This window comes from Indicator indicator, chromosome 12, assembly GCF_027791375.1.
Source record: "Indicator indicator isolate 239-I01 chromosome 12, UM_Iind_1.1, whole genome shotgun sequence".
NCBI lineage: Eukaryota > Metazoa > Chordata > Aves > Piciformes > Indicatoridae > Indicator > Indicator indicator.
In genome coordinates, this window is record NC_072021.1 from 6,992,802 (window position 1) to 7,135,779 (window position 142,978).

Consider the following 142,978-nt stretch of genomic DNA (forward strand, 5'->3'; position numbering starts at 1 on the left):
TCCTGGCAAGACCAAGGGCCAGAATGCACAGTTTGACTTGTGTGTTCCAATCCTCAGGGCAAAATGCAAAGATTAAAATATACAGAAGAGTCAGTAAGTCGATATTATAGAAGAGTCAACATGAAGGGAGCTCAGGGACAAGGAAGTGAGAACATCCTTTTGGCCCTGAGGGGATAATCTGTCTTTTGAAGATGAAGAAATTAACAAGGGTTTTTTCTTGACCTTGAATAATTAATATTTACCCTCTAACATGCTAGATAGGCTACTGCCACAAACCTTCAGAGATGTCTGCCTGGAGAAGAAAAGGCTCTGGGGAGAGCTTATAGTGGCCTTCCAGTACCTGAAGTGGGCCTACAAAAAGCTGGTGAGGGAGAGTTTACATGGCTTTTGGTGACAGGACAAAGGGCAACAGCTTTGAGCTGGAAGAGGGGAGATTTAGCAGAAATTCTTGAAAGTGTGGGTGGTGAGACACTGGAACAGGTTGTCTAGGGAGGCTGTGTATGTCCCCTCCTTAGAGGTGTTCAAGGCCAGGTTGGATGAGGCCTCAAGCAACCTGGTGTAGTGGAAGGTATCCCTGCCCATGGCAGGGGGTTGAAAATAGATGAGCTTTAAGGGCCCTTCCAACTCCAACCATTCTCTGATTCTGTCTGTATTCAATATGCTGCACAAAGTGAGAAATAACTGGCACTGGATACAAACTTTTTAATGTCACTCTGTAGCTTCCCTCTATAATGGATTTTAGTTCCAGGTTTGACATTGTGTATGACCTAAGCTGAACAAAGAGCTATTTTTCTGTTTACCTTTCTTCCTCTACAAAAGCTTCATGCTTTAGTGGTTCTAAGTGACTGGAAAACATAACCAAGTTACCATGGAAAGGGAGTCTAACAAGAACACAGTTTGTATCTCGGAGCATGTTTTAATACTGTAATGAAATTTATATTCCCCCTAAACTGTGTTTTGCTTGAACTCTATGACTTGTGATCTTATTTCCTCTCTTTTTCTTGATATTAGCTTTTTCACTGCCAGCAGAAGGTCCCTCCAAATTGCAGCTGGATTTGTAAATGTTTCATCAAAGACTCTGAATGTCTGGTAAGCAGCAGACCCAGTGGGTGCTACGAAAGTGATCTGGGTCTATCTCTGGGAAGAACAGCATGACCATATTTACTGCTGCTGCTATTCTGGGGGCTGTGACTTGCTTTTCCCCTCCAGCTGAGCAACATTTGCCCAGTTGTCTTTTAACACTCCAAGCATGACAGGGTGAAATAACCCAAAATTTACTGGCTGCAAGCTTACTTGCCTAGTGAAGCCTTCCATTTTAACATAGTCATCACACACATAAATGCTTATTTAAACCATTGTGTTAAACATTTTGTAGTCCAAACAGTTTAGGGACTTAGGTTACATGATAAAAACAAACAAACAAACAACAACACAACAGAATAAAACAAAAAAGAAAACAACAATAACCTAACCAACCAACCAAAAAAAACTAAAAAACCAAAACAAAACCCCCAACAACAAAACCAAAACAACTATGAGAAGATAAAGCATTACTATAAAAATAATTAAAATGAGTACAGGGGCAGAAGCCTATTTATTCCCCTAAATTAAATCTTAAATGGGGTTGGTGGCAACATGGTAGATCCAGCTCCGTACACCTCCAAATATGTACAGCAGCTGTGTCTCCTAAAACCTGGGAAGATAGAAAGAAAAAAACACTGCATTTCTTGAAGCATTCCTGCACCAAAATCAGGTGAGTGGCATGGCTATACAAATCAAAACTCACACAGCAGACAGCAGAATAAATGAGGCACTTCCACCGATTGATAAAACTCAGCCCAGCACAGGATCATCTTCATCCCTGGAGGGGTTTCAAAGGGGCAGAGATGTGGTGCTGAGGGACATGGTTTAGCCTTGGAAGAGCTAGAGAATGGTTTGCCTTGATGATCTTACAGGTCTTTTCCAAGCAAAATGATTCCATGGTTCTTCCCACAGTCCTCCAGCTCTCTTAGATTTTCTGTTTTCATGGCAGAAGCTCACAGAATCCAAAACACCACAGTTAACCATGGGTGAATTAACAATGATTTTGCAGTGTTGTGATATGAAACAAGTGAATTTGAAAAATTGATTTACTTCTTAAGTCAACTTTGTACCTGACATACCCAAATACCATGCAAGTTAAGGTCACTGCCAACTTTTAAACTCGATAAACTAAACCATGAATTAAGGTGATCTCTACCACAGACTTCACAGCAGAGCTGCTTTCAGGCATATCTACAAGTGAAAGATTTTGTGATAAATACAGGCCTGACTGGATGCAGAGGGCTGTTCTGTCAGCCATGTATAGATAGAACAGAAGATCATAGAACATCAAGAAGTGTGACCAGCAGGATGAGGGAGGTGATTCTCCTCTCATGAGACCCCCACTTGGAGCACTGCATCCAGTCCTGGTGCCTCCAGTATTAGAAGGACATGAACTATTGGAGTAGGTCCAGGGAAGGCCACGAAGGTAATCAGAGGGATGGAGATCCTCCCCTTTGAGGACAGGCTGGGAGAGTTGGGGCTCTTCAACCTGGAGAAGAGAAGGCTCCAGGGAGACCTTAGAGCTGCCTTCCAGTACCTGAAGGGATCCTACAGGAAGGCTGCAGAGGAACTTTTTACAAGGGCTGGGAGTGACAGGACGAGGGACAATGTCTTTGAGCTGGCAGAGGGGAGATTGAAACTGGAAATTAGGAAGAAATTCTTTCCAGTGAGGGTGGTGAGACACTGGAACAGGTTGCTCAGGGAGGCTGTGGATGCCCCCTCCCTGGAGGTGTTCAAGGCCAGGCTGGATGAGGCCTTGAGCAACCTGGTGTAGCGGAAGGTGTCCCTGTCCATGGCAGGGTGTTGGAAGTGTATGATCATTAAAGCTGCTTCCAGCCTAAAGCATTTTGTGATTCTACATGATTAGGAAGGCAAACCTTCCGTGATCAGAGCAGGCATTGTCAGAGAAGGGACACTTTTATGTTCTGGATGACGGTCAGCTTCCATCTCACGGTACACACTGAATGCACAGCAGAGCTGGGTTACAAACTCTCCAGTAAGGGCTGCTTTGTCATAAAGGACCCATTGCAACAAGATCACAAACTACAGCAAAGGATCTAATCTTTTATGACAACTGCAGTTATTAAAGGAGAATGCTTTGATAAAGAACATTAGGAAATGTCCAGAGGGTGATTGTCAGGAGGATGGAGCCAGACTCTTCTCAGGATGAGGGGCAATGGACACAAACTGGAATACAGAAGGTTCCATATAAACATAATGAAAAAAATTCTTCACTGTGAGGGTGTCAGAGCCCTGGAGGAAGCTACCCAGAGAGGTTGTGGAGTCTCCTTCCACGGAAAGAGTCCAAACCCTCCAGGATTTGTTCCTGGATTATTTCATCTAAGCAATCCTGCTATAGCAGGGGGTTGGACTTGATGGTCTTCAGAGGTTCCTTTGAACCCCTGCCATTCTTTGAAATCTGTTTTAGACTCCATATGTAGCATGAGGGGGAAAAAAACATAATTCTTTTAAACAAAGAAACAAACCCCACTAAAGCTCAAAAGTCTCCCAATCACAGAGTTTGTTTTGAGAGAAAAAATAACACAAATGCTGATCTGTTCAACATCCACCTCCTACCTGTCAGAAGCACAGATATCCATCCCATGTTCACATGCAGAGCCACAAACAAGAGTTCATAGGACATCACTAAAAGAAGAGCATAAAAACTGAACTGCGGAATCCAGAAAGAGCTACTCAAAATTCTGCTTTGGCTGGAGAAACAAAAGTATTTTGCAGCAGTGTGTGCTAAGAAAGGCAGTTTCCAAGAGGCAAAAGGGGCTAACAGTGTCATCCACATGGTGACCAGGCTTCTTCACCATGCAAACACATCCTGGCATTATGTTACTAGCATTTTTTAAAGCCAGCATAATAGAAGCAAACCAAGAATAACTGAAATCTCACACCAGCTGGGAGTTTTAATTCATTGCTTAGGCTGATTATGATGCAGTAACCCTTGCTAGTTTTTTTTTTTTTCCAGTGTAAAATTAAACATCAAAATATGCTTTGGTGTTGAGCTTGCACATTAGCAGTGGGGAGAGCAATTTTTTCTCCTCAGGACAACTATTCCTAGCTAGGTACAAGGAACTTATGGATAGGGTACATTTATCAACTCAGACATAATAAGCATCTGTTTATCTTTCACTGTTTTATCAAAAATCAGTTAGGTTAAGCCGCATTATCCTCACCCAGGTCTAAGCAGATTGAGGGAGTGGCTTCCTATTCAAGGTCTTTGCAGTGCAGCCTGCTTAGCCTCATGGCAGCGTCTTCTACAGCTCCATCCCTCTATTAGGGATTTTGTTATTAGAAACAAGTTTCAAAAGAGACTACACCAGGCATAAGAATATCCATGTCAGATACATCAGCAAAGAGAAAAAAAAACTCTGGTAGCATTTGCCATCATAACCAGAAACAACCAACCAAACAAAAACAAACACCTCACAATACAAAACAAAGCAAAAAAACCCCAACCCAAACCAAACAGATTAAAACCCCAACCCAAACCAAACAGATTAAAAAACCCAAAACAAAACAAACCCAAAAAACAACGAAAGAAAACAAAACAAAACAAAAACTCAACTGCCCAACCAACAAAAAAAAAAAAAGGGAAAAAAAACCCCTAAGGGTCTGCAAAAGGTCTTAAAGTCTTCAATGGTCTACTATAAAAGACCCACCTATTGTATTGTTACCTATTTATTTATTATTGCTTATTTATTTGTTTATTATTCTTATCCAGAATAGCAATGATTCCAATGCACTTCACGAACAGATTCAACTTTCCCTCCCAGCTTGGTGTCATCTGTAGATTTAGTGAGGGTGCTCTTGACCTCCTTAATCATTGCTGAAGGTATTAAAGAGAACTGGCCCCAGCACTGAGCCCTGGGGAACACCACTGGTGACTGGCTGCCAATTGGATTTCAAGTGCACTAGTCCAGGGAGCAGCTGGAGAAGTGCAATCCCTACAGAAGATGGGATAGGTGCTTCTCAAGCTGCAGTCAGCATTGCAGAGGTAGCTAGGGCTGACTCACAGAGCTCTGGTCTCCCCCACCAGCAGGGGAGGGGGATGGGCAATGACAAGGTAGCCTAAGGCATGGCAAGAGGGCTGGATCTCTGCAAAGATGGAAGCAGCTCTCAACAGAGGTGTTTAGAAACACAGCAGCTAAACAAGTGTTAAAGCATGCTACTGGAGTTCTTCCCCTCTGGTATTAAAGCAGTGCGTATGAAAATTATTTCACTCATTAGCTAAATTACATGAAAATCACCTGAAGAATGGCAGGGAACTGGGGTTGTTTAGTCTGGAGAAGAGGAGGCTGAGGAGAGACCTCACTGCTCTCTACAACTCTCTGAAAGGAGGTTGGAGCAAGGTGGTTGTTAGCCTCTCTCCCTAGGATTAATAGAACAAGAGGAAATGGCCTGAAATTGTGCCAGGAGAGGTTTCGGTTTGGAGATTAGGAAAAATTTCTCTGCTGCAAGAGTGGTCAGGGATTGGAACAGGCTATCCAGGGAGGTGGTGGAGTCACCATCCCTGGAAGTGTTCAAGAAATCTGCGGCCATGGCACTTGGGGACGTGGATTAGTGACCATGGTGGGGTTGGGGTGATGGTTTGGACTGGATGATCTTAGAGGTCTTTTGCAACCCAAACAATTCTATGATTCTATGATCTCGAAGGTATGACATTCTTACAATTTAAACCAAAGCAGAAGAGAGGTGAAAGATCACTATGAAACATGAAACCTTCACCATTCTTACCTGATGCAAGAGCTAACACAAACCCTCCAAACAAGAAGAAAAGCTTCAGTCGACTCTTGGATATGCTCAAACACCTGGGAAGTCTGTAGGACATAGTGGCACAGGACTCAAGTGCTTTGGTGAAAGCTGCTGCTACTTCTTCAAAGCACAGAAGAGGGAAAATCCAGCAGATAAGAGACCTCTTTTCCTTTTAACCAACAGGGGTAAAATGAGTGAAAATGCAAGACTGTGGGCAACTTGGGTGAAAGGTTATAGGAGAAAAGTGTCTGCAATTCCTAGGAAAAAGAGAATGGAATTAAACCCCTAGGAGGTGAACTGCAAAGCCTCCAGCTTTTCTGGAAGCTTTCAATGGCATAAGGGCAAAATTGTTTGTGGAGATGCTCTGCAAAGAGAGCAAACAACTTGGCTTGAAGAGCAAAATAGAAATAAATCTTTTTGCTTGATTATTTTTAATCAGGATTGGTTCCCTGATCCAAATCACAGCTTGCTGAAGAAACAGTCATGCTGGCAGCACGAAGGGATGGGGGCATGAGAATATCTCAAGCCAGTGTTGGCCAAAACTGCATTGTAAACCCCATGAACTTAGATTTGCTCTCCGGGAGCTTTTCTTTTATTATAAACTCCAAAAAGAGCAACCCGTTTGCTTAAAGAAATAATGTGAAGGGCATAAACCACCCTAAGGTGAAGGGAAAATGAAATGAATATCACAAGACAAACTTGACTAAATTGAGAGCTCTTCAGTGATCCTGAAACACTAGAAGGAAGTCTACGCAAGTAGAAAGTAGGTCACACTGCTAAAGGAAGAATATGAGGGAAGAAAGCAAGCATGTAGGGGCAGAATCGGAAAGGCCAAATCCCAGAGTGAGACCTGGCTAGGAAGGCATAGAAAAGGAAAAGAGACAGCCCCAGAGGAGGAGGACGAAGGGAAGGGCTGTGCTGCTGCTCAGCAGGGAGGGAAAGCTTTCAGATGCACCACAAGACAGGAAATGCTTTTTGCTTTCAGCCTTCACTAGAGGAGACATGGGTGTTGACTTCATTGAACCTGCTGATGGGCATTAAAAGTGATCTCTGCAAAGAGAGTACACTGTTACTAAATAATGGTTATTATTCCCAAGCACAAATCCAGGCTGGGTGAGGAGTGGCTCGAGAGCAGTCTTGAGGAGAAGGCCTTGGGGGTGTCAGTTGATGACAAACTTCCCAGGAGCCAGCAATGGTCACTGGCAGCCCAGCAGGCAGCTGTGTGCTGAGCTGCATCCAGAGCAGGAAGAGCAGCAGCACAGGGAAGGGATTCTGCCCCTCTGCTCTGCTGGGATCCTGCCTGGAGTCATGCACCTAGTTCTGGTGCCACCAACAAAAAAGGACATGGAACTGCTGGAGCATGTCCAGAGGAGGCCACCAAGATAAGCAGATGGCTGCAGCACTTCCTGTATGGGAACAGGCTGGGAGAGCTGGGGCTGGAGCCACAGGGATGATTAGGAGACTTGAGCATCTCCCCTATGATGAGAGACTGAGATCCCTGGGGCTATTTAGTCTTGAGAAGACTGAGAGGGGATCTCATCACTGTGTATAAATATCTGAGGGGGGGGTGTCAAGGGGAGGGGGCCAAGCTCTTTTCAGTGATTCACAGTGATAAGACAAGGAACAATGGGTTCAAACTAGAACATAGAAGATTTCAGCTCAACATGAGGAGAAACTTCTTCACAGTGAGGGTGACAGAGCACTGGAACAGACTCCCCAGGGGAGTTGTGGAGTCTCCTTCTCTGGAGGCTTTCAAAACCCACCTGGATGCATTCCTGTGCAGACTACCCTAAATGACCCTGCTCTGGCAGGGGGGTTGGACCTGATGATCTCTTGAGGTCCCTTCCAACCTCTGATATAGCGTGATACTATTCAGCTTGGGGAAGAAAAGGCTCAGGGGAGACCTTAGAGCAGCCTTCCAGTAACTGAAGAGGGCTATGGGAGAACTGGAGAGTGACTTTTAAAAGGCATGGAATGACAGGTCTAGTGGGAAGTGTCCCTGCCCATGCATGCCCCACTGCAGGGGGCTTGGAACTAGATGATTTTTAAGGTCTCTTCCAATCCAAACCGTGATTCTGTGATAATTTAGACTCCAGTCATAAAAATTGGCTTCAAAGTTGTAGCTGTTCATGTGGAGCCAGGAAAGACCTACTTGCCTTTGAAACTTCTGCTGCATGGCTCTTGTCCTACCTTTACCTCTCTGCTTCTGCCTCCCTCACAGCAGTCCTGTGTGTGACCACATCCCATACAATGTGTGCAGCTCACAGAGCTCATCAGTTCAGCATCCTGCATCCCTTCTGCAAAGCACTTGAGAATATTCTTCAGAGCTTTGCTTTATTTGAGCAGAGATATCTTGCAGATGTTTAATTTAAAGCTCATGTGTAGTCTCACTGAAGTAAATGGGATTACTGAAGTACTTAAAGTAATTCCCTGCTGAATCAGTCTTTTAAAGGGTAAGAATAAATGTGCCTAATTTTTATTAATGCATTGGATATCTCTGTACTAATAGTTTCAGCTCAGCAGATTTGTATCGAGTTAATATTAAATCTCTGCAATGTCATATCTTTACCTGCTGCACCGACCATCCCTGCAGCAAGCACCTTCCTAAAGCCAAGCCTGCAGCAGAATTTTTGCATCCAGAATCAGCAGGCACTCATTTTTGCATGCAGGCAACAACACCAGACCCAGGGCTGTGAGAAGTTACATGGCAGCAGAACTACTCAAGGTAAACGGTTTCTGTTTGGCCAATATACAACAAGAATCCAACTCTTTTATCAATACATGAACTGCACCTGGACCTTGTATCTTCTGGACACTGAACTATCAAAGACTTCAGAAAACACCCTCTTGTAAGGCAGATTTAAACAGTGGAAGCAATTACATTTATTTTGGACAAAAGGGGTGAACTCACTCATCTGGTTTAGCACCAGCCTTGGCAGAGTTAGAGAACAGTTGGACATTGAACTGCTGGAGTGGACACAGAGGAGGCCATGAAGTTGATTAGAGGGCTGAGGAACCTCTCGTACAAAGACAGGCTGAAAGAACTGGAGCTGGAGAAGGCTCCAGGGAGACCTTAGAGCAGCCCTCCAGTACCTGAAGTGGACCACAAGAAAGCTGGGGAGGGATGTTTTACAAGGGCTTGTTGTGATAGGATGAAAGGCAATGGCTTTGAGCTGGAAGAGGGCAGATTTAGACTGGAAATTAGGAAGAAATTCTTCTAGTGGGGCTTTTGTGACTCAGCAATGGAAGAGGTGGGTCTGATGAGGAAGTGTGGGATTCTCCCAGCCCCTTCATGGGTCTGAGCCACTCTTCTGAAGAAGCAGCCATGCCCTGCTGCCTGACTACCCAACTGGCAACCATGGTTGTGCAAGTCCTTGCCTGCCCGAGTCTTACCCTTGGCTCAGTATGGGTGAATTCCTGGATTTGCTGTTGTTTCGTCCTAGGTAACTATACTATGAGTAACTGAATTTGCTGTTGGAATGACCTGGGTAACTGCCCTGCTGATGTGTACTGCTACTCAGAGATAAACTGTTGATCCTTAAAGCTGTTGGTCTGATGTCTGTCATTGTAGAGCAAATGGCCACCTTAAGTTCTTATATCAGAACACTAGAAGATGGATAAAAGGAGACTGTAAGCAGTCCTTTGCCCTCTCTACAGATCCTGAAAGGAGGTTGTAGTGAGCTGGGTGTTCGTCTCTTCTCCTTAGGAACAAGTGATAGGAGGAGAGGAAGTGGCCTCAAGTTGCACCAGGGGAGGTTTAGGGTGGATACAAGAAGAAATTTCTTCACTGAAAGGGTTCTCCACCACTGAACAAGCACCCAAGGGTTGAATGTCCATCCCTGGAGGTGTTTCAAAGAGGCAAAGATGTGGTGCTGAGGGACCTGGTTTAGTCCTAGCCTTGGGTAGAGTTGGAGAATGGAAGGACTTTTGCAGCCCAGACCATTCTGTGATTCTGTGACAACTCACGAACTCATCAAATCTGCTCATAAAATAACAGGCAACAGGCAATAAAACAACAGGCAAACAGGGGACCCCAATTATTAATTTAATTGTACACTGGTATCATGCTGACTTCCAATGGGTAATTCTCCCACACCCAGACAAAGCATTCCACTCTTCCAAAAGGCTGTCAGAACATGACAGGGCTTCGTCTTGTGTCAGATGACAGGAAAGGGTGATGGAGTGAAAACTCCTGAAAGCACAGGTTCCATCACCACTACGGTTTCTCTACTACTAAGTGCAAGGTGTGTGGAGCACAAAACTTGGTGAGCTCAGGAAGTACTCAAAAGGGTGAACTGAATCTTCTTCAGCAATTCCACTGACTGCAAGCTTGTCAGACTTCTCTGTTCTCCATAATGGCTTCCCACAAGAGTTCACCTTGCAGTGAAGGTCTCAGCCCTTTGCTTCAGCATGCTCTACAGCCTTCTCTAAAGATAAAGAAAGGCTGCATGATGTCTGCACTCTCATCTTCAACACTCCAAAACTATCGAACAAAATTCCCAAGGCACAAAGCTTCCCTATCAACTCACGGACTCATTTAGGTTTAAGTCAAAACTACTTGCAACTGGGCTGAATTCAGCACACATTTCTGAGGCTCAATTGTTTCGACTTCCGATAGTTTGTGTTCAAATCTTTCCATTGCAATGTTCTGCTTTGACCTCCTGCTGCTAACAGAGCCACTGCTATTTCCCAACTTTCCTAAGCCATCTGTGTCCAGCCAATACTCCCTACAATAAATAATCATGATTCATGCTTTGAGCAAAATCCCCATCTAGGAAGAACATTTGCTTTCGGATTTTCTTCCAGCCCTGGTCCCTGCACAAGAACAACAAGCTAAGATACCCCATTACCGGGGCATTCCATTACTGCTGGAAGGTGTCCAGAGAAGGGCCACCAGGATGATCAGAGGGCTGGAGCACCTCTCCTATGAAGACAGACTGAAAGAGTAGGGGCTGTTCAGTCTGAAGAAGAGAATGCTCTGATGTGACCTTATTGTGGCTTTCCAGTATCTGAAGGGGGCCTACAAGAAAGCTGGAGAGGGACCTTTTAGGATATCAGGTAGTGATAGGACTAGGGGGAATGGAATAAAGCTGGGAGTGGGGAGATTCAGACTGGACATAAGGAAGAAGTTCTTCACCATGAGAGTGGTGAGAGCCTGGAATGGGTTGTCCAGGGAGGTGGTTGGGACCCCATCCCTGGAGCTGTTTAAGGCCAGGCTGGATGAGGCTCTGGCCAGCCTGATGTAGTGTGAGGTGTCCCTGCCCATGGCAGGGGGCTTGGAACTAGATGATCCTTAAGGTCCCTTCCAACCCTGACTGATTCTATGATTCTATGATTACAACCTTTACTTCCTTCTTCACTATTCTCTCTGCTGTTTCTCCTGTATGTTTTTATCTGATTATCAGATACCTGACAAAGAAGCACTTGGCAGGATCTAGAGCTGTTCAGTCACCCAGCAGCCCAGAGGCTGAAGGCATAATGAGAGATTCCTTGCAAACTCTCAGTAGGGCTGTCCTTGAAAGGCCTGGCCACCACTCCGTTCTTTGTGCCTGGTGTTTATCCATCCCCGGGCCTGCTGGTTTGCCCCTTAGGGAAGGTGTGCTCTGTGGGGGAGCACTGGGAAAGGAACAGCACACAACTGGGCTCTGCTCAAACTAGTCTAAAAGCTCAAAGTAAAAATCACAGAATCACAGAACAGTTTGGGTTGGAAAAAACCTGTGAGATCATGGAGTCCAACCATTCTGTTACTTTACCAAGGCTGGTGCTAAACCAGGAACCTCAGCACCACATCTCTGCCTCTTTCAAACACCTTCAGGGATGGGGATTCAACCACCTCCTTGGGCAGCCTGTTCCAGTCGTTCAGGCAAGAAGTTTCTTCTACCACCCAACCTAAACCTCCCCTGGCGCAAGTTGAGGCCATTTCCTCTTGTCATATCACTTGTTACTCGGAAGAACAGACCGACCCTCACCTGGCTACAAAGCACAGGTGCCACCTGAAGGCTGTCTTGGACCACTTGTTGCTAGCTGCAGGAGCAGCGTGTCCGGACACTAGCGAGACAGGCAGCGCTGTAAGTGGAGCATAGAGCACCCAGTTCCGCCGCGCCCGGCCAGACCGAGCCTCGGCACTTCCCGCAGGTTCCTGCCTTGCCCGGCCCTCAGGCGCAGAGAAGTGCCCTGAGGGGCACCTACCTGCTCCTGGGGACCAAGCCCACCCCGGGCAGCAGCGGCGGCGGCGGCGGCGGCGGGGAAAGCGCTGAGGCAGCCTAACGGCCGCGCACCTGCCCGGCAGCGCCGGCTTCCCGGACGGGGGCGGTCCCGAGCGGGCGGGCGGCGGAGGGGCGGGCAGGGAGGAGCGGGGGGCGGGCACCGTTTGCCGCCGGCGGGGCTGCGGCTGGGCTGGGCGCGGGCAGACGGCCGCCGGAGCGCTCGCAGTCGCGGGGAGCGCCGGGGCGGTCGGGCGGGAAGGGAAAGCAGGGCTAGGCGAAGGGAAGACGGGCGGGGTGAGGCGGCGGCGGCGCCGCGCTCGCCCCGCTGCCCTGGATGACGGGCGGCCGGTTCGACTTCGACGATGGCGGCACTTACTGCGGTGGCTGGGAGGACGGGAAAGCCCACGGGCACGGCATTTGCACCGGGCCCAAGGGGCAGGGCGAGTACGCCGGCTCCTGGTCCCACGGCTTCGAGGTGGCGGGCGGCTACACCTGGCCCAGCGGCAACACTTACCTGGGCTACTGGGCGCAGGGCAAGCGGCACGGGCTGGGCGTGGAGACGAAGGGCAGGTGGATGTACCGCGGCGAATGGTCCCACGGCTTCAAGGGGCGCTACGGCGTGCGGCAGAGCCTCAGCACACCGGCCCGCTACGAGGGCACCTGGAGCAACGGGCTGCAGGACGGATACGGCGTCGAGACCTACGGGGACGGAGGTGGGCGCCGGCGGGGGGCGCACCGTGCGCGGCAGCGGCGGGAGGGGGAGCAGCTGGGGCGCGCCTGCGTGAGCGCGCACGCCGCGGGCAGGGCCCTTCCCCCCCTACCCGGTGCCCGGCCGCCGCCCTCGTACCGGGTCCGGGCTGGGGGCCGCTTCCTCAGCGCGGCGGGTTCTCTCCTGTTTCCCTTGCCCTGACCGCCTCTGTGCGCCTGCCCTCAGCGAGGAGCAGCGCTGTGCTGAGCGCTGGGCCTGGCTCCCTTCAGGCCCCCCCTACAGCGACTGCCGGGGAAGCGCCACAGGTGCCCGGTGCCCGCCCGGGCAGGCAGCCTCCTGGAGCAGGCTGTGCAGCCGGGCCGGGCGCTGTCTTTCCTCCGGCCGGGAGAGATTCGCATCCCGGCTGCTCCGCGCGGCTTCCCCTGCTCGGCGCTGAGGCGGCTGCCCGGCTTCGCGGCTGCCCGGCTTCGCGCCCGCCATAGCGGTGGTCGGGGCTGGCAGCGATGGCCGGGGCAGGCAGCGCCGCTCGGGGCGAACGCGGGCCGGCTATCTCCCGCCTCGCTCCCTGCGCACCACGTTATGGGGAGGCGACAGGAGCCCCGCAGCCGTGCCCTTGTGCCCGGTAACTTCGCTCGCAGGGATGGCTCTGTACCCTGCGTGCACCCTCTGGTGAATAGGACGCGGCGGGTAATGAGGCGGGTGTGGAGCTAGCACACGATCACTGAAGGCTGGGCCGGCTCTCTGTCTGGGCTCATGGTTTACTGAAATGCGGCGTGGTTTTAACTCGCTGTGCCGAGCAGGAGCTGTGCTGTGACATTACAGAGGCCTGAATCGCACACCTGTCACCTCCAAAACCCAAATGTGCCTGGGGCTAAGCTCCTGGGGGATGTGTGGAGAGCACTGGGCAGCCTGCCCTCTGCATTAACGGGGCAGCAGTCACGAAGTCAGGGGTCAATAAGGTCACCCAGGGCCGGGGCTTATTCGAATAGTGGCTTACAGTTAGTGTGCCTCTGTCGTTTATGGTCTGTGTGGATCAACGGGATGAGGCTCAACAAGGCCAAGTGCTTGGGTCACAACATCTCCATGAACGTTCCAGGCTTGGGACAGAGCGGCTGGAAACTGCCTGGCAGAAAAGGACCTGGGGTGTTTGTCAACAGCTGCTTGAAGATGAGCCAGCAGTGTGTCCAGGTGGCCAAGATGGCCACCAGCACCCAGTCCCCTGTACTGGGCACTGGTGAGGCCACACCTGGGTTCAGTTTTGGGGCTCTCACTCCAAGAAGGACATTGAGGGGCTGGAGCATATCCCAAGAAGGGCAACAAAGCTGGTGAAGGGTGTGGAGAGCAGGGCTGGGGAAGAGCAGCTGAAGGAGCTGGGGGTGTTCAGCCTGGAGAAGAGGAGGCTGAGGGGAGACCTGATTGCTCTCTACAACTGCCGGAAAGAAGGCTGGAGTCAGGTGAGGGTTGGTCTCTTCTCACTAGTAAGAAGTGATATGATAGGATATGTCCTCAAGCTGCACCAGGGGAGGTTTAGGTTGGATATGAGGAGAAGCTTCTTCACTGAGAGGGTTCTCAAGCCCTGGAACAGACTGCCCAGGGAGGTGGTTGAATCCCCATCCCTGGAAGTGTTTCAAAGCGGCAGAGATGTGCTGAGGGCCATGGTTTAGCAACAAGACTTGGTGGATTTAGAGACTGGTAGCAGTCGATGATCTTAACAGTCTTTTCCAACCAAAGTACTTTTGTGATACTATGCCAGATAAACCTGATAGAGCAGCAAAGGAGGAATCAAAGCTGTAATGTTACTGGCATCAGTGGAAGTGGAACCTGCAGCTTCTGTCTGCAGAGTTCTCTTCACGTTGTTTTGCCAAACTCTTCAGGGGAAAAACTGGTCTCAGATCTGGGACTGGAATTGTTGGGTTTTCTTCCAGAAATGCTGCTTACTTCAGCTTTGAGCAGCTCACTTAGGTGACATGCAAGAATATGCCAAAGTCAGAGGTAAGGTTTAGGTGACACAGCTAAAGGACTAACCTGTGTGTCGGATCTCTCAATTGATGCTGTTGCTCATTTCCCCAAAGGCTTTTGGTAAGAGGTTTGTGGTCAGATTTTAAGAATCATGTCAGAGAAGAGGGATTTTTGTATTAAGCAGAAGAATTCTTTATAGCTAGGGTCCATTTTTATTTTTTTTCTTTCCTTTCTGAAATACAAAATATAGTGAGTTTGGGTAAGGTGAATGTACTTCAGAAAATGAAAGGTGCTGTGCTTTTTTGTACCTTGAACTCTTTTTATCTCCTTGCTTATGCATGTTTGTAGCTGAAATTACAGAATTACAGGTGAATTTGCAATGGCCATCTTTTGCCTTTCTTCTTTCCAGAAAATTGCCATTGCAGTAAACTTTCTAGGAGTGATTTCCTCAACCTAAAGTCCCTTTTATCTTTTTCTTTACAGGCCCCTCGTAGAATTAAAAAAAAAAAAAAATCTCAGTATAATATTGATAACTGAATCCTCTGAATTTTTAGGCTTTGACCCCGTAGGAAATCCTTTCTGGGCACCAGTGTGAAGTGTGCAGTTCACTGGGAGATTTTTAGTCCTGGTAAATGAAATGTGTTTCCATGGCCTCAGTTTCTGACACGTTCCAGTTCATGTGAGCAGAGGGTGTGAAGCCCCATTGATTTTCATTAAAGTGCTTATGAATGAAGCAGAGCAGCACGTCCTAGATGTTTGCAGATGTGCTTTTGTTTGCCTGCTCTGGGAACAATAGATGTGTTTGTACACCAGAAGAATGCCTGAGATGTTTTCACAAGCAAACCAGATTTACATATGCCTTCACCATACTGTGAAATATCTGCAGGAAAGGTCTCCCTTTATTATGACATGGGAATGACAGCACAGGGAAATAACTCTTTAGGCTATGCCAACTGCCACTTTGTTTTCAAGCTTGCTATGGTCCAGATCTGTTTGCTGCTATTGTATTTTCCCTTTCTTTTTCTTTCATATATTCATAGAAAGGTTTGGGTTGGAAAGGACCTTGAAGATCATCCAGTTCCAACCCCCCTGCCATGGGCAGGGACACCTCACACCAGCCCAGGTTGCTCAAGGCCTCATCCAGCCTGGCCTTGAACACCTCCAGGGATGGGGGCATCCACAACCTCCCTGGGCAGTATCTCACCACCCTCACTGCAAAGAATTTCTTCATAATCTCCAGTCTAAATGTCTCCTCTTACAGCTCACAGCCATTGTCCCTCATCCTATCACAACAAGCCCTTGTAAAATGTGCCTCTTCAGCTTTCTTGTGGCCCCCTTCAGGTACTGGAAAGCTGCTCTAAGGTCTCCTCAGACCCTTCTCTTCTCCCAGACTGTCCCCATAGAGGAGGTTCTCCATCCCTTTGATCATCTTGGTGGACTCATCTGGACATGCTCCAGCAGTTCCATGTCCTTCTTATGTTGGTGGCACCAGAACTAGGTGCATGACTCCAGGTGGGAGAGTGGAGAGGCAGAATCCCCTCCGTGTACTGCTGCTCTCCCTGCTCTGGTTGCAGCTCAGTGCACAGGTGCCTGCTGGGCTGACAGCTGGCTCCTGGGAAGTTTGTCATCAACTGACACCCCCAAGGCCTTCTCCTCAAAGCTGCTCTTGAGCCATTCCTCACCCAGCCTGGATTTGTGCTTGGGGTTGCCCTGACCCAGATGCAGGACACTTGACCTTGTTGAACTTCATGAGATTGGCTTGGGCACACTTCTCGAGCCTGTCCAGATCCCTTTGGATGGCATCCCTTTCTCCAGCGTGTTGACTGGACCGCACAGCTTTGTGTCATCCACAAACATGCTGAGGGTGCCCTCAGTTCCAGTGTCCATCTGTTGGTTTAATGTGTTTTGGTGGTATTGGATTACATTGAGGGAGGTAGAAGGAACATCAGCATTGGAAGTGCTCCTCAGTGTTCCTGCATGCAGCACTTTGCACGACATGAGTAATACATGTCATGCTGTGTTTAAGTGCTTAAAATTGTCACTCAGTCAAGTCTCTGAGGAAAACTCTGCCAATTATAAACCATGATCCTCCGTTCTCTGCATGTACTTATGCTGGGCCTTCAAGTGGCCCACCAGGTTCTTCCCTATGGCATCCTGGGCTTCTCTGTGTGCCTCCAGCTGCCTAGATTTCGTTGGATCTGTGTGGATCTGGGAGCCTACCTTCAGTGTTTTTCATGGGGGGACTAAGGCCTAGCTTGAAGTTTCAGTATGTGTAAATAAATTAGCAATTGATGATCCTGCCAACAGCAGTATTAAGCATCTTGCTGTGAGATTGTCTTCTTGTTCTGCAGAGGTCAGCCAATGGCAAACGAATCCTTAAGCAATGTTCTTCAGTACAAGGTGTATTTACTGGTGTCTGAGTAGTCCTCTGTCCAGATGCATGCTTCTCTGACACTGAAGTCTGAAAAGCATACAGAAATCTTGATGGAACAACAAATCTGGTACACCACATAAGATGTAACTAATGCACTGAAGTCTGAAAAGCATGCAGAAATCTTGATGGAACAACAAATCTGGTACACCACATAAGATGTAACTAATGCACTGAAGTCTGAAAAGCATGCAGAAATCTTGATGGAACAACAAATCTGGTACACCACATAAGATGTAACTAATGCACTGAAGTCTGAAAAGCATGCAGAAATCTTGATGGAACAACAAATCTGGTACACCACATAAGATGTAGCTAAAGGGGAAGGCGTGGTAGGTCCTTGGCCTCAGCTTTTTTACCCGGCCTAGTTTTAAATTGTAGCTGTGAGCAAGCACTGGTATTTACAGCTGTAAGATGTGCACCAAAGGGTTTTGAAGAGGAATGGCACAACCTAACTCATACAGCAATTTGCCAACAAAAATGAAGAAAAAAAATTCCAATATCTCTCAGGTTCAATAGAATCAGAGTCACTGAATGTTAGGGGTTGGAAGGGACCTTGAAAGATTATCCAGTCCAAACCCCCTGCCAGAGCAGGATCACCTAGGCAGGTCACACAGGAACACATCCAGGCAGGTTTTGAATGTCTCCTGAGAAGGAGTCTCCACAGCCTCTCTGGGCAGCCTGCTCCAGGGCTGTCACCCTCAAAGTGAAAAAGTTTTTCCTTATGTTCATGTGGAACTTCTTCTGTTCCAGCTTGCAGCCACTGCCCCTTGTCCTATCATTGGACATCCCTGAGCAGAGCCTGGCTTCATTCTCCTGACACTCTCCTACATGTCTTTATAAATATGAATGAAGTCAGCTCTTAGTCTCCTCCAAGCTGAAGAGCCCCAGCTCCCTCAGCCTTTCCTCAGCAGGGAGATGTTCCACTGCCTTCAGCATCTTTGTGGCTCTGGGCTGGACTCTTTCAAGCAGTTCCCTGAGGTCCTTCTTGAACCGAGGGGCCCAGAACTGGACACAATACTCCAGATGTAGCCTCACCAGGGCAGAGTAGAGGGGCGGGAGAACCTCTCTTGGCCTACCAACCACACCAGTTCCAAAATCCCTCCCATCCTTTCAGGGGGACCGATTGAACACCAGCTGGATGGTCAGCGATGGTCATTCATGTTTGTATCTGTAGATAGGCAAATCCTGCATCTGTCTCTTCAAAGCTAGGAGAAGCTTCTTTTATCATGCCTTATATAAGATGCTGTAGTATTTAACTCTCATACCTTTTCTGACTCACTTCAAGTCTTCTAAAATTGCTTCTCTTGAAGATCCAGTTACAGTCTCACATCAAATTACTGTCCAGATCTCTTATATCTGCATTCTGGACACCATCCTTCATATTCCATTAAAATATTTCACCTTTAAAACGTAAGTTGAAGAAATCAAGGAAACTGGATCAGCTTTGTAGCACTAGCAGCAGCAACCTTTCCCTTAATGGATTTGTAATGACACTAGAGATGGCTGTTAACTGCAAGACTCCAGAATTCCAACTAAATATCTTTGGTATTTTCTAAGGACCAATTCAGTGTGAATCTTCCATTTTCTCATTGACTGCTCTCTCTTTAGAAGAAGCTGGCATTGATTTTGTTCCCCCAGTAGAAGGAAAAACCGGGCAAGTAAATAGCACATCAGTTATCCTTGATTTAGTGCCCTCATGGGCAACAGTGACCGCTTCCACTCCTTTCTATAGAGTAATCAAAAATGCAAGTTCTAAATGAATTAGTATTTTTTGAACTTTCCATTTTTATTAACTAATAAACCAAAGAGTGAGAAGGTGAACTTTCTGCACTTCTATAAAATTCCATACTGAAATAAGTTGCTTATACTTTGTGTAGCTGGAAACTGCCCAGCAGAGAAAGACCAGGGAGTGCTGATCGACAGCTGGCTTGAAGATGAGCCAGTGTGTTCCCAGGTGACCAAGAAGACCACCAGCATCCTGGCCTGGATCACCCATAGTGTAGCCAGCAGGAAGAGGGAGGTGATCATTCCCCTGTACTCAGCACTGGTGAGGCCACATCTTGAGTCATGGGCTCAGTTTTGGGCACCATGGTATAAGAAAGACATTGAGGGGCTGCAGCATGTCCAGGGAAGGGCAGTGAAGCTGGTGAAGGGTCTGGAGAAACAGGGCAGGTGAGGAGCAGCTGCGGGAACTGGGGTTGTTTAGCCTGGAGAAGAGGAGGCTGAGGGGAGACCTTGTTGCTCTCTACAACTCCCTGAAAGGAGGTTGGAGTGAGGTGGGGGTTAGTCTCTTCTCCTAAGTAGCAAGTGGCAGGATGAGAAGAAATGTCCTCAAGTTTCGTCAGGGGAGGTTCAGGTTGGGTATTAGAAGAAACTTCGTCACTGAAGGGGTTCTGAAGCACTGGAACAGGCTGCCCAGGGAGGTGGTTGAATCCCCATCGCTGGAGGTGTTTCCAAGAGGCAGAGATGTGGTGCTGAGGGCCCTGGTTTAGCACCAAGTACAAAGTGGAGTTAGAGAATGGTTGGACTGGAAGATCTTTCCTGATTCAGTAATTCAGTGCCACTCCAGAGCAGCATGGGGAGCCATCTGAGGAGCTGCTGCTCTAATGTAATGCTGTAGTACAATGAAAATGAGCTGTAGGTTTAGTGGGTTTTAATGATGTTAACTAGTGCAGAAAGGTGGATTGCTGGGTGGAGCAGTAAGTGTTGCACAGCCAGCCCCTCAGCTCCAGCAGATCGTTACGTTACGAGGGGGTCCCAGGTGCAGTCCTGGATGATGGGCAGTGGTTTCTGCTCACACAATATCAGTGTGTGTCTGGGAAATGGCTGTTTAATAAAGAACCCATCCAAGATTGCTGCATTTTTTTAGTATTTACAGCACATGTCCCAGCAGTGCTTTGTGCTCCTGTTTCTATTTGTTCTTCTCCATCTGCTGGGTTTTTTAAAATAATCATCTTTCTAGATTCAGCACCCTTCCAACCAGTGCAGCAGTAGGTATCCAGGATACAGAGAGTGAGCAAGGAACTAAGAGAGCTGTTTGTGTCAGCAGCCATCTGTTAAAACAAAAACCTTCCCCTTTGGAGCATTTTCTACTGACACCCAAGAGTCTTGTTGTGGAACCTGTCTACTCTTCTACAAGTAAGTAAGCAGGCTCGGCAGAGTTCATGGCATGGTCCAAGGGTAGTGCTGACACAGTACTTAGCAGTAGGGGGACTAAAGGAGTAATTAAGAGATAAGTGATAAGTATATGACCAAAATGGTGTGCTTGCACAAAGGAGGTCCAGCAATCTTTGATGAGATTGAGGTCAGCCCTGCAGAAAAGGACTTGAGGTATTGGTGGACAGGAATCAGGATATGAGCCAACAATGGGCACTTGCAACCCAGAAGGCCAATGGCAGTCTGGACTGCATCAAAAGCAGTGTGGCCAGCAGGTCGAGAGAGGTGATTCTGCCACTCTGCTCTGCTCTGGGGAGACCCCACCCAGAGTACTGTATCCACCTCTGGGGCCTCAAACACAGAAAGGATGTGGACCTGTTGGAGTGGATCCAGAGGAGGCCACAAAGATGATCAGAGGGCTGAAGAACCTCTCCCTTGATGACAAGCTGAGGGAGCTGGGGTTGTCCAGCCTGGAGAAGGCTCTGTGGAGATCTTAGAGCTTCATTTCAATATCTGAAGGGGACTTACAGGAAGGCTGGGGAAGAACTGTTTAGAAGGGCTTGTGGTCATAGGACAGGGGGCAATGGTTCGAAACTGGAGCAGGGCAGATTTAGGTTGGACATCAGGAGGAGGTTCTGCACAGTGAGAGTGGTGAAATACTGGAGAGATTGCCCAGGGATGTGGTTGAGGCCCCATCCCTGGGGACATGCTAAGTCAAACTTGATGAGGCCCTGAGCAACCTGGGGATCTGACTGCAGGGGGTTTGGACAAGATGGCTTTTGAGGGTCCCTTCCAAGCCGCTTGCATTCTGTGATTCTATGAACCTCAGAGACAGTGAAGCTTTGAGCTACACCTAAACCTGCAGGTGTTTCACAGCTGTTTTCACCACAGTCGAGTCAGGCATTGTGTTTGATGCTGGGCATGTAGTTCTCTGAAGAACAGTTTTTAACAGGTGCTCTCATTAAAGCAGATCAAAACCAAAGAAATAATTTAGAGACTGCTTCTTTATCCTTCTGGAAGAATATTCAGACTCAAAGTACCTTAGGAAAAAAAAAAGCAGCACTAGGTGGGCAAAAGGCTGCATTTTGAGGAGCTGCAAACAGTTTAATGGGAATTAGAATGAAATGATATTAGAAAGCAAATTCTCTTGTATTTGCCAGTTGTGAGAGTTCTGGCACCATCCTTTGGAACATCTGGTGAGATGGCTCTAAGACCAGGCACTGGAGTATGGATCTCATCAGAATGAAAATGTATTTTAAGAATACAAGACCAAAAGTGTCTGCAGTAACAATCTGCTGCTGCTGGGCTTGGGCTGGGATGCAGCTCTGTGTGGGTATCTGTGCTTTCTCACATCAGCTCTTCCCAAGGGAACAAAGAATGGCACAAAGAGTCAGGATTGCCATGCTGAGATGTGTGCATGGTGTGCAGTGTTCTCAGGGCCAAGGGATCTGTGTTTCCCATCTGTGTCACAGCATCACACAGGGTGCCCTGTTTGCTGTACTGGAGATATCAGGAGTTCTACAGAGTGAGGTGTGCCGAGGCTTGCTTCTCCCATTCAAAGACATGCCCAAACTTTACAACACTGAACTTTGCAACAGAGATTTCCAACAGGCCTGGTTGAAGACGAAACACTTCAGTGGACTGCCCAGTATGTCCTTACAAGCAGAGGTCTGTGGTCACTTTAAACCCAAGAGAACGGTTTTAAAGGTTACTAATTCTGAGAGCAGCTGGAAGCAAGACCCAGGAGTGTCAGGCTCCTTCCCTTGCCTCCATTCGTGGTTCCCTCCCCAGCTGACTGCATATCATATGGCTCTGCTGCTCACCCTAAACAATTGTTGAGGGAGTTCTTTGTCTGGAATTGTTGTCCCTGTAGGCATCCATTCATAAAATGCTTGTGATTACAGTTACTGTATCTTGGTTGCTAAAGCAAAATCCTTCATCTGGGAAAGTGAAGGATTTATTAAGCAGAAAAATGATTTGTAAGTAAAACAAGTAGCAGAAGTCATTTGTCTTCTGCACCATGTGCTGGGTTTTTTTTCTGCATTTCTTGTTGCCAGAAACAGAGCATCCAACATACCATGTCCTAGCTGACTTCTCTCAGGTTGTCACTTTAGGATGACCCAACAGGCCAGTGCTTACAACTCCAGAAGTACTAGAGAGAGTCCAGCAGAGAGCCACTAAGATGCTGAGGGGACTGGAACATCTACCTTATGAGGAGAGGCTGAGAGACCTGGGGCTGTTTAGCCTGGAGAAGAACAGTCTCTGGGGGGAATCTCATTAATGATGATCAATAGCTGAAGGCTGAGTGTCAGGGAGATGGAGCCAAGCTCTTCTCAGTGGTCTTCAGTGACAGGACAAAGGGCAATTGACACAAACTAGAACACAGGAGATTCCACATAAATATAAGATTATTCTCTGTGAGGGTGGCAAGACCCTGGAGCAGCTGTGCAGAGAGGTTGTGGAGTCTCTGTCTGTGGAGGCATTCCAAAGCCACCTGGGCATCGTGATCCTGTGTGATTTCCTCTAGGTGACCCTGCTCTGGCAATGGGGTTGGACTCGATGATCTTCAGAGGTGCCTTCCAAGCCCTACCAGTCCATGATTGTTGCCTTTAGCATACGGGGTGCAGAGTGCCAGGCCTCTTACAGATTCCTAACTGTGGTTTCTCCTTGTTGCTCTGCCAGGTACCTACCAGGGGCAGTGGACAGGAGGGATGCGCCATGGCTACGGCGTGCGCCAGAGCGTGCCCTACGGCATGGCAACTGTGATCCGCTCCCCGCTCCGCACCTCGTTGGCTTCGCTGCGGAGTGAGCAGAGCAACGGCACCGTTCTGCACGACGCCACCTCAGACAGTCCTGCTGGCACCAGAGGAGGCTTTGTGCTCAATTTCCACAGCGATGCAGAAGCCATTGGCATTAAGAAGAAAGGAGGCTTGTTCCGAAGAGGATCCCTTCTGGGGAGTATAAAACTGCGCAAGTCCGAGTCTCGATCATCGATATCTAGCAAAAGGAGCTCTGTCAGGAGCGATGCTGCTATGAGTAGGATTAGTTCTAGCGATGCCAATTCTACCATTAGTTTTGGAGATGGTGACTGTGATTATTGCCCTGTGGAAGACCACGTTGATGCCACCACTACAGAAGCCTACATGGGCGAGTGGAAGAACGACAAGCGCAGCGGGTTTGGTATCAGCGAGCGCTCGAACGGGATGAAATACGAAGGGGAGTGGCTCAATAACAGGAGGCACGGCTATGGATGTACCATGTTTCCAGATGGCACCAAAGAAGAGGGAAAATACAAAAATAACGTTTTGGTCCGTGGGATAAGGAAGCAGCTTATCCCCATACGAAACACAAAAACAAGAGAAAAGGTGGACAGAGCAATAGAGGGTGCACAGCGAGCAGCTGCCATGGCGAGAACCAAAGTGGAAATTGCCACTTCAAGGTATGTTACCCTGAAACATGTTTGTGCATCCTGCATTTTCAGAACCAAAAATGTGGTACAATGTGTGACCCACCAAGGACTCACAAGTGCAAAGGGCAAATGTTATCTTTAGGGAGTGCTTGCTGACCTTTCTGGCTCACCTGTCACTCCATTGCCTTCAGTGGCATTCCATGTAGGAAACTTCAAACCTGGAGTAAAGGTGTTTGTGTTCCATTACATACTGTGAATGACAGCTTCCATTCTCACCTCTTCCTGCTGCATTATGCCTTCAAACCTGCTTGGAAAAGAAAACTAGGGAGGAAATGTGGGGAATGATTTGAGGAGTGTGGGGTGAGGACACCAGCCTCATCTTTCTTGTGTTGATGTGTTTTTGAGTAGCATCTAAGACTCGCTGAAGTGGACTATTTGACATTGATCTGTTGATCTGAGAGACTGTGGTACGAGAAAGGACAAAATAGTGGTCAGGGTTTCTGTGCTCAGAGGCTGTGGGTTCAGTTCAGGGCAGTATCTGCTGGAAGAACTCTTTCATTTTGGAGTGTGCGACTTCCGCGGTCTCAGCTAGTCTGGATCTTACAACCACTACTTCAGACAGACGTGGTTGTCTTCATCCCACCCTCTGCCAAGTGTTTCAAATGAGAGAAGTGAGCAGGAATTTGTAATGGCTGGGTAAAAAAAAGAGTGTAATTTTCACCTTGAGGTCCTAACCAACAACCTAACCAAGCTGTCTGAGCTGAAACTGTTAAAAATTAAATCAGTACAATTTCAGTGGGTTTTGCTGTTAACCTGAGGGCTCTTAAAAAAGCTGTTTCATTTTTAATGCCTTCCAATAAGTTTCTGTGCAGTTACTCTGTTGTTGGTTTTAGTTTGTTTCCTTAAGCAGGCTTCTCTTGAAATATTTTAGGGACCAAAACAAGAGTCCAGAAATGTGCATGAAAGAAAATCGTGGTTTAGAAAGAGGATGTCACATTACACCCAGAGCTGGACAACCGATTCCTGACTTAGGCTGGGAACTGCAGAGAACTGCCCAAGTGGGAAAGCTTTGATACATGGATGGCTCATAGCAAAAAGGACTCAAGAGACAGACATGAAGAATTTAGCATGCTGTTAGAGAACCTTTCTGAGCACTGGAATGGCTGAGGGAGCTGGGGCTGTTTAGACTGGACAGAAGACTCAGGGAAGACTTTCTGGCTCTCTGCAGCTCGCTGAAAGGAGGTTGCAGTGAGGTGGGGGTTGGTCTCTTCTCCCTAGTATCAGGTGATAGAATGAGAGGAAATGGCCTGAAATTGTGCCAGGGGAGGTTTAGGTTGGAGATTAAGAAAAATTTCTTTGCTGCAAGAGTGTCAGGGATTGGAACAGGCTGCCCAGGGAGGTGGTGGAGTTGCCATCCCTGGAGGGGTTCAAGAAACCTATGGCCATGGCACTTGGGGACATGGTTTAATGGCCTCAGTGGTGTTGGGTTGATGGTTTGGACTGGATGATCCTAGAGGTCTTTTCTAATTGAAACAATTCTATGATTCTGTGATGCTGAGTAACTAGAAGTTAGCACATTCTCAGTTGCTTCTCTACGTGCATGCAAGGCAGCCTATAGTAGTGTACTGTGGTGGCAGAGCAGAGCAGTAATGGCTAACTTTAAGGAATTCCTGGATCTCATTCATATTCTGTCAGTGCATAATAAGCCCTAGTCCTGAAAAAAATAGAGGTGGTGGGGCATGTGTATATGGGGAGTCACCGCTTTGGAGTCCCTACAAAGCTGTGGTCTGAGCTGTTCAGGTTACAGTGCCTGCTTTTCCTCTTTTAGAAGGGATGTCTCTCTGAGGTGCTTTGTTTGCTGCTCCTTCCCTTCAGTCTGAGGTGAGTGACAGAGTTCAGATTGGCTCTTCTGGAGCAGTCCATGAAAACAGCATTCACTTCTTGGTAAGCTGTGCTTGAAAGTGCAACAGCAGAAGGCATCAATTGTGCAGCTGTGACCGTGGGTATTGCTATGGTTCTCCAGCTCAGAATCACTCTGAAACAGTCTCATGACTGCCAGTAAGGATAGTAAGATGGCATGTTTAGGTTTCACCTCTTTTAGCAGCCTTTGTACCAAGTGTGCTGGCACTGAGTCGAAGAGGCCTCACAGCTAGTTCAGCAGCGTCAGGCACAGATGCCAGGAGCTGCACTTCTGGAGGTGTGCTGGGCTCACCTCGTAAGGGGGACACAGTCCTGCCCAGCTCAGGGCTTCAGAGCTGCCTTTGGCATGGAGCAGCAGCAAGGCCGTGGCAGGGTGTGCACCAAGGAGCTTGTAGTGGTAGGGGGAGGGTGAATGGATTGAAGCTTGAGGAAGGAAAATTTGGACTGGAGATTAGGAAGAAATTCTTTAGACAGGGTGGTAAGACACTGGAACAGGTTGCCCAGGGAGGTTGTGGGTGTCCCCTCCCTGGAGGTGTTCAAGGCCAGGCTGGATGAGGCCTTGAGCAACCTGGGCTGGTGGGAGGTGTCCGTGCCCATGGCAGGGAAGTTGGAACTGGCTGATCTTCAAGGTCCCCTGCAACCTAGCCCATTCTGTGCATCTGTGAATATATGAATCCTTCAGACAGTATTACTGCAATATCTGAGATGAAAGTGAGGACTGTGGTCCCCTGCTACACCAAAAGATCCAGGAGGATTGTTTGTCTTCACTTCTCTGGTGTCTCATACAAAGGTGGGTCTGCTTAGATGGCATAACCTCAGACATTCTGTGTGACATTTCCTCACCTCTAAAAACACTGAATCTCCCTTCCAAAGAGCTGGAAACCCTGACTTTCAGCCTGATCCCTTCCCTCTTACATGCAGCTCTGAGTCAGATGCTGCTCTTCTTCCTGCATTGTTTATTCCCAATGTGAGTGCTCAGCCAACTGAAACCAGACCATTCCCTTCTTCATAGCTCCCTGCTGGCCAGGGCAGGTTTGGCTGCTAGTTTGACCTGTGACAGATGTCTACACAGTCATCAACAAGACCCACCACTGTTTTGCTTTGTATTCCTGATGTCTTTTTATGTCTAAAAGTCCTCTTTAGTAACTCATGTGGTCTTCCTTTATTTAAAGAAAAACCTGAAATTTAGGTTAAATGTTGTTTCTCTGAACCTGGAGGTTGGTTCTCCTGGCTCAGCCTTTGGGCTTTGGAGGCATTTGGACTGAGGCGTTTTAGCTAAAATAACAGCATTTCTCAGCAGCCAGCAGATCACAGAATCCTGTGAAGCTACTCTACAGTTACCAGCCTCTGCTACACAGGGCTGTATCCAAAGCAGATTATAAATGAGCAGTGAATAAAAACTCTTTTAAAATGACAGCTCAATTTAACAGCCTTGATTGTGTGCTGGGAGTTGGACTATTTTTAAGGCAAAATATTAAGGCATAAATGGAAAAGCAACAGAATTTGAGGAATCCCAGAAGTATGTTCAGTATTTTTTCCCTTTTAAAAATATTAAAAAGCTTTTTGTTTTTCAAAAACAAATGAAAACCTAATTAGTACAGGCAGGAATTAAGTCAAAGTCATCTTTACCCCACTGGTGCTACAAACAATCACGTGTACTCTGTACTCATTTTTGGGGGTCATGGTGGCTGAAAGGAAAAGCTGCCCTACAGAAATTCATAATCAATTCACAGAATTACTTAGCTTGGAAGGGACCTTAGAGACTATCTACTTCAACCTCCCCACCATGGGCAGGGACATCTCTCAACTAGACTTGGTTGCCCAAAGCCTCCTCCAGTCTGGCCTTAAACACCCCAGGGAGGAGGCATCCACAACCTCCCTATTCCAGTCTCACCACCCTCCTAGTGAAGAACTTCTTCCTAAGATCAAGTCTAACCCTGCTCTTCCTTGTATTAAAGCCATTCCCCTTGCTCTGTCTCTGGACACCCTTATGAAAAGTCCCTCTGCATCCTTCCTGTAGGATCCCTTCAGGTATTGGAAAGCAGCATTAAGGTCTCTCCAGAGCCTTCTCTTCTCCAGGCTGAACACCCCCAGCTCCCTCAGGTTATCCTCAGCCCTTGGATCATCCTTGTGGCTCTCCTCTGGGCTTGCTCCAACAGCTCCATGTCCTTCTTATACTGGGGACACCAGAACTGGATGGAGTGTTTGAGGTGGGGTCTCAGCAGAGCAGAATCAAGGGGCAGAATCCTCTCTCTTGCCCTGCTGCCCACACTCCTCTCAATGCAGCCCAGGATGCAGCTGCCTTCTGGCATGTGCTTATTCCAATCATGTGTGAAATGATTCCAATGCTGGATGTTGAACATTTGGAAGAGCCCTTTGGAAGGTGTTGAAAAGCTCCTAATGCCCATTCAGCCAAGAGTCAAACTTGTTTTGAGGGTACCAGATCATTCTCACTGGAGGGATTTTGATTCCTTGTCCATGGCTGCCTTGTGTCTGGTGCAGAGGCAAGGTCCCTGCGCAGCCCGGTGTGAACTGCAGTTGCATTGGAGCTCTTCAATTCTTGGTATGAACGTCATTGTCTCTCATTAGAGCAGCCCTTCAGTATGTTTTCTTAACTTAGCCTTCCTCAGCACTTAGGAGGGCTCCGTGTCCAGATGGAGACAGGCGACAAGTGGTGTCCCTCAGGGTCTGTACCGGGACCAGTGCTGTTCAGTATCTCCACCAGTGCTATAGACAGCAAGACTGAGACACCCTCAGGAAGTTTGCAGATGTCACCAAGCTGAGTGGTGTGGTTGATAAGACTGAAGGACTGAATGGGTGCCATCCAGAGGGACCTGGACAGGCTGGAGAGGTGTGCTGAGGAGAATCTCATGAGGCTCTGGAAGTCAAAGTCCAAAGTCCTGCACCTAGGTCAGGGCAACCTCTGCTACGAAGGCAGGCTGAAAGAATTGGAACTGTTCAGTCTGGGGAAGACAAGGCTCCAGGCCGACCTTGGAGCTGCATTTCAATATCCGAAGGGGACCTACAGGAAGACTGGGGAGGGACTGTTCGAAGGATCTGTGGTGATAGAACAAGGGGCAATGGTTTGAAATTGGAAAGGGCAGATTTAGGTTGAACATCAGGAGGGTGTCTAGAGCAGGTTGTCCAGAGATGTGGTCGAGGCCCCATCCCTGGAGACATTCAAGCTCAGACTGGATGTGTCCCTGTGCAGCCTGCTGTAGTTGGAGGTGTCCCTGCTGAGTGCAGGGGAGTTGGACAAGATGCCCTTTGAGGGTCCCTTCCAGCCCAGTGCAGTCTGTACAAACCATTATGTGTCAGGAGCTCACGTCCAGGGTTTGAACACAAACTCACCTTTTCATACTCAGTGTTTCTGGGTCCCATCAGTAAACCTGCAGCACGGGGAGCAGAGGGAATGCTGTTTGTTTGCACACACCCATCACAGACCAGGTTCCTTCAGCAGGGCTTCAGGATTGAGCTCTGGGAGCCAGGCCTGTGGGGTTTTTTTCCTCCCTACCTGTGTTTTCTAACTAATCCTCAACTACAAATCTTCTAAGTGCTGAGTCTCCAAGGGAGAAAACTATGCAGGGACACAAAGGGACAAGATCAAGACCCATTTTGGAGAACAGGCCTGGTGAGGAACAGCTGAGGAAACTGAGATTGTTTAGTCTGGAGAAAAGGAGGCTGTGGGGAGACCTCATTGCTCTCTACAACTACCTGAAGGGAGGCTCTTCTCCTTAGTAACAAGTGACAGAACAAGAGGAAATGACCTCAAGTTGCACCAGGGGAGGTTTAGGTTTGGTATGAGAAGAAACTTCTAGACTGAATGGGTTCTCAAGCACTGGAATAGGCTGCCCAGGGAGGTGGTTGAATTCCCATCCCTGGAGATGTTTTGAAGAGTCAGAGTTGTGGTGCTGAGGGCCATGGTTTAGCCCAGCCTTGGTTGGACTGGGTGGTCTTAAAGGGCTTTTCCAGAAATGTTTCTATGATTTTAAGATTAAAGTACCTTAAGAAATAGGACTCAGAAGATCATGTGTGGATGAAAGGGAGAAAGAAAAGACCATTTCCTTGTTGTTTTCCTTATATTACAATGAGCTTTTAGTCCGTCAAACAAAACAATGATTCTTTCCCCTCCATTACCTGAGCACCTGAGGGCTGCTGAAGCATAATGGTGCCTTTGTGTCAGGAGCTGCACAAAGAAAGTGCCTGGAGACCTTGTGGGCTGGGAGTGTGGCAGTGCCCAGCAGGGAGAAGAACCTGGCAGCAAGCTGGGAAAGGAGCTGTCATCAAGGTAGCAGTGAAATGTCTTGTGAGTCCTGAGGCAGGGCAGCTCCTCCTTGTCAATTCCGGGCCTGTGCTCAGGGATTAGCAAGCTTCTGCTCAGGGAGACCGTCAAAGGGACCCTTTTCTGCAGTGATTTCTTTTTCAGAGCACCTTTTTGAGACAGCTCAGTTTTATTTTTAACGTCTTCTTGTCCAAGGCCACAGTTGCTATCTATGGCTTAGCTGCAAACCTTTATTTCTTTGATAGAAGCTGCTGAAACCTTGCTTCTGATCCTGTGCCATGAGCAGCCAGCTCTACTCTGTGGAGCTGTAAAGATGTTGGTGGAGGGGCTCCAGAAGGAAGGTGCAGGAGGATTCATTTGGTGTCAGAGACCCAGGATAATTATTTGGGGTTTGTTTGGGCATGAGGTGCTATCATAGCCTGGACTTTCTTGGGTCCCTGTTCTCCCTTGCTGCCAGAGTGCCCTCCTAGAACCAGAGGCTGGATTATTTCATGTTTGATGATGAGGGCGATTTAGAGAGCTGATTTATCCTGAGGTCAGGCCTGGTGTTGCCCCAGCCTCAGCCTGGGCACGTAGTATTGGCTTGAAGTCACTGGGCAGCACCAGCTTCTGCCCCAGCATGGCTGTCCCCAGAGCACTGGCAGCAGATAAGTATGGTGCCAGTGCTTGAATTTTGGACAGCATTCATCAGGAGTAAGTTTGTGTATCCTGTGCTGCCTTTCTGGGGTTCTGTAAAGCGTGTAGAGCTGACAGGAAGGACTACTGAGTAGTACTTTTAGTAGTAGCCTCCTGCTGCTACTAGTAGCAGCCAGTTCCGTTGTTTCACAGACTCAATGAATGGTAGGGCTTGGAAGGCACTTCTGAAGATCATTGAGTCCAACCCCTCTGCCAGAGCAGGGTCACCTAGAGAAAATCACACAGGAACACATCCAGGAGGATTTGGCATCTCTCCAGAAACAGGGACTCCACAACCTCTCTCTGCACAGACACTCCAGGGCTTTGCCATCCTCATAGTGAAGGATTTTTTCCTTATGTTCATGTGGAACCTCCTGTGCTCCAGTCTGTGCCCATCAACCTTTGTCCTGTCACTGGAGACCACTGAGAAGAGTCTGGCTCCATCCTCCTGACACTCAGCCTTCAGCTATTGATCATCATTAATGAGATCCTCCCCAGAGACTGTTCTTCTCCAGGCTAAACAGCCCCAGGTCTCTCAGCCTCTCCTCATAAGGTAGATGTTCCAGTCCCCTCAGCATCTTAGCTGGACTGTCTCCAGTAGTTCCTTGTCCTTCTTGAACTGGAATTTATTGCCTTGTGTGAGCAGTGCTCTCAGCTTGACCTGGACAAAGTGTGATTTCTAGGGCCAGCTGGCGTTCTCTGCACGTGGTGGCAGGGTTTGTGTCCACGCTGGATGGCAGCTGCCAATCGTTCCCCAGCTGCACCGAGTGACGTGCGCCACTCACGGCCTCCCGTGCTGGCTGGAGCTGCTCCTGCCAGCCTCACTTGACTAAACTGGACACTTGGAGTCCAGTGCCTCACACACCTCTGAGATGCTTTACTTATTATAGCTGAAATATGAACATTGTGTTTGGAGCATGATCCACCAAACACCGAGGGCATGTCTGTGGCTGCTTGCTTTGGTACAAGGGGCTGCCTTGACTCCAAAACCAAATCACTTGGAACCATTTTCCTGCAGAGTTAGTTTGAAGAGAAACAATAAAACCTGAGGTAAAATTTCATGAGTCTTGAGCTACTATGCATAGTAATTTTGGTGTGAATCATGAATTCTTTAGAGGAATCCTTATGTTCCATGGATCCTGTGGGAGTTGCACCACTAGCTTTATCAGGGCAGATCATAGAATCATGGAACTGATTTGGTTGGAAAAGCCCTCTAAGATCATCAAGTCCATCCTTCAACCCAATACCATCATGGTGTCCCCAAGTGTCATGTCATAGAATGAATCATAGAATGGCCTCAGTTAGAAGGGACCTTACAGTTGGACATCCAGTTCCAACCCTCTGCCATGGCTAGGGACACCTCCCACTGGACCAGGTTGCTTGAAGCTTCATCTGTTCTGGTCTTGAACACTCCCAGGGGTGAGGCATCCACAAGTTCTCTGGAAAACCTATTCCAGTGTCCACACATTTCTCCCTGGGCAGCCTGTTCCAATCCCTGACTGCTCACAGCAAAGAAATTTTTCCTCATATCCAACCTAAACCTTCCCTTGCACAATTTCAGGCTGTTTCCTCTCATTCTATCACCTGAAACTAGGGAGAAGAAGCCAGTCCTCACCTCACTTCATCCTTCTTTCAGGGAAAGAGCAATGAGGTCTCCCTTCAACCTCCTCTTCTCCAGGCTGAACACCCCCAGCTCCCTCAGCTGTTCCTCACCAGCCCTATTCCCCAGTCCCTTCACCAGCTTCTTTGCCCTTCTCTGGCCACACTCTAGCACCTCAATGACTTTTGCAACCAACTTGTTGCTAAAAGGACATGGTCTTGGAGTGTTCCTCTGTTTCTGGATGAAGAATGAATAATACATTTGTTGGAGATAGACAAGTTGTAGGACCATCACCACATAGATTTCTTTCCTTTGTGTTTGGTTACATGGCTGAAAATATGCAGAGTGTCTCTGTAGTGTCCCTCAGGCAGAGATGTAAGAAAGTCTCAAGGATTTAACTTCTGATGAGATGACCTCCTGCCAGTTCTAAGAACAGGGATATATTTGGGCTTTTCTAAAAGGCACTGCTGGAGCAGAGCCAACCTCACTGTGTGTTTGTATTAGCCAGGTCATTTTTTCCCCAGAGCTGGTCTAATTCAGTATTTCCCAAATAGTAATTGATTAATTTTCTGACAGCTGGGGTGGCTCAGTGAGTGAAGCTGTTGGTGTGAGTACTGATAGAGCAGGGATCCATGGCACCTGTGCTCATTTTTCTGGCCATTCAGACATTTCTCTATTTTATTACTGCTCAGTTTGTGCTTCTTTATCTTTTCTGCTTCTCCTTTTTCCCCAGGTCTCTGCTCTAGCTGTCTCATGGGACAGAGCTGCAGTCTCTCTGTGTCCAGAAGCAAATTTTTCCTTACAAACTTCCCTCAAACCCACGTAAATATTGGCATCTGAAACCACCTCTTGATGATTCTTGCCCTCCTTAGATGTTTTTGCAGTTCTGCTCTATAGATGTGGGCTCCCAGGAGCTCATTCCTGAGATCACCTTGAAGGTACTTAGTTTGTTTATGGAGTCAGGGTTGTTCTGCCTTGCACATTTTTAGGGGCAGCCAGCTGAAGATGGGCCAGTATGTGCCCAGGTAGTCAAGGCCACCAGCATCCTGGCCTGGATCACGAATAGTGTGACCAGCAGGACCAAAGAAGTGACTGTCCCCTGTTCTCAGCACTGGTGAGGCCCCACCTTGAGTCGTGGGTTCAGTTTTGGGACTCTCGCTACAAAAACCTTGAGATGCTGTAGCAGGTCCAGAGAAGGGCAATGAAGGTGGTGAAGGATGTGGAGAACAGGTCTGGTGAGGAGCAGCTGAGGGAGCTGGGGTTGTTCAGCCTGGAGAGGAGAAGGCTCCAGGGAGACCTTATAGCAGCCTTCTAGTACCTGAAGGGGGCTACAAGAAGGCTGCAGAGGGACTGTTCCCAAAGGCCTGCAAGGACAGGAGGAGGAGCAATGGTTTGAAATTAAAGAAGAGGAGATTTAGATTGGATCTTAGGGAACAAGTTCTGCACCATGAGGGCGATGGAACACTGGAACAGGTTGTCCAGGGAGCTGGTTGAGGCCCCAACCCTGGAGATACTCATGGTCAGGCTCGACAAGACTCTGAGCAACCTGATCTAGTGGAAGATGTTCCTGCTGACTGCAAGGGAGTTGGACTAGATGACCTTTGGAGGCCCCTTCCAACCAAAACTGTGATTCTGTGATCACAGTGAGGGTTGCCTCTTGGATTATCTGCTTTGATGCACTCACTGTTAAATTTACAGCCCTGCGATACCATCAGTTTGAGTCTGAAACCTTTTATTGTCTCTCCCTTGTATGTTGGAGGTGTTCTGATCTTTCCTTTTGTTCTTTGACACTAAATTGTCTAATTTTGCAAGTGAAAAGCTTCAAGGGAGATGGAAATGTTACTTGCTTAGGTGCAAGCCAGCTGAGGAAATGAGCATTTTGTGCTCAACGTCTCCATCTGTTCGTCAATGAAACTTTGAAGCAAGGTGAGGAGGACCTTTCAGGAGTGAAGTCCGCTGGGGTTGGTTCCAGGTTACAGTCAGGGGGGTTTCAAGGGTTCTTTTTTTAAAGATTATTTAATGTTCAAAGAAGTGGGTTTGGTGTGGTTTACTGCCCTGCTCCCATGCTCTCATCTTAGATGTGCCACCAGGATAATCAGAGGGCTGGAGAACCTCTCCTGTGGACACAGGCTGAAAGAATTAGGGCTGCTCAGCCTGGAGAAGAGAAGGCTCCAGGGAGACCTTAGAGCAGTGTTTCAGTGTCTGAAGGGGATCTGCAGGAAGGCTGGGGAGGGCAACCTGTTCCAGTGCCTCACCACCCTTGTGAGGAAGAATTTCTTCCTAAGTCTCATCTAAATGGGGCTTCTTCCAGTAGAGCTTGAAGCCATTATCCCTTGTCCTGTCATTCTGTGCCTTTGCCCTCTCCAGCTCTCCTGTAGTCCCCTTCAGGTACTGGAAGGCTGCTCTGAGGTCACTCTGGAACCTTTTCCAGGTTGTACAGCTCCAACTCTCTCAGGCTATGTTGTGAATAGACATTTTTGGCTAGTTTATTCACTACAGGCTGCCTTCATAGGAGAGGTGCTCCAGCCCTCTGATCATCTTTGTGGTCTCCTCTGCACTCACTCTTGCCATGTCCTTGTGTTGGGGGCTGCAGAGCTGGACCCCGAAGTGCAGGTGGGGTCTCATGAGAGTAGAGCAGAGGGGCAGAATCCCTTCCTTTGACCTGCTGCCCATGCTGCTGGGGATGCAGCCCAGGACAGGGTTGGTTTCTGGACTGCCAGCGACCATTGCTGGCTCATCACCCAGCACCCCCAAGTCCTTCTCCTCAGTGCTGTTCTCTATCTATTCTCTGTCCAGCCTGGATTTGTGCTTGGTCCATTCCCCCAGAAGTCCTAGTTGGTTGTTTTGTTGGTGTTTTTTGGTTTGGTTTTGTTTTGTTTTTTTCCAGAACAATTAGAAGTTGTTTCAGGATTCCTGTGTAGCATGAATTTCATCTGGCACTCAGCAATGACCTACACGTTTTTTTTTATCTCTGCTTGAATCTCTTGGGGTGTCACCAGCTTGTTTCAAATTACGAGATTGCTGCTTGAAGCATGTTATGGAAGTTCCACATCTTCCCTTTAGCTCTTTTCAGTTATTTCTACCCAAGTGTCTCCCATTCCCAGTCCCTGCTAAGCCTTGATGAGAATGGATGCCTTTAAGATGCACTTCAGGTACTTTGTACTTTTTCTCTAGAAAATGTGAATTCCTTGTCAATCTTCCCCTGTTTTGTCCCTGTTGTCCCAACTCTAAGCCTCCTGCATTCCCTTCTCTTGGAAGGAAATGCATTAGGTGGATTAGCAAAGCACTAAAAATATCTTTGCTTAACCACCAAATTATGTAACCACCCGAGTGCTGTTGGTGCCCAGACTCCTGCTGTGGTCTACTTCAGAAAGCTGCATTTCACAGCACAGCAAGGAAAGAAAGATCTGCTCTCAGGCTTTCAAATTTAGCTCCTTTGTTAGATCATTTTTCCTGGTTTACCAAAAACTTCTGATAGCTGTTGGCTTTTGTAAGATGTCTTCCTTCTTTTGGACACTCTTGAGCAGTCTGGCTGAGGTTTCCTTTGGGTTTGTGGTGTGGTTTGGTGGGGCTGTGTTGTTTAATGAAGAGTGATTGAGATCAGATCCACTGCTGAGGGCTGTAAAAGAAGAGAAGTCATTTTTTTGGAAGCTCTTTTCCTATGTAGGAGAAGATTTGGTCCCCGTGACCAGCTGCAGAGCTCTGTGTGGCCTTTTTGCTGTGTTGTTTGAACTAAAGGATTTTCAAGAGTGAATCCAACAATGCTGGTGGAGGATCTGGAGAACAGGTCTGGTGAGAAGCAGCTGAGGGAACTCGGGTTGTTTAGCCTGGAGAAAAGGGGGCTGAGGGGAGACCTCATTGCTCTTTACAGCTCCCTGAAAAGAGGCTGGAGCCAGGTGAGGGTTGGTCTCTTCTCCCTAGTGACAAGTGATAGGATGAGAGGGAATGGCTTCAAGTTGCACCAGGGGAGGTTTAGATTGGACATTAGAAGAAAAGTCTTGACTGCGAGGGCTCTCAAAGACTGGAACAGGCTCCCTGGGGAGGTGGTTGAATGCCCATCCCTGGAGGTGTTTCAAAGAGGCAGAGATGTGCTGCTGAGGGACATGGGTTAGCCTTAGCCTTGGTAGAGCTAGAGAACGGACTCAATGATCTTAAAAGGCTTTTCCAACTGAAACCATTCTGTGGTTCTGTGGTGGTGTGGACTTCATTGGGGTGTTGGACCAGATGATCTTTCAAGGTCCCTTCCAACCCCTAATGTTCTCTGGTCCCTTGACTAGCTGCTGGTGGCACTTAGCTAGTGGCAGGAGGTGTTGGGTGGGTCATTGCTTGTGCAGAACAGAACTTTCCAAGGAGAAGGGAGTGCTGGAGCCATTCAGACAGCTGGCTCCCTGCTGTGCTTTTTCCCAAAGGATCTCCAGGAGCAGGCATGGAATGTGCTGTGAGATTGTGGTGGCGGCAGCCAGACAGCCCTGTGACAAAGGCAGCAGCAGGAGTGGGCTGCTGGCACCTCCAGCAGAGTTCAGGCAGCACTCTGACTGAGGCTGCTCCTCCCTAGGTCCTGCTCAAGCTGAGCCAGCCCTGGGCTTGGGGAGTTGGGCTGGGGAGCTGCCTGTGCTCTCAGGCCACAGCCTGGGCTTTAGTCCAACGGCACTGGTGCACAGCAGAATTTTGTTATCTGAGTTTACTCCTCAGGCATGCCCCAAACTTCAGTGTGACCTTTCAGCAGCTGAGGTCTGGCGGGGCACCATGTTTGAGAAATGACCTGGCTGTGAGTACTCCATTAGGGCTGCATGAGAGCAGGGTATGGTGAGTGTCCAGGCTCAGGTTCTGTTTGAGGCTGTGACCAGGTCACACTTACACTGTGGTGTGGAAAAGCAGCCTTGCTTCTCACAGCTCATACCTGCAGGAGCTAAGTAGCTCAGTACTGGACTAATCCAGCTGCAGCCTTCTAGCTCTGCAGCAGACTTGTTGAGTGCTTCATGCTCTGCCTATCACATATGCTTCTTTTTCTACAAGAAGGCCATTCAGGTGCTGGAGCAGGTCCAGAGAAGGACAACAAAGCTGGCAAAAGGTCTGGAGAACAGGTCTGGTGAGAAGCAGCTGAGGAAACTGGGGTTGCTTAGCCTGGAGAGGAGGAGGCTGAGGGGTGTCCTTCTCACTCTTCTAGCTCCCTGAAGTGGGGTTGGAGTGAGGTGGGGCTTGGTCTATTCTCCCTAGTAAGAAGTGATAGAATGAGAGGAAATGGCCTCAAATTGCACCAGGGGAGGTTTAGGTTGGACATTAGAAGAAACTTCTTGTCTGAATGTTCTCAAACACTGGAACAGGCTGCCCAGGGAGGTGGTTGAATCCCCGTCCCTGGCAGTGTTTCAAAGAGGCAGAGATATGGTGCTAAGGGCCATGCTTTAGCATCAGCCTTGGTAGAGTTAGAGAATGGTTGGACTGGATGATCTCAAAGGGCATTTCCAGCCTAACCAATTCTATCATTCTGTGTTGTTCAGCCCAGTCTGTGTGCAGTCTCTTCACACACAGTCAAGGAGCACAACCTGCCTGAGCTGGCCTGCTCTAAGGACAACATCTGATGAGTACTGGTGCACATCTGCAGATGTGAAGCCCTTGTAGCCTCTACTAGAAGAAGCAGGATATGAAGGAGTGCTTTAGCTAACACGATTAATGGCACTGTGCAGTACAGAGGGAGTTTTACCAGAGCATATAACCATACCTCCAAAGGGAGGTAGATAGGTGACATTCAGTGGATCCCCTGTACTCAAGAGCTGCCCTTTTTGGCAGTAGCTGTGAAATAATATACAGCAGAACCTTGTTAATTCATGTTAATGACTTGAGACTCATCACAGCTTACTTGATTTTACAATTCAGTGAGTGAAACATGATGACAAAGCTTCAGAGATGCACACTTCAACAGTGTGATCTCTGCTAATTTGTCCTGAGAGCGGCAGTTGAGTTGCAAACATATTTGCAATATATGAGTTAATTAGCATCATTAGTGAAAGCAAGGAGGCTTTCCTGAAATGCCTCTGTGCTACAGCAGCCTACTATTAAATGCCTTCAAAAAAACAGGACCAATCTCCTAATTCTGAGAGTATGAGACTTGTGAAGTAGTTCAGCAGGCAGCAGATGTGTGGTCTAGCGATGGTGAAAATGCTCCTTTCTCAGCCCTATGTTAGCACAGAATAAATGGAGCTAAAGGTGCTTGGGGAAAGCAGTTCTCCTGAATCACAGAGTTGTTTAGGCTGGAAAAGGCCTTTAAGATCATCAAGTCCAACTATTAGTGTAACCCTGCCAAGGCTGGTACTAAACCATGTCTCTCAGCACCATGTCCAGATGTCTTTCAAGTGCCTTCAGCCCTCTGATCATCTTTGTGGCCTCCTCTGGACCTGTTCCAACAGGTTTGTGTCCTTGTGTTGGGGGCACCAGAGCTGGATGCAGGAGCCCAGGTGGAGTCTCAGTAGAGCAAAGCAGAGAGGCAAAATCACCTCCCTCATCCTGCTGTGTTTTGTTGTTGTTGTGCTTTATTAAAACAAGGAGTTGAAGCCTCTCAGTTTCTGATTGGGAACCTCCCAGGCACTTGTTCCTGAGCCCTGGTATGTCAGCAGAGGACTCTGCCTACATAAGGCGATGCATGAGTGGAGCTTATCAAGGCCTGACAGGAGCACAGCCACTGATACAGCCGCCCAGCCTTGCTGTGCTATCATCGGCTCACTGTGCCCCACAGGCTGCCTGTTTATTGTCTGCTGCACTGCTGATTGTGCTCAAAACTCAGCCCTCCACCTCTGCCATTCACTTAGCTGGTGCCAGAGGTCACACAAGTGAGCTGAAACCCTTAGTAAGCCTCATGTCTTCTGTTGGGGTAGAAATGCATGTGGGGTCCTCAGCTTCCTGAGTTTCGGGAAGGAATGAGCTGTCCCTGCTGTTGCCTCTGCCACCAAATAGTCTGGAACGACGGAATAGTGATCATAGAAATAGGAGAGAAACCAGTACCTGACGGGGACTGCAGATTAGGAAGAAATTCTTTGCAGTGAGGATGGTGAGACACTGGAACAGGTTGCCCAGGGAGGTTGTGGATGTCCCCTCCCTGGAGGTGTTCAGGGCCAGGCTGGATGAGGCCATGAGCAACCTGGGCTGGTGGGAAGTGTCCCTGCCCCTGGCAGGAGGGTTGGAACCAGATGATCTTTAAGGTCCCTTCAACCCAACCCATTCTAGGATTCTATGAAATAAACTCAGGAAACTTCCTCTGTAGGGATGCCCTTACAGTGCTGCTGGGCAGTAAAAATTGCTGGTAGAAACTATCCATAAAGTTATGAGAGCAAACCCTGACTGCTTTTGCCTTCCTGGCTGATGCCACTCCAGTGAGTGGGTAAGCTCCCATTTCTGGGAATGGTATCCTGCATGTTCCCAGAAATGCAGAGGGAAATGCACCTAACTCTCATTACTCAGTATCACTTTGCCTGTTAAACTGAGTTTGGTTGGCAGACTTTTGTCCCTGTGTTGTGCAAGAGTTTGAACAAGTCATGAACAACGTGGTGGAATTTCTGTTCCCTAAAACTCACTGCTAGGAGAACAGGTCTGGGGAGGAGCAGCTGAGGGAACTGAGGTTGTTTAGTCTGGAGAGAAAGCAGCTCAGGGGAGACCTTCCAGCTCCCTTGAAAAAAGGTTGGAGTGAGGTGGGGGTTGGGTCTCCTCTTCCAAGTAGCAAGAGGATGAGAGGAAATGGCCTCAAGTTGTGCCAGGGGAGGTTTAAATTGGAGATTAGGAAGAATTTCTTTGCTGCAAGAGTGGTCAGGCCTTGGAAAGAGCTGCCAAGGGAGGTGGTGGAGTCACCATCCCTGGAGGTGTTCAAGAAACCTGTGGCCATGGCACTTGGGGACATGGTTTAGTGGCCATGGTGGGGTTGGGTTGATGGTTTGGACTGGATGACCTTAGAGGGCTTCTGCAACTGAAACAATTCTGTGATTCTATGACCTGCAAGGCCAAGGATCTAGAATTATTGGCAGATGTTTCTGTGGCCCACATTGATGAATACTGACTGGGAAAGTAAGACAGCAGTGAAAAATAGCCTGTCCTTCTCTGTAGCAAATCTTGCATTTCTTTTCCTGACTGGTTTCCTCTGCTATCTTCTCAGGTCAGGCAGGGAGAGAGAGAAGATGGCCATATTTCCTTTATTTGTTGACTGAGTCTTTTCATGTTAATCCTTTCACATCTCTCTTGAGGTCAGATGTGCACCCCAAGCTGTTTTTCAGACATGCAGGTGAAAGCAGTCTCAAAGCACGGAGTTACTCTGCTGTTAGTGTAAATGCAAAGCAGACATTGCAAACCTCTTCATGCAAAACCAGATCCAGCCTGCTTCTGCCTTCTCACCATACAATGTAGGTGCTTCCTGCCACCCAATATTTGACTTTGGCAGGTCAGTGTCTTGCTTTTTTCATTCTTCCATGTCCCATCATTTCTGTCTTCCTGTTCTCACAGCAGCAGTGTCAGTGTTCACCCCTTCCTTGTCAAGCTCTTCTGCAGAGGAAGCTTGGAGAGAGCTTGGTGTCCTTCTGAGAGCATTTGGAAAGTTCAGAGGTTGTTATATGGGAGCCTCACATTTTGTAAAAGCTGTTCATTATAGAGTCATAGAATCAGTCAGGGTTGGAAGGGACCACAAGGATCATCTAGTTCCAGACCCCCTGCCCAGGGGTCCCCAGGGCAGGGACACCTCACACTACAGCAGGCTGGCCAGAGCCTCATCCAGCCTGGCCTTAAACACCTCCAGGGATGGGGCCTCAACCTCCCTGGACAACCCATTCCAGGCTCTCACCACTCTCATGGTGAAGAACTTCTTCCTCATGTCCAGTCTGAATCTCCCCACTTCCAGCTTTATTCCATTCCCCCCAGTCCTGTCACTACCTGACATCCTAAAAAGTCCCTCCCCATTGCTGTATGCAAAATCATACACAGATGAAAACTCCTCTAGCAATTTAGGGAGGAGTCTTCTGGTAACAGTGAGATCAGACACAGCCCTAGGGAAAGGGAACAGATAAATTTTAAACACACCACCACCAACAAAAACCATGGGAAGGCTTTTGGGTTTAGTTCGGGTTTTTAGTTTTTCTTCCTGCTATAAAATAGAATCATACAACCATTTTGGTTGGGAAAGACCACCAAGATCATCCAAGTCCAACCTTCAACCCAACACCACCATGGCCGTTAAACCACGTCCCAAAGTGCTATGGCCACAGGTTTCTTGAACACCTCCAGGGATGGTGACTCCACTACCTCCCTGGGCAGCCTGTTCCAATGCATGCCTGTTCTTGCAGCAGAAAAATATTTCCTCATATCCAACCTAAACCTCCCCTGGCACAAATTCAGGCCATTTCCTCTCCTTCTGTCATCTGATACTAGGGAGAAGAGACCAACCCCCACCTGGCTCCAAGCTCCTTTCAGGGAGCTGTAGAGAGCAGCTCTCTTCAGCGTCCCCTTCTTCAGACTGAACAAGCCCTCTGCCCCTCCTCAGTAGACTTGCTCTCTTACCTTAAGCTTGGACTGCAGAGTCAGATTTCTTTCCTTCAAAAATGACTTTCCTGTTGGGACAGTGAGCGGACTTCTTTCTCTGTGGTGGGAAGAATGCTTACCTATGTGCACTCCTAACTGAGTATTGCTGGAGATGTTAGTTTCTTGTGCACCACTTAGTGTCACAAGAGAATTAAACAGAGTGCTTCCCATAGTTCCATGCTGGTCCTGCAAGAGCTATTTGCTTTTTCTAAAGCTGCTTGTTTTTCTAAGTGCCTTTTCATCATACCCAGTGCACTGCTGAAGAAAACCAACCCTGTAATTTCAGTTAAGAGATCCATCTTCTTCAGCTCAGCAGCCTGGCTGAAGTGTCCTGCTGTGAATTCCCAATCCAGTGACACTGGTGTATGCTGTGTATTTAACAGAGCTGTCTTCCTGTCCTCCCAGTCCATCCCTGTTGATGAGACAGAAAGAGGAACAGTTGACTGGGATGCCTGCCAGGAGAGCAGGTGTGAATAACCCCTTCGGTAGCTGTCTTCATGCCAGCACTATCAGCTTTTCCAGGAGTTGGTTTCCTCAAGTCCCTGCTGAAGTTTAAGAGCATTTTGTTGGGTTAGGGGCTGTACTTAGATACTGATTTTTTTATCCTGTGTCACTTTTCAAGGTGTTTCATGGCAGATGTGTTTGGTACATCACTGACTGATAAAGACAGAACTTAACAGGAGTGTGATTTAGAGATGTATTTAGTTTTTTGGTTGAACACTAACTAAAAACTAAAGGCTTCTGAGAAGGCAGTTTAGTCACTGAAGTGACTCCACCCACACTGCTGTGTTTTCTTTCTAACAATCTCTTCAGAACTAAATAGAAGTGTTTTGACTACAAAACCAAGCAAGTAGATTTGAAAATCTCTAAGACTAATTTAATCTTAAAACTAAAGAAGAAATAAACAAAACCAAAACAATCCAGCTTTCAGTCCTTTGCTGGGAAAAATGAAATTTGAGCTATTAGCAGAGTGTGATGCCCATACTGATAATAAAATCATAGACTCACAGAATGGTTTGGGTTAGAAGGGACCTTAAAGTTCATCTTGTCCAACCCCTGTGCCATTGACACCTCCTACAAGGGCTCCAGCCAACCTAGCCTTGAACACTTCCAGGTTTGGAACCTCCACATCTCTGCATCTCTGGGCAACCTGTTCCAGTGCCTCTCCACCCTCACAGGGAAGAATTTCTTCCTAATGTCTCATCTAAATGCAGCTTCTTCCAGTCTGAAGCCACTGACCCTCATCTTGTCACTCCATGGCTTTGTTAAAAGTCCCTCCTCAGCTCTCCTGTAGCCCCCTGCAGGTACAGTCAGGCTGCTCTAAAGTCTTCCCAAAGCCTGCTCTTCTCCAGGCAGAACAGCCCCAACTCTCTCAGCCTGTCCTCATAGCAGAGGTTTCTCAGCGCTCTGATCATCTTTGTGGCCTCCTGTGGACCTCTGTGAGGAACCCAAGAGAGCAGCGTTCTTGTCTCCTGTGCTGTGGAAGCTGTGCGAGGGCTGTCTGAATGTACCAATGCTGAGGGTACTCCTCCTCTCCTCTGCTCAAGTTACAACATGCTAAGCAAATATTTATCAACAGACCTTTCCGAGGCAGTGCGGTGTCAGCAGCTGCGCTCCAGGCAGCCTGGGCAGCTGAGCTGCTTCCTGCCCCTCTTACAAATACCTCCTCAGGGGCCTTCCTCCGTATGAACACAGCATGCTGCTGCTTTGCTCTCATCCCCAACAAGTAAGCCACTATTGAAGATATTGATAGTTCTGCTGAGTAGGAGCAATAGCTGCTCCTCAGGTGTTAACTCTTTCAGTCTCTGAGTTCTTTTAGCACTTCCACCCTTGTGCTTGGTACTGGTGAGGCAGCACCTTGAGTCCTGCATTCAGTTCCCTCTAAGAAGGACATTGAGGTGCTAGAGCAGGTCCAGAGAAGAGAAAGGAAGCTGGGGAAGGGTCTGGAGAACAGGTCTGGTGAAGAGCAGCTGAGAGACTGGGGTTGTTTAGCCTGGAGGAGAGGAGGCTGAGGGGAGACCACATAACTTTCTACAGCTCCCTGAAAAGTGCTTGGAATCAGGTGGGGCTGGTCTCTTCTCCCTAATCACAAGTGACAGGATAAGAAGAAATGGCCTGAAACCAGGAGAGGTTCAGGTTGGACATTAGGAAAAATTTCGTTGCTGCAAGAGTGGTCAGGGATTGGAACAGGCTGCCCAGGGAGGTGGTAGAGTCCCCATCCCTGGAGATGTTCAAGAAATGTGTGGCCGTGTGACTAAGGGACATGGTGTGATGGCCATGGTGGTATTAGGGTGATGGTTGGACTTGATGATCTTCCAACCTTCTAGTTCTACTGTGTGGTTAAAAGAAAGAGCTGCAGGAGGACTATCTAGATGGTATTCTTCTCACTGTGTTGCTGCTGGGCTTCATGAAATGTCTGACAAGTTATTGTAGGTTTTTTTTCCTCTGCCCTGGCATTTCAAATTAACACAAGTTTCTTATGATGTCTTCTCTGTGTTTAATCTGTTACTTTTCCTAGAAAATAACATTTCTGGAGGTGGCATTTCTTTTGTGGAGCCCAACCTCCTCGCCTGGCTGTTGTAGTCCTTTCCAGCCTTCATGAGTGGTGGATAGCCTTCATTGTAGAGGTTCGAAATAAGCAATGGAACTGGGAAGACACTGGCTTGGGCTCTCCTAAATGCACTCATTTCGCAAGACTGGGTGCATTGTCATTCTGGGGTTCTCTCCTCGTTTCTGTGAGCTGATTTGTAGAGCCTGGTGAGGTAGGGACCACAGTGTGCACCTGTTTCTCTAAATCTTTCTGCTCTTTTGCATCTTGTCCTTTCATGAAAATGCAGGGTGAGAAGGGGTGAGGGAAAGAAGATCTGCCAGAGGAATTTCTCTTTCAGTGTTGTATTTCACTCTGGAGTTCTTACCTTTGTCACTGTAAGATCATGTGCCAAAGTCTTGGCCCTGGAAAAGCTAGAAGTTGTTAAGAATATACTCAGGAGTGGGGGTGACCATTCAGCCCATCTGCAGCTGGCTCCTCAGTGTCCTTGAACAAGAGGGCTTGGCAAGTAGGCTGGATGGATTGCCAGCAGCCCACTCCTGACTCCCAAGGGTTCTCAGACACATCTGAGAGTGAGTAGGGATTGACTGGGTAGAAGTAAAACTGATGGGAAATGTCAGATTGGGTGAGCTGTGCCTCTACACAGAGGAGTACTGAGGTGAGGAGCCAGCACTGCCAGATGTTTGGTGACACAATCCCCACCATGACATGGGGGCATTTAGACAGCATTACTCTGTGGCAGAAAGGGTCACTTAGCAGCACTAAGACAGCAGGAAAAGCATCTTCCTCTGCTGTTCCATTCTCTGTCTTCCAAGTGTCCAGATAAAGGCATCAAAGCTGCTGAAGGGTCTGGAGAACAGGTCTGGTGAAGAACAGGTGAAGGACCTAGGGCTGTTCAGCCTGGAGAAGAGGAGGCTGAGCGGAGTCCTCGTTGCTCTCTAGAGCTCCCTGAAAGGAGGTTGGAGTGAGGTGGGGATTGGTCTCTTCTTGCTAGTACCAGGAGATAGAATGGGAGGAAATGGTCTCAAATTGTGCCACGGGAAGTTTAGGTTGGAGACTAGGGAAAATTTCTTTTCTACAAGAGTGGTCAGGCTTTGGAAGAGGCTGCCCAGGGAGGCAGTGGAGTTCCCATCCCTGGAGGCCTGTTTGTCCATGGTGCTTTAGGATGTGGTTAGGTTGATGATTGGGCTTGGTGATCTTGGAGGGCTTTTCCAACCTAAACAATATGTGGTGAATAGGGAGAGCCAGGCAGTTGGCAGCAGGCTGTCGGCAGCAGGCAGGGAGCTTGCCTGCCACACTGGATGAAGTCCTGCCATGTCCTGAGGCCAGGTGCAGTGCTGAGCCTCTGCTCTGCTGCTCTGCCTGCACAGGAGAGAGGCTGCAGGCACCACCATCCTGGCTGTGTTTGTCATGGGAGATCTCAGCTGCTGTGCTGCAGCCAGAGCCCTACCTGTAGTGCTCTGGAGCCTGAGTGCCCTGACAGATGATGGCTTCTTTGGACACAGCTTTCTTGTGACAGCCTGGGCACCTCTGACCCTCCTGCCCCTGGGCTGCTGTCACACAGCCATGCTGCTGCTGCTGGGGAGTGCTTTGTGCTGTGGCTGCTTTCCTGTAGCGTTTTGTTGGGCTTTTGAAAGCCATTAAACCCTTTGCTTGTGGAAATCCTCTTTTATGTTCCTGTCATAGAACTGCTTGCTGGCTTTTTTTTGCCTCCTTCAGGCACTTTGATCAGCAGGACTAGTCTGGCACCTCCTTGCTTTGAGAACTCCTCCTTCCTCAGTTTTGCTGTACTCTGGTGTCTCACTCAGGACTTTTCTGAAGCTGTCTCCAGAGTAAATAAAACAGGTCTGCACAGATTTGCATTCTCCTGGAAATGAATTTCAGGATGTACTCCCTGTGTAGCATGGCTGATGTTAAAAGACTTTTCTGCTTGGGTTTGGACCATTTTGAAGTACAGCTGTCCTGGATAACCTTCTGTCACAGCTGCACTCTTCTTTACACTTACCCTGAAATCTCTCTTTAGCTTAAAACCATTCATTCTGTTGTGGCACCATATTTTAAACACAGTGCAAGCAATGTTTCTCTCAGTGTTCTTAGTTTACTCACCTGTCCTGAATCTAAAAAGTGGTGCAGTAAAAGAATGCTGGGAAGCAAAAAGCTGAAGTGACCTCATAGAGGTGTCAGTGTCTGGCAGCTCTGGGTTTGTGCAGAGCCTGGGTGTTTGTTCCAGCATTGGGCTAGGTTTTTTACTTCATTGAATCACAGAATGGTTTGGGTTGGAAGAGACCTTAAAGATCATCTCATTCCAACCCCTCCTGCCATGGGCAGTGACACTTTCCACTAGACCAGGCTGCTCAAGGCCCTGTCCAACCTGACTTTCAACCCTTCCAGGCTTGGATCCTCCACAACTTCTCTGGGCAACCTGTTCCAGTGCCTCACCACTTTCTCGGGGAAGAATTTCTCTTCTAAATGGAGTTTCTTCCAGTTTGAAGCCATTATACCTTCACTCCATGCCTACATCAAAAGCCCTTCTCCAGCAATTCTATAACCCCCTTCAGGTATTGGAAGCCTGCTCTAAGGTCTCCCTGGAGCCTTCTCTTCTCCAGGCTGCATAACCCCAACTCTCTCAGCCTGTCTTCATAGCAGAGGCACTCCAGCCCTCTGCTCATCTTGGTGGCCTCCTCTGGACTTTGGGCTTTTTGGTTTTCCCCCAGATCAGTTAGGTTAATACAAACTCAAGTAACATAGCCATCTTTCTTCCATTCTTTTTGGACCATCTGCTTTTATCATTCTGCTAGCAGAGTGACCCACCTTCAGGCAAAGAGGTGACACCTTATCTGCACAAAAGAACTCCTCCCTTCAACAGCTGCAGTTCTCCTGGGATGTTGTTAGTAGGGATTCACACAGGCACCCTTGTCCAGGTTTCACACTTGGCCATTCGATGTCCTAATTAGCAACAGAGACACAAAGGATGTGCAGCGCTGCAGATTCTGCCCTCGGCAGTATTTTCTGCCTGCTGTCCCTAAGCCGCTCACCCTTGTCTAAATGCGTGAATTCAGAGCCTGAATTCTTGATAATTATGTCCTGAAACTCATTATGCCAGAGTCAGCTCAGTCCAGGTGTGAGAATGTTTTTGGAACATGTCTCTGAGGGTTTCCTTTCAGAGGCTGAAGCTTCCTGCTGAAGCTAACATCAGCATCTCATTGTAACCAGGAGGATTTTTCACTTCTCCTGTGTAAACACAGCATTGATGAGCTTCGTGCTGCTTTGCTTCTGCTCCCTGTGCAGTGTGACATGTGAGCACTTTCCCTGTCCCAGCTTCACCAAGGCACTCTGAGGATACAGTGTACGTGCTGCAGCGCTGAGGTCCAAATCCCTGTGGAAAAAACCGAGTGGGTGGACGAGCTTAGTGCCTGCCTCAAGGCTGAGCACCCAAACCAGCCTGGGAAGAGTCATAGAATGGTCTGGGTTGGAAGGGACCTCCAAAGCTCTTCCAGTCCAACCCCCCTGCAGTCAGCAGGGACATCTTCAACTAGACCAGGTCATCCAGAGCCCTGCCAAGCCTCACCTTGAATATCTCCAGGGATGGGCCCCAACCACCTCCCTGGGCAACCTGTTCCAGTGTTCCACCACTCTGATAGTAAAGAACCTGTTCCTAACATCCAATCTAAATCTGCTCTGCTCTAGTTTGAAGCCATTGCTCCTTGTCCTATCACTGCAGGCCTTTGTAAATAGCCTCTCTCCATCCTTCTTGTAGCCCCTTTCAGGTACTGCCAGGCTGCTCTTAGGTCTCTCCAGAGCCTCCTCTTCTCCAGGGTGAACATCCCCAGCTCCCTCAGCCTGTCCTTGTAGCAGAGGTGCTCCAACCCTCTGATCATTCTCATGGCCCTCTTCCTCTGGACCTGCTCCATAAGGTCCATGTCCTTCCTCTATTGAGGGCTCCACAGCTGGACACAGTACTTCAGGACCCCAGTGCCACACTGTTTAGCTCGGTGGCTGTTGTGCAGTGAGCTCCTCCCTGTGCTCTTTTCATCCTTAGTGTATCTGAGCAGCACGGACAGTGCTATAGATGACTGAAGGAAGCTTGGAGGTTATGCAAGTTCAAGATGTCACAATGTTGTTGTGAGCAGGGAGGTGGTTAAAGCGTGCTTTAATTCTACAGATCCACACTGTGACACACATTAAATAACTCCCAAAATATTGGAAGCTCACATTTAAATCATATTTTTAACCTAGAGCAGTCATAGCTAAGGTGTTGGGCACACCTGTAAGTTGAGAATATCGTGAAGCCTTTCTTTTAACCCATGAATTACACTGCTGAAAACAAGCCCTGTCTGTTGTTGAGCCAGTATCACTTCCCTGGGATATTTTATGCCTCAGCAAGACAAACTTTTCCATGCTGCCTCATGCTGCTAAAGAGGAATTTAAATTAAAATCATCATTATTTTCTTCTACTGTTGCTGAATTCCTTGTCACTGCCACCAGGACTCCATCTGATGCTGAATGCAGTGCTGTACAGCTAACTAAGATGACTTTTTTCACAGCTTCTCTTGCTGCAAGAACACAATCCATGGGTGAACTTGAGAATTTGGAACTAACCCTGTTGACATGTGCATGTAGAGAAGGCTGCTGCACCCTTCCCCCTTCATTGTTAAGTGGTAAATTGTTGCTATGGTGATCGCTCTTTCCATCTCATCAGCTGTAACCTGGTTTTCCACATCAGCTGAATAGCTGCGAGCAAAGCCTGATCTTTATTAATTTTTATATATATATATATATATATAAAAAAAATATATATATCAGTTACTATTGCTTTTGCTACATAGTTATTGTCTTGGGAGTTAACGTCAGCACCCAGATGCAATGAATGTAAACAGAGCTCTTCTAATTTTGTAGCACTTCAGTCTGTGCAGTCATTAAAACAATTTTCGGGTGGCTGCCAAGAACTTCAGGCAGATTTCTTAAAGGAAGCTTGGGTTTGGTGTGTACAGTTGATGTATTTTGTTCTATTATTTGATAGACTGTAAGCTCTTGTAGTAAATATGTGTAGTAAATATGTGAGAAGGTGGTCTTTATTGTTAGCTAAGGTGAGGAGAAGAAGATAGCTGTGGTAACATTAGAATCATAGAATCGTAGAATGGTTTGGGTTGGAAGGGACCTCCAAAGGTCATCTAATCCAACCCCCTCTGCTGTCAGCAGGGGCATCCCTAACTAGATCAGGTTGCCCAGAGCCCTGTCGAGCCTCACGTTAAATACCTCCAGGGATGGGGCCTCAACCACCTCCCTGGGCAACCTGTTCCAGTGTTCCACCACCCTCATGGTAAAGAACATTCCACAGGACAGCTTTATCCTCTCATACTGTGCACAGGTACACACAGTTCAAACCCAGAAAGATTCAGAGATTAATAGAATGATTTGGGTTGGAAGGATATTAAAGATCATCTAGTTCCAACCCCCATGCCATGGACAGGGACATCTTCCAACCTGGTAGGTCGTGGATACCACCAGGCTGGATAAGGCCTTGAGCAACCTGGGCTAGTGGAAGGTGTGGAGCCTCCAAGCCTGGAATTGTCAAAAGCCAGGTTGACTGGGGCCTTGAGGAACCTCGTCTGGTAGAAGATGTCCCTGCCCATGGCAGGGGATGGGAACTTAATGATTTCTAATGTCCCTTCCAACCCAAACCATCCTGTGATTCTGAAAGACTCTACATGTGCAGGCATCCTCCTGATTACCATATGGGAAAATGTATTTCACATAAGAAATAAATGTTTTAGTTTGTTTGCATTCTTAGGGTCTGTACATGAAATAATGTTTTTTGTGTCTCAAAATACCCTGCTGCCAGAGGCAGGCTTCTCATGTGATGTTCCTGACCTATATTTGCAGTGAGGAGTATTTTGCTAAACAATGTCAAAGATCATCTCTCAGCGGCAGAGCCTCTTTAGGGATATTCATGGATGTGAAATTAATTATTCATAGAATGGTTTGGGTAGGAAGGGACCTTAAAGAACATCCGGTTCCAACCCTCCTGCTGTGGGACACCTTCCAGAGGACCAGGGTGCTCAAGGCCTCATTCAGCCTAGCCTTGAACACCTCCAGGGTGGGGACATCCGTGACCTCCCTGGGCAGCCTGTTCCAGTGTCTCACCACCCTCACTGTCAAGAATTTCTTCCTGATCTCCAGTCTAAATCTGCCCTCTTCCAGCTTCAATCCATTGCCCCTCATCCTGCCACTACAAGCACCTGTAAAAAAGTCCTTTCCTGGCTTACTTGTAGGTCCCTTCAGGTACTGGAAGGCTGCTGTAAGGTCTGCCTGGAGCCTTCTCTTCTCCAGGCTGAACAGCCCTAACGCTCTCAGCCTGTCCCCATAGCAGAGGTTCTCCAGCCCTCTGATCATCTTTGTGGCCTCCTGGACCTGCTCTAACAGTTCTGTCTTCTTACTGTGGTGACCCTGGAATTGGAGGCAGTTCTGCAGGTGGGGTCAGAGCAGAGCAGAGGGGCAGAATCCCCTCTCTGTGCTGCTGCTCTCTCTGCTTTTGATGCAGCTCAGCACACAGCTGCCTGCTGGGCTGCCAGTGACTATTACTGGCTCCTGGGGAGTTTGTCGTCAACTTACACTCCCCAGACTGCTCAAGGTGAGAGGTTAGAGTTCTGGTGAGAGTTACAGTACAAACAGAAATGCAGTACCTTAAAGAGATGTGGTGTGTGCCTATAATTGGGGATTTCATTGACCCATGGGAGGCAAACTAGGACATGTGTTGGGATTTCAAGTAAGAGGGATATCATTGCACGGTTTTAAATGTAGCAGGAGACGTCCTGAAATACTGAATTGCTTTGATATCTTAGAAGTACTTACTGCATGAGTACCAAAGGATTCATCCTCTGGGCCAAAACACAGCTCACTAAGCAGCCTGCAGGAAGGGCTCCATCAAACGTGGTTTAGCAGCAGCCTTGGGACAGTTGGAGAATGGTTGGACTCGATCTTAAAGGGCTTTTGCAAACTGATTCTGTGGTTCTCTGAAGTAAGGCATGCCATGTTTCCTTCCAGCTGCAGAGGATGAGAGGTCACTGGAAAGCAGCTGGTAAAGCTGCCTGAGCCAGAACAGCCATTGCAGTGCTCTTGCGGCATCTCTTTGCTTCCCCTGCCTTTATTAGGTGTGGGAGCAGGTCAGGGAACCTGCTCCTCTCACTTCCATGAGGTGCCTCATTCCCTGGCTTTCCCTCTACAAACCTTGCAGAAGATACCAAAGTGTGGGAAGCAGGAAGCCTTGTCAGGTCTCTCCCAGGCAGAACAGGTCACAGAAAGGTTCTGTTGCGGGGCTCTGATCCTGTTTTGTTGGGGGTGAGAAACAGACAATTCCAGCTCGGGGCACAAGCTGGTTGTGAAAGGCAAGCAGCTGCTCCACATTTTGCTGACACCGTTTCCTGAGTTTCCTACAAACCCAGCAGTAATTCCTCACACAAGAGCAGAGTGACCCAAGGATCAGCAGCCCCCAGTGCCAAATAAATCACTGAGCAGTCTTCATACCAAGCTCTTGATTCACTCAGTTGTCTCACTTCCATGCTCCTCTCCTGAAGCCAGTCCCTTCAAGTATGCTTTTAGCCTGGAATTCCTGTAGCAGGAATCAGCTGCACATGAGACAAGAACCGGTCTGAGTGCAGGAATGACTGTCCAAGGCAGGACAAGAGAAGATGGTTCCTTTCGTAGACCCATGGAATGGTTGGGTTGGAAGGGACTACTCTGAACCCACCCTGCACCCAGCCTGGATTTGTGCCTGGCATTGGCCTGACCCAGATGCAGGACTTCGCACTTTGACTTGTTGAAAACTTACACCTTGGATACTGGCTACATAAAGCAAGCAGAATGTAGCCAGGTTAAAGCTGTGCAGACCTTCCCACACTGAAGAGGAAGGAGGAGCAGTTATCTTAGAGCCTGCTACATGGCAAACAGGACCTTTGCTTTCATTTCATGCTTGTCTGTTAGGGAACCATTTTTGTACAGTATAAATGTGTACAGAAGTTCAGAAACAAGGGCAAGTGCAGAATGAGAAGAGAAGGCTCCAGGGACACCTTGTAGCAGCTTCCAGTATTTGACTACAGAAGAGCTGAAGAAGGACTTTTTACAAAGGCATGCAGTGACAGGACAAGGGATAACAGCTTCAGATTGGAAAAAGCTCTATAGAGGTGGGACATGGGGAAGAAATGCTTCCTCATGAGAGTGGTGAGGCACTGGAACAGCTTGCCAAGAAAAATTATGGAGGGTCCAAGCATGGAAGGGTTGGCTGGGGCCTTGAGCAACCTGGTCTAGTGGCAGGTGTCCCTGTCCATGGCAGGGAGGGTTGGAATGAGATGATCTTTGACATTGAGGTGCTGGAGTGGGTGTGGAGAAGGGCAGCAAATCTGGTGAAGGGTCTGGAGAGCAGGGCAGGTGAGGAGCAACTGAGGGAACTGGGGGTGTTTAGCCTGGAGAAGAGGAGGATGAGGGGAGACCTCATTGCTCTCTACAGCTCCCTGAAAGGAGGCTGGAGAAAGGTGGGGTTGGTCTCTTCTCCCAAGTAGCAAATTATGAGAGGAGATGGCTTCAGGTTGCACTGTGGGGTGGTTAGGTTGGATATGAGAAGAGACTTCTTCATTGCAAGGGTTCTGAAGCACTGGAACAGGCTGCCCAGGGAGGTGGTTGAATCCCCATCTCTGGAGGTGTTTTAAAAGAGGCAGAGATGTGGTGCTGAGGGCCACAGTTTAGCACCAACCTTGGCAGTTAGAGAATGGTTGGACTGGATGATCTTAAAAGTCTTCTCTGAGTAAACAATTGTGATTCCAAATACTTATATTTCTTCTTTCTACTGTGTAGCTGCTTTCACAGCTTACTTCTTGCCTAGCATTTATTTATTTTTGTTGCTAACCTGTTTGCTTTCTTGTCTGTTAACATTTCTGCTCTCTGACACAAGCCCCACATTAAGAGGCAACACCATCTTAAACAAGATGGGCTCTGTTCCTTTGAAAAGCTGTTATCTGAAGGGTAAGGGAGAGAAGGAAATGTCAGAGTTCCCATAAATATTTTCTTCTGAGATAATGACACTGCTTCTGTGTCCCACAGCTTTTCATCCCGGCAAACTGTAAGAGAAACTTGTTTGCTTCATCCAAAAGACATGCTAATAAAGGAGAGAAAAAGATGTGTTTTGATTGAAAAGAAATAAATACCTGATTTGTAGTAAGCAATGCACAGAATGCAGAATCACAGAATGTTAGGGGTTTGAAGGGTCCTGCAGAGATCATCCAGTCCAACCCCCTGCCAGAGCAAGATCACCTGGGGCAGGTCACACAGGAGCACATCCAGGCAGGTTTTGAATATCTCCAGACAGGGAGACTCCACAACCTCTCTGGGCAGCCTGCTCCAGGGCTCTGTCACCCTCACAGTGAAAGAGTTTTTCCTTCTTCTCCACTTGTTCATGTGGAATCTCCTCTGCTCCAACTTGCTCCCAGTGCTGCTCTTCAAGTCTTTATAAACATGAGTGAGGGTACCCCTCGTTTTTATGGGCAGGGAAAGGGACCACCCTAAAGGAGAAATGGATAACATTAGTGCTGTGGTTACCATGAAGAGCATTGGGCTGCAGGAGAGTTCGAGAGGAGATGTTGATTTACTTGAAAGGATACAAAGAGAGAGTCTAGAAAACCTGCACAGAAAGCTTTTGGGAGTGCCAGCACTAAGAGGAAAATAATGACTCAACATGGTGAAGCCAAACCTTGCGTCCTGGGTTCAGTTTTGGGGCCCTCACTACAAGAAAGACAATGAGGGGCTGGAACATGTCCAGAGAGGGACAATGAAGCTGGTGAAGGGTCTGAAGAACAGGGCTGGTGAGGAGCAACTGAAGGGACTGGGACTGTTTACTCTGGAGAAGAGGAGGCTGAGGGAAAACCTCATTGCTGTCTACAACTCCCAGAAAGGAGGCTGCAGTGAGGTGGGGGTTGGGCTCTTCTTCAGGTGATAGAAGCAGAGGAAATGGCCTGAAATGGTGCTAGGGAGGTCTAGGTTGGAGATTAGGAACAATTTCTTTGCTGCAGGAGTGGTTAGGGTTTGGAATAGGCTGCCCAGGGAGGTGGTAGAATCCCCATCCCTGGAGGTGTTCTATAAACATGTGGCCATGGCACTTTGGGGTGTCATTTGGGGCCATGGTGATGTTAGGTCAATTGTTGGAGTCCAGGATCTTGGAGATCTTTTGCAGCCCAAACAATTCTATCTTTCTCCAACTAGACACTAGGGCATATTAACTGACCTAATGAAAAGCCCTTTCTTCCTTAGTTCCCTTCAAGGTCAGCTGGTGCCAAACCTCTCTGTAAAAAACATTTCAAAGGGGATTTCACTTTTTCAGTTCCATGCTTTGCATTAGCCAAGGTTTTAAGGCTCCTGTTAGATGTAATTCCTACACTTTAATGAAGAGAGATTGTAGGAGGAAAAGTAATTAGCTGGAGGTGGACTCCTCTTAGCTTAATTATCCCATCTCCAGCAGGGCTAAATTGGGCTGTGACATACTCTGACAAAAATCTCATTCAGCCAGAAGCAGCACTCAATGGCAGCCCTGCAGCACTTCCTGCCCCAGACTCGCCAGATGGCTTTGCTTCCAGTTTGTGTCACTCAGGTGTCCCCATGCTTCAGGCAGGTCAGATTAGGGGGCTGGTTGGTCTGAGGTTAATAGCAGCAGACTTTCTGGGCCTGCATCTACCTGAGCCTCCTCAGCATAGCTCAAGAAAGACGATTCATCCAGCACAGGGGTTTGTCCCAGCATGCTCCTTTTCCAGGGTTATCAGCCCTCACCCTGCCAAGGTGAGGATGCTGCAATATTCTCAAGAGAAACAGCAGCTGACAGCATTTTCCTGTGGCAGGTGTTCAGCCCCATGGAGTTACCACTAGCTGCCAGCTACTGTCATTGTAGTTGCAGCAGTCACTCTTAGAGTGTTGTTTGGTGAAGAGATGAAGAGTGCAGAACTTAGCTGGGTGTGTGTGATGATGTGGGGGGGAATTTCAGCTCACACTGACACAGTGTGTTAATAGGAGTGCCCAGCACTTCTGTGCCTGCAGCACCAACATCCAGTGCAGAGCAGATCAGGTGCTTCTGGCAGGCTGTGGGAGCTCTGCTCTGCAAAAGGAGAGGGTTCAGTGTGTGGCCCTTTGTGAGCCTCATAAAGCTCAGAGATCACAGAATCACAGAACAGTAGGGGTTGGAAGGGACCTCCAGAGACCATCCAGTCCAAGCCCCTGCCAGAGCAGGATCACCCAGGGCAGGTCATACAGGAGCACATCCAGGCAGGTTTTGAATATCTCCAGACTCCACAACCCCTGAGCAGTCTGCTCCAGGGCTCTGTCACCCTCACAGCAAAGAATTGTTTCCTCCTGTTGAGGTGGAACTTCTGTGTTCCAGCTTGTGTCCATCGCCTCTTATCCTATCACAGGACACCACTGAAAAGAGCCTGGCCCCTTCTTTTTGACACCCACCCTTCAGATGTTTGTAATCATAAATAAGATCTCCTCTTAGTCTTCTCCAGACTGAACAGCCCCCAGGTCTCTCAGCCTTTCCTCATCAGACAAGTATTCCAGTCCCTTCATCATCCTCGTAGCCTCCCCTGGACTCTCTCTGGTATGTCCCTGTTCCTCTGCAAGTTAGGAAGGTAACTTATTTAAGAGACTTTACAAGGAGAGTTTTGAGGCTCAGGAATGTCCTTGTCATCATGGCAGTAGATCTCAATGCTGGGCCTTAGTAGGAACAGCTTTTGGGTGGGAGAGAGCACCTGGTATTGCCTAATAGGAGATCCTTTCCTCACCAGCTGCTCCAGCATCACAGTTGTGGGGGACAGTAGAACCCAGCAACATTTGGACAGATCTGGAAGGTCTGGTAGGTCTGTGCTTGTGTGACAAGAGGACAGGAGACGATAGGATGGATTAGTTGGGGATTTAGTTCCTCCTTCCTGGCACAAGGTACTGTTTACATGAAAATGCTGCTGCGTGACTCGGAAAAGAGAGCCTTTGCTTTCTGGAAGAGGCTGGGGGAGGATGTCAGGGCTCCAGATGAGGACTGTGGTAAGGGCAAAAAAAGAGCCAGATAGACCATAACTAGCTGTGTTCAGAGGGTCTCAACCAGCAGACTTTGTGAGTGGGCAGTAAGCTCTTGCTCTCCCGAGTGGTTCTTGCTAAATATGTAAGAACACACCAAGGAATGCTCAACCTTACCCTGCAGATCTGCATGACTTCAGCTGGACAAAGCTGGCAAGGACTGCTCTAAGCAGGAATAAATAGGCTGCTCTGAACTCTCGCAGTGGTCTCCAGATGCCACAAAAGCCTTTGGGGCTTCTAGGCAGGATCATCAGCCCTCTGCGAACCAGCAGACAGCAACATTCCTTGCTTTGCAGTGATTCTGGGAGCTGGTAGGACATACTGGGTGTCTGTTCAGGTCATGGCCTATGGGCAGTCTTGGTGTTTGCAGAGGGTGGCTCTGTGCATGTCTGTGTGTCACATGGAGGTCCTGAGAGATTATTTTAGAGCCACAGATTACATCGGGTTGGAAGATACCCTCAAAGGTCATCTTGTCCAACCTCCCTGCAGTCAGCAGGGACACCTCCAACTAGAGCAGGCTGCCCAGTCTGATCTTGAATGTCTTCAGGGACAGGGCCTTGAGCACATCCCTGGGCAGCCTGTTAGAGTATTTCATCACTCTCATCACTTCCTCCTGATGTCCAACCTAAATCTCCCCTGCTCCAGTTTCAAACCATTGCCCCTTGTCCTATCACCACAAGCCCTTCTAACAGTCCTTACCCAGCCTTCATGCAGCTCCCAGAAGCCTTGTCTTCTCCAGGCTGAACAGCCCCAACTCTCTCAGCCTGTCCTCATAGGGGAGGTGCTCCAGTCCTCTGATCATCTTGGTAGCCTCCTCTTGTCTTCCCTGGCAAGCTTAGGCCCTTTTCCACTGAAGCTATAGAGATCTCACACAACAGCGCTCTCTGTTATTCAACTCTTTCTGTGCATTTTTGATCAGTTATCTTAATACATGTCAGAGAATTGGGAACAACTGAACATGGAAGAACTAATTCCAGAATGGTTTCCTAGACATTCTTCTGCTTTTCTGACACCTGGTTAGGGAACAGAAGTGAACCATGCTGAAGAAGATGAGCCTAGTTCAGCTTCGGTTGCCAGACTGCTGAAGACAGAAAGATAAAATTGAATCACATGCAAGGAGTGCCTTCAAAGGGATGAAAATGCTGCAGTTTTGTCTCCCTACTGGATTTTAATGCCCAAAGGACTGTTAAAAAACCACCACCATTGCCACAGATTGTTTGAAATCATCTCAGTGTGGTGGTTATTCACAGAACTTAATGACACCCCATTCTCTTTCTAGTTATAGATGCGTGGATTAGAATCACAGAATTGTAGAATGGGTTGGGTTGGAAGGGACCTTAAAGATCATCTAGCTCCAAGCCCCTGCCATGGACAGGGACACCTCCATCTAGACCAAGTTGCTCAAGGTCCTGTCCAACCTGGCTCTGGACACTTCCAGCCTTGGAGCCTCCACAGCTTCTCTGGGCTACCTGTTCCAGTGCCTCACCACCCTCATGGGGAAGAATTCCTTCCTGTCTTATCTAAATCCAGCTTTGTAGCTGTCCTGAAGCACCCTGCAAATACAAACTGCAATGGTATAAAGAATTATTTAGTTTGACATTATGTTATAGACATTTTTTCAAGATGAGGAAGTTAGGGCTGTTTAGCCTGGACAAAAGACGGCCCCAGAGAGACCTTAGGGCAGCCTTCCAGTACCTGATGTGGGCCTATAAGAAGGCTGCTGAGGGACTGTTTGCAAAGGCCTGGAGTGACAGGATGAGATATTCAAGGTGAGGCTCAAGAGGGCTCTGGACAACCTGATCTAGTGGAGAATGTCCCTGCTGACTGCAGGGGGGTTGGACTGGATGAGCTTTGGAGGTCCCTTCCAACCCAAACCATTCTATGGCTCTATGGTTCTATGATTTTAGACTAAAAATTCATTCCCTGGCCCTTTCTGTTCTCATGTGTTATGAAAATGTTCACGTTATTCTTCTGAGAAAGTGGCAGAAGTAGATATGTGTGCTGCAGCTTTTGGAAGAGACAGAGACAAATTAGCTCCAAGCCACTAAGCCTGCAATTGTGACTTTTTCCTTCGTATATTTTCCTCCATTAAGCACAGTAATGAAATCTCTGGATTCAGACACTAGAACTATAATCCAGTGAGTTCCAGACTGCCAAAGTCACTAAGGAAAAACATGAAGTCTATTCCAAGAAGGATTTGTGATGGAGGAGTTTATCTTACAAATCCTACAGATTTTTTTTTTAAAGTTCACATTTTTCTTTTCCTATAATGTCATTTTCCTGCACCCAGTGCATTGCCATTAGATGATGATGTGAAGAGAGGCCAGGCACTGATTCTATATTAGGGATTTTTCTCTGCAAATACTTTGGCACTGGGGAAGCTGCACCTCTAGTCCTGTGTTCAGTTTTTGGGCCCTCACTCCAAGAAGGATGTTGAGGTGCTGGAGCAGGTCCAGAGAAGGGCAACAAAGCTGGGGAAGGGTCTATAGAACAGGCCTGGTGAAGAGCAGCTGAGGGAACTGGGGATGTTTAGTCTGGAGGAGGCTGAGGGAAGACCTTGTTGCTCTCTGCAACTCCCTGAAAGAAGGTTGCAGTGAGGTGGGGGTTGCGCTTTTCTCTCTAGATTAAGGTGATAGAAGGAGAGGATATGACCTGAAATTGTGCCAGGGGAGGTTTAGGTTGGAGGTTAGGAAGAATTTCTTTGCTGCAAGAGTGGTCAGGGATTGGAACAGGCTGCCCAGGGAGGTACTGGAATCACTATCCCTGGAGGTGTTCAAGAAAGTTGTGACCATTGCACTTGGGGACATGGTTTAATGACCATGGGGGTGTTAGGTTGATGGTTGGACTGGATGACCTTAGAGGTCTCTTCCAACTTTGCTAAAACGTATTTTCTAAAAATAAAAATTGGATTTCACATTTTCTGAGTATTTTTTTGCTATTTTTACCAGAAATTGAAAATGTTAACAGTCAGCAGAACACAAAAAAAATACAGAATCATAGAATGCTTTGAGTTGGAAGGGATCAAGTGGGACAGCACTGTTCCCAGTCTTTACTCCTAAGGAACACCACTATTACTATTTTATATTTAACATTACATTAAGATAATATTTTAAATTTAAACCATTTTGGTAGAAACCCAGCTGAGTCTCTCCCTCCACACTGTTGTTATTTGTCACCTTGCAGTGTTCCTGGGGGCATGATTTGTTGTAGCTTTTCTTACAGACAGAGTCAAGAGCAGTGCCAGGCTTTGGTGCTGCTGATAGCTGTTGTCCCACCTCCTGGTTTACTGCATTTGCCCCAGGTAGAGAACTTCAAAAACAAACAAGTGGCAATGCACTAAACACAGCTCAGAAATTCTCTGAGCAATTATCCCAATGGTCCCTGTGTTCCCATCTCCTTGAGCATCTCTCCTTCTCTCTGTGGAATCCTTCTTCCCTGGTACTCTTTTTCGTTGGAGCTCATATTTTATGGCGAAGATAAACATATTTATCTGCTGGGTTGTTTTTCTTCATCTAAGTCTGTCATCAAGAGCAGATGAAGCTCAAGTGTGCATCTATTTTTTAGTGCTTCCAGCTAGATTCATCAGCTCTCTTCAGTCAACCAGCGTAATTGGCTTTGGTCGTGGGAAACAACAAATTATTTGCAGATTTTCCTTTACCCCTTCCCAAAAAACCTCCTGTCTGAAGGAGTTAACATCATGGGGCCAGGGAACTGGAAGAAAATAAGGGCAAGGAAGCTGGTGAAGAGTCTGGAGAACAAAGCTTATGAGGAGCAGCTGAGGAAACTGGCGCTGTTTAGTCTGGAGAAGAGGAGGCTGAGGAGAGACCTCATTGTTCTGTGAAAGGAGGTTGCAATGAGGTGGGGGTTGGGTTCTTCTCCCTGGTATTAGGTGATAGAATGAGAGGAAATGTCCTGAAATTGTGCCAGGGAAGGTTTAGATTGGAGATTAGGAACAAGTTTTTTGCTGCAAGAGTGGTCAGGCATTGGAAGAGACTGCCCAGGGAGGTGGTGGAATAACCATCCCTGGAGGTATTCAAGAAATGTGTGGCCGTGGCACCTGGGGACATGGTTTAATGGCCATGGTGGTGTGGAGTAGGTGGTTGGACTGGATGATCTTAGAGGGCTTTTCCAACCCACACAATTCTGTGATTCTCTGAAAATGCTGCTCACTAAGGAGACTTGGTAATAAAATAGGGTAGGATACGTTCTGTCCTACAGGGGAGGACAGATAAATGCACATCAAAATTTCCACTTTGCTCTAGAGGCACCTGGCACTTAGTGAGATGAAAAGATGCTGGCAGTAAATCACCATTGGCAAAACTGGGGACAAAACCCTGTGAGCACACTATACAGAAGGATGTTTTGCCCAAAGCATGGATTTCCCCACAGGAAAACTTGCTTTGAGCTCAGAATGATGCTGAGATTAAAGACTTCGCCTTCTTCAAGACTTCTGTGCCGGTACTAAGGCCAAGTGCAGTCAACATGAAATCAAACCATCATCTCCTGGCAGAATGGTCTGTAAAGTGGAGTGCAGCAAATGAAGAGCCAGCTCCATTCTACAGACATGTCCATAAATAGAATCATAGACTGATTTGGGTTGGAAGGGACCTCAGACATCATCTACCCCAACCTCCGTGCCATGGGCAGGGACACCTCTCAACTAGTCCTCCCTTGGGGAGCCTGTGGATCATGAGCAGAGTCAGGGACTTACTAAATGCAGTTGCTGCTTCCAGCCATCTCATTTCTCTCTATTTATGCCTGAGAAGTGACTTGAAGGGGGAGCACTGAGGGCTGAAGAGCTTGAACAGCATTATCTAGAATTCTGCAGGAAAAATGTTTGTGCAGATGCCATGTGGCTGCAGTGCATAATGGCATGCTTAGCTACATTTAAACTCCAGGGAGAGCTGTCCCTTGCCCTCCAGATTATTCTGTATTTCCATGGTCCCCTTCCATGTACTTGCAATGCTGCCTCACTCTTGAGTCAACAAAGAACAGATAAGCAACATCTGATGGCTGAGTTTCATTTTCCAGCTATTGTTAAACACAGTGATGCCAGCACAAAGCTTTCCAGGAACTTGCTTTCTATTCCTTGAAATGATGCAAATAATTTTCTGATTCCTATTTGCAGAGATATGAAACATACTCCTAAATTCATTAACCAAACAGATTTCATAGAATCACAGAGTCATTTTGGTTGGGATGAACCCTGTAGGGTGGGGTTATTGGTTGGACTTGGTGATCCCGAGGGTCTTTCTTAACCTGACCGTTGCTATGATTCTGTGAAGATCATCCAGTCCAACCATTCTCTAACCCTACCAAGGCTGGTGCTAAACCATAGCCCTCAGCACCCCATCTCTGCCTCTTTGAAACACCTCCAGGGATGGAGATTCCACCACCTCCCAGGGCAGCCTGTTCCAGTGGCTGAGAACCCTTTCAGTTAAAAAGTTTCTTCTCACATCCAACCTAAAGCTCCCCTGGTGCAACTCGAGGCCATTTCTTATTATCCTATCACTTGCTACCAATGAGAAGAGAGCAATTCTGACCAGGGTGGCCAGCAGGAGCAGGGCAGTGACTGTCCCCCTGGTGAGGCCACACCTTGAGTCCTGGGTTCAGTTTTGGGCACTGCAATATAAGACATTGAGGTGCTGAAAGGTGTCCAGAGAAGGGCAAGGAGGCTGGTGAAGGGTCTGGAGAACAGGCCTGGTGAGGAGCAGCTGTTTGATAAACGAAACTTCAAGACTTCAGTGTGACAGAATTACTCCAGGAACAAAAGGCTTCTCCAAATGGCGTGCAGCAGAAATGGAGCAGATCGGTTACATCTCCATGGGGCTTCCCGCTTTGATAGCTCTGCCTCAGAGCAGCTGCTACTCAGAACAGTCCCTGATAACAGCACTCTGAGAGCTGAGGCTCAGTGTGAGGCAGAATGGACAACTGGAGTGCAGGAGCTGTGAACAGGGAAGTTGGGAGACATGCAGAGAAAGCAAGTGTGGAAATTAGGATAAAAACGCCAAGAAATTAAATAGCAACAGGAAAATTGTTTGAGTCTGACTCTTGTAAATCAGGGTACGGGAAGAAATGTTTGAGTGTGCAGCTGCAATGTGAGATAATCAGGTACCCCTTGCTGGAGTGAGCTGCAAAAGCATCCAAATGCCAAGGGGAGAACTGGCAAGTAAAGCAGGCTCTGAAGAATCTCTGCTCCCAGGCAGAGCACAGTGCCTCTGCTCTGCAGTGGAGCACCAACTCTGCCTGTTTCTCGTCTTCTCTGGGCATCACCAAATCACAGAATGATGATTGGAAGTGGTGCAAGGGACCTCTGGAGATCATCTAGTCCAACACCCCTGGTAAGGCAGGGTCACGCAGAGCAGGTAGCCCAGGATTGCATCCAGACAGGTCTTGAATGTCTCCAGGGAAGGAGATTCCATGGCCTCTCTGGCAGCTTGCTCCAGGGCTTGAGTTGGGGCTATTCAGTCTGGAGAAGAGAAGGCTCTGAGGAGACCTTCTTGTGGCCTTCCAGTATCTGAAGGGGGCTACCAGAAAGCTGGGGAGAGACTTTTTAGGGTGTCAGGTAATGATAGGACTGGGGGGAATGGAACAAAACTAGAAATGCTTAGCTTCAGATTGGATGTTAGGAAGAAATTTTTCCCCATGAGGGTGGTGAGACACTGGAACAGGTGGCCCAGGGAGGTGGTGGAAGCCTCGTCCCTGGAGGTTTTTGCAGCCAGGCTGGATGTGGCTGTAGTGTGAGGTGTCCCTGCCCATGGCAGTGGGGTTGGAACTGGCTGATCCTTGAGGTCCCTTCCAACCCTGACAATTCTATGATTCTGTGTCAGCAGTGATGCTTGCTGAGGAGGTTGTCAGGTTGTGCTTGGCCAAAGGCCTCATCCGGAGTGCAGGAACTGTTCCTTTGCTGTCCCTGCCTGTTGCATTCCTCCAGCAGTGTTGTCCCTCAGTGACAGCACAGCCCAGAGGCCCTGTTCAGGTGTGTGGCTGAGACCTGCCTTGGCATTGCACACAGCTGAGCAGGTGCTGCCCTTCTGCTCTGCTGGAACTCCTGAGGTGAGTACCAGAGGGTCAGGAGAGCAGGAATTGTGAGTTGCAATAAGAGAGCCAAGGAGAGCAGTGCTCAGTTCCCTTCTGTTCCTTGGCTTCTTCATGCTCTGATGGAGCTTCACCTGAGGGAGCTTCACTAGCTTGCTACACATCACCATTCAAATCCTTAACTCATTGATACTGTATCCTGGTCTGGATCAGGAATGGTGTGGCAAGCAGGACCAGAGCAGGGATTGTCCCCTGTGGCACTGGAGAGAACACACCTTGAGTCCTGGCTTCAGTTTTGGGACTCTCACCCCAAGAAAGACATTGAGTGGCTGGCACATTTCCAGAGAAGGGCAACAAAGCTGGGGAGGGGTCTGGAGAACAGGGCTGGGGAGGAGCAGCTGAGGGTGTTTAGTCTGTAGAAGAGGAGGCTGAGGGGAGACCTCACTGCCCTCTACAGCTCCCTGAATGGATGCTGGAAAAGGTAAGGGTTGATCTCTTCTCCCAAGTAACAAGTCATGAGAGGAAATGGCCTCAAGTTGCACCAGGGGATGTTTAGGTTGGATATGAGAAGAAACTTCTTCACTACAAGGGTTCTCAAGCCCTGTAACAGGCCTCCCAGATATGTGGTTGAATCCCCGTCCCTGGAGGTGTTTCAGAGATGCAGAGATGTGGGACATGGTTTAGCACCAGCCTGGGAAGAGTTGGATAATGGTTGGATGCCAAGATGTTAAAACACTTTTCCAACTGAAACAATTCTGTGGCTATGTAAGTTTGGGCAGAATGTGTGATTTGCATCTTGGATCTGATAATATGGGAACTTCTCAGGCATCAGTTAGAGCTGCTCTATCCTGGCAGTTTGGTTTCGAGCTGCTAGTCCCTTTGTATCTTAGCTTGTGCAGTGCTTGCTGCAGCAGTGGCCGTGGCATCGGCCTGTTTTGCTGTGGGAACAGTCTGGTTGTCCTGTCCTCACAAAAGGATGCTCAATGTCAGTTTATCTATGCACACACTGCATTATTGTCTCACCAAACAATGTCTCAGCACTAGGATTGCTTCATTAGGTTCACGCTACCCATACATCATTATGCAGGAGCTAAGAATAGCTCATCGAATCCAAACTAATGATTAGAGGGGAAGAGCAGCTCTGGTGGCAGCCTCTGAGCCAGCACACAGGGTGCAGCCATTCAGGAGCACCCACACATGGAGTCATGCAGTGTGCTGCTTCTGGTGGACAGGCTCCTTCCCCCACCCTGAGTGCAAGTCCAAGGTGTTCCTGAGTTATCATAGAAGCATGGAATGGTAGGCATTGGAAGGGACCTCCAGAGGTCATCAAGTCCAGCCCCTCTGCCAGAGCAGGATGACCTTGGGCAGGCCACACAGGGACACATCCAGGCAGGCCTTGAAAGTCTCCAGAGAAGGAGACTCCACAACCTCTCTGGGCAGCCTGTCCAGAGCTGTAGCACCCTCACAGCAAACAATTGTTTCCTCATGTTGAGGTGGAACTTCCTGTGTTCCAGCTTGTGTCCATTGCCCCTTATCACAAGACAGCACTGAAGAGACTGGAACCTTCTTTTTGACACCTACTCTTCAGATATTTGTAAACATCAATAAGATCTCCTCTCAGCCAGATCTCCTCTCTTCTCCAGACTGAACAGCCCCGGGTCTCTCAGCCTTTCCCCATCAGACAGATGCTCCAGTCCTTTCATCATCCTCATAGCCTCCATTGGATGCTCTCTAGTGTCATGACCCTCTTCAATTGGGGATCCCAGAAATAGGAGCAATACTCCAGATGTGGCTCACCAAGGCTGAGTAGAGGGGGAGGAGTACCTCCCTTGACCTGCTGGCCAGAGTCTTCTTAATGCACCCAAGTATACCATTGGCCTTCTTGGCCATCAGGACACATTGCTCTCCCAAGGATAACTTATTATTAACCAGGACTCCGAGGTCCTTCTCCATGGAGCTGCTCTCCAGCAGGTCCCCCCCTTGCCTGTACTGGTGCATGGTGTTGTTCCTACCCAGCTGCAGGACTCTACACTTATCCTTGTTGAACCTCATGAGGTTCCCCTTTGCCCAGCTCTCCAGCGTGTCCAAGTCTCACTGGATTGTCTATCATTATCTTATCTATCATTATCTGTCTATCTATCTATATCTGTCTTATTTACCTTATCTACCTTATCTATCACTACCTTTCTCCTCCGGAAGCCCCTAGGAGCAGGCAGCAGCAGCTGACCCTGACCCAGTAACCTCTGCCCTACTCAGCTTCTCAGTAGTGCTCAGCACACACTTTAGGGAGGATGGAACTCAATGAAGGGCTTCTGCAGGCAGCTCAGCTGAAGCTGTCTCTGCGGGGCTTTGCTGTCTGTGTCTGTCCTGCTCCCCCAGGGGATTAAACATCCTTTAGAAATGCAAAGTCTGCGGTACTGTTAATCTCTTGCTGCTCACTGAGGTTTCCTCTGCCTTTGTCTAAAGCACACATGAATCTTCTTCATTCCTTGAAACAGAATTTTTGCAGCCAAAATGGTGAAAGTTTTGATGTCTGTGATTACCGATTAGTGGCACCAGGCCCACAGGCTCGAAGTTATTGCTGCTGTTGCCCTCTTAACTAGTCCCTTTTTTCTTACTGAAAGTGTTAGTTTTCTACTAGAACTTTAGAACAACCCTGAGATCACACCCTTTAATAAATCTGATTTTAAAATGTTATTAACATCTCTGGAGGCTGAAAAAACTCTGCTGGTTTGCCACACTGAGCTTCCCCTCCCTTCTGCTGAAGCATTTGGTAGCTCCAGGCTCTGTGCTAATGCTGCAAAGGCACAGAGGGATCACTGCCACCAGGAATTTTTAAGCAGATGACTGTTTAACAAACCAAGTGGGGAGGGAAGCTGGGGCCGTGATGCAATCCAGCAGCAGCACAGCTCTCCATTTGCACAGGCTGGAACCAGAAGCACTTGCACAAACTGTTCTCAAGGCTTCGTGAGCAACAGCAGAAGGAGAAAAGTGGAAGCAAAGGGCAGGATACTTTCCAAACGCCTTCCAAACTGTTGTCTTGACTTCAGACAAGATGCCTTTTCAGACTGCTTTGGTTTTGACATTCAATGAGTTACAAGAATTTAAAACTAATTTTATACCTTGCTATGAGGAGAGGCTGAGGGAGCTGGGGGTGTTCAGCCTGGAGAAGAAGAGGCTCCAAGGGAGACCTAATAGCAGCCTGCCAGTACCTGAAGGGGACTACAGGAAGGATGGAGAGAGACTGTTTGCAAAGGCCTGCAGTGACAGGACAAGGGGCAATGACTTAAAACTAGAGCTAAGCAGATTTAGATTGGATGTTAGGAACAAGTTCTGCACCATCAGGGTGGTGGAACACTGGAACAGGTTGCCTAGGGAGGTGGTTGAGGCCCCATCCCTGGGGATATTTAAAGTGAGGCTTGACAGGGCTCTGGACGACATGATCTAGTAGAGAATGTCCCTGCTGACTGCAGGGGGGTTGTACTGGATGACTTTTGGAGGTCCCTTCCAACCCAGACCATTCTATGATTCTATGATTATATACAAATGTCTATTGAAACATCAAAGACATAGAATGCCAGGTTTGAAGGGACCCCAGAAGATCATCTGGTGCAACCTTTAGAGCTAAGGACATTCTACAGTCTCCCTGAACACTCCATGGCCTGGGGTAACAGACCTCTGTTGAGGAGTTGCTGTGGAGGCCCAGCCTGACCTCTTGCACACATGCTGCCAGTATGTATGAAAATCATCATCCCAGGTTTTGGTCAGATCCTATTTTTGTTCTGTTTAGAAATTCTAAGTTTAGGTGGTAAATTGTGCCCCTGCAAGTAAGCGAGATACAAGAATGAGCAGGACTGAAGAGCTGAGAGGAGTTGTGTGTTGGTTCCAAAATCCTTTGCCTCATTTTTTGTTGATGTCACCCAGGTGCAGGGTCCTATGCTTGGGTCATACCAATCCCATGCAATACTCCAGGCTGCGGGGCAGAGTGGCTGGAAACTGCCCAGCAGAAAAGGACCTGGGGGTGCTGGTTGACAGCCAACTGAATATGAGCCAGGGTGTGGCCAAGGCAGGCACCAGCAGCCTGGCCTGGATCAGCAGTGGTGTGGCCAGCAGGAGTAGGGAACTGATCATGCCCCTGTACAGGAACCTGGCAAAGGCTGCACCTCAAATCCTGAGTTCAGTTTTGGAACCCTCACTATGAGAAAGACAATGAGGTGCTGGAGCATGTCCAGAGAAAGGCAATAAGGCTTATGAAGGGTCTGGAGAACAGGGCTGGTAAGGAGCAGCTGAGGGAACTGGGAGTCTGGAGAAGAGGAGGCTGAGGGGAGACCTCATTGCTCTCTACAGCTCGCTGAAAGGAGGTTGGAGTGAGGTGGGGATTAGTCTCTTCTCCCTAGTATCAGATGGTAGAAGTGGAGGAAATGGCCTGAAATTGTGCCAGGGGAGGGTTAGGCTGGAGAATAAGAAAACTTTCTTTGCTGCAAGAGTGGTCAGGGATTGGCACAGGCTGCCCAGGGAGGTAGTGGAGTCCCCATCCCTGGAGGGGTTCAAGAAACCTGTGGCCATGGCACTTGGGGACATGGTTTAATGGCCATGGCGGTGCTGGGTTGTCGGTCTCAATGATCTTAGCCATCTTCTCCAACTGAAACAACTCTATGATTCTGTGAGAGATGAGCAGATGCCATGTACAAGAGCAAGCTGCAAAAGCAGATTCTTACTAAGAGCAAGAATGTCCTTTCTTCCTTAGGCTGGTGCTGAGGAAACAAATGGCAGAAAGGGAATGGAAGAAAAATGTTCACAAAGGCTTTCTGGGTCCTGCCCAATTTTCCCAAGGTGTTGGGTGGATGTTTGGACTGGATGATCTTAGAGGGCTTTGCCAGCCAAAACATTGCTATGATTCTATGCTTTGCAGTTACTCACAGCAAGCAGGCATAAGCCAGTGTTACAGGAGAGCATATGGCAGCTGAGGGCAGGAGCTCTTTGCTCTCACACCCTTGATGTGTCTCCCCAGAGTCCCCCCTGCATAAACCTCTTTTCTGCTCTGTACAGAACTGCTCACGCAAGAGCTAAAGCTGATGCTGCGGATCAGGCTGCTCAGGCTGCTCGCCAGGAGAGTGACATTGCAAGAGCAGTTGCCAGAGAACTTTCACCAAATTTCTACCAACCAGGTAACTGGAGGGTGGGGCTGGAGGGTGGGGCTAGTTTGGCACTTTTTTTTTTACATGATTATCATTGCAGGGAAAAGGTTCTGTGTTGAGTTGTAAAAGCTGATTTCAGTGTGAATGTTGTCACTTATACAGCAACAATGGTCCTGGGTAAGTCATGAGGGGTGTGCATTGCTGGAGGAGGCTTTGGTTACAGTCTGGAAGCATGTGATGAATTTTGCTGTGTATAAAACCAGCTATGGTGAAAAGTCAGTATCAAGCCTACACCTTTTCCTCAAACCAACCCCTTCTTCAGGACAGTGTGTCATAGGCAGACTTCAGAGAGCAGAGATCAACAGGAGTTGGGGCTATTTCTGTAATGTGTTTTAGGGAAAGTTCCTTAACTTTTCTACTGTCCAAGGGAATTCTGACAGTCCTGGAAAAGGCTTTACCATAACAGATGATGCTTCCCAGCACAAGAAGGGCACAGAGCTATTGCACCAACTCCAGAGGAGAGCCACAAGGATGATCCAAGGACTGGAGCACCTCTGCTATGAGGATAGGCTGAGGGAGCTGGGGGTGTTCAGCCTGGAGAAGAAAAGACTCCGGGGAGAACTTAGAGCTGCCTTCCAATACCTGAAGGGATCCTGCAGGAAGGCTGCAGAGGGACTTTTCATCAGGGTGTCTAGAGACAGAACAAGGGGAAATGGTTTGAAGCTGAGGCAGAGCGGGGTTAGACTGGAGCTGAGGAAGAAGTTCTCTAGTACAAGGGTAGTGAGACTCTGGAACAGGCTGCCCACGGAGGCTGTGGATGCCTCCTCTCTGGGGGTGTTCAAGGCCAGATTGGAGGAAGCCTTCAGCAACTGGGTGTAGTGGAAGGTGTTCCAACCCATGGCAGGGAGATTGGAACTGGATGATCTCCAAGATCCCTTCCAACCTAAAGCATTCTGTGATTCCATGAATTTCTGATAAGTTTTGTACCTCAGGCTCTGAAAGAGAAAGCTTTCCACTTTGCTAACTTGTCCTGAGAATAAGCTGCTGTGGGAAAGCGTCGCTGTTCTCCAATCGCTTGTGCTGCTTGGCACACTGTGTGCAGGTGTGCTGGCAGCAGCCAGGAAACGTCTGCGCTGCATCAGCAGGTCTCTTGAAAAAGAGGGGGGAAAAAAGCCAAACCAGCTCTGTAAACAACAGTTAAGCTTTCTTTTTTTCTGTCTGAGTGACTGAGCTCCTCATTACCTGTGACCTAAGTTTATTTAGAAAATCCGAATAGGCCACCAGCATCCTGGCCTGGATCAGCAATAGTGTGACTGGCAGGACCAGGGCAGGGATTGTCCCCCTGGACTCAGCACTGATGGGCCACACCTTGAGTCTTGGGTTCCGTTTTGGGGTCCTCACAACAAGAAGGACATTGAGGTGCAGCTGCGGGAACTGGGGTTGCTTAGCCTGGAGAAGAGGAGGCTGAGGGGAATGCTCATTGCTCTCTACAGCTCCCTGAAAGGAGGCTGGAGCAAGGTTGGGGGCTGGCCTCTTCTCCCAGGCTGGAATGGGCCATAGGTATGATCAGAGTGCTGGAAGACCCCAGAACAGTGATAGGAGGAAAGGAAACGGCCTCAACCTGCAGCAGGGGAGGTTTAAGTTGGACGTCAGAAGAAAATTCTTCACTGAAAGGGTTCTCAAGCACTGGAAGAGGCTGCCCAGGGAGGTAGTTGCCCATCCCTGGAGGTGTTTCAAAGCTGCAGAGATGTGGTGCTGAGGGTGCAGAGGTTTAGCACCAGCACCAGGTTGGACTGGATGATCTGAAAGGGCTTTTCCAACCCTAAGACTTTGTGATTCCATGATTCTGTTCTATGACTGACAGGGTTACAGGAGCTTTTTTCCCTAAAGCTGTGCACACTGGTCTCAGGCAAAACCAGGCTTCTAGTTTGCTGTAGCAGGGATTCATCTGGTGGTTCATAGTTGTGGGGATGGAAAATCCTTGCAGAGCCCTCCACACAAGGTTCTGCCTTTGGAGATGTAGCAAATGTGGCAGTCTTTAAAGAGGCCATGTTTACAGAGCCTTTTTATCACCAAACAAAATGAATTTGGAGAATTCCCAGCTCTTACCTGTTTGTTTCCTTCAGGCATCACTAAACTTGTAGACATGTCAGAAGAAGGCGTAGCAGAACAGGCAACAAATGGAACCTGCGTCATACCCTCCTTCACAGGAGGCATCCAGGGACACTTTGAGGTTATCTTTGCTTGGAGAAAAACTATCTACACTCTTGTGTGTCTTGATCAAAGCCAGAGCAGGACAGATGCCTCACAGGAGGGCTCCTCCCATGGCGCAGCAGAAAAGAAAGGCTTTTGGCACCCAGGGGGAATATTGCTTAAGACTTAATGGATGCTTTGCCTTACCTATTGCAGTCTTCATTCCACAGGCCATCTCTTGTAAATCCATTCTCAGGAGGTGGCCTGAAGACTGCACAGCGAAGCCATTTGTCCATGTGCAGAGATATCCTGCTCTTCAGAGAAACATGGAATGGCTTAGGTTGGAAGGGATCTCAGAGGTCATGTACTGCAACCTCCCTGCCATGGGCAGGGACGCCTCTCATCTAGCCTTGGTTGCTCTAGGCCTCATCCAGCCTGGCCTTCAACACTTCCAGGGAGGGGGCATCCACAACCTCTCTGGGCAGCCTAGTTTCAATGACTAACACTTGATTACATGGAGGAGAGGTAAAACTGCTTTGCTGCAGGGTAATGGTGGCCTTGGCACTTTACCAGAGAGCATCTGCAGTGGTTTATGGCAGATGATCTCTCAGACCAGCCAGCTGTCAGGAGAACATCCCTGGCTCACCAGATCAAGTCTTTGAGCTCCTAAATAAGGCAGGAGAGAAATCAAGGTGCAGTTTATCAATGCTCTCTTTAGAGAGGGACAAAATTTCTTTAGGTGAAATGCATGGGAAGAGAACGAAGATTTCCTGGTGTGATGGTTTGAAACTGTCTTTTTAATTTTTCCTTGCAAAGTTCAGAAGAGAGAAAGTGAAAGAGTATAAATAAGTCACTATTGGGTGTAAGAAAGCAAAATACTGATTGTTCTAAACACTTCCATTGGATAGATAGAAATGTTTAAGAACTATTACCCAAAACAAAGTAGGCACTCTGCACATTCTGCGTTCTGCAGTGGGGGCAGTTGCTGGGCTGTCTGGCTGCTGTTTCTTCTTCTCTTCTGGCTGAAGATAACACTACTGACCTTGGCAGCTAAGTTAACAACTTTCTGCTTAACTAACTCTGCTTCTCTGTCCAGGGAGGTCTGGGGGGAAGCTCCTGGGAGAGAGAGGCCCCTTTGGGAGGGTCCCCTTGGGGGGAAGCAAAGGGAGATCGGTTGTGCTTTTCTGTTGATTGTACATATTTGTAAATGTTGTGACTTTTGTATATTTGTACATATTCATTGCATTTCATTGTAGATTTTAGACTCTGCTTGTAAATACAGCCTTCATTTGCTTCCAGACTGGGCTAGCCTGGTTATTGTTGGTGGGGGGGGAATTTCAGCTCACACCGACACACTTTTTAGTTTTGGCGCCCAACGTGGGGCTGGATTGCTTGTATGATTTATTTCTGCTCAGATTAGGAAGCAAAATGAAGCTGTTTTGGATTTTGAGTCATTTTATTTCCTCTGTTATCAGTGTGATTGTCTACAGATGGGCTGTTTCCTGCATGATAGACAAGATTGTGAGATATGTGGCATATAAGTTGTTTCTTTGGGTTAAGAACAAGTTACTGAATGTTGGTGAATTCTGTTGTGGTCTTATTGGGCTAAGAAGCTATGGTAACTCAACTATGGATGTGCTAGCAGACACATTTGAGTTTGTTACTCCTCTTACAACTACAGAGGGTCTTTGGTACCTTAGACATCTTGTGCTAATCTTAATTTTGTTGCTTCTTGGAATAATCATATGGCTACTGATAGCACTGTGTCAAGAAAGACATAAGGCTACTTGCTCTTCCAACTCTGCTGTGAATGTGAAAACCAAGCCAGTAAATTTGGTGGCCACTGTAAGCAGAAAGCGCAAAGGAGCTGCAGGAGGAGATGCAGATGCTGCAGGAGATGGTGCAGATGGAGATGAGGGTCCTTCTACTCAGGGTCCCTCTGTTAAGAAAGATCCTTCTGGTGAGGAAGAGAGGGTTAGCCTTAAAACTCTGGCAGACCTCTTGAGACCCCACATGGATGATGGAGATGTAGGTCAGGATGTAGACCCTGGTACATTAGCAACTGCTGGCAGAGCCTCTGAACTCAAGGAAATTCAACGGAGGATTACAACAGGATTATGGGGACAGCGACCTCAGGATGATGATGATGATGATGATGATGATGATGATGATGATGATGATGATGATGATGATGATGATGATGATGAGGATGAGGATGATGATGAGGATGATGATGAGGATGATGATGAGGATGACATACAGTCAGCTAATGCACCCAGACAGGAAATTAGACATGTGAGGAAGGATTACATCAGAGGAGATAATGAGCCAGTCCTGTCTTGGCTAGCCAGGTGTTTTGATATGGGAGCCCCAGCATTGGTGGTAGGCGACAAATCGGCCTCTCAGTTGGGGATGCTCTCAAAGGATACAGGCACAGACAGGCACCTAGGCAAGTGCATTGGTAAATCATCTCTGCTGGGGTACCTCAGCGAGACTGCCAGTAGGAGGCGTGCCCACAATAAAAAGTGTGTCGGTGTGAGCTGAAATTCCCCCCCCACCGACAACAACCAGGCTAGCCCAGTCTGGAAGCAAATGAAAGCTGTATTTACAAGCAGAGTCTAAAATCTATGATGAAATGCAATGAATATGTACAAATATACAAAATTCACAACATTTACAAATATATGCAATCAACAGAAAAGCACAACCAATTTCCCTTTGCTTCCCCCCAAGGGGACCCTCCCAAAGGGGCCTCTCTCTCTCCCAGGAGCTTCCCCCTCAGACCCCTCTTGGACAGAAAGCAGAGTTAGTTAAACAGAAAGTTGTTAACTTAGCTGCCAAGGTCAGTGTGTTATCTTCAGCCAGAAGAGAAGAAGAAGAAAACAGCAACCAGACAGCCCAGCAACTGCCCCCACTGCAGAATGCAGAATGTGCAGAGTGCCCACTTTGTTTTGGGTAATAGTTCTTAAACATTTCTATCTATCCAATGGAAGTGTTTAGAACAATCAGTATTTTGCTTTCTTACACCCAATAGTGACTTATTTACATTCTTTCACTTTCTCTCTTCTGAACTTTGCAAGGAAAAATTAAAAAGACAGTTTCAAACCGTCACACCTGGTGAAAAGAATAAGAATTGGTTGGATTTTGCCGGTGTTTTTCCCTGTGATGTTTGGTTGCTGTGACAGCATCAGTACAAAGGTGCTGAACATCACAGGCTTCAGAAGGAAGTGTCTGCAGCTTACTCTAAGACAGGTTCTGATAGCTTCTGATGCCTTTAAAGAACAGCTGTGGTTTGCATGCTCTTTAACCAGTGGTGCTTGTCCTTAACCTCAGAAGGTAACAAATCCTTTACAGATTCACAGATTGCATTGGGTTGGAAGGGACCCTCAAAAGTCAACTTGTCCAACCCCCTTGCAGTCAGCAGGGACATGTCCAACTAGATGAGGCTGCCCATCCTTCCCATCTCCCTTCTCTCTGCCACCTCCACCTCCTCCAGTGCACAAAATGCAAGCTCCATATGGACAGGAAGGAGAGAGTTCTGCCTGATGCTAATTAACTGGAATCTACTGGCTAAATGCATGTGGACCAGGCCAGATTCTTTTGGTTTAAAAGCCAATTCCAAGCAGCGCTTTGCCTGATTAGAGTTACCAACCATGCCTTGCAGCACACAGAAGCTCACAGGTTATTTTTAGTCATACAAGAGCCTGTTCATTTTCTGAAATTATTCGACATACGGCTTCATCATCCTCACACAACTGTTGTCAGGATTCTTTTCTCCACAGCAGCTTTTCTCCACAAGTTATTGTCTCTGTCTTCTTTCTACACAACTCTGCAGAAGCCAGAGCCTATAGAAGTGTCCTAAGGCACTGCTGCTGTATTTGGGACTCAGAGAAAGAAGGTGTGCTAAAAAGAGGTAAAGGTTTGGAGCTTTGTTCTTGCCCTCCCCTTTCTTTTTATACCTCTTGTCATAACTCTTGACAACTTGATTTCCAAGTTTATCACCAGTCTCGCCAAGCCCTAGGTATAGATGCTTCCATCCTTCCACATCATTCCCTTTGCACAGTATAAGGCCCTTCCTGCTTTCTGGAAGCCTGCACCCATCCTGCCCTGCTGCCATGCACAGCTCTGGCTCAACCCACTCTGCAAATCGAGACTGGAGAATAGGAAGAAATTCTTGACAGTGAGGGTGGTGAGACACTGGAACAGGCTGCCCAGGGAGGTGGTGGATGCCCCCTCCCTAGAGCAAGGCCTTGAGCAACCTGATCTAGTGGGAGCTGTCCCTGCCCTTGGCAGGGAGATAGGAACTGGATGAGCTTTAGTGTCCCTTCCAACCCATTCTGTGGATCACTGAATCTACAACAAGGGCATGCTTGGGTGGAGGAAAGAGGTGAGAGGATGTGAAGGAGTAGTTTTAATTCTTCAAGATGCTTTTTCAGTTTATCCAAGATACTTCTGAGTCACACAATCAAATTATTTTCTTACCAAAAAATGCATGAAATTAACTTTGAAAACTAGTAAGAGAGAGAGAGGTTCCTGCAGAGAGTTAAAGGTGCTGCAACCACTCTAATTTTCACAGGCTTCCATTCAGTGCTGAGCTAGTTAATTAACATCCAGATACAACTTGTAGTTGCCTAGTAAAGGCCACAGAACTTGACTACTAAGCAAGCTAGACAGAAGCATCCTGGACTGCTGTCTTAGCTGCGTGCCTGGCTTGAGGTAGCTTCTTGAATTCTAGCCTAGGTAGAGCTGCCTGAGCAGCCACCATGAGTTCACTGATGAGAGCAATAATCTGAGAGAAAGAGGTCCTTGGTGCCTTAGTGTCTCCTGTTCAAGATTCTTGGTTTGTTCCCAAAAGAACCTTTCCTTCCAATGGAGAGCCATGAAGGTGCTGAGGGGCCTGGAGCATCTGACTGACAAAGAAAGGCTGAGAGAGCTGGGGTTGTTTGGCCTGGAGAGCAGCCCCAGTGGGGATCTTCTCAATATTCAGCAAGAGCTAAAGGGTTGGGATGGAGAGGATGGGGCTGGGCTCTTTTCAGTGGTGCCCAGTGACAGGACAAGGGGCAGAAAGCACAAACTGGAACCCACTGGAACTTAAGGATAAACTTTGGTGTGTGGGTGCTGGAGGCCTGGAGCAGGCTGCCCAGAGAGGTTGTGGAGTCTCCTTCTCTGGAGACGTTCAATCCTGTCTGGATGTGTTCCTGTGCAACCCAACCTAGCAGGGGGGTTGGACTGGATGATCTCCAGAGGTCCTTTCCAACCCCCACCATTCTGGGAATCTGTGTGATTCTGTGATTCCAGGACTGGGAACCTGCCCACTCATAGCCTGCTCCAGTAAATTTCTGTAGTGGTCTGTCACAGTGTCCATCAGCCAAGGGCACGGAGAAGGAGGGTCTATCACATGGGAGTATTATCACAGTGTCAACATTTCCATTGTAAACCCTATTTATATCTGTGTCATAAATATTTGTGCCATGGTGAAATTCAGCTAAGAAGGTCTGTGTGGTGAGAAGGTTCCTCACAGTGCTCACGTTGTGGTGATTTATCTGGAAAGGATTTTATTGTACTAGTGAGAGATTAAAGTCTGTTGGAAAATGTGAAGTTTCTCATGTTATTTTATTTTTAACATGTGATGTGGATTAGGTGAACCTACAGGGGCCTCAGAGGAGCTGATCTCTAGAGGTCACTTCCCACCCCCACCACGCTGGGATTCTGGGATTCAACAAGGCCAGGTGCAGGGTTCTGCACCTGGGCTGGAACAATCCTCTTTGTCAGTCCAGGCTGGGGGATGATGAGATTGAGAGCAGCCCTGCAGAGGACTTGGGGGTGCTGGTGGAGGAGAAGCTGGACATGAGCCAGCAATGGGCACTGGCAGCCAATGGCAGCCTGGGCTGCATCAAAAGCAGAGTGGCCAGCAGATGGAGAGAGGGGATCCTGCCTCTGCTCTGGGGAGACCTCACCTGCAGTGCCATGTCCACCTCTGGAGCTCTCAACACAGGAAAGACATGGACCTGATGAATGAGGGGCAATGGTTTGGAATTAGAGAAGAGCAGCTCAAGTCACAGAATCACAGAATGTCAGGGGTTGGAAAGGACCTCCAGAGATCGTTCCATCCAACGTCCCTGCAATGAAGGCCCACTTAGGGCAGGTCACACAGGAACATGTCCAGGTGGGTTTTGAAGATCTCCAGAGAAGGAGACTCCACGACCTCTCTGGGCAGCCTGCTCCAGGGCTCCAGCACCCTCATACTGAAGAAGTTTCTCCTCAAGTTGAGATGGAATTTCCTGTGATTGCGTTTAGGTGCATTGCTCCTCATCCTATCACTGGGTACCACTGAAATGAGATTGGCTGCATCCTCCTGACAGCCACCCCTCAGATAGTTGTAGACATTTAGGACCCTTCTCAGCCTTCTCTTCTCCAGACTAAACAGCCCCAAGTCTTTCCTTCATAAGAGAGTTGCTCCAGACCCTTCATCATCTTTGTAGCTCTCCATTGAACTCTCTCCAGCAGATCCCTGTCCCTCTTGAACTGGGGAGACACAGTACTCCAGATGTGGTCTAACTAGGGCTAAGCCGAGGAGGAGGAGAACCTCCCTTGGCCTGACGTCCACACTCTTCTTCATGCACACAAGTTTACCATTGGCCGTCTTGGCCACGGGGGCACATTGCTGTCCCATGGGTAACTCACTGTCAACCAGGACTCCAAGGTCCTTCTCCGTGGAGCTGCTCTTGTAACCTGTACTGGTGCATGGTGTTGTTCCTACCCAGCTGCAGGACTCTACACTTATCCCTGTTGAACCTCATGAGGTTCCCCTTTGCCCAGCTCTCCAGCATGTCCAGGCCACACAGCCTGACAGGGTGTCACCACTCCTCCCAGTTTGGTATCACCAGTCCCTGTGCTGGAGCAGATGTTTTGACCTTTGCAGAAACAACTATGAGAGAGCACAGTGCCATGGAGCCTCCATCCCAAACCTGTGTGCAGTGCAGGGAGACTGGCAGTAGAGCAGTGAGGGCACAACCCACACCAGCAGGGCACAACCTACACCAGCAGGGCACAGTCCACACCAGCAGCTCTCTTGTGCTGTGCAAACATCAGAACAGAGCAAACACAGGGACGTGAGAACCTGCCTTGGGTTTGGCCAAGGTGTGTGCTTGGCTGTGCATTGTGAGCAGTAGGTGTGTGCTGTGGGCAGTGAATCAGTAACTCAGTGCCCTTGGTCCTTGTCTGGGGTGTGACAGGAGTGTTTGGTGTGGCTTTAGGCAAGGGCCTCCTTGTTTCTATCCATGTCAAAGCCAGGACAGAGCACTGGCAAATATTTGGAAGATGGCAGAACTGCATGAAGAGCTGTGCAGCATGACTATGTTTTCCATTCTCAGTCCAGAAAAGGCTTTTTCAGTTAGAAACATGTCCCTGCCCATGGCAAGGGGTTGAACCAGGGGACCTTCAAAGGTCCCTTCTGTCCATAAACCATTTTATGATTTCATTTTATGACTTACGTGTTCTAGCAAAACTAGGTAGAAGCTGTTTGTAATACTGCACAAAACTGCTTCCTGAGGATGGAGAAAGCAGTTGAAAGGACAACCTTGGTCCACAGTTATTTGTGTGTTTGGGGTTCTGCAGAGGACATTAAGAAATCTTTACCAGTGACTGCCTGTTGTAGGGTCAGTGGTCTGAAACTGGAGCAGGGCAGATTTCGTTTAGACATCAGGAGGAAGTTCTGCACAGTGAGAGTGGTGAAATACTGGAACAGACTGCCCAGGGATGTGCTTGAGGCTCTGTCCCTGAAGACATTTAAGATCAGACTGGATGTGGCCCTGGGCAGCCTGCTCTAGTTGGAGGTGTCCCTGCTGAGTGCAGGGGGTTGGACAAGATGCCATTTCAGGGTCCCTTCCAGCCCAACGCAGTCTGTGACTCTTTCCTTAACAAGAAGGGACAGCTGCATGTAAGGCTGCTTTCAAACCTGTCCCTGTTCAGTGACACCACCTCTGCAATTGCTCCTAGGTGGGGGATTGGTATAGTGTAGCTTCCAGATGGCTGAATGCTGCTGTGCCTTTGTCAGGCTGTGGCACCAGGGTGGTCACACACAACGTGCTCTCTTTGTGCTGTGTTTTTAGGTCATGTCAGTAGTAGCTGGTTTGAAGGACAGCAGGCTGCCAGATCGAATCAAACAGTGCCAGGGCATGCAGGCATCACTCTCCATGACGCTCATGGAGCTGGGGAGTGAGGAACCATTGCCACATGCTAGTTTCTGTATCGCCTTCAGTGCAGCACAAGAGGAAAGGCTGCCAGGGGTACTGCTTGAGGAAGCAACAATGCTAGCATCAGAGTGACAAGCCCTGAGTGTGTCAGCTGGAGAATACTTCAGCAAAGCAAAGGAACTATCAAGGAAAGGAGGAGGAGGAAATGAGCAAAGCTGGGGATGAGTCTGGAGAACAGGTCTCGGGAGGAGCAGCTGAGGGACCTGGGGGTGTTCAATCTGGAGAAGAGGAGGCTGAAGGCAGACCTCATTGCTCTCTGCAGCTCCCTGGAAGGAGGTTGGAGTGAGGTGGAGGTTCGTCTCTTCTTCCTAGTATCAGGTGATAGAATGAGAGGAAATGGCCTGAAATGGTGCCAGGGGAGGTTTAGGCTGGAGATTAAGAGAACTTTCTTTGCTGCAAGAGTGGTCAGGGATTGGAACAGGCTGCCCAGGGAGGTGGTGGAGTCCCCATCCCTGGAGGTGTTCAAGAAACCTATGGCCATGGCACTTGGGGACATGGTTTAATGGCCAAGGTGATGTTGGGTTGATGGTTGGATGGTCTGGATGATCTCAGAGGGCTTTTCCAACCAAACCAAATCTATGTTTCTGTGATTACAAAGCATTCCAAAGAGGCAGCATGTTTTTTTTAGAGTACTTTTGGATTATGGAAAACACACAGGCTTCTCCCCCTTGTAGCTTGCTTTCCTGGGCAGCTGTGGTACTTCCCTGCTAGTGGCATTAAGTCCAGGGGAAAAAAAAAAAGAGAACGAATTGTGAGATAGCCAGAAAAAAACCCCAGCAACAAAGACAAAAGAGAAAGTATTGTAAAGCAGCCAAATGGAATTTAAAAATTAATTCAGGCAAGATTTTAGATTTGTCCTTTGCTAGGAAAGCTGTTTAAGAGTGCTGAAAATGTTGGTCTCTGAAATGCAACCAGAGGACAGAAAGTAAAGCAGGCATCCAGAGCTCACTTTCTTTGACACCTTACCAGTGTCACAGTCCCTTCCATCTCAGGTCTTGTGTGCTGTGCTTGATTTTTAATCTCTAGCAAATGTAGGATTTTTGGGTTTCATTCTGCACAGTTCAGCAGAGCTCTTACCACAGCTGGCATCACCAGCTTCAGGTGGAGCCAGAGCAGGGCACTGAGGGCCAACAGATGTCAAGGTGAATTCAGAAACCAGGAACTGACATCCCTGTGCCTCCCTGGCAGTAAGGCATTGCTCTGTAGGGAAATCCCACCTCCCACCTGGAAATCCTCAGGTGCCCTCTCACTGTCTAGGGACCAGAAATCTGACACTTTGCTGCACATGGACCCAGCCACAAAGCAGCTGCACCATTCCATGCTGTTGCTGGTGCACTGTATCCATCAGAAGGGTCCTGCAGACACAGTGGATGACAACCTCTCAAGCTACCACTAGAAAGCATTTCTTTACCAAGAGAGTGTTCAAACCCTGAAACAGGCTTGCTACAGGGATCTTCAGTGCCCTAAGCTTGAACTTTTGCCCTGTGACTCTCCCCTCTCCTCACTGCTTGGGACACGGTGCTGAAGCAGCCCCGTGCTGCCAGTGTGGATGTCTGACAGGGCCATGTGGGAAAGCCTGAGGCTGGCACGTCTCTAACAATGCTGTGGCAGAACCAGGGCACCCTTCTCTTCTCAGTGACAGGGCTGCCCATGATGCCACATCACTCACTGGAGCTCTTCCAGGAGGTCTGGGCTTCCCAGTGCAAGAGGGGCAGGGAACTACTGGAGAAACTCCAATGGAGGACCACAAAGATACTGAGGTGCCTGGAGCATCTCTATGAGGAGGAGAGGCTGAGAGCCTGGGGCTGCTGAGCCTGGAGAAGAGCAGCCCCAGAGGGCATCTGATCAATGCTTAGCAAGAGCCAAAGAGCGGGAGGCATGAGGATGGGGCTGGGCTCTTGTTGGTGGTGCCCTGTGACAGGACAAGGGGCACTGGGCACAAACTGGAACCCAGGAGGTTTCACTGGAACTTGAGGAAAAACTTCTTTGCTGTGAAGGTGCTGGAGCCCTGGAGCAGGCTGCCCAGAGAGGTTGTGAAGTCTCCTCTGGACGCTTTCAAACCTACCTAAGTGACCCTGCTTTGGCAGGGGGGTGAGACTGGATGATTTCCAGAGTTCCCTTCCAAACCCCACCATTCTGTGATCCTGTGTGACCTGTGATCCTCTGAAGGATGTGGTACACAAGGACACCACAAGAAATTCTAGGTTTAGAACATCTCAGAGTGTGTCTGCAGCCAACCCAAAGCTTCCTTCAGCCCCTGGCCATCAATGAACTGCTGTCCAAGCCAGCCAGTAGACAGCAGGAGAATTTACAGGTCTACATCACACACACCCACACAGTCCTTAGGCTTCCAGAGGCTCTTCTCCCCAGGCACTGGCAACTTCCTGCTGTGAGGATGCTGTCCAGCTGCTTCCATCACAACACTTGTGTGAGCCAAAGCCTCCCCCCGGCTGACCTTCGGGCAGCAAAGGTCCATCAGTTTGGAACTGAGGGTAGCAGGGCCAGCAGGTGACTGTAAGAAGGCACACAGGTTTACCCACAAAGGAAGCTACTCTTTAGCTGAGCAGAAGACATTTCTTGGTTCTACTTCCCAGATCAGGTTCTCCTTGGGCACTCCGAGTGTCTAGGAACTTATCCCCCTCATCCTGTCGCTCCAGGCCTTTGTGGGCAGCCTCTCCCCACCCTTCCTGTGGTCCCCTTTGGGTGCTGGTGGGCTGCTGTTGGGTCTCCCTGGAGCCTCCTCTTCTCTAGGCTGGATGCCCCAGCTCCCTTGGCCTGTCCTCGTGGTGGGGGTGCTCCGGCCCCCTGGTCGTTTTCGTGGCCCTCCTCGGCTCCCTCTCCATCAGGTCCGTGTCTTTCCTATATTGAGGGCTCCAGACCTGGACACAGTACTCCAGATAGGGTCTCACCAGCACAGAGTGGCAGAACCACCTCTCTGGATCTGCTGGCAACACATCTTTTGATACAGCCCAGGAAATTATTTGCCTTCTGTGCTGGATACTCACACTGCCTGCTCATGTCTGGCTTTTCATTCATCGGCATCCCTGGGTCCTTTTCCTCAGGCTCATCCCCCAGCCTGGATTGATAGTGAGGATTGTTCTGGCCCAGGTGCAGAACCCTGCACTTGCTCTTGTTGAACCTCATGAGATTTACCTGGCCCACCTCTCCAGCTTGTCCAGGTAAAGAATAAGAAATTACTACCAGGTTAGAGAGAGAGAGGAAAGGAAGTATGTGGGAAACAAAACGGAAGACAAGTGAAAGCTCTTCAGGAAAAGAATTTAGACATACTTTAAACATTTTTGATAATAAGAAATGTGTGGCCATGGCACTTTGGGACATGTCTTAATGGCCCTGGTGGTCTCAGGTTGATGGGTGGACTTGATGATCTTAGAGGTCTTTTCCAACTGAAACAATTCTTTGATTCTATGATCTGCTAGTTGCTTGCACTACAAAGTGGAGAACAAAATTCCATGTTTATTTCCTAGACAGACATTCCCATCTTGCCTTCTTCTCACCCTCAAATCCTGTTCTGTTCCTCACTGTGATAGGCCTGGTCTGTAGGATCAGATGCTAGTGACCCCCTTTCCAGGTTCCCATGGTCTGATTCCTTTGGAGTGCTCCAGTGCTGAAGGAAAAGCGTTCTGTTGCCCACATCTGTAGTGTTAGCTATTGCCTTTCACCTAGGGCCCAAGGTAAGTCCTGACAAATACTCTTGGTCCTCAGAAGGGAGCTGGAACTGTGCTCTTGTTCCTTGGAGCCAGCAGGTCAAATAGGATCTGAATGCACTGAACAGATGGAAAGAAAGTCCTTGGACAGTCTCCAAAGGTAACCAACACAGAACCAAGAATTTGGGTGTTGGAAAGACCTTCCTGGTGAGATTGGAGGCAAGAGTTGTGTCTCTAATAGCCATGTCTGGTGTACTGCAGGGGTGGGAGGTTGGGCTGCTGTACTATGTTAAGGCAATACTGAATGTCTGGTGAGACACCCACAGACCTCACTTGGTTGCAGATGGCTACAGATCTCTCGGGGGGAGTCAGTGTCACCCAGCATCAAATATTGCCAGATACCCAGCAAAACTATGGCATGGTTAGCCTGCTGACACTCAGCTTCTTTGGGAAGCTCTATCTGAAGGTGATACTTCTGGTTTGGTGTTTGCTCCCACCAGTCTCTCATGAAGACATGGGCAACCGAGACCCTGCTCCTTTCCTGTTGCACAAATTCCAACACAGTTGGGAAGTCTCTGGAGGAGAGAGAAAGTCCCTCTGGCCAGCCTTGGGAGGCTTTTAGTTGATCATAGGAAACACTTAAGAGGGGTGACAGTTCTGAGGCCCAGGTGTGTTCCCTGTGAATGTCTCCAGTCTGTCAAGTGCCATCAAATACCAGTAAATCTCTTCTCTGGATGTATCATGGGCAGTGGGGAGCTGTCACAGGATGGGAGTTCTCCAGATGGGTGAGGAACAGAGCAGGTGCCACGTGAGCAGCACTGTAAGGCTGCAGAGATGGTGTTCCTGCTGGGGTGCTTTCACTGCCCCTGCTGGTATTGTGACACCCCAATGCAACAGTTCTGCTGTGAAGCCTTCGTTTTGTTTTAATCATAGGATTTCTGTTACTTTATGTTTCAGGCCCTGATTATATCAAACAAAAATTTCAAGAAGGAATGGAGGTAAAAGAAAAATCTGAAGAAAAAGTTCAGGAGAAGCCACCTACCCCAAAAGAGTCACCTCACTTCTATCGAAAAGGTACTACCCCCCCTCAGACCCCAGAAGCAAGTCCAAGGCACAGTCCTCCTCCTTCTTCTGAGTCTTCTCCTTCAAAACAACAGAAAAGGCAAAGCTCCACTTCTGGGGCAAGACTCAATCAAGACAAAAAGCTCTTAGCCACTGAGAATATAACCCCCACGGTTAACAAGCCTTTATATTCAAAAGCATCAGCGAAGGAGGAAGTAGCTGCAAAGCAGCAGCCCAAGTTTTCAGCCCATCACAACCCCACCAGCACAGAGAATGGGGAGCTGCATGGGCACTACCACGGCTACTATGTCAAAACCAATCCAGCAGTGCTTCCACAGATGCTCAGGGAAGAAGATGAATATATCAACCCCTCCTCGTCAGCACTCGCACGGGTACCAGCCTCACAGAAGCCAAGCCCCACTAGGGCTGGGGGTAAGCCAGATGCCAAAGAAAACAAACCCCAGACAAAAATGAAGAAACCAGAGTTTGCTGCGCCAAAGAACTCAGCTCCCAGCGAGCCACACTCGCTGGTGGGAAAGCAAGCACCCAGCAGCTCGGTGAGTACTGCGCAGAGCTTCCTGCCGCTGCCCTCCTGCCTCCTCTGTGAGCTCTGCAGCCTGGAGACAGGCAGAGCTCACTCCTCTCATCCTCACCTGCACACAGCCTGCCAGCTACAGCCCACTGCAGCAGGCTGCAGGGAGGAACAGGTGCTCCAGGCCTCTGTATTATCCTCTTTGAAACTGGGAAGGGACAGGTGAGAGCCAAGTTCTGACAGGCCTTTGAAACATGAACCCCATTCCAGCCCCAAACAGCAGTGTTGCTCCCTACAACTCCCTGGAAGGACATTGTGGAGAGGTTGGTGCTGGTCTCTTCTCACAGGTGATTAGCAATACTCAGGAGGGAACAGCCTCAGACTGAAACAAGGCAGGTTTAGACTGGACATTAGGAAAGATTTTTACACAGCAAGAGTGGTCAAACACTGGAATAGGCTGTCCAGGGAGGTGATTGAGACAACAACCCTGGATGTGTTTAAAGCTGGTTTAGATGTGGTGCTTGGGGATGAGGTTTAGGGCTGAACATTGCAGAGTAGGGTTAATGGTTGGACTTGATGATGCCAGGGGGGTCTTCTCCAACCTGAATGATTCTGTGATTCTGGCATTCTGTATGTGTTTGTGCATTTTGGGTGCAGACACACATCTGTGTTTTCCTCCCCCCTCAAAACAACCTTCACTGTACTGCAGTGGCAGGACTGGGAGTCCCACTTATTCTCATCCCCAGAGGTCTCATTTTGACTACTGCTGGTGACAGGCTGATGGCATCTGGTCTGACCCAGTCCAAACTCCCCATTTTCATTTCCTTCTCTGTGTTGAATGTAGGCCCTAAAACCAGGCAATCTGCATCAAAGGAGAAACTGTTTTAAAATTTGTACTTGGAACAGTACTTGCCTGTTACAGTGATGGGAAAAATGACACTTTCTTCTTCATCAGGAACTGGGGAAAGAGTTTTAAAACTGTACATTCCTTGTTGTTTAGAAAGAAGAGAGATATCAATAGTTATGCAAAAAGGAGAGCTGACTAAGCATTTCTATTCCATGTCAGAAGAAAAAGCCAAGCTATCACACTAAGAATCTCTGATGATGAGAGAATGATGAGAGACTGATGAGAGACTGATTGGGAGAATTCTTTCTGGGCCATTAGAAACCTGGGGAAATGTGCAGTGTAGATGCTAAAGTGAACTGTTAGTGAATAAAGAAGTCTAGATGAAGGGGCTGCCCAGGGAGGTGGAGGGGTCAATGTCCCTGCAGATGTTTAAGAAAAGCCTGGATGATGCACTTAGTGACACCAGACTTCATTAATAAGGAACTGAAAAAGAATGAGGTGCATCAAAAGCAGCGTGGCCAGGTAGGTTGAGAGAGGTGATTCTGCCACTCTGCTCTGCTGAGACTTCACCTGGAGTCCTGTATCCAGCTCTGGGGCCTCCAACACAAGAGAGACATGGACCTGCTGGAGCAGGTCCAGAGGAGGCCACAAAGATGATAAAGGGCTGGAGCAGCTTCTCTATGGGGACAGGCTGGAAGAGTTGGGGCTGTTCAGCCTGGAAAGGAAGAAGCTCTAGGAAGATCTTAGAGCTGCAATTCAATATCTGAAGGGGACCTACAGGAAGGCTGGGGAAGGGCTGTTTAAAAGGGCTTATGGTGACAGGACGAGGGGCAAAGGTTTGAAACTGGAGCAGGGCAGATTCAGGTTGGACATCAGGAGGAAGGTCTGCAGAGTGAGGGTGGTGAAATACTGGAACAGGCTGCCCAGGGCTGTGGTCGAGGCCCCATCCCTGGAGACATTCAAGCTCAGACTGGATGTGTCCCTGTGCAGCCTGCTCTAGTTGGAGGTGTCCCTGCTGAGTGCAGGGGGGTTGGGCAAGATGAGCTTTGAGGGTCCCTTTCAATCCAATGCAATCTGTGAATCTGTGTGAAAGAACCAACATGCATTGTAAAAGATCTCATCAAGCATCTTTGACATCCTCAGGTTTGGCAGAGGAATCCTATCCTTAGTCAGGGAGGTCACTTGCTTTGCTTCTACACAGTTATGGATTCTGACAAGGGAGCCAAGAGTAATGCAAAGGCTAAATGTCACATTAAAATAAACTGTAACAAACTGACTGATGGTTCCCAAAAGTCATTAGAAAAACATCAGTACTTTGGTATTGTTGTGGTGAGGTCATGCCTAGATTAGTTCTGCTGCTCTGTTTTATTAACATCCTTATTAATGCCATGTAGAGGACATGGAATTATTACCCATGAAGTCTGCAGAAGACACAGAGACCAGGAAACTGATAAATAATGAAGGCAACAATTCAGCAATACAAGCTGATTCAAATCACCTGCTAAGAAAGATGCAAGTGTAGTTACTCATGAGCATCACAGTGTAAGAGGAACATGGAGCTGTTGGAGCAGGGCCAGAGGAGGCCATGAAGATGATCAGAGGGGTGGAGAACCTCCCCTGTGGGGACAGGCTAAGAGAACTGGGGTTGTTCAGCCAGAGAAGAGAAGGCCCCAGGGAGCTACATTTCAATATCTGAGAGGGACCTACATGAAGGCTGGGAAGAGACTGTTTTGAAGGGCTTGGGGTGATAGAACAAGGGGCAATGGCTTTGAGCTGGAAGAGGGCAGGTTTAGACTGGAGAGTAGAAAAAAAAATCTTGACAGTGAGGGTGGTGAGACGCTGGAACAGGTTGCCCAGGGAGGTTGTGGATGCCCCCTCCCTGGAGGAGTTCAAGGCCAGGCTGGATGAGGCCTTGAGCAACCTGGGCTGGTGGGAGGTGTCTGGCTGGGAGGGGGTTGGAACTATGATCTTTAAGGTCTCTTTCAACCCAACACATCCTGTGAACCTATGAATCACAGCAAAGTTTTAAGATTGTTCGTTGGAAAACATTTAGTAGAGCCTGGCCTTGCAGGACTGGAACTGGGAAAGGTTTGATGGATCAGGAGCCAGAGAGGCAACTGAGCATGAGCTCCCAATCTGCTGCTGTTGTTCAGAGATGTTCATATAATCCTTAGATTTATCAACAGGAAAGATTAAGCAAGAGCACATGGGAGTCTGTTTTATCTGGTTTTGGCATTGGTGCAGCCACTTCTGGAATGAAACAGAGTGTACACAAATCAGGGATTTAAAATGAAAAAAAAAGCCTTAAGGAAAGTCCCACCAAGAGCTGCAAGAATGATTAAAACATATCTTAGAATGGCACATTAAATCACTTCTTGGAAGGACACTTTATTAGAATAGCTGCCCAAGCTACCAGGCAAATGTGTAAGATCCCACAGCTGGACAGATTTGGATAAAAAGTCTTGGTTTAAGTTGCTTTTAATGATCTTAGTTCCATGCCCCAGCAGCTTTCAGAGCTGTCACTGCATGCTTTGGTAACGAGCATTTCACCAGGAAGAGAGCCTCTGGTTCAGCAGGAAGCTTATGTCCTGTTTTGTGCGGATCAAAGTAGATGGTCACAGCGGGTTTGTAATCTGCAAATCTGCATCACAGCTGATATCAGCCCTTTGACCTTTCACATCTCACAGACAGCACTCTTATCTAGGGTAACACAAAGCTCCCAGCTTTCTCAAGGCTGAGTAAGCAGGCACAGCTCTGGTGAAAATCAGTGGCTAGAAGTAGTCCTCATTTTTCCTCTGTTCCATGGTTTGAAACTGCAAGAGTCTTCACTGTAAGAAACCAAGCAGGGCAGCTAAGCAGCAGGTTACTGACTTTTTAGAGTCATCAAGGAACTGCAAACACACAGAGACAGTTATCAGGAAAGGTGAAAAAGGGATGAGATATTGGCCACTGGCTGCTGCTTGCTGACTGGTGTTCCAGATCCTCTGGGATCTGTCCTCTGCTTCATTTGGAGCACCCTCTGAAGGCATTATTCTTCTTATCAGCATTTCAGGGAGGAAGAAATGTAGAGTTTAGGAACTCGTTTTGGACATAATGCCAGGCAAAGCTGCATGTAGATGTAGATGCATGGCCTTGGACACCCTCCAGGGAGGGGGCATCCATAACCTCCCTGGGCAACCTGTTCCAGTGTCTCACCACCCTCGCTGGAAAGAATTTCCTCCTAATCTCCAGTCTAAATCTGCCCTCTTCCAGCTCAAAGCTGTTTCCCCTCATCCTGTCACTACAAGCCCCTGTAAAAAGATCTTCTATAAAATTTAAAGGTATGATTGTTAAAGAATATAAAGAGAAAAGGACTCTCCAACTCCTGAAAAGGGAATGGGAAAACAGGGGTTTGGAATGCAAAAATTTCATCTGTGTCATTTCTTGAGCATTTTCATGGGAGTCTCCAGAGGTGCTGTATAAAATTGTGCTGTGCTTTCTCAATCTTCTCAGTGCTAATGCATTAAGGACATAGAGCCAGGGTTGCCCATTTTCAGTTCTTCCTTCCATCTCTCCAAATCCAAGCCATTTCTCATGTATGAATGAAAGATCAACCTTCCTTTGGATTGAGAACTTTGAACAACTTTATTTACAGACAAGCCTGCAGCAGCTGTTGCAGCGATCAGGGTCATGTTTCATGTTTTCTGTGAATCTGTTACATCCTTAACCTTGCTGGATATCATCTGTGCAGTAAGTCATTTTCAGGAAGGGTTCTGACTCCCTAGATGTGCCCATTTCTGACATTGTACTTGAACAATATCATCACATACTTCTTCTGCCACATATATAAATGTCCTTCACTATCTACTTATTTTCTAATCTTCAAAAATCAAAGTCTGAAATCAATTCAGAGACTGCAAAAGTCATAATTTTATCAAGGATTGGATAAAACAGGGTGACAAAGTCACCTTCATCACCTGCCTGTTTGCAGGCATTGACCCTAATACCTGAGGGGGCAGTCACTCTGGCTTAAGCACCTTCTTTTTAGAGTCATAGAAGCACAGAATCTATACCAACATTGGTGCCAGACCATGTCCCTCAACACCACAGTCTCTGCTTCTTTTAAACACCTCCAGACTGCTTTTTGCCCCAGGGAGAAGTGTTCACGGAGGCAGCTGACCACAGAGCAGTGCTGACTTGTTTCTCATTGCTCCCCAGCAGCCTCTATTCCCAGTATCAGCTTGACACCCTGCTGTCCCATTTGAATGTCATCTCATTTGAGATTGGCTTGGACTAGGGGAAAAGTAGGAGTGAATTGCAGAAAAATACAGTTGTAGAGTAGGATCATAGAACTGTTTGGGTTGGAAAAGCCCTCAGCAGACTTTCCTGATACATTCAGAAACATGATCAAACAATGTTTGTGGAGTGCATGGTTACTGTGCAAAAGGCTACTACCTCTTTAGTAGACACCTATGAAATGAGCACCTAACACTTTAGGATCAATACCATAAACAAGACTCTTGTGTCCTGCAAGGGCCTAAGATAACAAAAGCTAAAATTAGTCTGAACAGCTCAGGAGTGACCAGAGCAGGTGCTCTAAGGAAGCTGTAGTAGAAAAATTCCAGTCATGCTTTAAAACTGCCTTTCAGCTTCAAGTAAGTGGAACATGTAGGTAGTTAGAAACACAACCATACAATCTGTCTTCACTTAGGGAGGGAGAACCACAGCATGGTGACAGTTGGAAAGGACCTCTGGCCATCATCTAGTCCAATATCCCTGCTACAGCAGGGTCCCCTGGAGCAGGTCACACAGGAGCACATCCAGGCAGGTCTGGAAAGTTTCCAGAGAAGGAGTCTCCACAGCCTCTCTGGGCAGCCTCCTCCAGGCTCCAGCACCCTCACAGGAGAGAAGCTTTTCCTTATGTTCAGATGGAACCTCCTCAGTTCTGGTTTGTTCTTGCTGCCCCTTGTCCTCTCACTGAGTGCTACTGAAAAGAGCCTGGCCCCATCCTCTTGACCTCTACCCTTCAGATATTCAGAAGCATTAAGGAGATCCCCCCTTAGTCTGCTCTTCTCCAGACTAAAGAGCCCCAGGCCTCTCAGCCTCTGCTCATAGGAGAGATGCTTTTCAGGTCTGTTCTCTGTCCCCAGGTGTCTGTGTCTGAACAGCTGCTTCTGAAGAGGTGCAGAGGGAGCTTTGTGGCCTTTATGGACAGAGATGCAGACAGGCTTCACAGTCCCCAGAGGTTTAAGGAGTAGTTGGCAGAACATATTTTGGGACTTACTCAAGAACTTAGCAGTCTATATCTGGCCTGCCAGCTTAACTGCTGTCTGGAGGTGTGTGCTGGGTGAAAGTGTTTCATGAGACTTTCAGGATGTGAGCATGTGATTGGTTAGGTGCTGAGCCAAGAAGGCCACCAGCATCCTGGCCAGGATCACCAATAGTATGGCCAGCAGGAATAGAGCAGAGATTGTGGTGAGGCCACACCTTGAGTGTTATGTCCATTGTATAAGAAGGGACATTTAGGTGCTGGAGCAGGTCCAGAGAAAAGCAGCAAAGTTGGTAAAGGGTCTGGAGAACAAGTCTTGTGAGGAGCAACTGAGGGAACTGGGGTTGTTTAGTCTGAAAAAGAGGAGGCTGAGAGGAGACCTCATTACTCTCTACAGCTACCTGAAAGGAGGTTGGAGCAAGGCCAGTGTTGGCCTCTTCTCCCTAGTAACTAACGACATGACAAGAGGAAATGGTCTCAAGCTGCACCAGGGGAGGTTTAGGCTGGATATGAGGAAAAATTTCTTTGCTGCAAGAGTGGCCAGGCGTTGGAACAGGCTGCCCAGGGAGGTGGTGGTGTCACCATCCCTGGAGGTGTCCAAGAAACAAGTAGCTATGGCATTTCAGGACATGGTCATGGAGGTGTTGGGTAGTAGGTTTGACTTGATGATCTTAGAGGTCTTTTCCAACCTTAATGATTCTGATACAATCATGACACAACTACTGTTGAGTAGCTTCCCAGTTACACTGCTGCAGCAGATTCCTAATAGGAAGTTCTTCCACCTGAACGTTCCAGAAATTACACAGCTAATATGAGCACTGTCTTGGAGCACAATGAGCTTCTGCAAGGCATGCCTTGTGTGGAAAGTGAACAGAGCAATGTCCTCTCTGATGAAATCTAGACCTTCTTATATAAGCCAGTGCTCCTTATGCAGCCCAGAAGGTTTTTTTAGTGGGCATCTTTGGATTTAAGAAAATACTCTCTGAGTGAAGAGTTTTTCTGCTTCTGCAGTAAAGGTGCAGCCTTGAAATATAAAAACATACAAATTGTTGTCAGACTGCGTTGTGGTAAACCAAATACATTGAGGAGAACAGAAGAGTTGAGAATTCCCATCTATTCAAGACATTATTTCAAGTTGCTCATTAGAAAGCCTCCATGATTAAAAAGTTTCTCACCTGGAGTTCTGTGTCCAGCTCTTGAGCCTCCAACATGAGAGAGACATGGACCTGATAGAGAGAGTCCAGAGGAGCCCACAAAGATGGTCAGAGGGCTAGAGAACCTCTGCTACAAAGACAGGCTGAAAGAATTTGGTCTGTTCAGCCTGGAGAAGAGAAGGCTTCAGGATGACCTTATAGCTGGATTTCAATATCTGAAAGGGACCTGCAGGAAGGCTGGGGAGGGACTGTTTAGAAGGGCTTGTGGGGATAGGGTGAGGGACAATGGTTTGAAACTCAAGTAGAGTAGATTTTGGTTGGACATCAGGAGGAAGTTCTGCACAATGAGAGTGGTGAAATACTGGAACAGGCTGCCCAGGGATGTTGTTGTTACCCTGTCCCTGAAGACATTCAAGTTCAGGTTTGATGTGGCCCTGGGCAGCCTGATCTAGCGGAAGGTGTCCCTGCTGACTGCAGGGGTTTTGGACAAGATGACTTTTGAGGGTCCCTTCCCACCTAATACAATCTGTGACTCTGAAAACTTTGTTCTCTTGCTTCACAGACAGATTAGAATGATCTGATGGTTGTGTATTCTAAACAAGTTTAACTCTAGCTAGGAAGGGAAGGAGTGTTAGATTAGGAGTTTAGATTTAGGTTGGATATGAGAAGAAACTTCTTTATTGCAAGGGTTCTTAACCACTGGAACAGGTGCCCCAGGGATGTGGTTGAATCCCCACGCTTGGAGGTGTTTCAAAGGGGCAGAGATGTGGTGCTGAGCTCTGGTAGAGTTAGAGAATGGTTGGATCATGAGTGATGATCTTAAAGGGCTTTCCCCACCAAAATGATTTTGTGATTCTCCTCTGACCTTTCATTTCCTCAATACACAGGTCTGGGATACAAGTGTTAGAGTAAACCAAAGGCAGTTTAATTTTGCAGGTGTAACGTTGTTTTTAGTCCATAATGGAAGCATTGCCAGGTGTGCTGGTGCAGCAGGAACTCCTCCTTTTCCCTTTGGCTAATCCATAAACCGATCTTCCTTGCATAAAACACATTGTCCTATCTGCTCTGAAGGGGGTTGGACCTAGAGGAGGACCATGCTGCCAGGATGAAGGGCAGTGCTCCTGCTGTCCTACAGCAGCTCACATTCTTGGGCTTTATTTTCAGCTGATCCTGTTTCCTGTCGGGGCTGCTTTCACATCTGAGCCAACTGCTCAGGCAGGTTAAGAACAGTGCCACACTCCGCTCTCACCTGCACTTACCCAGCTCAGCTGAAATCCAGGGGCAGTGGCTGTGTTTCAGGACTGCAGTCTGTAGGTAACCATTCAAAGCTGGCAGAGGTGACGGTGCCAGGTCATGCTTATTGCTGAGCAGTGTGTGGGAGGCTGCATCCATTCTGACATCTTTGTTTCATTTGCAGGGCCCTAACTCAGTCCTGATTGCCCTGGTGATGCTGTTGAACATTGGCTTAGCCATTCTGTTTGTCCATTTTCTAACTTGATTGGGATTAGGAAAGGTAAGCAAGGTCTCATTTTCCTCTCAAACCACCCCCTCCACCCCACCTCACACCATAAAAGATTGCATTTCCTCCCATCCCATTAACGTTCCCTCCTTTAATTGTAGCTATGTCTGAAGGTGGCTGGACGCAGTTGTTTAATGGTGTAACTGTTTTGACCCTTCAGTGAAGTCATCACAACTAGTGGTGTTAGCCCACAGTTCTCTGCAGTTGTGTCATCAGCCTTTAAATGGCACCTGTCTTGCTCAACCACAGGCAAGGAGGCTTGGAATTGGGATGGGACACGAGAGAGATGAAACTTGGAAAATTCAGCCAGGGGCCCAGCTCAGTTTCTCTGCTTTGGGGTCCTCTGCGAGCTGAAGCAAGCAGCCGTGCTGGAAAGCAACCAAACCAATCTGCTGAAGCAGCCCCGCCAGCGGCGCGCGTTGGCTGCTCCATCTGTCCCAGCAGTGTGACTGAAGTGGAAACGCACGGAGCTGCACTTTTGGTTGATGGAAGCTAACAGCTGCCTTACTATTTTACTGTCTGATGTGTGTGGTGGGGAGATGGGAGGAGGACTGCCAGAGGAATGTGCTCAGAGGACCCTGTTGCTGTGGAAGCGATTCCAGTGCCCGCTCCGATCTTGTTAGAAGAAATAGTTAGCAGCAGCAGTCACCAGGCTGATCCCATTACCTGCTGCTTTTAACATCTCCTGCAGTGCTCGGGGAGCTCGAGTTTCATTTGCCTGTGCATGATTCTGTTCAGTCCTTGTTGATGACATTTGATGTATAGCCATAACGTAGTGTCTAGGCCAGCCTGGAGAGAGCCACCACTTCTGCCTAGCAGCAGAAGCATAAAATGAAATATCTGAGTCTGATCTGAAGGTGAAATTCTTAATGTGGTGCTCCCGAACCTGCAGAGCCGTTTTGCTTCAAGGTTCAGTGAGTGCCATGCCATGACTGTGGCATTGCGAGATGGTGGTACCCTCCTGCAAGTGCTCAATTGCCAACAGCCAGCAAAAATTCCCATAGTAAACTGAATCTTCAGCTGGTGTCAGCACATCCTAAATGAGAGGTGGAATATCAGGACAAGCCAAGGGAGATGAGATACAGGCTTTGCATGGTGATGTTTGTTCTTTTTTTTTTCCTTCCTTCTTTTATTTCTTTTCTTTTTCTTTTTCTCTTTTTCTTTTTCTCTTTATCTTTCTTTTTCTCTTTTTTCCTTTTTTTTCATTCTTTTTTCTTTTTTTTCCCTTTTTTCTTTATTTTCCCTTCTTTTTTGTTTTCGGCTTTTATTTCTTTTTTAATTCTGGTGCTGTGGTAATTTGTGCTTTGAATTATTCTGTTTCAACAATGAGGTACTTTGCAGCCAAGTGCTGTCTGAGAGCACCTGGATGCAGCTGACAGTGAAGCTGCTGCTCACCAGCAAGGCTCTCCCGCTGAAGGTACTAGATCTGTGCTGAATGCATTCAGACAGAGCATTCAGAACCCTTAGTGGCTGGTTATTGATGTGATGCCTTCAGTGTCTTTAAAGCCCATTTATCATTTTGCCTCAGCATTAAAATAAAAGCCTCAATTTTTTTTTTTTTTTTTCCTGTGGGAAGTTTCCCCGAAGTAGTTTCCCAGCCCTTGGCTACAGCGGTGTGCCCCTGGTTCCTTCCCCATGCCGCTGTGCTGTAGTTCTTGTCCCCTATATTAACCAAAAGCATGCTTTCTTGACTGAAAAATACGTGGTGTGGCCATTTGGCAAGTGAATACTTTAAAGCTACAACAAGCAAAGGGCTTGTGTTATGGTTTCTTTTATCTCTGCTAGAAAAATTTTTCATACGATAGAGTTTTTTGAACCTGTTTGTAAACTTTCTATGTGTTTGCATGGTTGACTGGGCAGCATTTTTCACGCAGCCCAGGAGCTACCTTTTGCTGCAGCACCTTCATGTTGAGGTAGGGTCTGAGCTGAGCAGCTCCCAGCAGGGCAGTGACACCCATGGTGGGTTTTACAGAAGTGTGTGGAGAATCCTGTGTGCGGATAAAGAAGAAAGCAGAAAAGAGAGCAAATGAAAAAGAAAACTTGTGTATTTATTTTTAATAATAAATAAAATTTAAAAATAAAAAAAGGGAAAAAATCGAAATTGTGTTTTAAATTTAGGAAAAGTAATTTTTAAAGAAGAACAAAACTTTTAAAAGTTACTGTGTGAGCCTTGATGTCATGGACAAAAGAGTCCAGCAGTGGAAATCAACCCCCCTCCCCCCCACCTCACCTCCCTCCACAGAGAGGTAATTTTGTAACTGACACCTATTTAATTCCTGTTAAATGTTTATTTAAAATACTCTGGAGATAATGGGTAACAAAAGCTTCTGAAGATGTTTCTAAATCTCAGCCTGTTAGTACAATTTCTAAAGATGTCTGATTTCTAAGCTTTTTTAAGAGGAAGCTCATACAAAATGTGGGTATTTTTCTAACCTGTGCACAGAGGCTATTTATAACTGGTTGTTCTACTGTACACTACATTTTGGACAGCACAAACCAGGCCTGCCGAGGCTTTTCAACAATGTCACTTTGTCTATTGGAAGTTCCTTGCTGTCAAAGAATGAACTCTTTCTCTATCAGTCTCTCTTTATAACCCAAAATGTACAAGGTACAGTTTGCACAACTGTATTTGCTCTAATAAAAATGACTTCGTTATTACCAGAGTTGCACTCTCGTTTTTTGCTCTTTGTGGATCCCTTTGGTCACTCTCTGGAAGTTTTGTTTCTAAGGAATTCTGTTGTCGAAGGCGAGGGAGACGGGCAGAAATCAATCTGATTTACTGGTGAAACGCGAGGGAAGACGAGCGGCAATCAATGTGATTGATAAGCAAGCTTCACCTTTATTGTTCAAATACACAGCTTATATAACATCTTCAGCTAATTATGCACAAATGTCACTATTCTATTGGTACAACTCAGGTGAATATGCACAAGTGTCATCATTCGATAGGTTTTTAATTAAAAGCTACATTATAATATCCAGCCCACTTGTGGTTAAGTCTACGTGCCATTTCACAGGCTTCTATCTAACTAATTCTCTGTTACATCCTGTAAATTAACAACACAGCTGCAAGCACAGCCACAAGGGCATAGTGACCTTGCCATATCAGCATAAAGGCTATCTACAAACGGTAAGCAACAGAATGGAATACGGCCTACACATTTTGCTCAATAGTTGTTTCACAGAACCATGTCCCTGGGATTCAAGCTCTTCTCCAACAGAATTCAATAAACAGGGAGCAAAGCAGGAAAATGGGTGAAGTCCTGGCCCCTTTGAAATCCTTGTGAATCACTGAATCATGGAATTGGTTGGGTTAGAAATGACCTCCAAGATCAAGTCCAGCCATCAAGCCAACACCACTATGCACGCTAAACCATGTCCCTGAATGCCATGGCCACAGGTTTCTTGAACACCTCCAGGGATGGGGACTCCACCACCTCCCTGGGCAGCCTGTTCCAATCCCTGACCACTCCTGAAGCAAAGAAATTGTTCCTAATCTCCAATCTAAACCTCCCGTGGCACAATTTCAGGCCATTTCCTCTCTTTCTATCAGCTGATGCTAGAGAGAAGAGCCCAACCCCCACCTGGCTACAACCTCCTTTCAGGAATGTGTAGAGAGCAATGAGTTCTCATCAGCCTCCTCCAGGCTAAACACCCCCAGTTCCCTCAGCTGCTCCTCCCCAGACCTGCTCTCCAGACCCTTCCCCAGCTTCGTTGCCTTTCCCTGGACCTGCTCCAGCACCTTGATGTCCTTCTTCAAGTGAGGGCAATACAACTTAATTCTCCTATATTTGCTCCAGCATAATGATACTCCACTTCAGTGCAATGAGATTTTTTCTCAGGCAGAGTCATATTAAAATGTTTCCTATTAAAAGCTTTTTTAAGACACAGTTACACAATATGAACAGATTCTGACAGTAACCTGGATGCAGCAGTAAAAGTCTGCAGGAATTAGCTGCACATTGAGCTACACCAATGCTCTGAGTTGCTAACAGAGTAACTTCCATGTTATTAATAAAACATGGTTGTTAATAGCAGCTAAAGGTTTTTACTCATAGCTCATTTGAGCGTTTTAGTCAGGGGAGAAAGTTCTAGGTAAGGTTGTCCCGTGGAAATGGAATTCAGTAAACAAAGCAAATGAGGAGAAGGGAAATTAAATACGCCTGTCAAATAGAGTCAGCTGCTCATTTTCTCATTTAATATTCACAGAAATGGAGAAAAATGGAAATTCTGTGAAGTCTGAGCAAGAATCTGTATAGCAACATGCCAAGCCTTCTGCAGGCTCTGGGCAGCCTTTTCCAGTGCCTTACCACCCTTATGGGGAAGAATTTCTTTCTCATATCTAAATTCAGCTTCTTCCAGTCTGAAGCCATCACCCCTCATCCTTTGTCAAAAGTTGCTCTCTAGCCCTCCTGTAACCCCCTTCAAATACTGGAAGGCTGCTAGAAGGCCTCATTGGAGCCTTCTCTTCTCCAGGCTGAATGACTCTCTCAGCCTCTCCCCATAGGAGAGATTCTCCAGCCCTCTGATCATCTCCACAGCCTCCTCTGTGCTGAATCCAACAGATGGATTGTGGAGAACAAGGCTTACAAGGAGCAGCTGAGGGAACTGGGGGTGTTCAGCCTGGAGAACAGGAGGCTGAGGGATGATCTCATTGCTCTCGACCATCTCCCAGTGACAAGTTTACAGTCCTCACCAGAAAGAATAGGAAATTTAAGATTTTATAACATGTAAAAAATCAGAGTATGATGGAGGAATCTAATAAAAAGATATTCATTGGTTACATTAATTCAACTGCATTAAGGATGTAATTTACATCTACTTAATCCCAGTGTTACTGCAACAGATGAATAAGCAAACACCCAAAGGCAGGGACACTTTCTTTGGGGAGGGAAGGAGGGAAGGATATACCCAGGGCATTTTCAGCTTGTTTGCTAAAAGGTTATGTCTAAATCAACATTAGACAATGACAGAATCACAGAATGTTAGGGGTTGGAAGGGACCTCGAAAGATCATCCAGTCCAACCCCCCTGCCAGAGCAGAATCACCTAGGGCAGGTCACACAGGAACACATCCAGGTGGGTTTTGAAAGTCTTCAGAGAAGGACTCTCCACAACCTCTCTGGGCAGGGCTCTGGGCACCCTCACAATGAAAAAGTTTCCCCTTATGGTCACATGGAACCTCCTCTGTTCCAGCTTGCAGCCACTGCCCCTTGTCCTATCATTGGACATCACTGGGCAGAGCCTGGCTCCATTCTCCTGACACTGCCCTGCACATCTTTATAAACATGAATGAGGTCACCCCTCAGGCTCCTCTGCTCCAAGCTCTAGAGCCCCAGCTCCTTCAGCCTGTCCTCAGCAGGGAGATGTTCCACTGCCTTCAGCATCTTTTGTGGCTCTGTGCCGGACTCTCTCAAGCAGTTCCCTGTTCTTCTTTAATTAATTAACAATGGAATTTAAAGAAATTTCTCAGGTTTTGGTATTTCACTACCTTTGGAAAATAAATTCCTAATAAACATGCCTGTAAACCTACAGCAGAATTTAAGAAGGGCTTTGCAGGATCCATGATGCCAGGCAGACCCAGAGGTAAACGGGCCATGAAATTTCAGCTCTTTGTGTCATTTGAATACATGTGATACTGCTGAGATTTCAGTTCCCAAGTGAGCAATTTGGCACGTTTTACACCTTTTGAGGGTGACAGTGTCTGTGCCAATGTCAGTGCAGTCACATATGAAACTTCAAAGCAGTATCCTGATTTTCTGACATTATGGCTGCTGCTGCTTCTGCCTGGAAACCTTCCTTTCTAGATAGTGCTGATGGAGTGTGATGGTTTGAAACTGTCTTTTTAATTTTTCCTTGCAAAGTTCAGAACAGAGAAAGTGAAAGAATGTAAATAAGTCACTATTGGGTGTAAGAAAGCAAAATAACGATTGTTCTAAACACTTCCATTGGATAGATAGAAATGTTTAAGAACTATTACCCAAAACAAAGTAGGCACTCTGCACATTCTGCATTCTGCAGTGGGGGCAGTTGCTGGGCTGTCTGGCTGCTGTTTCTTCTCCTCTTCTGGCTGAAGATAACACACTGACCTTGGCAGTTAAGTTAACAACTTTCTGCTCTAACTAAACTCTGCTTCTCTGTCCAGGGGGGTCTGGGGGGGAAGCTCCTGGGAGAGGGAGGCCCCTTTGGGAGGGTCCCCTTGGGGGGAAGCAAAGGGAGATCGGTTGTGCTTTTCTGTTGATTGTATATATTTGTAAATGTTGTGAATTTTGTATATTTGTACATATTCATTGCATTTCATCTGCTTGTAAATACAGCTTTTCATTTGCTTCCAGACTGAGCTAGCCTGGTTATTGTCGGTGGGGGGGAATTTCAGCTCACACCGACACATGGAGAGAGCCCTGCCCAACAGGATTCCATCCACACACCCCCTCCATCCGAAGCTTGTAGCACAGCATTTAAAGAAGGAAAAATATAACCAAAATGGGCACATTCACCATTTAAAACTTAAACAAAACCACTACAAAAGCAAGCAGCAAATGTTATCACAGGGACCTGTGGTAAACCAGAGGTTTTAAACAAGACCCTGATATAAGAAGGGGAAAATATCTTTCTAATTCTTGTAGTCACTTGTGTGTGTGTATGTGTGCATGTGTGGTGTGTGTTCAGTGGCAGGAGAGTGCTAAGTAACCCTGTGAATGGTCGTTTTAATCACAGCCTTGCTGCAGCAGGAGTTTAGGTGCCCCAAAGGCCATGTCTCCTCTCCCTATCTTTCTGTGTGCCAGATAGCTCAGCCTAATGCTGCCAGCAATAGACATCTGCCACCCTCAGCCCATGATGTGGTGAGCACTCCAACCCTTTGCCTGCCCACATCTGATGGCTGGCTCCACACACTGACACAAAGGAGTGGAGTTGCCTAACATCTCAGGTGAGATATTTCAGTGACTCACCAGCAGGAGATAAAGGCAGCAGAATTCAGTCCTCAAATCACTTGTCTTGTGACGCCCACATCCCCTTCACCTGCACAGCCACTACCACTGGACAGAAATGCTCAAAAGTAGCAATTAATAAAAGAGTCTAGGATGGAAACCTAAGCATCACACCGGAATATACCTAGGCTAAGATCAGTAGGTCTGATAGAGCCCAAAATTGCACAACACCCCTGCCTAGAAGGTGCCACACTACCCCAGCTGCTACCCTCTGCCTCCGTCCTACAAAGGATTGCCCATACCATCCATGGCAGTGAGCAGGAGACTCCATTCCATGCTCACACTGCACTTCAGCCTTTAAATGGAGAATTCAGGCTCAGACTCCCTCCAGCTGACAGAAGCTGAAGGTGCTGAAAGTAAACTTCAGGCCCTTCACTGCAGTTAGCCATGGGATCTACTGACCAGTGCCTCCCACCAGCACAAAGGGAGAATTCTGGGCAGGTCTGCTCCATGGCTACTTTCACAGATAGCTCTGATCTTTACATGCTCATGCTGCTAAGATCTACACATTTATTTCATGTAGTCAGCACTCATCTGTTTCCCACAGCATTTTGAAACTATCTGGCATCAAAATCCTTACTATTTATAGTTTTACGTGCAACCTCTGATTTATTTCAGCCTTATGACAAATGTCAGTGGATTATTTACTACAGAAAATCAATTAGTGACATAATTATTCTCTTTTTAGGGATGAGAGACTGTTAATACTTGCTGGATTACTTGATCATTATGATGCTTTGAAGTTCTTTAACATTTTTGGGTCTTTAGTTCAGTGCCAGTAATAGCCTAGAGCTGAGGCACAGGGAGCATTCCTTGGTTTAGCTCAGGTATTAGCAGTACTTGGGCTGAAATGAACACCTCATTTGTGCTAAATTACAGCAAAATTCCAGCTAAAACACATAAGGTGAGAGCATTTCAGGACTTTATGTTGATGGGTATTATTACTGTGGCTATCTGCTCGATTAATAAAGATTCATAGAATGGGCTGGGTTGGAAGGGTCCAATACCCCTGCCAAGGGCAGGGACACCTTCCACATAGAAATATGAAGAACTTTCAGATCATTGAGTCCAGCCTCTACCCAACACCTTCATGACCACTAGACCATGTCCCAAAGCACCACATCTACTCATTGCTTGAACACCTCCAGGGATGGTGACTCCATCACCTCCCTGGGCAGCCTGTTCCAATGTCTCACCACTCTTTCACTGAAGAGATTCTTCCTAATATCCAACCAAAACCTCCCCTGGTGCAGCTTAAGGCCATTTCCTCTTGTTCTGTCATTAGTTACTTGGGAGAAGAGGCCAACACTGGCATAACTACAACCTCCTTCTAGGTACCTCTAGCTGCAGGCTACAGTACCATCAGCTGTTATTAACCATTTGTAAACTTATGCCCTAAAATAGATTCTAAAAGGAGAAATAGGAACACCAGAAGATGGACATTCACATTTGTACTTTAGCTGCCTTTGCTGGGTTTGGAGTATAACATACAATTTTAGTTGCACAAGCTGAATGCAAATGCAAACAAATTATTGCACAGAAAATAAAAGGGGGCAGCTCCCTGGGAAAGGTGAAAAGCCACAAGCTCACAGCTAGCACCACAACTTACAGGCAAATAATCTGAAATCACAAACAGAACCCAGCTGCTCCCTAAGCTGGCAAAGTGCACACACAACATGGACTCAGCACTGAGGAGGCCACACATTGAGTACTGGGTTCAGGTTTGGGTCCCTCACTCCAAGAAGGACATTGAGGGGCTGGAGCATGTCCAGAGAAAGGCAACAAAGCTGGTGAAGGGTCTGGAGAACAAGGCTGGTGAGGAGCAACTGAAGGAACTGGAGGTGTTTGGTCTGGGGAAGTGAAGGCTGAGGGGAGACTTCATTGCTCTCTACAACTCCCTGAAAGGAGGTTGGAGTGAGGTGGGGCTTGGTCTCTTCTCCCTCGTACCAATTGGTAAGGTGAGAGGACATGGCCTCAGGTTGCCCCAGGGGAGGTTTAGGTGGGATATGAGAAGAAATTTCTTCACTGAAATGTTTCTCAACCACTGGCACAGGCTGCCCGGGAAGGTGTTTGAATGCCCATCCCCAGAGGTGTTTCAAAGAGGCAGAGATGTGCTGTTGAGAGTCATGGTTTAGCACCAAGTACAAGGTAGAGTTAGAGAATAGTTGGACTCAGTGATCTCAAAGGGCTTTCCCAACCAAGATGATTTCATTATTCTATGATTTTTAGGTGCAAGGTGCTGGGGTTTATCTATGACAACAGGGAGGACATCTTGACAAATGTGTCATTACTGGAGGCCCTGCTAAGCAGCCAGACATGAAGAGCAGGAGTGGAGGTAGGTTCTCTGGGAATGGGATTCCTTGGGGCTGGCTTCATATTTCCTTTTGTCCAGCATATGCTTCACTTGTCAATAATGCTTACTTGGTTCTTGCCAACATTTAGAGTCTATTTGGAGATGCAATTTTTTCATTAAAATGTAATTTGACTTTATTCCTTCCCAGATGAGGAACTAAGGATTGATGTTTTTGTTAGCAGACTTTGTCGTTCCACCCTCAAGAGCAAGTATGATGGGAAAGAGTTCAGGAAACAGCTCCAAAACCTGCACTGCTGCAAAGTGAGGCCAAGCTAGAGAAAACAGAACTGAAGAAGCTCTCCCTGCAAGGCTGGCTGGGGCAGGTCTAATGATCTGCCCTGAAGAACACAAGCAGGAAATCAGGGAAACAGATGGAGACAGTGAGAGGGGCGAATGTAAAGCTGGTGAGCTCAGCAAATGGGCACCATTGTTTCCAAAGCCCAGAAGTCCTTCCACAGGAAAGATCACAGATTGCAATTAGCAGCTGAGCTTTGGTGTCCTGAAATCTCCACACTCAGGGGGTCCCACTGAGGGATCTGGAATAACAGCTTCCCATAAGATTTATCTGTCCTGAAAATTGTATTTAGCATACCCAAAACACTGAGTGGGACCTCCTAGCTGGGAGCAGACTTGAGTCATAGAATCATAGAATTACCCAGGTTGGAAGGGGCCTCCAGAGGTCATTCAGTCCCACCCCCTGCAGTGAGCAGGGACATCCTCACTAGGTCAGGTGGCCAAGAGTCCTGTCAAGCCTCACCTTGAATATCTCCAGGGATGGGGCCTCAACTGCCTCTCTGAGCAACCTGTTCCAGTCCCTGGCAGGTTCCTTCTCCACAGCTTGGCTGGCACTGTGGGGTGCTGCAGTCTGGGTAGTGAGCACCCAGCTCAGAAAGAGACTCTGGTCCCATTTGACAACCTCTTTGAACAGAATTCAATTCTTGTACAGGCAAGGTGGGAACATGAAAAGTGTCTTCCCCCTCAGGCCATACAGAATAGCAGGACACCCATACCAGAGTTGTGTGGTTGCTGCTCCTCTGTTCTGAGCATTGCTTCTGCTTGTTAATCATCCTGGCTCAGAGTTACATTGGCATCGACAGAGCCGCAGTAGGAAGGAATAAAGGATTGGTGCTGTCTGATTATGTTCTGGATCACAGATGGTCACAGAACCGCAGAATGGCTTAGGGTGGAAGAGACTTCAGGGATCATCTACTCCAACCTCCCCACCATGGGCAGGGACACCTCTCAACCAGACTCAGCTGCTCAAGGCCTCATCCAGCCTGGTCTCACACATTCCCAGGGAGGAGGCAGCCACAGCCTCCCTGGGCAGCAAAATAACTATCTGGTGCTTGGAATGATTAGTGAATTCCCATCACTGTCACCTATCCTCATGACTTTACTGACACTGTTTGGTACCTTCAAGCCATCCTGAGGGTCTGGCACAACTCAGCACTGTTCAGGCAAACAAACCACAGGCAGCTCTGGTAAGCCAATTTTTCAGCTCACAGCTATTAAGGACTTCTGAGAAATTGCATCCCCATTACTGAGATGAGAAATTGGATCATCAGCTGATCTGGATGATGTGATTGGACAGCATGTATTCTTCTCATAGCAAGTCTCCATCTAGCTGTGAGAAGAGAATCCTAATGGATATAAAAAGGCCCCGTTGCAAATTAACAATAAAAGCTTTCAGGCTCATGAAGATACTGTAAGTATTCAGACTAATGCAAAAGGAAAGGGCTAAGTTTGTAATTCACAGACCAAATTCTGTATTCTGGATTTTTCAGTATACCTGAGAAGGTTTGAGATGTTCTGCCAATGTCTACAGAACTGATTGCTAGGATCTCTGTATTATATATTTCCATCATGTAAGAATAATTTCCAATGGAATATGCATAAACCATTTCAGAGATACATTCAGCAGGAAAGAAGCATCTCCCTCAGCTCTCCCCTCCAGCAGAGTCAGTGTGGAAATCAGCCCGTTTTTAAAATAATATTTAGCAAGTTATGCCACAAAAGTCACAATTACAAAGTCTTGCACTGTAACAGCCCATTCCACTTCCAGTCCCTTCCCAAGTTACCAAATCCTTCCTTAGTGATTGGCTGTTGACTGCAATGTAAATCCTAAGACCAGATGAGTGTAAAACCCCTCCTTGTTTTCACAGTGACCATCTCATCACATGATGTGCTATCTCCTGAATGGCAAAAGGTTCTACAGAGGCATTTGGACAGGTTGGATCGATGGGCTGAGGTCAGTGGCAGGAGATTCAACAAGGCCAAGGGCTGCACCTGGGTCGCAACAACCCCAGGAACACTCCAGGCTTGGGGTAGAATGGCTGAAAACTGCCCAGCAGAAAAAGACCTGGGGGTGTTGGTTGACAGCAGCTGAAGATGAGCCTGGGTGTGCCCAGGTGGCCAAGGCCAGCAGCATCCTGGCCTGGATCAGCAACAGTGTGGCCAGCAGGAGCAGGGCAGTGACTGTCCCCCTGTACTAGCACTGGTGAGGCCACACCTTGAGTCCTGGGTTCAGTTTTCAGCACCACAGTGTGAGAAGGATATTGAGGGGCTAGAGTGTGTCCAGGGAAGGGTAAGGAAGCTGGGGAAAGGTCTGGAGAACAGGGCTGGTGAGGAGCAGCTGAGGGAGCTGGGGTTGCTTAGTCTGAAGAAAAGGAGGCTGAGAGAAGACCTCATTGCTCTCTACAACTCCCTGAAGGGAGGTGTGAGTGAGGTGGGTCTCTTCTCCCTAGTAAGAAGTGATAGAATGAGAGGAAATGGCCTCAAGTTGCATCAGGGGAGGTTGGACATTAGAAGAAATTTCTTCACTGGAAGGGCTCTCAAAGACTGGAACAGGCTGCCAGGGAAGTGGTTGAATCCCCATCCCTAGAGGTGTTTCAAAGAGGCAGAGATGTGATGTTGAGGCACGTGGTTGAGCAGCAGCCTTGACAGAGTTAGAGAATGGTTGGACTCAATGATCTGAAAGGGCTTTTTCAGCCAAGATGATTCTATTACTCTATAAAACATATGTTCATGTCTAAGCTAACACCTGTGATCTCCTCAGTGAGAGTCAGCCAATCAATCTGAACATATTTTAGGGTGTTCTTCAGTCTCAACTCGACAATTACAGTAATCATTTAAGAAGCCATATGTGCAGCCCTGCAGTAAATAAAAGCAGCACTGTGTGAATGAAATGATAGATTTTAATTCTTGCTACAGAAATGACCAGGTCCTGCCTGGGCAAACTCTTCCTGATGCTGTGGTTCATCCATGGCAGATGGTATTATCTCAAGGAATTGTGAGTTTTGTAGTTTGAACTCTCTTGCAAACCATCTAGGATGGAATGTAATTAGACTTCCAGTCAGCACAAGTGCCCTTTCCCTTCACTCCCACATAACTAACATGGAGATTCCTGACAGCAGTCCAGGATAGGTTCACCTGAAGTCTACTGTTTCTTAGCTCATCAAAGTCATGCCATCTGGATGCCTACTGAAAGACAGTTTTTCAAGCTCAAGAGAGGTTTATGGCCCTGTCTTGCTGCTACAGCTCTGCTGCACCTGTAGCTCCTACACTGCTCTCAGGCAGGCTGCTCAGACAGATCCCAAACCTCTCCAGGGACAAAAATTTCCCTGCCTCATTAGGCAGCCTGCTCAGAAAGTCCTGTGTGGGAAAAACCTGTTTATAATGTCTAAATGCATGGATGTTCACATAGTTCGGATGAGATCACTTCAAATTCACTGCAACAAACACTCAAGCAGAGTAAATTTCCCAATCTCCCTGAGCAGCCCAAGATGAAGGATGGCTTAGATACATTCTCCTAAGCAAGGCTGTGTTAAAGATGGGTACAGGATGCCTGGCTGAGGATGAAGCTTCCCCAGCAGATTGCATGCTACAGTGAACAGGAGCTTCTCAGTGAAAGAGACTTTGTGACAAAACCCTGACAGAGAAATTTGCCAGATTTATTCTGGGCTTGATCTCTGAGGTATTTACTGTCCTCCAAGGAATTCAGTTTATTACTATTTTCTGTCTACATTCCTATAGTTATTCTATGTAATCCAAAAAAATTAACTGCTTAATAATATTTTCATGTCTGAGTTTAAGTTAAAACACTGCACAGAAAGAATGGGAACAGATGCTGATGAATGGCTGCAAGCTGTGCCTGCAGAGGTTTAGACTGGATATGAGGAAGAATTTGTTTCCTGCAAGAGTGGTCAGGGATTGGAACAGGCTGCCCAGGGAGGTGGTGGAGTCCCCATCCCTGGAGGTGTGCAAAAACTGCACAGATGTGGCACTCTGGGACATGGCCTAGTGGTCATGGAAGTCTTGAGTGGGAGGTTGGACCTGATGATCTTAGAGGTCTTTTCCAACCTCTATGATTCTATGATGCAAAGTTTCATCTCCTAACTGACAGTCGTCATTAACAGAGACCTTATGATGTGGCTCCCAGCCTGCAAGGTAAAGAGGATTCAGTACGTAACAGAGTGATGCCCTGTCAGGGTCTTGGACTCAGTGCCTTCTGACAGAGACTGTCAGCAGCATGCTGTGAGCTTTCAGCCTGCTGATGTGTTTCTGTCTGGAGGTAGCTGTGTTTGTATGTTTAAGTGGTAAGGGATAGACAAGAAAGGCTGAAATCTGGATCCATCCATTGGACAGCTGGGCGGTGCTGGCTGCCCAGTGGGAAGTCTTTCTGCACACCCAAATCACAGCCCTGCTCTTCCCACAGTGTGTGCCACATTGTCACTCACAGAATCATAGAATGTTCCAGGCTGGAAGGGAGCTCCAAAGCTCATCCATTCTGAGCCCCCCTGCAGTCAGCAGGGACATCCCCAGACAGATCAGGTTGCCCAGGGCCTCATTGAGCCTTACCTTGAATAGCTCCAGGGATGGAGCCTCAACTACCTCCCTGGGAAACCTGTTCCAGTGTTCCACCACCCTCAGAGTAAAGAACTTGTTCCTAACATCCAATCTAAATCTTCTCTGCTCTAGTTCAAAGACATTGTCCCTGATCTTGTCCCTGCAGGCCTTTGCAAACAGACTCTCCCCAGCCTTCTTGCAGCCCCCTTCAGGCACTGGCAGGCTGCTCTTAGGTCTCCCCAGAGCCTTCTCTTCTCCATGCTAAACACCCCCAGCTCCCTCAGCCTGTCCTCATAGCAGAGGTGCTCCAACCCCCTGGTCATTTTTGTGGCTCTTCTTTACAACTGACCTAGAGGAAAACCTGTAGCCCTCATTCAGCAGCACACCGAGGGGCACAAGCACTTGGTCACCAATCCAAGAGAAATCAAAGTCCTGGTGATGCCAGCCTGGTGCTTTCATGTAGTGCCAAAGAAATGGATGAAATGCCAGCCTTGCTAACTGGCACCAGCAGACCAGCCTCGCTGGCAGGCTTGTGCTGAGTATTTCTCTTGAAACTTTTCAAGGCCTGTCTTTGGCAGTACAATTTTTTTAGTAAGACATAGTGCATGCTCGAAATAAAGCACCTGCTCAGAGCTATATATCTTCAGTCCCCTTTGCAAGTGCTGTGCTTTAAAATAGTATTTACCTCTGCACCTAGAATAGAAACCTCTACTAGACAGGCATCCCATGGAAACCTGCTCTGCTAGACAGGGATCCCTGAGAAAACAGCTCTGCTAGACAGGGATCCTGGAGAAAACAGCTCTGCTAGACAGGGATCCCTGAGAAAACAGCTCTGCTAGACAGGGATCCTAGGGAAAACAGCTCTGCGAGACAGGCATCCCATGGAAAACAGCTCTGCTAGACAGGGATCCTAGGGAAAACAGCTCTGCTAGACAGGGATCCTGGAGAAAACAGCTCTGCTAGACAGGCATCCTATGGAAAACAGCTCTGCTAGAGAGGGATCCTGGAGAAAACAGCTCTGCTAGACAGGGATCCTGATCTAGTTGGGGCTGTCCCTGCTGACTGCAGGGAGGTTGGACTAGATGGCCTTTGGAGGTCCCTTCTGGCTTGGACAATTCTATGATTCTTGATGCTTAATTCAATCTTTGTGTCACCTAAATTCCTATCGAGATTGACAATGCCAAATACAGTATTTATTTCTTAATTCCTTTGGCTTATTGTTTTAACGCTGAAGTAAAATTTGCACAGATGTCAGGAAGAACCAGCAAACCCCCAAAGTGGTTTCACAACTGGGATTGAGTGTTTACATGCTCCCTTCCCCTCCTCTTTTAAAGAGGACTGCAATCTTTCTTGAGAAAGATTAGGATTCACTTCAAATACCTCTTTATTTTAAAAAAGAGATTTTATTTCTTTTCCTGCATGACTTTTTCCCCAAACTTTGAAATAATTTGGTATTTAATCTGGTGACTTCGGAGTCAATATATTAATAGAATTAGATTTCTAATAGCATTTGAAAGGACAAAGACAATATTGCTTTCTTTCAGTCTTCTCATTTCAGAGGTCCTGAGCTTCTAAGTGCACAAATGTCCTGCACTTTATTGGCATCCCCAGTGTTATAAAGCAGAGTTTTGCAGCAGCAGCAGCAGGAGCAGCAGCATGATGATAAGAATAATAATATAAAATATAACAACAGCAATAGCAATAATAATAGCAACAACAACAACAGCAATATAATAATAAATCTGTGTCCCAGTAGCACTTCCAAGCCCCCTGACAATCTATGTATCTCTTGCATCACTAACACTTGGCAAGATCACAGCAGCTCCCCAGAACTCTCTTTCCAGTGGGTCATGCAAATTTGACACATGGGTTAACAGATTTATAGAATGGTTTAGGTTGGAGGGGACCTTCAGCATCATGCAGTTCCAACACCCCTGCCATGGGCAAGGACACCTTCCACTAGCCCAGGTTGCTCAAGGGCTGGATGCAATGGGGCCTTGAACACCTACAGGGAGGGGGTGTCCACAACCTCCCTGGGCAACCTGTTCCAGTGCCTCACCAATATGAATATAGATTATCTTCACAAACTTGCAAATGCTTCTGTTCAGCTATTATCACCAGAATACAGAGTACCTGGAGAGACAAGAGACAGCTGTCCCTGCATTTAGAATTACTTTGGTTGGAAGAGATAATCCAATCCAACCATTCTCTAAGCAAGGCATGTCCCTCAGCACCACGTGTCTGCCTCTTTGAAACACCTCCAGGGATGGGGATTCTACCACCTCCCCGGGCAGCCTGTTCCAGTGCTTGAGAGCTCTTGCAGTGAAGTTTCTTCTAATGTCCAACCTAAACCTCCCCTGGTACAATTTCAGGCCATTTCCTCTCATCCTATCACTTGTTATTTGGAGACCTTTGCAGAACATAAATCAGAAGACATGCAGAATAAAAGGCTGGGATTTCCATTTGCCTTCAGAAACAGCTTGTGGTAGCAGCAAGTAGGTAAAGAGCAGATAAGCTTGGGTAGCTTAGGAGAAACCTGTGGACTGGGAGAAAAGTTCATATTTTGCTGAAGACTCAGCTCTGGGGTTATGCTGCTTGAACTGTCAGAAGCAGCAGCTACACAGGAGGAGCAGAGCATTGCAGCAGCTTCCAGCTGCTCCAAGAGTGGGTCAGTGGCAGAGCTGAGAGCAGATGTCATGCCTCTGTCTCCCCTTCACTACTTTCCCAATCCTTCATTTCCTGGATTTTTCTGCAAGGTCTTGGTTTTGAAGGCAGAACATAGGAACCAGGAGGCATCCTTTACAGCTACACTCCTTGCTGGGCTTCAGCTGCTGCCTGCCAGCTCTGCTGGGGAGTTTACCTGCTCTGCTCACACACACCTGCATACCATCCACAGAGAAAACCAAGCAAAGAAGAAAAACATCTCAAAGGAGGAAAGTGGGCATGTAGGGAGGAGTCAGCTCTTTCTCCTGTCTGCTGTAAAGCAGCTATACTTTTGAAACTGTTCTTTGTAACCTATAAAAAACAGAAAGTGATATCTGAGATGCAAGCCATTTCTAAAGCTACATAATCACAGAATCAAACAGGTTGGAAAAGACCCCAGAGATCATCAAGTCCAACCTATTACCTAATCCCTAACACCTCCTGACCACTAAACCATGATTCCAAGTGCCATCCAAGATTTTTTTGAACACCTCCAGAGACAGTGACCCCACCACCTCCCTGGGCAGCACATTCCATGGCCAATTACTCTTTCTGTGAAGAACTTTCTCCTCACCTCGAGCCTGAACTTCTCCTAATGCAGCTTGAGACTGTGTACTCTTGTTCTGTCCCTGGTTGCTTCCCTTCAGGTAGTTGTAGACAGCAATGAGGTCTCCCCTGAGCCTCCTCTTCTCCAGGCTAAACACCCCCAGCCCACTCAGCCTCTCCTCACAGGGCTGTGCTCTAGACCTCTCCCCAGCCTTGTTGCCCTTCTCTGGACACGTTCCAATATCTCAATGTCCTTCTTAAACTGAGGGGCCCAGAACTGGACACAGTACTCAAGGTGTGGCCTAACCAGAGCTGAGTACAGGGCAGAATGACCTCCCTGCTCCTGCTGGCCACACTATTGCTGATCCAGGCCAGGATGCCATTGGCCTTCTTGGCTACCTGGGCACACTGCTGGCTCATGTTCAGCTCCTGTCAACCAGTACCCCCAGGTCCCTTTCCACCTGGCTGCTCTCCAGCCACTCTGACCCCAGCCTGTAGTACTGCATGGGGTTGGTGTGGCCAAAGTGCACTTGGACTTGTTGACAGTCGACTCTGCCCATCTGTCCAGTCTGTCAAGGTCCCTCTGCAGAGCTCTCCTACCCTCTAACAGATTGACTCCTGACCCCAGCTTGGTGTCAGCTGCAAACTTACTAATGGTGGACTCTCATCCAGATCATCAATAAAGGTGTTGAACAGGATGAGAAAGTACAATTAATTCATGCTGTGTCAATTAGAATTGGAATCTAGTCCCTCTCTTAAGCTACAAAGGGAAGAAGTCCCAGCCCCTAATTACTACCTGCTGCTTCTACTGCAAGAAATACCTTGGCTTTGAAAAAAATAATCAGTAGGTTTGTCATTCCTGTAACCTAAGACTTCTTCCAGCCTCTGAACCGATTGTTCAGTTAAGTTGTCTCTTGACTTTCCAGGCTTGTCAGCTGAGCAGAAACATGTTTGGCTTCTTCCCCATTCACAGTAGGGGCTTACACTGATTTTTATTTCAGTATCAGCACATTTCTAGTGCCTGGACATACGTGTTGTAGGGAGAAGGCTGTGATTTGCAGTTCACTTACTCCAGTGGAATCTGATTCCATCATATGAATCAGAGAACTGGAAATAATTGATGAACTGAGTATATTAAATTAGCATTCTAACAAGCACATTTCTGTGTGAAAAAAACCAAACAAACAAACAAAAAAAACCCAAAAAAAGCCAGTGCTCTCTACTTAGGCTTCAAATGTAGGAGAAAAATGGCTTTCTGAGAATTTAACACTGTAAATTCAAGAAAAATGTATTAGGTTTAACCAAAGAATTGTGCACAGTCTCTAGAACAGACAAATTGTCCTTTTGGTCACTCCTGAGCAGGACCAGCCCTTGCCAAAGTAAACACAACAGTTACTAGAGAATGTGGCTCATGCACCACTGCTGATCAGGGCAGTGCACCCTTGAGCCTGAATCTTGTGAGATGCATGACAAGTGCACAAGCAAGGGAGAAAAGCTGAGACCTGCTCTTGCAGGGACAAAGCTGGTTTGGGACATCACTCTGTGCATGAGTCCTACCCCTGCCTCTGACCCTGGCAGGACCAATGCCCAGCACATGTCCACCAGGCTTGACCTCTGCGCAAGAGCTGTGCAGACAGGGGGTATCCCCATGACACAAGTGTCCAGAGTCCAATACCCCTTGTTAGCATGGGCTGACACCAGGAGAAGCAGAAGACACCTCAGGGGTCAAGATCCCTCTTTCCTCCACCCCATGAGGTGGGTTCTCTCATGGAAGAGGAGAGAAAGAACAAGGATCAGAATTTATGGTAAGATGTTTCCAGAAGAGCTAATTGAGGAGTACAAGAAGGAAGAGCTCAAGTGATGTGCAGGTGCTGACTAGTACCAGCCCAGGATCTGGCTCAGAGTATCTTGTCAAACATTTTCTTTCAGTCAGGACAGCAGCAGCTTTTTCAATTCATCACTTCATGGCAGCAGGAGAAGAAACATAATTTAAACGGTGCTGGTGTGCTGCTAGGCACTGGAGACACCAGTAGCAAGAGGAGCACTCCACATAGTGGTACAGCTAGGAGAAAATCCTGCTGGCACTGCTGCCAGTGCTACAGAGGTTTTTGACTGTTTTGTGGAATTTATTTTCTGGCCTATGCTGAAAGAGCAGTTGGTGGCTAAAGGTGGGACTGTGGCCTGGCACTAACAGTGCCTATCACATCTCAAGGCAACAGTACCAATAATTTGCAAGCAAATGAAATTTGGAGTGCGATCTTAAATAAGTTCATAAGGGTACAACAGAAGTCAGTGCCCAACAGAGAACAAAGGTACTGTCCAGTTTCTGTCCTCAGTCTACACAGAATCACAGAATGGTTTGGGTTGGAACCAACCTGGTTTTCAACAGTTCCAGGCTTGGATCCTCCACAATTGCTCTGGGCAAACTGGTCTAGTGCCTCTCCACCCCAGTGTCCAATGTAAATAGAGCTTCATCCAGTCTGAAGCCATTGCCCCTCATCCTGTCACTCCATGCCTTCACAACAAGTTCCTCTCCAGCTCTCCTGTGTAACCCCTTTCAGGTACTGGAAGGATGCTCCAAGGTCTTCCCCAAAGCCTTCTCTTTTCCAGGCTGAACAACCCCAATGCTCCTGTCTCTATAGCAGAGGTGCTCCAGCCCTCTGATCATCTTGGTGGCCTCCTCTGGACCTGCATACATAGACCATAAGCCACGTAAATTAGGAATAAAAGAAGAACAAAGAATTAATTCAAATTCAGGTTTTGTGCATCAAAGTCAACCTATTCTAAGTTTTTCCCAAGCACCCAAAGATATCCATATGGCACAAAACCATATTCACTGCAGCAAAATAATGGTAACAGTTCAGAAAGGAACAGATGTCTATGGTTCACTCTTCTAAAATCTGTTATTCTCTCACAGTGACATTTACAGTATGGCAACAATAATTTTACCATTCCATTCCAACCCAATTTGCTGTTATTCTTGGCATTTGTAATGGATACAGCCTTGGTAAAACACTTCTGATAAAGAACTGGTAAACACTTCACCAAAACACCAAATTAGATATGTTAGCCAAAAAAAAAAAAAAACAAACCAAACCAAACCAAAACCCTAAAAGCTAAATTACAAATCCTACTGGTGTGGTTCAGAAATAAGTGGCAAAACTTCTCCTGAAAGAAAATGCAGAAAAACAGTGACTCATCAGAGAGATGATGGGGCTGCCAGGATACCACACAGCCTGCCAGATCTCTTGATCTGAAGCTTTGCATTTTAGGTTCTCTCCCTGTTTTTTCTTTTCTTTTTTTTTCCTCTTCACTTTTTCTTTCTTTTCTTTTCTTTTTTCTTTTCTTTTCTTTTCTTTTCTTTTCTTTTCTTTTCTTTTCTTTTCTTTTCTTTTCTTTTCTTTTCTTTTCTTTTCTTTTCTTTTCTTTTCTTTTCTTTTCTTTTCTTTTCTTTTCTTTTCTTTTCTTTTCTTTTCTTTTCTTTTCTTTTCTTTTCTTTTCTTTTCTTTTCTTTTCTTTTCTTTTCTTTTCTTTTCTTTTCTTTTCTTTTCTCTTTTCTTTTCTTTTCTTTTCTTTTTCTTTTCTTTTCTTTTCTTTTCTTTTCTTTTCTTTTCTTTTCTTTTCTTTTCTTTTCTTTTCTTTTCTTTTCTTTTCTTTTCTTTTCTTTTCTTTTCTTTTCCTTTCTTTTTTTTCTTTTCTTTTCTTTTTTCTTTTCTTTTCTTTTCTTTTCTTTTCTTTTCTTTTCTTTTCTTTTCTTTTCTTTTCTTTTCTTTTCTTTTCTTTTCTTTTCTTTTCTTTTCTTTTCTTTTCTTTTCTTTTTTCTTTTCTTTTCTTCTCTTTTCTTTTCTTTTCTTTTCTTTTCTCTTTTCTTTTCTTCTCTTTTCTTTTCTTTTCTTTTCTTTTCTCTTTTCTTTTCTTTTCTTTTCTTTTCTTTTCTTTTCTTTTCTTTTATTTTATTTTATTTTATTTTATTTTATTTTATTTTATTTTATTTTTTCTTTTCTTTTCTCTTTTCTTTTCTTTTCTTTTCTTTTCTTTTCTTTTCTTTTCTTTTCTTTTCTTTTCTTTTCTTTTCTTTTCTTTTCTTTTCTTTTCTTTTCTTTTCTTTTCTTCTCTTTTCTTTTCTTCTCTTTTCTTCTCTTTCTTTTCTCTTTTCTCTTTTTTCTTTTCATTTTTCTTTCTTTTCTTTTCTTTCTCTTTTCTTTTTCCTTGTCTTTTTTTTTTGCCTAAGACACTAATTTTTCCACTGACATTTTCAGATACATGTTTCTGAAAAGCTCTGCCTCTCTCTGTTGTCATCTAACAAAGGAAGGTTTTAAAGACACTGATATCAAGCAGCCATTGCCATTGCTGTGTTTAAAGCACTGAACGGATTCGTTACTCAGCTTTCTTTCATAGATTCATTGAATGATTTAGGCTGGAAGGGACCTCAAAGATCAGAGGTCTTTTCCAACCAAAACAACTCTATGACTCTAGCATTCTATCATTCCATGACCCACTTCCAACGCCCTGCCATGGGCAGGAAACACCTTTCACCAGCCCAGGTTGCTCAAGACCTCATCCAGCCTGGCCTTGAATACCTCCAGGGAGGTGGCATCCATGACCTTCCTGGGCAACCTGTTCCAGTGTCTCACCACCCTCACTGGAAAGAATTTGTTCCTAATCTCCAGTCTAAATCTGCCCTCTTCCAGGTCAAAGCCATTGCTCCTTGTGTTGTCACTACAAGCCGTTATAAAAAAATCCCTTTCCATGTTTCTTGTAGGTCCCTTCAGGTACTGGAAGGCTGCTCTAAGGCCTCCCTTGGGCCTTCTCTTCTCCAGGCTGAACAGCTCCAACTCTCCCAGACTGTCCCCAGCCCTTTGATCATTTTCATGGCCTCCTCTGGAACTGCTCCAACAGTTCCATGTCCCCCTTATGCCAGGGGTACCAGAACTGGGTGCAGTTTGGAGTCTTACCAGAGCAGAGGAGAGGAGGAGAATCACTGCTCTTGTCCTGCTGCTCTCCCTGCTCTGGATGCAGCTCAGCACACAGCTGCCTGCTGGACTGCCAGTGACCATTGCTGGCTCCTGGGGAATTTGTCATCAACTGACACCCTCAAGGCCTTCTCCTCCAGGCTGCTCTCAAGTCACTCCTCGCCCAGCCTGGATTTGTGCTTGGGATTGCCCTGACCCAGGTGCAGGACTTTGCACTTGACCTTGTTGAACTTCATGAGATTGGCTTGGGCACACCTCTTGAGCCTGCCCATGTCCCTCTGGATGGATCCCTTCCCTCCAGTGTGTCAGCTGGGTCACTCAGCTTGCTGTCATCCCCAGACCTGCTGAGGGTGCCTCAATGCCACTGTCCATGTCACTGACAAAGATGTTAAACAGCACTGGACCCAACACCGACCCCTGAGGAGCAGCACTTGTCACTGGTTTCCATCTGGACATTGAGCCACTGATTATAAGTCTCTGAGCGCAGCCATCCAGCCAATTTCTTCTTTAGCCCAAATCCTTTAATCTGCACTCTTCCCTCCAGTCATTTAGGAAATCCTGCTTTCAAACAACACAGTCAAGAATGCAGTAGCCTCATTTAAAAGAAAGCCATGCACTAGCTAGCCTTACTTACTGATTTTCACTGATGAATTGTTTTCTGAGATCTCTGAAGAAGTCTTCTTGTTACATATGGAAATCATCCTAACTTAGGTTATTCCATCTGCACAGTTATCTCTCAGACTAGTCATCCCCAAACTCCATGATATGGTTCCATTATTTCAGGCTTTCCAAGTCTTCAGCTCAGGTCCTCTTGCAGCCACCAAGGTCCATGGGACTTGGGGTTACTCACTTCAAACAGAACAACTGAGAAAACGCAGTCGGGAAGACAACAAAGGATGCAAATACTGATGCTCACTCAACTGATTTTCTGTTACCATCTATTTCCAAAAGCACCAAGCACCTCCCACTTCCACTGATTTCACCAACACTGGTCAGAAATCATTTTGAAAAGCTGGACTGCATTTTGAGGGAACTGAAGGTGCAAAAAGATGCTGGTTTGGTGAACCACAGAATCACAGACTGGTAGGTGTTGGAAGGGACCTCTGGAGATCATCCAGTCCAACCCCCCTGGCAGGGCAGGTTCACCTAAAGAAGGTCACACAGGAACACATCCTGGAGCATTTGGAATGTCTCCAGAGATGGAGAGAGAATTTATCATTTTAAAATCAAGTTTTCCAAACAGCCACCATTTGGGCTGAAAATTTCACTTACAAAATTTCACTTATATTGGCTTCTTGTTTGCATTTAAATAAATGCATTTGGATAATTAAATTCAAACTCCTTGGTTTCAGAGCCATTTCAGCACAGCCTAAGCTCCCAGATTGCTACACTCAGAGGTGCTTGGGCACTGGAACAGGAAGAGCAGCAGCAAGTGCAGAGCAGCAGCAAGTGCAGAGCAGCAGCAAGTGCAAAGCAGCAGCAACACAACTCCCCTTGCAGAATGGCAGCACAAGGACAACAGATCTCACAGAACCAGAATCACAGAATCACAGATGTCAGACTGGAAGGGACCCTGAGGATCATCTGGTCCAACCTTTCTAGGTCATGGTGTAGTTGAAATGAGACAGCCCAGCACCCTGACAACCTGAGCCTGAAAGCTGTTCCAGTGCAGGGGAATTCACTGCTTCCCCTGGGAGATGATTCCAATCTCCAAAGGTTCTTATGGGGAAATATTTTTTTCTGGAGTCCGTTGAGAATCTCCCCAGCACGAACTTGTCCCCATCAGCCCTTGTCTTTTTGTTGTAGTTTAAGCTTTTCCCGGAGTCGAAAAGCCCAAATGGAACAGATTTAGATTGCCTTGCCTCTCCCTGTTTTTTTCTGGTAGGGTAAAAGCAAATTAGGTAGGAGAAAAGAGAAGTAAGATCACAAAATAAATGGTCTGGAATCGATTTGGAAGTAAAAAAGGTAAGTTTAACAAAATATATATAGCATTTGGGTATAAGGAAAAGGGTAAATAGAAAAATATACAAAACCAGGCCCAGCTGGCGTTGGATTTTCTTGGTGTAAATGTAGATTCTCTTTGGATGCTGTCCTTAGGAGTGTGGATGGATGCAGCATGAGGCAGGCCACAGGGTAACTGCAGGAGCAGGGGCAGCAGAGAGGTCTGTCAGGCAGTCCAAGTGCAGGAGCAAGAGAGAAAGAGCCAGGAGGATGGCTCCCCTTAAATAGACTTTGCTGGACAGGAAACGGGAGTGGAATAGACCTTGCCCTGGGAACCCCTTCCCCTGGGAGGGGGAAAACCAAATTTATTTCTGCCCACCTGGGTCAGGTTTCTTTGTCCACCTCGGGGATGGGTTCTTTTCAGCCCCCTCCAGGGATGGGTGTAACCTGGGACACTTTTCTATAGGATTCCTTGTAAAAGGGCATTCTCCATCCTTTCTGTACTGGCCCATGGCAATAAGGTCTCTCCTAAGCCTTCTCTTCCCAAGGCTGAACAAATGTAGTTCTCTCAGCCTTTCCTTATATGGCAGGTCTCATCTCCCCCATTTCTCTGATGTCCTTTTTCACAGGCTGCTCACAATTCTCACCAAGTCCCATGCAGTGCCAGCTACCCCAGCTGTGGCCAGGACACTACATTTTCCACCTGGTCACAAGGTCTGACCGGGAAATAATCTACTGCACCCACTCCCCTTTTCTCCTCCAGCTGCTTTGCTGCGTGATTTGAAAAGCAGTGCAACCCTTCTCATGGATTTGCTGTCTATCAAGCTGAGCCCTTAACTTGAGGTGACTTTCCTATTATAGCTCCATGAAGGTTTCCTCTTGATAACTGCATATTTATTACCAACTTGTTATAGAAACACAGCAGAAATATTTCAGTGCCCTATAGTTTCCCCACTCCATGCTGCATATCATGTTTCTATTAAACACACTCATTCATAATGACTCCTGCAAAGCCTCATTGAAAGGAACCTAAAAGGTTTTTGCAGCTTCCTCCCCTCCCTCCTCAGCCCCACAATTCTTCTTTTTCTCTAAACTGTGCTAGCAGGCTCAGAAAGAGCAAGCTTCTCCTTGCCATCAAAGTGTCTCACTGCAGAAGGATGCCTGAGGTCACCCAGGCCCTCGAGGAGCACCAGCAGTTTCCTGGCTACTCTCAGCAGGAATGACATCACCCACAGTGACTCTTATTGTCATGATCATCCTCTTACTATTGTCATTCTCATTCTAAACTGAGCCTGGCCAGTGCTCTGGGCACGTAAACCCAGGCTAGATCATCACTCATGCCCAAGCCCAGCCCATCCTGCTTCCCACCACCCCCACACAACTGCCAATACCAGAGTCCTAGTGCTGCTAGCATGAGGATCTCTCTCAGGACAGCATAATCAGATCTGACATTTGACAGCTGGAGGATGAGGAGTTGGCTGGGGAGAAAGCAAAGGGATTCCCTGGGAATCTCAGGGTGGCATTCCAAAGTAGGACAAAGGGCCTAAAACCATGGGCAGCATCCAAACTGTTAATTTGGAAGAAGATACCAGGTTTGGTAGAGGTTTCATATAGGTGTCATAAGTGCTTTTTGAGAAATTACATAGAGAGAAGAAGAAAAAAAAAAGGTGTCAGAAGAAGTAAGGGAGATGGTGATGCACAAATAGATGACTATCTTATAGCAGCCTTCCAGTGCCTTGAACGAGCATACAAGAAAGATGGGGAGGGACTTTTTACAAGGGATTGTACTGATAGGATGGCTTTTAGCTGAAAGAGGGCAGGTTTAGATTGGAGATGAGGAAGAAATTCTTTCCAGTGAGGGTGGTGAGACACTGGAACAGGTTGCCCAGGGAAGTTGTGAATATCCCCTCCCTCGAGGTGTCCAAAGCCAGCCCTTGAGCAACCTGGGCTGGTGTGAGAGGTTCCCTGCCCATGGCAGGGGGGTTGGAACTGGATGTTCTTTAAGGCCCCTTCCAACCCAACCCATTCCATGAATCTCACAATGAATGAATGGATCTTAACTAACATGACAGTGTGCGAAGAGGGAAGTTCCCCCTGTTTCAGCCCCTCCTAGCAAGCACTGTTAGCCCTCTGTACATCCTAACACAAAAGCTCTTCTTTGTGCGGGTTTACTATTTAGCTGCCTTAAATTCAAAAAGCAAAGGGAAAAGAAAAATCAGGGGTTGCTCTCCGCCTTGCTCCGCGCCCTTGAAACCCGCGGGGCCGCAGGGCAGCAGCGCCGCACTCGTTAACGCCGGCACACATCTGCTCAGCCGGAGACACAACTGTAGCAGCTCCTCCCGAGCCGGGCTGCTCGCACAAACTTCCTGCAAACGGGGGGAGGAGTAGGGCCCCCGGGCACTGCCAGCCCCTCGCAAGCACTATCAGCTTGCATTAGTCACAGCAAAGCTTCCCCAGTCACCCAGCCCGGGCAGCGCCGCTCCTGGGCAGCAGGGACTGGGCTGAGCTGCTCTGCTCCCTTCGGGTTGCCAAGAAGAGAAATTGCAGGTGACTGACGGGCAGGGTCACACTGGGTAGGGGGTACCTTTGTAAAAGAGACTTCCTTTATCCTCTGTAGCAGCAGCCATCAGGTTTTAGCCCACCAATCCCAGACACATGAAGGACCAGTTCCTAAGTCTGAAAGGCAAACATAAAAGCTTGATCACGAGAGTAGAGATTTTGTTACTAATTTCGTGACCTTGAAAACTATTTGTGCAGAGACTACAGGCAGAACAGCATTAAACTTTCTGGATGATACTTGAAAACTGCCATTTGAAAAATTGTGGGTTTGTTTGTTTGTTTGCTTGCCTTTTTGGTTTTTTTTTTTGTTTGTTTTTTTCCCCCTCCAAAACAGTGAGGGGAAGATTGACAGATTGCATTGGGTTGGAAGGGATCCTCAAAGGGCATCTTGTCCAACTCCCCTTCAGTCAGCAGAAACAATTGCAACTACACTAGGCTGCCCCTGGCCACATCCAGTCTGATCCTGAATGTCTCCAGGGATGGAGACTCAGCCACATCCCTAGGCAGTCTGTTCCAGTATTTCACCACTCTCACTGTGCAGAACTTCCTCCTGATGTCCAACCTAAATCTCCCCTGTTCCAGTTTCAAACCATTTGTCCTCACCTTATCACCACAGGCCCTTCTAAACAGTCCCTCCCCAGCCTTCCTGTAGGTCTCCTTCAGATAGTGAAATGTAGCTACAGGAAAGAAGCCAGGGCAATCTGTGCATATTTTCTACTTAATGTCTTTTCCAAATGTAAATTTTGCAGCCTCCGTGTTTCAGAGCACTCAGTTGGACAATTTTGAGAGCTTCCTAGAGCATGGGGCTTCTGAACTCTCTTCCTGAGCTCACTGCCTTACCCCACCTTGCCCAGGCCTGTGTCTCTTACTTAGTCTTCATTTCCAAGTCTGCTATTTCCCAGCCTCTTCACTGAGGTAGATGCTTTCAGGTTGAGAAGGTTGGTCATGCTTTAGCAGATGCTAGATAACACCCAGGGCTGTAAATTCTCACTTAGGCCAGACAAGTAATACTTGGGTTTCATTGTATTCAAATTTAAGATCAGGGGAATTGGACTCTATTTATAAATCAGGATTTGGGGAGGTTTTAACTGAGCCATGAGATCTAGGAAGATAATATCTCTTCTTCCAAGGCAGTAACACTGTTTCACTCTATTTGGTCTCAGCTCTGAACTGTAGGTATTTGTGTATATGTCAAAAGAAATATCTTAAAATCCATAGATGGAGGATTCTGAAATTAATTCAAAGCACTTTGGTTTTCACAGGCTTACATCCAGCCATTGATTAGGAGGAAGTGTGGATGACTAAGTTAATGACAGCTAGCATAACACAAGCAACACACTGGGCAAAGAGGAGGGGGAGGAAAAACCCCTCAGCTTTATAGCAATTGTTGTTTAGGAACAGGGAACAATTTGGACTGGATGGAACCTTAAAAATCATTTAGTTCCAACCCCATTGCCCTGAGCAGAGACACCTTCCACTAGAGCAGGTTGCTCAAGGTCCTGTCCAACCATTTCAGGCTTGGAGCCTCCACAGCTTCTTTGAGCAACCTCTTCCCTCCGTGAGGAAGAATTTCTTCTACTATCTGACACATATCTACTATTTTTTTTTTCAAAAACACCAATGATAAAAGGAAGAGCAGGCAAAAGGTGGGCCCACTGCTGAATGAGATGGGAGATATGGGAACTGATGATGCAGAGATGGCAGAGTTGCTGAATGCCTTCTTTGCCTCAGTCTTCAGTCCTAAGACCAGCCCTCAGGAAGCTCAGTCTCTAGAAAAAAGGGAGCAGAACTGGAGAGATGTGGACATTCTGCTGGTCAGTCAGGACAGGGTTAGAGATCTCTTATACTATCTGAAGACACACAAATCCATGGGCCCTGATGAGATGCATCCACGAGTGCTGAGAGAGCTGCTGATACTGCTGCTGAACCTCTCTCCATCATCTTTGAAAAGTCCTGGAGAACAGGAGGGATGCTTGACGACTGGAAGAAAGCAAATGTCACTCCAGTCTTCACAAAAGGCAAGAAGGAGGAGCCAGGCAACTACAGAGCAGTCAGCCTCACCTCCATCCCTGGAAAGATGATGGAGCAGCTCGTCCTGGAGGTCATCTCTAACCACAGGGAAGACAAGAAGGTTATCAGGAGTAGCCAACATGGATTTACCAAGGGGAGATCCCATCTGACTAATCTGATAGCCTTCTATGAAGTTATGACCAAGTGGGTAGATGAGGGCAGAGCAGTGGATGTCATCTACCTTGACTTCAGTAAAGCTTTTGATACTGGCTCCCATAACATCCTCATAAAACAGCTCAGGAGATGTGGCACAGATGGCTGCAGGGAGGTGCATTGCAAACTGGCTCCACAACAGAGTTCAGCGGGTCAGCATCAGTGGCACAGAGTCAGCTTGGAGTTTGCAAGTGGTGTCTCCCAGGGATCGGTGCTGGGCCTGGTTTTGTTCAATCTCTTTATCAACGACCTGGATGAGGGCACTGAGAGTCCCCTCAGCAAGTTCTGATGATACCAAACTGGGGGGGTTGGCTGACACCCCTCAGGCTGTGCAGCCATCCAGCGTGACCTGGACAGGCTGAGAGCTGGGTGAAGGCAAACCTCATGAAGGTCAATAAGGACAAGTGCAGGGTCCTGCATCTGGGGAGGAATAACAGCAGGCACCAGAACAGGTTAGGAGCTGCCCTGCTGCAAAGCAGCTCCAGAGAGAAAGACCTTGGAGTGCTGGTGGACAGCAAGTTCTGCATGGGACATCAATGTGCCCTTGTGGCCAAGAGAGCCAATGGGATCCTGGGGTGCAGCAAGAAAAGTGTGGCCAGCAGGTCTAGGGAGGTTCTTCTCCCCCTCTCCTCTGCCCTGCTGAGACCACACCTGCAATCCTGTGTCCAGTTTGGGGCTGCCCAGTTGAAGAAAGACAGAGACCTGCTGGAGAGAATCCAACGGAGAGCCACAAGGATGATTAGCGGACTTGAGCATCTCCCCTGTGAAGAGAGACTGAGAGCCCTGGGGCTGTTTAGTCTGGAGAAGAGAAGACTGAGAGCAGATCTCATCCCCTTTAGTGGGAACTCCAGGCCTGTCAGCCTGACCTCAGTGCCAGGGAAAATCATGGAGCAGATTGTCTTGGGGGCAATCACTGCGCACCTGAAGGATGGCCAAGGAATCAGGCCCAGCCAACATGGATTTAGGAAGGGCAGGTCCTGCCTCACCAACCTGATCTCCTTCTATGATCAGGTGACCAGCCTGGTGGATGTGGGGCAGGCTGTGGATGTAGTCTGCCTGGACTTCAGCAAGGCCTTTGACACTGTCCCCCACAGCAAACTCCTGGCCAAGCTGTCAGCCTGTGGCTTGGACAGCAGCACTCTGTGCTGGGTTAGGAACTGGCTGGAGGGCCGAGCCCAGAGAGTGGTGCTGAATGGTGCCACATCCAGCTGGAGGCCAGGCACTAGTGGTGTCCCCCAGGGATCAGTGCTGGGCCCCATCCTGTTCAATAGCTTTATTGATGATCTGGATGAGGGGATTGAGTCCATCATCAGTAAATTTGCAGATGACACCAGTGGAGCAGGTGTTGATCTGTTGGAGGGTAGAAGGGCTCTGCAGAGGGACCTTGACTGGCTGGACAGATGGGCAGAGTCCAACAGGATGGCATTCAACAAGTCCAAGTGCCAGGTGCTGCACTTTGGCCACAACAATCCCATGCAGAGCTACAGGCTGGGGTCAGAGTGGCTGCAGAGCAGCCAGGCAGAGAGGGACCTGGGGGTACTGGTTGACAGGAGCTGAACATGAGCCAGCAGTGTGCCCAGGTGGCCAAGAAGGCCAATGGCATCCTGGCCTGCATCAGGAATAGTGTGGCCAGCAGGAGCAGGGAGGTCATTGTACCCCTGTACACAGCACTGGTTAGGCCACACCTTGAGTGCTGTGTCCAGTTCTGGGCCCCTCAGTTTAGGAAAGATGTTGAATTGCTGGAGCATGTCCAGAGAAGGGCAACGAGGCTGGGGAGAGGCCTTGAGCACAGCCCTGTGAGGAGAGGCTGAGGGAGCTGGGGGTGTTTAGCCTGGAGAAGAGGAGGCTCAGGGGAGACCTCATTGCTGTCTACAACTACCTGAAGGGAGGTTGTAGCCAGGAGGGGTTGGTCTCTTCTCCCAGGCAACCAGCAGCAGAACAAGAGGACACAGTCTCAAGCTGTGCCAGGGGAGGTTTAGGCTGGAGGTGAGGAGAAAGTTCTTCACAGAGAGAGTGGTTGGCCATTGGAATGGGCTGCCCAGGGAGGTGGTGGAGTCACCATCCCTGGAGGTGTTCAAGAGGGGATTGGAGGTGGCACTTGGTGCCATGGTTTAGATAGTCATGAGGTGTAGGGTGACAGGTTGGACTCGATGATCTTTGAGGTCTCTTCCAGCCTTCTTGACTCTATGAATCTATGATTCAAAATAGCTGAGGGGTGGGTGTCAAGGGGAGGGGGCCAGGCTCTTTTCAGTGGTTCACAGTGATAAGACAAGGAACAATGGGTTCAAACTAGAACATAGAAGATTTCAGCTCAACATGAGGAGAAACTTCTTCACAGTGAGGGTGACAGAGCACTGGAACAGACTCTCCAGGGGAGTTGTGGAGTCTACCTCTCTGGAGGCTTTCGAACCCCACCTGGATGTGTTCCTGTGCAGACTACCCTAAGTGATCCTGCTCTGGCAGGGGGTTTGGACCTGATGATCTCTTGAGGTCCCTTCCAACCTCTGGTATACTGTGAGACTGTGATACTCTCTGTGCTGATGCTGCTGGGCCCAAATGCCAGGCTACCATGGGCTGCAGGCCACCAGCAGCTCTGAGTCAGCCACCACAACTGACTGCAGTTGCTGCAGGTGTGTCCCAGAACATCAGCAGCACACTCAGCGTAAAGGGGGAGGTTTGCCCAGCAGAGGAGAGTCTCTTGCTTGGTCCCTGTTGCTTGTGCTCATTCTGCCCCTGCCTTCCTCTTTGGTGTGCCTGCTGGAGCTTTGCTGGGGTGAGTATAACTTTCTGTACTTTGCAAAGTTTTCCTGATGTGCAACTTAACCCTCCCCTGGCACAATTTCAGGCAGTTTCCTCTCCTTCTATCGCCTGACACTAGGGAGGAGAGACCAACCCTCACCTCACTGCAACCTCCTTTCAGGGAGCTGTAGAGAGCCATGAGGTCTCCCCTCAGCCTCCTCTTCTCCAGGCTGAACACCCCCAGTTCTCTCAGCCACTCCTCACCAGCCCTGTTGTCCAGACCTTTAACCATCTCAGTTGCACTCTTTCAGTGCCCCTCATCCTATCACTATCCATGCTGATAAAGAGTCCCTCCCCATCTTTCCTGTAGGCTCTCTTTTAGCACTGGAAGGCTGCTGTAAGATCTCCCCAGAACACATCTTTATAAAGTCTATGTTTCTAGAAGCACATATTTACACAGTGTATGAAGTCATAGCCAGCCAAGTCAGGAAAAGGCACTGAACCAATCCCAGAGAAACAGGAGAAGGAAGTCTGCAGGTCTAGGCTCCTTTTCAAGACATTTGCAGCCCCAAGGAAGTGAGGTTGATTTGCTGCAAGCACAGGAGGGTGAACCTGAGAGGCAGAGCCTGGGCTGCAGCAAAGCATGGCTGGCATCTGTCCTCAGTGCTCATTCTTGCACTTACTGGAGTGGTTTAGACTCACAGCAGTAATGCTCAAACCATTGTGATTTATGAAATAATTTACTGAATGCTAACCAAACCTGGTGGTTTGGTGGTGGTTTCCAGTCTCACAGATTTAAAACTGCTCACAAGAGCCTCATTTCTGACAGCTGACCAACCATGGAGCCCAGGTTGAGGCTGCCTGCTAGAGGGTAAAGCCTGCAGATAGAGAAGGGTAGGATGGGCAGCTGAGACCTGTTAAGGAGCAGCAAAACGACATGAATTCACACATAATGATGCTAAATCCCTCACCACTACCAAGCAAGTGCTTAGGTGTATTTCCTGCACTGATTTTAGTGGAAGAAGGTTGTCATTCCTATGGCACTAACATTTCTAGACAACTAGAAGTAGCACGTTTCCCCCCAGTTCCTTGTTCAAACAAAGGGACTGCCAGGACAAGGATGTCTGTTGGCCATCTGTCTCCAGGCCATTACTGGCCACCTGACTCATGGCACAGAAGGATCATGTGAGTGGAGATTAATTTGCTCTATTTTGCCCAATTTCCTTCTGCTGTCATGTTAGGTTATGCTTGCTGTGTTTCCTTTGTTTACATCTTAATGGCTATACGTTAACCAGGGCACACTGCACTGGCACCTCCAATGGAGATGCAGGCTGGTTTCATGTGAGTGGATGGCTTAGATGTCACCCAAATCCTCTGTCTTTTCAATCTCTGGATAGGGAGATTAAGAATGTGGCTAAGGAAAAGCACTGACATGCTCAGGCCACAAGTGTGTGAAGCTGTACCCTGCTGACTGCAAGCTTCCTTGTCCTCCTGCAGCCACCCATATTCTCATCATTTGGATGTAATGCTCCCAGCACAGCCCAGTCCTGCCCAGAGCTACAGTTGCTTGGCAGGAGCAGAAGCAACACTCACCCTCCCAGCACGTTGAGAAGTCTGGTCCTGTGCACTTTCTGCAAAAATCTCTTGGGTTGAGTCCCTGTGAGCAAACAAAGCAGCTGCCTCCTGAGGGGTAGGCAGAGAAGCTTGGCACATTCACTCAGCACCTCTGGTGCACGCAGGAGCCTTGGCACTCTCAGGACACTTGGTGATACCCAGCCAGGCATCTACCTAGCACCTACACAGCCTCACCCAAACCTCCATGTGCTCTGGCAGTGGTAGTACCACAGTGCTGGCAGCATGGAAAACTGTAAGCTTGCAGTTGAAGCTCATCTCACCAGTACCTTATCCCCTCTGTAAAGCCAAGGGGGATGAACTTGCAGCACTCCCCATGGATGCTCTTCTCCAGCTGCAGAGTCATCACCACCAGCTCTGTTCCAAAAAAGCAGGAGAAATAACCAGAAAATGGGCTTTCCTTCCATGGTTTGCCCATGTCCATGAGTGTGAGAATCTAAGATTTCACTAAATTATATTGGTCAGGTCTTCTGCATGAAACTTTCTCCATCTGTAGCTCAGTAGCAATGGTGGAGTTGATCTGCTGCTGGTCTTATAAGTAAGTGTAAAAAGAATTGTCTGCCTTCTCTGCAAAGCCATTTCTCCGAGGTCCAGGTCTCTCAGGTGGCTACCAGGTCCATTTTAAACTCCTGACTAAGGAGAGGTGAAGGTGGTAGGTATGTAAGCAGTTTATTTACCAAGAGTGTCAAATTTTCATTCAGCTAAGCAGGACAAACTGCAACAAGGAGGAATTTGGAGAAGTGTCTGTGTATGTGAACATCTGGAAGGTGCAGACAGGTGGAGATGTCAGTGCTGGGGCAAAAGATGGCCTGCTCAGCTGGAGAGGGCATCTCAGAAAGACCATTGTTTATATGGGAGCGTTGTACACCTGAGGGGTAGCAGGGGACAGCACCACACCAAGCAGCAAAGAACCGGGTTAAGTCTGCTGCCCTCTCGAGCTGGTCCCACTTTGTCAGGGCTGCACAGGGCACTTTTCTATCCCATCGTGGTTCCCACATGACAAGCCCTGTCCTTGAGCTATCCTACCCCTGAATCAATAACCACTGGCACCAGTTCTCTCTGGCTTCTCTGGCGCTGCTTCGCAGGACACCCTGCCTGACGCAGCAGCACGCAGCGCTGCCTTTGCTACTTTCTCCCACCACATAAATCAGCACTGCTTTAATTACCTTCCTCTGTGACCTGATGGCAAGGGATGCACAGGAGGCCACCAAATCTCCTGGGCTCAGCAGGACTCCAGGCCTCTCAAGGTATCAAGCCTTTCTGACAGTGATAAAGAAAATGGAGCAGTGAGTTTGCATTCTAGCCAGGCTTTCAGTAGTTCTGCTTTCTCTGTTATGCCTCAAAGTCTCTTTTCCTTTTCTTCCTCCCATCAAAGGCAAACATTCTATCTGCTTTGAGTCATTCTGTCAGTGCACTGTTTTCCCACTTCTAGCTCATACTGTTAATATTCCCCAAACAAACATCATGCCAAGGCTCTCCTAATTCACTTGTCACTGCATTTGAGACCTTGTTCTTCTAGCCAAAAGATATTTTTTCAAGCAAAAAATTCAGCACCAAGCACTCTGATTCTATGATGCAGATGTTTAATAAGTGTAATTTTTAAATATTCTTATTTCTCTCCAGTGCCAGGCCAATAATTTATGAGACTATTTGTAAATTAGATATTTCTTTGGATGTTTCCTTTGGGTTAAGACAGCTTTATCCTTACTGGAATTCTCACTTCCAAGTTTTTTTCCAGTGCATAAAGTCTATATAAGTGTATTTAAAATTTTGTTTCTCTATAAATATGTTTATGTTCATATTCACATCTTCAGTTACAGTCAGCTTAATCCTGTTTTGGCAAGGAGGGTTGGACTCGATGATCTCTGGTGGTGCCTTCCAACCCCTAATTACTGTGGTACTGTAATCTTTTTCATATGTGCTTACTCTTTGTTAACATGAGCTCCAAAAGGAGGAGCCTTCATAGAATCATAGAACTGTTTTTGTTGGGAGAGGCTTCTAGTGTCATCAAGTCCAACCTTCAACCTAGCACCACCATTAAACCATGTCCCCAAGTGCCATGGCCACACATTTCTTGAACACCTCCAGGAGTGGTGATTTCACCACCTCCCTGGGCAGCCTGTTCCAATCCCTGACCACCCTTGCAGCAAAGACAGTTTTCCTAATGTCCAACATAAACCTCCCCTGCCTCAATTTCAGGCCATTTCCTCTCCTTCTATCACCTGATACTAAGGAGAAGAGCCCAACCCCCACCTCACTCTAACCTCCTTTCAGGGAGTTGTAGACAACAATGAGGTCTCCCCTCAGCTTCCTCTTCTCCAGGCCAAACCCCACCCGGTTCCCTCAGCTGCTCCTCACCAGCCCTGTTCTCCAGACCCTTCACCATCTTCCTTGCCCTTCTCTGGACCCACTCCAGCACCTCATTGTCTTTCTTGTAGTGAGGGGTCCAAAACAGAACCCAGCATTTGAGGTGCAGCCTCACCAGTGCTGAGTAAAGGGGCAGAATTCCCTGTCTTGTAACATATTCCCACCTTGTAACATTCCTGTGTTCCATTAATTACTGCAAAGAGCTTTGAAGGGGTAAATGAGTGACCAAAGGAGGTTGAACAGTGGCCAGAGTGGAAGAAAATCCAGCAGCAATCAGTGGTGTCTCCAGAGGAGAAAGGGGAAGGAAAAGCAGGGCAGAGCAGTGTGCTGCTGCTGGCCCAGAGGAGAAGGGAGCAGCTCTGCCTTCTGTAATAAAGCCAGTGTGGAAAGATGTAGGTTTAAAGGAGAGGAAGTATAATTATAGGCTTCCTTTTGACTGTGATTCAAGTGGGTTTGAGCCACTCCCAGCACCTTCAAAAATCCCCAGGGAAAGATTTTTCAAGTGCAAAATCATGCTGTGCCTGTTACAACACCACAGCTGGAAAATCACACTGGAGCCAATTGGTGAGTTGGTCTTACTGGAGGTATTATGAACTTCAGCAGAGGTGGAACAGAGGAGCAGAGATGTCACCTGAGAGATTCACTCAAGGTGACCAAAAGGGCTCTAAAATGAAGGTCTCTCCCTAACAGCAAGAATCTCTCTTCCTTCCAGTGAATGAGATGAATCAGTGTGCACCCAGATGGTGCAATGTGTCAGGCTGCAGAGCCTGAGAACAAATGAGACATGACAGGAGATATTTATCAGAAAGGAGGAAACCACAGCCCAGAATATCTGAGACCCAGCCTCCATAAAAGAGCCACCCAGCTCCCTGGCTGCTGAGAGAAGTCTTCCCCACTTCCTGGGAAGGTGTAGTTATTTTTGATTCTTAGCAGAGCAAAATAAAACCTCAAGTATTGCAAACAGAGATATCTCTTCTGCATCAGAGTTTGCTGCTTTTTCACTTTCCTACTAAATGAGCCAAAAAGAGAGCAGACCAGGTCAAAGCTAAGCAAACACATTCCTCCTTTCCCAGTAGATGTTCTTTGGCTGGTGACACAGAAGCTCATCTACACACATTATTGCTGCCAACAGCAGCACAGGCTCTGCAAAGGGGTCTGGCCAGGCTGGATCCATGGGTTGAGGTCAGTTGTACAAGGTTCAACAAGGCCAAGTGCTGGGTCCTGCACCTGAGCCACAATAACCCCATGAACGCTCCAGGCTTGGGGCAGAGTAGCTGGAAGTTTCCTGATGGAAAGGAGCTGGGGATGCTGGTTGACAGCTGGCTGAACATGAACCAGTGTGTGCCCAGATGGCCAAGAAGGCCACCAGCATCCTGGCCTGGATCAGCAATGGTGTGGCCAGCAGGAGTAGGGAAGTGACCATGCCCCTGTACTCAGCACAGCAGAGGCCACACCTTGAATACTGGGTTCAGTTTTGTGACCCTCACTCCAAGAAGGACATTGAGGTGTTGGAGTGTGTCCGGAGAAGGGCAATGAAGCTGGGGAAAGGCCTGCAGAACAGGGCTAGTAAGGAGCAGCTGAGGGAACTGGGAGTCTGGAGAAGAGGAGGCTGAGGGGAGACCTCATTGCTCTCTACAGCTCGCTGAAAGGAGGTTGGAGTGAGGTGGGGATTAGTCTCTTCTCCCTAGTATCAGATGGTAGAAGTGGAGGAAATGGCCTGAAATTGTGCCAGGGGAGGGTTAGTCTGGAGAATAAGAAAACTTTCTTTGCTGCAAGAGTGGTCAGGGATTGGCACAGGCTGCCCAGGGAGGTAGTGGAGTCCCCATCCCTGGAGGGGTTCAAGAAACCTGTGGCCATGGCACTTGGGGACATGGTTTAATGGCCATGGCGGTGCTGGGTTGTCGGTCTCAATGATCTTAGCCATCTTCTCCAACTGAAACAACTCTATGATTCTGTGAGAGATGAGCAGATGCCATGTACAAGAGCAAGCTGCAAAAGCAGATTCTTACTAAGAGCAAGAATGTCCTTTCTTCCTTAGGCTGGTGCTGAGGAAACAAATGGCAGAAAGGGAATGGAAGAAAAATGTTCACAAAGGCTTTCTGGGTCCTGCCCAATTTTCCCAAGCTTGCCTGCAGTGAACAGCATTTTTTTCCCAAAGCTTCATAACATGAAGTACTGCAAAGTGTATCTGTTCTGTGCTCTCCATGTCACCAGCCCAGGCTGTAGTGCTCTCACAGCATGCCCTGGTACAGCAGTGCCTCAGCCACCCAACTGCTTGGAAGCCACATTGCATCAGTTATCCCAGAGAACATTTTGCTGGGGAGCTTTACAATCACTTGGAGGTCTTAGGGAAAAAATATAAAATTATAAAGCAGCTGGCCTCTCTGGGTCAGCACATTCCTTGCTCCACCTTTCACCTGAACACCCTGTGCCTCTTCTAGAAGTTCCTTAATTAACCCTTACTTTATCTTACAACTATTGAATGTAAATCAATAGTCATGTGGGGGTCATCTTTCCAAGGTTAGGCTGCATGGCTTCCACCTGCTCCTGCCTGTCAGAATTAAATCTGGAGAGTGCTGAGTTGCTACGTCACTTGAAGATACAACTTTTCACCTATACAGCAAAATGCAATCTTAATTTGGGTGCTATGATGTGAGCAATGAAGAGCTGGGGGAGGGGGGGAACTCTTTTAAAATGTTTGTATTTTCCATTTAGAGTGGACAACTAGAAGGGTGAACGTCTGAGGTTTCATAGCCTTGCTCAGCTCTGTGGTTGGTGATGTGTGGTGGGTTTATTGTAAATTAGTTTTCATTAGTCAGAATTCCCTTAACTGATCTGAGCCACGAGCAGCCTCCCAGATGGGAAGGAAGGGAACTTCAGGCTACACAAGCAAGTGATGTACAAAGTGTAAAAGGAGGAGAATTCTTCTCCTGTTCTCAGGCAGCACAGCTGTGAGTGATGGCACACAGCATTGCAGCTCTGTGACACAAGGTTTGTCCCCACTGAGTCCCAGCAAAAGACAGCCACAGCCATTCCCATGTCACACACTTTCAGATTTGTCCCTGTTGGGCTGCTGCTTCCCTTAGGACAGAAACAGCTCCTGTTTGCTTGGGAAAACTCAGAAGGCTAGATTTGCTGCTTGCAAACAGTTCAGTCTGAGGTAGCTGCATGGTTTGCTTAGTGACTTCTTAGCTAGGAGCTAGGAAACAGATTGTTATCACACAGTGGTAGATGGAGTAAACTGTATTTACACAGTCACACTTCCAGTTATCGTGGGTAACAACTGAGGCAAATAAATACTTTAGAGCTAATAATTTGACTAAATAGGACATTTCCCAGTACACATTTTTGCCCTTTGGTCCTGGAGAGAAGTGTAATAGTAGAAATTAAATTGCTATGTATATTCTCATTCACTCTCTTCAAGTTTTTCTTTTTTTTTTTTTTTTTTAGCTATGAAATACCAAAGAGGAGGCAAGGAAAAGGAAACAAAAAGCAGTGAACAAGCTTTTCACTTCCAGGTCAACTTAACTGTAAAAAAATAACAAGAAAAAGTCCAACACAATAACTTCTAAACATTATCCTGTAGTATTTCCATACAACAGATCTCCCTAAAAATAGCAGCTTTAAAAATTGAAACACTAACACAGAGTTCCTAAAAGAATTCCAGAATCATCCAGCAAATCTGTGCCAATGGACTGCGTAAGCAAATCGTCCCCAAAGCCTTGGATCTAGTAATTAATAATGCTCTCTATCTTGTAGCAGTTTATTTTAGCATCTAAATTAATCAGAACAGCAGTTATCCAGCCTGATCTGTGAAATTATCTGTGTACCTGTTAGCTCATGGGAGTTGATAATACCCTGAACTAGAAGTAGTAGTTCCATTACTTCTCCCAGGAGGCATTGTTTATGCAGGGCAAGTTGCTTCAATTTTTTATATCAAAATAGAAATGTACAAAATCCTGTACTTGTAAGAAGTCCCTCAGTTCATAACTCATGCCAGCCAAACATCAGAATGTTCCAAAGCAAAGCCACTTCTGTGCTGTGCTAACTTTCCTTTTTCCAGCCACACAGTGTGCGTGTTCTCCTTCAGTCACAAGAACAGTCCTACAGCTGACCCAGGAAAGCTGAGCATATTAGAATCCTAGAATCATTTTGGCTGGGAAATCCCTTTAAGATCATCCACTCCAACCATTCTCTAACTCTACCAAGGCTGGGGCTAAACCATGGCCCTCAGCACCCCATCTCTGCCTCGTTGAAACACCTGCAGGGATGGGGATTCAACCACCTCCCGAGGGAGCCTGTTCCAGTGGCTGACAACACTTTCAGTCAAGAGGTTTCCTCTCATATCCAATCTAAACCTCTCTTGGTGCAACTTGAGGCCATTTCCTCTCCTATCACTTGTTAGCAACCCCCACCTCACTCCAACCTCCTCTCAGGGAATTGTAGAGAGCAATGAGCTCTCCCCTCAGCCTCCTCTTCTCCAAACTAAACAACCCCAGTTCCCTCAGCTGCTCCTCACCAGCACTGCTCCCTTGATCTTTCCCCAGCTTCATTGCCCTTCTCTGGACACACTCCAACACCTTAGTGTGTTTCTTGTAACATTGAAACAGGCCTTTCCACCATTTTCTCTAGCCTGCTTCTCTCGCTGAGTTCAGCTGCCAGTACATCATTTATGTGATTAATTAGGTAGGAAATACTTTGTAAATCAAACCCCACTATTGGGTGGTAGGCATGTGTATGCTGATGCTCTGGTGTACACACACATACACACAAAAAGGATAAATACACCGTTTTGCTTTGGGTTACACCAGCACCATGTGTAGCAGGATCTGGAGAAGATAAAATTCCTTGATCAGGGTACAGCAAGAGTTATTTTAAGGCCAGCAGGATGTCTGGAGGGGTCTGGCCTCAGGCGTGACCTGAGCTTGTTTATTTAGTGAAGAGGAGGAAAGGTGGCTGGATTAAAACACCTATAACCTCCTTGAAACCTAGAAGGGGCTCATGAAGGGATGGAGCACATGGGAGAGGCTGAGGGAGCTGGGGTTGTTCAGTCTGGAGAAGAGGAAGCTGAGGGGAGACCTCTTCACTCTCTACAACTCTCTGAAGGGAGGTTGGAATGAGGAGGGAGCAGCTCTTCTTCTTGGTGTCAAGAGACAGGACCAGAGGAAATGGTTCTAAGCTGCACCAGGGGAAATTCAGCCTGCATGTTGGGAAATATTTCTACACTGAAAAGGCTCTCAAACATTGGAATGGACTGCCCAGGGCAGTGCTGGGGTCGCCATCCCTGGGGGTGTTTAAGCAGCCTGTGGAGCTGGCGCTTAGGGACATGGTTTAGTGTTGACCCTTCAGTGCTGGGTTGAGGGTTGGACTGGATGAGCTTGGCGGTTTCTTCCAAATGGATGTATTCTGTGATTCTTTAACTTAACAATTGTGCCTCAGTGGCAGCAAGGTGCTGCTGAGAACCCTTGTGGGAGGCTAGGTGTGCAGTATATTTTCACCACTGCGCTTTGCAGGGTAGAACCAGGTCCAGCGTGCTCTGTGCCTGGCTGTTGCGCTGCTAGCAGAAGTTTCCAGCTGTTTTAGGCAGATGTAGCTCCAGCAGCACAATGGAGACAAGCGCAGTTACATCACTTGCTGATGTAACTGGGCACTGCATTCAGTCTTTGGCACATGGACGTCCCTGCTGTCACCACTCTGGCCATGAAATTTCAGCGGATTGTGCTGTTGGGAACAGCAGCCCTCCTGGACCTTTCTGAGACATTCCAGCTGGGTGGGATTTCAGCTGCAAGCCCAGCCAGGAACTGGCAGGGCATGCACTGCAACAGAACCACCAGGAAATTGTGTTTGGTATTTCATAACTAGACCTTTATTCTGTACAGCTTAGCCTGCTTTTTAATCACTGCAGCTCTTTGTCCATGTTAAAAACTGCTGAGGAGAAAGGGGAGGGTTTTTTGGCCCTACTACTCTGAGTAGGAGATCTGAAAACTCATTTCTCTCAGGAGAATTCTTTCTAGGGTTTTTTTGCATTCATTGCAACACCAGTATTGCTTTAGTTTAAGTAGTGACTTCCCTCCCTGCCCTTTGTACCCTGGAGGCATTCCTAGAAACGCATTCATCAAACTTCTAGTGTGTTCTGAAACATCAATGATGTCAGGGGAGTGCAGGTTTGATAATGTGAGTTCATAATCCTTGGCTAAGTGACCAGGACAACACCCAGGCTGCAGGACAGGTCTCACCAGTGCCTTGCACAGGGCTATGTTCCTCTGTATAGAGGAATTTATCCCAGTGAAGCTAGTCACTATGGAAATCTCTACTGAAATTGAATAATGTCTTTCAGTATCCTTGCTAATTTTCCCCTCCACCACTACTGTAGATGCTTAGGATCTTTTTTTCTCTGTAATTTCCGACAGAGGAACTCCCTTCATATTCATTGAATCATTTTGCTTGGAAAAGACCTTTAAGATCATCCAGTCCAACCATTCCCTAACTCTACTAGGGCTGGTGCTAAACCATAGCCCTCAGCAGCACATCTCTGCCTCTTTAAAACAACTTCAGGGATGGGGATTCCATCACCTCCCTGGGCAGTTTGCTCCAGTGGCTGAGAACCTTTTCAGGGAAAAAGTTTCTTTTCATATCCCACCTAAGCCTCCTCTGGTCCAACTTGAGGCCATTTCCTCTTTCCCTACCACTTGTTACTAGGGAGAAGAGGCTGACCCCTACCTCACTATGATCTCCTTTGAGGGAGGTATACATTAGCTATACAAAGTGTCATTTTCTTGCAACAGTTATATTGCAAGGAAATGTTATTATACTGCCCCAAACACATCATCTTGCACTCCCTGGTGTTAAACCTGAGCCCATTTCTATCACTAATTTATTTACTAGAGGTATTCCTTTTTTCCCTTGTAGGAATCCTCTGTCCTAAACCCATGCCATCAGCAAATGCCATTAGCAAACAAGTGCTCTGTGACAAGGTCATTAACGAACACATACAGACGGTGCCAGATCTAGAGTCATGGCCTCTTCCCAGTCTTGACAGGGACCCTTCCAACACAAGCCCCACATGTCTTCCTGTAGCTCTTTTCTTCAACTGAAATGACTTCTCCTGTGCTCTTGTATCAAAGGAATCGATCCAGGAAATAGTGGCTGCATCCTGCCCTGCCTAGCAAAGGTTCTCAAAGGCAGGTGTCTAACTAAGTTTGTCCATGTCTCTCACACTGAATTTCATCCCTTTAGAATTTGTTTTCAACCCTTTACTTAAGTATTTCCTTCAAGAGATGTTCTAAATCTTTGCATGCCCTGAAGTCAAGAGTAATAGTCATCTAGGTGAGGGTAAGGGTGATGTCTAAGAAAAGAAAAGAGTAAAATTCCCACTAGAGGGGGGCTGCAGCCCCTTTGCAGCCCCTATTCAAAGAGCCCCCCAGTCTCTGCCAAGAGTAAGAGTCTCAGCTGTTTTCCAGTGGCTTGGTAGAAACCCTGCCTGGCCAGATTCATCAAACCAGCCTCATAGTTGCAACAAACATCTCTACTACACTGTGACTTCTACCTGCACTGAGAACAGGGAGCTCCTTGGGACTTCTTATGCCCTTTCTCCCTAGAGAAGAGTTGCAGAAGCAAGAGATGTTCTGGCTGGCCTCAAACCAGCACACCTTCAGAAGGGCTAACATGAGCTTTTTTCTCAAGATGCTTGCTGATATCATAAAATTCCAAGTCTCCTCCATGCTGAAGTCTGAATTTCTTTCCCCAGCCATTATCAAGCCTTGCTGGCTCGAGGAGAAAGGTTGGGGGTGAGGGGGAATAAAAAGAGCTTCTCTGTGGTGTTGTCCCTGCTCACTGAAAGCAAGCACAGAAATTACATTTATTTTTGTCTGATGAAAGTCATACCAGTGAATAATTCTCTTATCAGTAGTAACTAAGCTGTGTCATTACAAGAAATGTTCTCCAGCTCAGAGGTTGAAGCTTTTTGCCTTAATTCTCAGAAGTCTGTCTGCTATCATATTACACAGCTCCTCATACAGTGTAATGTCAGAGTAGCAGCTCCATAGTTACCTAGACCACTTGTCTGTGCTCCCAGCACTACAACAACTACTTCTCACATTCCATCTCTACTCCTTCTTCCCTCCTTGCTCAGATGGTGTTCTATACCCAAAAGCAAAACACCAAACGTTACCTAAATGTGTGATGACTGCCAGAGTACCTCAAGCTACAAGCACTGCTCGAAGAGCTGAATGCCTCCTCTGGTTGCTGTTGTCACCATTGCTGCTTCCAACAGCAATGAACCAAAGTTGGAGAGCAAATGGTCTACACAGTGTTGCTGCCACATGCCTGCATGTCCAGTTTGGCCCATTCCTCAGAGTTTTCTTCAGTGTGTCTTTGCTGGCTAGTTAGTAATGAGCTTTATCATTCTCGTTCTGGTTCATATGTGCCACATCTGTCTTTTTATTTCTTACCTTAAAACCCACTTGCCTTTGGAGGGTTTCATCAATGAAATTACCTCATTGCTTATCTTCTCTGTGAGTGGCTTCTATGAGTACATTTGTCAACTGATTGAAGGCCTTTTTTAGACCAGGCACACGAGAGCATGTGTCCCACCACGTCTGGCATGAGCAGCTATTCTGGTTAGGTGTATCATTATAATTGGCAATACCATCAGACCTGGACCTTCTGGTCCAGCTGTATGTGGTGTTAGGTAATTGCAAAAAGATGATCCTTGAAACATGGATTTTAAAGATAAGAAACATCAGATATTTACAGAAAGATGGAGAATGCAAGATGTTGTACACTGCATGTATCAGTGGCTTCTTAGATTAACCATAAGGGTACCTCTTTAAAAGCTAAGTTTGTTTTCATCATCTGTGTCACTTGCTGTCTTTCCATGGTTCACTCTGAAGGGTGACAACTCCATTTGTACTTCACTCAGCTCTGTTGTCAGCAAAGCTACCTTGCATTTTATGTGTCATAAACTTACAGTGACCATTTTAAACCATATTATTTAAGCAGAATGTGGGGAAAAAAATCTTTTGCAAACCCTTTATGTCAAGGATTTTGCACGTTAAATGTCTACATTTTGGCTGAAAATTGACATGATTCAGCTTCCCCTGGGTATTTCACAGTGTCAGGGACACCAAACTGCCTTTGCACAAAACACAAGTAACTGAATTATCTCTTCCATTTTCTATTCATATTCAGCCCCCAACACCAGTGAGGATGATAAAAATAAAAGCTGTGAAAGTTTCTTTGTCTGGAGGACAGCTAGATCTGATTTGCATCTAAAATCTGGAAGACTTAATGCAGAGGGTAGCACAAGCTGTTAACCAGCCATATTTTTCCTGTGACACTGCTCCCTTTTTAGTGCAACAGTCAGAAAAGAAGTCTAATTGTTTTCCAAAGTTCAGTAGAATCTTGACTCTAGTGATAAGTTTGATTTTTCTGCTCCAAGTATTAACGTTCCCAAAACCATCTTTGAAGAGAGTAAGTGTTTAAACAAAATTGCAAGTCATCTTGTTTGTGGTCCAAAACACAACATGGAAACGAAATAAATCTGTGCTCTCGAACTAATGGCCTCTTGAAATAGCCCAGGATTCAGAGATTTACTTGTAAAACAAAATCCAGAATCTCTGAGTTTAAAAATAAAAACATGAACTAGGTATAACTTAACCCTGACAGAGCTCATCAGAAAAGACATGGGAAGCCTTACTGCTTCTGCAGCTGCACTAGTGTCTGCCCTGGGGTTTGGAAAGCAAATAATGGCGGTGCAGCAAATATTTACCCTGGGAGGTGAGTGAACATCAAGACAGAGAGGACAGGAGAAGGATGACACAAAGTTCAGCTCCTTGTCAACTACAAGAGCAGACCTGGTAGATTGTTTTGAGGAGAAAGGGAGCAATATTCTTGTCTTCAAAAACCCCACTCAAACTATGTCTTCTAGTTCAGTGGAAGAGTCAGGTGAGAGGTTCTGCTACAGCTGAATAGCTCATGTTATTTCCCTTGAATAAAATTAGAAGCAATGACAAGGAAGTAGTCAGAGCTCCTTCAGTCCTTCTCAGGAAAAGCACACAGCTGCAGGGGGGCTGATGCAGGATGTCTAACATGGTGAGGGGTGATGGCTTCAAACTGGAAGAAGCTCCATTTAGAGGAAACATTTTGTTAGAAATTCTTCTTTATAAGGATGGTTAGGCTCTGGTCACCCAGGGAAGCTGAGGAGGATCCCAGTTTGGCTAGGACCTTGAGCAACCCAGTCTAGTAGGAGGTCTTCCTGCTCATGGTAAGTGATTGGAGCTAGATAATCTTTAAGGTCCCTTCGAACCCAACCATGATCAGTACATCCTCTTCACTGAGATTATGGAAACAGTAACATGAGGCTGTAACCCTTACCTGAGGCATTATGCTCCTTAGGAATTCCAAAATCGTTAATGGTATTGATTATGTAGAACAGAAAGGAGTCCAAAGCATACAATTCAGATTCAAAATCTCTCAGTTTGGAGAAGTTTAAATTCATAATCTGGACTTCTTCATCCTGTTCTGGAGACTTTCAACACCCACCTGAACATGATCCTGTGCAACCTGATCTAGGTAACCCTGATTTAGGAGGGAGGGTTGGATTTAGATGATCTCCAGAGGTCCCTTCCAGCCTCTACCATTCTGTGCGTCTGTGGTCTCTGTAGATTTACAGAAACAATTGCTGCATAGTGTCACCAAGCACATTAAAAAAACACATGAATTTCAGATCAAAATATATGTAGCTTACCTTTAATGAAAACATTTTGCCATGTCATATAATTACTGCACAAACTATAAGGGAGCACATTTTACCCTTAACCACATTTTAGTGTAATTTCTTCCCAAAGCTGTAGCTTTGGAGAGAAGATAACTGGAGTTGCATGCTTTTATGGCTCAAGAATCGTGTTTCTAGTGCAAGCTTTTGTGATGATCAAACCCAATCTCCACACTGTAGAGTGGCCAACAAAATGAGTTTGGACTACTACTTTTTTGCCTGCTGAAGTGAGTATTTCTCCTTTCAAACAGAAAGAATATACTTGAATATTACAAGAATATTCAAGGTGAGGCAACACAAAAGGGAATCCAACCTGCAAAATAGAAATGCCTTTAAAATTTCATCAGATCTTCCTAAGTATTGTTTGTGTTACTCCCTTTAAACTTCATTTACACTTCAGTTTAAAAAGAACACCACCATAATCATTGCAGCAATAAAACTGACTTGCAACAAAACCAGGGAGTTTTTTCCACAGCTGGCTGTGATCTCCCTTCACAAGAGATTTTCACCACCTGACTCTTATGCAAAGCTGGGGAAGCAAGATCACAGTAGCTTTGCTAGGCATAGGTGCAGAATGCCACACATCAGATGTTTATGCTGCTAATCTGCAGTGTGAAAGGAGCAAGGGGAAGAGGAAGAGAGGGGAGCCATGACACAGGGTTGTCAGCTCTCATCTCTGCTATCTCTTCCCTCAATGTTCAGGCTCTATCTCCATGCAGAAGTCGCATCAGCTTGACTGAAACTGATACACTGAAGCCAACAGGTTCCATGTGTGCAAGCATGTTTCAGATTAACTGCTGACACAACCCAAATATGATGGAAGTCAATCTTCAAACTCGTAAAACCCCACAGCTCTCTTCCCAGCTTCATTTACAGCAGGTTACAGAATTATTTAAACAACAAAAATATTGCAAGAGCTAATTCTTGCCACATCAGAGACACAGGTCTTCTGGTCAGGCACTACAAATCCAAAGGCCAAAAATATAGGTAGGAGGGTTCTGAGAAGCTGGATGAGCTTCTCTGGTGGACCTAGTACAGCAGATGTTTATTTATAGCATCACAGTCCACATAGCATCACAGTGCACATGCATTGCCTGAAGTACCAATCCAGCTTGCATGGAGCAGGAATGTTTCCAAAGGTGTTTGCAAGGAAAGTAGGATCAGAAATGCAGCCATGCTAGAGCCAGAGTTTAGCTGCCTGCTATTCAGCTCTTTTTCTTTTTGCTTACATATTTCCTAGCTCCATATTTATTTTTCCATAATAACTTAGCCTCCTACTTGTTTGAGCCTGGAAAAGGAAGAGGTCTGGGCAAACAAGAGCTTTTGGTGGCTGAAAGTTGGTGCAAAACACATCCATGTCCCTTTGCTTGTGAAAATTATTGTAGGCAGGACCTGGCATGGAGGCAGTAGTGTGGAAGCTGCTTTCATCAAGCATGCAGCCAGGTCAGTAACGTTTAGATTGGGTGGGGTGCCCTCAGACAGCCCAGCTCTAGAGTTACCAGTGGCATCTGCTGTTCCTGGACTGGGATCAGCTTTGCAGGGGACAAGAGGCTGCAGTCCCTCTCTTCTTCACAGGCTATTTATCCACATGTTCAGACATCTCTGTACTTAAGGGCAGCAGCTGGGTTAGAGCTCAGGCCAGGAGGAACGGTGTGCGCCTCACAAAAGAAAAAAAAAAAAAGGTGGGTGTCAGCAAAGGGAAGAGAAGGAGGAGGGGCCAAAATCCTGATAATTTGCCGTGTGACTTGGCATGCGGGGGACTGGCTGCTGGTCCCACAGATGAAAGTTCATGTCCTAATTCAGCACCTGCCTTTTGTTCTTTATCTGGACTATTTACGCACTCACAGTGGTGGACACTGTCACCCTGCACCCCCAGCCCTCTCACACTGTCTGGCAAATGAAGCTCCCAGAAAGTCGTACGTGGTCTGTCTGTGCTCCTGCCAAAAGCCTTTAAGCAGAGAATGGTGGAGGTCAATCCTGGAGATTTGTACAGCTCAGCGGGTGCCTGAAGAGAGCACAGGGCTGGCTGCGATCAGTGGGGACGACGGCGGAGTGCAGCCCCCTGCTGCGGGCTCCTCTGCTGACAAGGAGCTCACCTCAAGTCTGTGCAGCCATCTCCTTGCCTCACCTTTTTGTGGTCTCACAGGACACCATCCGATAAAATAATTTGCCAGTTAATTCTGAGGCACCCTTCAGCTACAAAATAATGACTGTAAAAGATCAATGGGTGAATTATTGATCCTGTAAAGCCTCTTTGTGGCTAATTATAGCGCTGAAAGCTAACAGTGGAGTGGTTGCTGGCTCCCTCCCCCGCACAATAAGGTCACTGGTGTGTTGACAGAAAAATCCCAGACAATTCTCCTACGGCATTGCACCTCCTCTCTTCCACATGCAATGCACAGCACTTGGCTTGCTTGAGGTAAGGCAGCTAGTTAAAGACTAGCTCAGTTGTCCCTCTCATCTAAAGCTGGGCACGCTTCTAGCAACAGGAAACACCCTGCAGTGCAGCTTAGTGTGTGTTAGACACAGCACACACTCGTACCCTGGGAAATAAAAAAGCACTGAAATGATTCCAGAGTCTCTGCTTTACTTCTCTGTGTCATTCCTGTTGCTTTCAGAGAAATAATTGAGTTGCAGCAAGGAAAGTATTAGGAAAACTTTCTTTCCTGCAGGAGTGGTCAGACACTGGAACAGGATGCCCAGGGAGGTGGTGGAGTCATCATCCCAGGAGGTGTTCAAGAAACGTGTGGCCATGGCACTTGTGGACATGGTTTAATGGCCATGGTGGTGGTGGGTTGATGGTTGGACTGGATGATCTTACAGATCCCCCCAACCTGAAACAATTCTATGATTCTGTTATGCCTCAGACTGAATCAACCTGTGCCCCACCATCACTTCTGGTAAAAACAACTGCACTCTTTAATGGGGATGGCTCTTACAAGTCAAAGCTAAAATTCTACTGCTTGTCTTTCTTGAATTCAAAGAGTGAGATGCTTTTCACAGAATCACAGAATGTCAGGTTAGAAGGAACCTCAAGGATCAGTACTGAAGGGGGCCTACAAGAAAACTGGGAAGGTACTTTTTATAAAGGCCTGTAATGATAGGATAAGGAGCAATGGCTTTGGGCTGGAAGAGGGGAGATGTAGACTGGAGATTAAGATGAAATTCTTTACAGTGAGGGTGGTGAGGAACAGGTTGTCCAGGCAGGTTGTGGATGCATCCTTCCTGGAGGTGTTCAAGGCCAGGCTGGATGGGGCCTTGAACAGGTGAGGTACCTGAGGACTGGAA

General features: G+C 47.3%; 1 protein-coding gene across 1 annotated transcript; it reads left to right on the forward strand.

Moving 5' to 3' along the window:
- The first annotated feature begins 12,387 nt into the window (after positions 1–12,387).
- Positions 12,388–93,330, forward strand: JPH1 (junctophilin 1). The gene is made up of 6 exons (XM_054385396.1): positions 12,388–12,766; positions 22,994–23,750; positions 68,484–68,602; positions 83,643–84,304; positions 92,946–93,041; positions 93,149–93,330. Exons 1-5 carry the CDS (start codon positions 12,388–12,390, stop codon positions 93,024–93,026), a joined length of 1,998 nt encoding a protein of 665 aa, XP_054241371.1. The 3' UTR covers positions 93,027–93,041; positions 93,149–93,330.
- The last annotated feature ends 49,648 nt before the right edge of the window (positions 93,331–142,978 follow it).

What these genes read in the sequence shown, in the direction of transcription:
- JPH1 (XM_054385396.1), top strand. Translation starts at nt 12,388, where the DNA reads ATGACGGGCGGCCGGTTCGACTTCGACGATGGCGGCACTTACTGCGGT. An exon ending in ACCAAATTTCTACCAACCAG is followed by an intron (nt 68,603 to 83,642) that starts GTAACTGGAGGG and finishes TTTATGTTTCAG; the next exon opens with GCCCTGATTATATCAAACAA. An exon ending in AGCAAGCACCCAGCAGCTCG is followed by an intron (nt 84,305 to 92,945) that starts GTGAGTACTGCG and finishes TTTCATTTGCAG; the next exon opens with GGCCCTAACTCAGTCCTGAT.